General features: G+C 41.9%; 1 protein-coding gene across 3 annotated transcripts; it reads left to right on the forward strand.

The window, feature by feature from the left end:
- The first annotated feature begins 4,669 nt into the window (after positions 1 to 4,669).
- EGF (epidermal growth factor) lies at positions 4,670 to 92,886 on the forward strand. 3 transcript variants are annotated; one of them, XM_073340890.1, is made up of 25 exons: positions 4,670 to 5,320; positions 18,073 to 18,204; positions 22,457 to 22,656; positions 23,718 to 23,899; positions 27,788 to 28,018; positions 30,563 to 30,765; positions 36,281 to 36,406; positions 37,665 to 37,787; positions 49,543 to 49,665; positions 51,765 to 51,890; positions 54,037 to 54,173; positions 56,702 to 56,850; positions 58,447 to 58,551; positions 61,074 to 61,297; positions 65,231 to 65,398; positions 66,346 to 66,495; positions 68,011 to 68,169; positions 69,075 to 69,191; positions 72,476 to 72,601; positions 73,438 to 73,560; positions 74,985 to 75,135; positions 77,631 to 77,795; positions 81,605 to 81,707; positions 86,138 to 86,240; positions 90,131 to 92,886. In XM_073340890.1, exons 1-25 carry the CDS (start codon positions 5,194 to 5,196, stop codon positions 90,355 to 90,357), a joined length of 3,780 nt encoding a protein of 1,259 aa, XP_073196991.1. In that variant the 5' UTR covers positions 4,670 to 5,193; the 3' UTR covers positions 90,358 to 92,886. The 3 variants fall into 3 exon arrangements, with proteins under 3 accessions (XP_073196991.1, XP_073196993.1, XP_073196994.1); XM_073340892.1 differs by lacking the exon at positions 66,346 to 66,495; XM_073340893.1 differs by lacking the exons at positions 4,670 to 5,320; positions 18,073 to 18,204; positions 22,457 to 22,656 and adding an exon at positions 23,173 to 23,266.
- The last annotated feature ends 22,715 nt before the right edge of the window (positions 92,887 to 115,601 follow it).

The raw sequence follows: 115,601 nt of genomic DNA on the forward strand, positions 1-115,601 counted from the left end.
CAAATAAATTTGTCAGTCTCTAAGGTGTCACAAGTACTCCTTTTCTTTTTGCAGATACAGACGAACACGACTGCTACTCTGAAACCTGTAGTTATGTTAATTATCCATCTCCCCAGCCAGAACTCATGGGGAAAAATGGTGCACACACAGAGTAGCAATGCATCTGATAATTTGCCTACGGAGTACAAAGGTGTCCTGATAGTCCAAAATTCTAATCACTGCAGCTCCCATTGACTTCAGTGGAAGTGTTGAGTGCTCAGCTGCTCTGAAAATCAGTGCCAGATTTCACCCCAAAGGATCTCGCAGCATGTCTGTGTTCCGATACACAGATTAGGAATCATTTTACTACTGGGGGGAGGGAGGGGGGGCAGAATACATTTTTGACCAAGGACAGTGAGACGAGGAAGAGTACTGTCAGCCACACAAGCAGTCTTATACTCAGGTTTTAGGTCTCCTCCTAAATATCATCACATGGTAAATGGTACTGGTATCTATAGCAACTCAAAATAATGAAGGTCTGCTTCAATTTGAGCCATTTGGTTCCAGGGAGTGTCGGTATTCCGAAACCTGATGCTTAGCAGACATAGTGTAGTCATCTAACAGAGAGGTCTAAGGCATCACCCGATAAGGTAACACAGTGGGCTCTACCTGACAAAATAGGCAGATCACTAAATTGTTTCCCTAGAATATTAATAAGGTGTTCTATTAAACTGTCTATCTATTATATTACATTTAAAAAAATTATAACTTTCAGAAAATTACACCTCTTTGAATTACTTGTGAAGTCCTTTGAATATCTTCTATCTGGAGAAGTAACTATGCATGATGATTGTTGTCAGGCATCATGTGAAAGCCTACAAGTCAAAATTTAAAAAGTGAAAGTGCCGAAAGTTGATGATGCAAGTTACAGCTAATGCTGTAATTGCTGTTAGTGTAAGAACTTTTTCATGGCTTTTTTGCCTTAAAAAAATCTTAACAGAAGATCCTATTAGAAAAAGGAAAAAATTGTATTTATAACAGAAAAAATATAGAATTTAAGTTGTGAAAACCAGATCAAGTGAGGTATTTGGCACATGAATTATTACGAAATAAATAGTGAGGACAGGAAGCAAAATACTACTTAGTATTCCTAACACTTTTCATTATTAAAGTCCTTTATAAATATCAATTAAATAATCCTCATGACATCTCAGTATTATGACCGTAAGAATTATCCCCCATTTACAGATGAGGAAACTTAGGCAGAGAATTCTGCCTAAGGCCACAGAAAGATCCGTGTCATAGGCAGGCTTAGAATTCAGAAAGCCCTGGCTTTCAGTTGTATGCCCAGAGAACACTAGAATATGCCTCTCGCTTTGTGCCCTTCCTGCTTTGCCTGTGGCATATGGAATAGCATGAAGATTTATATTCCTTGCATCTGTCCCATATTAAAGCTGTCTGACACACACTTTCAGCTTGTTGATCATATGACCAATAAGTGTGAGAAGGAAGTGAGCACTACTCAGTGGTGTCTTCAGCACTGTCATGGTCATTGGAAGTATTTTCCCCAGGGATGGTAATTCCAGAGATCCACATAAGCTCTCGGTGGAAATGGCACGTTAACAAATACATCATCCTTTTTTCCTGGAGGTTAGCAGAAAACCTCAGAGTTAGGTGCACTTGAATCACTCAGCTACTGTTGTGGAGTTGATTCCCTGGCAAAACCCTGACTGCGAGAAGTCAACTTCAATAGGTATTCTGTACCTGGAGCTTCTACAACTCAGGGCCACTGGGGAGGAACCAGAAGCTGGCTTTTGGGCTTTTCTGTCCAGGACTGTTCCTCACTTCCCCAGTGACAGTCACACTATAAACAGCCACTACATGTTTAGCATCCTTGCCCATTTGGAAGTAATGGTCCTGATTACAACATCTCTGCTCCCTTGTTGCAGCATTTCTCTCCTAAGCACTAAATAATAATATTACCACCTCTCTCTTATATAGTGCTTTTCATCTGTATATCACAAAGGAGGTCAGTATCCCTATCTCTATTTTACAGATAGGGAAACTGAGGCCTGGTGAGGCTAAGGCCCAGATTTCTAAAGGTATTTAGACAGTGCTGCACTCAACCTTGCAATGCCTAACTGATTTAGGAGCCTAAATCTCATTTTCAAAAGGGATGTAGGTGCCAAAATCCCATGGCTAGCTGATGGGATTTAGGCTCCTATGTGTCTAAATCCCTTTTGAAAGTAAGATTTAGGCTCCTAAATCAGTTAGGCATTGCAAGGTCGAGTGTCTAAATACCTTTAGAAATTTGGGCCAGGCTGACTTGCTGAAAGTCACCCCGCCAGTCAGTGGAAGAGACAAGAATAGAATCCAGGGTCTCCTGTGACCCAGTCCAGTGCACTCCCTGTATTATGACAGACATTTTAAAATTAGGGTGCTGTAGCAAACAGCCCATGGTGCATTTGGACAGGTCACTTGACTGTTGTGGGGCAAGCCAGCGTGTTCAGTGTCCTCTCTTTCTTGGAGATTCCTACTTTGGATTAAGCAAACGAGGCATGATCTCTTTTATCCAGATTTCAATAACTTACATTAGATATTTGCTTTTGGTTTTGTCAAGTCTGAGGCAGCTCTAGCTTTTGGCGATGCCACCACTGATAGAGCGTCTCTCCGGTTTCTGGGGACCCTCTGTGTTTATAGGACAGTTCTGAAATTAATGGGTGATGGGGGTCTGCTGTTGTCTGACTGCACCCAAAGGGGCTCTGCCTAAGGTAAAGGTCATTGTGGTGTTGGCTGTTCAAACTTTCTCCTTGCTCCCACCTGTGATCTGGGATCTGAGATGGAAGGGAAAACAAAAATCAGTGGGCCACCCTTCTGAGCATGTGTTTGGGTAGAGGGAAGACTGAGTAAAGAATCAGGATAAAAGATGAAGGAGAGGTTGAATAGAGCCATGGGTGGAAAAGGGAAGACTGAGAGAACGAGTCTCCTAGGAATAAAATTGGCCCTGGTCCTAAGGAAAAGGGAGAGATTATTTATTTTTTTCCTCCTTTTTTGTGGGCTTGTTTGAGCCTGACCTGGAAGAGGTCAAAGCCCTTCAGGGGAGGCCCACCTCACAGTTTGGCAAACACTGCCTGGTGATTACTCACAGAGAAGTGATGCATTCCTTTGGTACTGCTCAGGCACTTTCACCCCCACCCCCAACTTGAACTTAGAAGAAAATATGGGGGAAGAGGGGAAGTAAAGCCATGACCCAAAGTCATTTGGTTAGTGAAAATGTACCATTGGGTGAACATCACAATTTACAGCAGATTGTGCAAACCCCAACCTTCAGTGAATACCTCTCATTCACACCAGTAGTCCCATTGAATTCCATAGGGCTTTTTGCATGGGTGAGTGCTATTCAGCAGGAGTCAGGGCTGCAGTTTCTGGCCCTCTATAATTGACATTACTGTTGTTTTATAGCGCACACAGTTGTGAATCCACTCCTGAATGTCTTACAGGAAAACAAAGTTTGCATTTATCAGTACAGATTTAATTAGTGGCTTTCCCCTGTTCTTGCAAGGAAGGCAGTGGATTAAGCAAGCATGGATGTCATGCATGGATATCAACATCAAGAAACAGTTTCACATAGTTGTTCTTGGCAGAGAGTTACACAGCTTAGAATCAATGTTTCATGGTTATTATTTTCAATCAGTACAAGTCCACACGTTTCGTCAATTCAAGCAAATATAGAAAAAAATTCCCAGGGATGGAGTAGCATACAGCTGTGCGGGGTTCTGGTGCTGCCAGTGTTCCCAGCTGCTGTATTATCAGAGTATTTATTCCAAAATAATGCCATAAGAATAATATAAAAACCAAACACCGCACAATAGTTAGTGTAACAGGCTCCAGTCCAGCAAAGCACTTAAGCAGCTATTTAAATTTTAGCGCATTTAAATCCATCCATATTCAGCAAATCACTTAGGGACGTGGTTAAATACTTTGCTGAATTGGGTCCATAACGCTCATATGTCGGGGATTTTTGAAGCGGCAGGAAGAAAGTGAGCCTGTTTCATCACTACCTAGCATCTTGTATTCATTTACTCCTGTGAAAAGTGGGTGTAAAAGGCCACTCTGTGAGAATGGTAGCCTTGTATAGCCTCTGTGCATAGATATCAATGACTACAGCAGGTGCAAAACAGAACAGAATCAGACCACATATTGTCTCAGTTCCTAACCATAGCTATCTGCCTGTGATTGTGAAAGAATGATAGGCCAAACTCAGACCGATGTAAGTGGTTGCCAGTTCTGACCCTAATATAATCTACCTTTCCAGGCAAAAATATACATAAGGGAAACTGGAAGAATATATTTTTTCTGTTTATGCACAAATATGTATTTAGGATAAAGTTTGTTTGTGGTAATGAAACACATGATGTTTAAGATGAGTGATTAGTTATTCATAATCATGACTGTACATAGCATAGTGTAAGTCTGGATACAGCCTCTGAGAAGCTAAAGTACAGCCAGCGTTAAGCAGGTACCTGCTAGGCACCAGGGACTGCTTTTTTTAGATACTGAGTATTTATTATGCATGGTGGGATATCTGCACTTTGGCTGGCTTCCCTATAGTATAGAACTGACAACATTACTATTTGCAAACACAGGCTTCACTCAAGTGGCACCAGAAAGAGAAGAGGTGGGGCAAGCAGAGCTTTAAAAAGGAATGGGGAGTCATTCCAAGTTTGTATATAAAGAGAAACTATGTTTTAGGAGGGATAATACCTATAGATATCTACCCACAAACTCATTTAAGGTCTGTGGTGGGCAGTTTTACAGCTTTTCTGTTTTTAAGATTTATTCCACAGCTTTGCTTGTTGCAAAGAAATTTGTAGTGATCCTCCTGAGATTAGCTTTTAAGCTGTGTTAAATTTGTGGCAAGGGTGTCAGGCATTTCATACTTGACTTAAAAAAAAAAAAAGAGAGAGCGAGAGAGAGAAAACATTGTGTGTGTGGAAGAAATCTTGCTGGAATTTCCTCAAAGGTTGTAGTATGGACTGAAGTGACAAGAAAAGCAAGACAGGGATAAAACTGTGGGGGATTGTGAAAAGATGTCCCATTGCATAAAGCTGGCTGCTGTAGAAACACTCTGGGAATACACATGTTCATCTTGTCGTGGATATGACTGAGTACAAGCAAGTTGCTCTCTATTGACAGTTCAGAAAACATAAGATTATGTTTCTCGTACTTCCTGCTTTTTTGCCAGTATTTTTCAAAATTGGTTTTGTTAGCCTCTCAGCTTTACAGCACTGGAACTGTCCCAGGGGATACCGATTGGGGAATGAAAACTCCACTTGTATAGGTAAGTAAGTGACTTTTACTTTAGACATTCAAATGTTAAGGGAAGCTGCATTTTTTTATCCTCTTACCTGAGTTTCATGTGCTTTTGGTTTTTATGTAATGTGTATGTGTTACTATGATTGGCTCGATAAATCAGCTTTTATATATTTTTGTTTCCCACAACTAACAGGACTGCTATTCCTTTATTTTTATACCAGAACTAGCTAATGCCAATTTAGCTATCTGAAAGTAATCTGTAAGAGAAAGATTAATATTATTAGTAAAGAGATTTGAACTGTCCCTGGTTACCCCGTTCTGTTTTTATGTGTGCTTTTGTAGTGTGTGTGTGTGTGTGTGTGTGTATACATACACTCATATATAAAAGTATATATATTTGTCTATATATGTGTTATTCTGTGTGTGTGTATATATATATGTACACACACAGAATAACACATAATAGACAAATATATATATATTTATATATATGAGTGTATGTACACACACACACACTACAGAGACACATATAAAAACAGAACAGGGTAACCAGGGACAGTTCAAATCTCTTTACTAATAATATTAATCTTTCTCTTACAGATTACTTTCAGATAGCTAAATTGGCATTAGCTAGTTCTGATATAAAAATAAAGGAATAGCAGTCTTGTTAGTTGTGGGAAACAAAAATATATATAAGCTGATTTATTAAGCAATCATAGTGTGTATATATATGTGTATATATATATATATACACACACATGCATATATAGAGAACTTTTTTTAAAGATATCTAGCTTACATCTCATGGTACATGAGTCAAGGACCTATTTGGTATCATGTATGCTAAAAGACACTGGTAAAAATGGACGTCGTAGGAATATTAGTTTCAATCTTAGTGAAATTAAGATTTATGAACTGGGAGCCCTTTCTCCTGACAGCCTGAAGTTGAGGACAGAACTTTAAGATTGCGGAAAGGCAGAGCCAGTGCTGCATTGGGCTATACGGCAAGGGAGGGAGGAAAAATTCTGGAAGTTTTCAAGGAGGGAACCCAAATATTAGAAACTAACCCCTTTCCTTGGTTTTCTAGTGCATCAGAAGCTCTGACTCAGTTCTTGACAGGATTCCAGTGATTTAATAACAGATGTGTCTTGGTATGTTCTGGCAAGAAATGGCAACTTGTAAACAGAAGACAAAAGCATGCATCCTAAATGTCTTACTGTTAAGAGAAAAGGAGCAAGGCATACAAGTACAAGATATACAAATGATACACTTACCTGAAGGCCTTTCAGAGACTGAGGCGCGTTTCATCACTCCTTTGGGAGTTCAGTATGATACCTAAACACATTGTATGGGCCCTGTTGTGTCCTCACTTACACGACAACAACCCCATTGGACGGAAGGATGTTTCCTAGGTATAATTTAGAGCAGACTTTGGCCACTGAAGTTTAAAAGTCTATAAAGATGCATTCTTTCTTCATTTTCTTGCAGTTGACTCAGTTGCACCTTTACTTTATATTTATTAATCTCCAGAAAGTGAGAAATGTTTTGCTGTCTCCTCTTCTTTTCTATAGAGAATGAGAGACACTCCATTCTATTTTTCATACTGTACTTGGAGAGATTTCTTTTTTAAACACCTCAACCACCAGAGCAACTGGCGAGTAGCTCAGCAAGACACTGAAGAAATAGTCATACAATCTGTAGCTATAAAGTCTCTCTGGGTAACCTGTTAGAAGTATGTATTTTGTGTAGTAGCTAAGCCAATGAGTAGATAATGTGATCACAGGTGTTGCTGATGTCAAGTAACATGTTACTGTTCAGAGTATACTGAAATTGAAATGAAATGGGCTGGAATCTGCCCTCAGTTATAGCCTTTTGGGGTTGCGTCAGTGTTATTGAGGCAGAATTTGGCACAGTGCATAGCAGTGAAGAACAACACTTACGTGGAATAACTTTAGATATTTTAAATCCCTCTCTTTATTCTTCTGACACAAGATTCTGGTTGTGTGACCGTAGAACTGTTAATGTTTGAGTCCCTGCAATAATTACATGAATCCGATTAGCAAATAAAAGATGCTGTGCAAACACATGCGAGGAAGCTGAGGGCAGATGCTGAAGGCAACTGAGGGGACAAAAGTGGAGAGTGGGTCTCATGACTCAGACTGGCAAATTGTGAACAATGACAATGCTGGATAGGGCTCGACAAACATCTTTGTCATCTGTAGGTCATAACAAATATACCAGTTATTAATCAGTGCTTCTGACATTGTCTGTTTTCCTGTTAATGTATCAGCATCACGTCAGCCATAAAGGCCTTCACCAAAATGAGAAGGCAACAACAACTTTATGATTAGTGCTTTTTGCAACAGCTCTCTCTTTATTGGAAAGAACACAGGCTTTTCTAGATTTGTTGTTAAATATTACTACTACTGATTTGGGGCTAGCTTGTGATATCCTTATTCACACTGTAGTACTTTACTCCTTGAATTGTTTGTTGATTTCAAGGGATGTTCAAAGATCAAGGTGCTACTTAAGGTAAAGTTATCATAATCTGGCCCTAAGTGTTTTAAAATAGCTTTGTAAGGCAGTTTATTTGAATCCTGGGTTGGTGGACAAACCTACCAAATCAATGAATGGCCCTGTCCCCTCAAGTGAGGGAGGGGCCACAGAGCCCAGAACTCTATAGATAATTGGGAACAAGCAATAAAAAGAACAGGGAGACCAAATCTTCTAAACTGTACGCGAGGAAGAGGATATTATATACTTTATACTGTACATTATAAAGTTATATCATCATTTACAAAAAATTAATGGTTTTAGGCTCTGAACCCTTGTGGGTAGGGAAGCACCTAGTCAGATTGCAGGACTGGGGCCTTAGTTACCAGTTGGTAACTCATCTCTCTCTCTCATAGATCTTAGTGAATACATGTAAACTTTCACCTATACAGGAAAAGCAGTTTCAGCCATACAGGCATTGTGATACTTTGTACCACAGTCAGAATGTATACCCAGTGTCAGGTTCTTAGAGGAGCTTTAATTCCCAGCACAGCAGACAATCATTTACCTGCATCACTCATATTTTTGAAAGAGTTGCAATACCTACGCTACTACAGTTGTTTGCTTATGTTTAGTAACTTTCTGCCAGCCGTGCTAATTAAACATTTCACCTTCATAATGCATGACAGGACATTTGATGGGAATCTTGAAAATATTCAACAGAAGATATTTTCCACCGGGGTCTTTATCCAAAGCTCATTGAAGTCAGCTGAAAGACTCCCACTGACTTCAGTGGGCATTGCATCAGGCGTTATATGAATAAATACCATCTTTATGGATTAAAATTTGGAGCATCTTTGAAAATGAGGTATGAACAAGAAGTAACCAGGAAATATTGGAAAGTAATATCACATCTCTCATGGGGCCTTCTCCTAGAAGGTGCCAAGTGCTCGCAACTCACCTTGACTTCAAGGATAACATTTCTTGTCCAAAGGAGCTTTGGGTGGTGTTTTACTAGAGACAGGTCAGTCAGGCTGATAGAATGAAGCGATCTTAGCTTTCCTCATCAATATTTTGTTTGGTGAGGAGTAGCAGGCATTAATGTTGTGTCCAGTCTTGATGTCAAGATTTTCAGAAGTGGCCAGTGATTTTGGGTGCCTCAGATTTTGGGTGTCTAGCTTGAGACACTTTTAAAAAGGCCTGATTTTCAGAAAGTGCTGAGCTCTTTCAAAAAAAGGGGCAAAAATAGATTTACCTTGGAAAGGTACCTAAGGCAAGCTAATAATAATAATAATAATAATAAAATGAACAATGCATTCAGTAACAGAGAAATGTGGGAAGTAATGATTAGAGCTGGGTGAAATTTTTCAGACAAAACTTTTTTTTGCAGAAAAATGCAGATTCTGGTTGATTGAAACATTTAGTGAATTCTTGCTGAATTTGCCAAATTGTTTTGGTCGAAAAAACAAAAAAAACCTTTTTTAAAAAAATTGATACAATTAGTTTCAGTGTTTTTGAAATGAAGCATTTTGATTCAGAATAACTTTTTGTTTTAGAATGGTAGTTTAATTTTATTTTAAAAGATAAACCCTCAAAAATAAATCTGCATTTCGGGTTGAATGAAATGTTTTTTGTTTGACCCAAAACAAATTTTTTTTTTAAACTTTTTTGGCTGGTCAAAAAATTTGAAAAAATTTCATTTCATATTGTCCTGAAATGATTGTTTTAAATTTTTCAGTTCAGCCAGTGAACCAAAAAATTGATTAGTTGCACAGCTCTAGTAGAGAACCATCAAAATTAGATGTTTGACTCAGAACAGCTGTAAGGGCTTTGTATCGGACACCCTGGATACTAACTTGCCCTTACAGTTTATTTTCCTGATCCTTCCCCAAATTGAAAATAGCCTGTTTGCCAGTTCTGGCCCAGACATGGCCACGCTCTTGAGATTTGGGTCTGAGATTGAAAAAGCCTAATGAGTACAGTTTCTCTCTGTGAGATTTCTGCCATTTTCAGTTGATAGCCCTTGAAAGCAGCTTGAGAGATTTTGCACCATTGATACTCAGCCCAAAACCTGATTCAGTTTCATACCCAAACCAAAGCCTAAATTCTCTCTGCTTTCAGATCCAAACACCATCTCCTTGGCCCAACTCCACTGAAAAAGTCCAAGGATCGATAATCTCTGTATCATTCTTACATGGCTCCTGTTTTCATAGTATATCAGAACCTCCCAATCTTTAATATATTTATCCTCACAACACTCCTGTGAGGTAGGGCAGTGCAGTTCTTTCCCAATTTTACAGATGGGGACCTGAGGCACACAGAGACTGAGTGACTTGCCTACGGTCACACAAATAGTCTATGGCAGAGCAATATAATATATGCATGTAGTATAAATGCAATTAAACCTGGGTCTCCCCGGTTCCAGGCTAGCACCCTAAACACTGGACCATCCTTCCTTCTGGGAGCAATGGACAGGTGATATACATGTTTGCAATTATTATTATAGCAAAATCAGGATTTCTGTAAGTATGCTAGGTGCTTTACTGAGCAAATGAAAAAGATATAAGCTCCTTGGGGCAAGAATCACCAGGGTATTGCTCATGTCTCTTAGATTGGCCACAAGTACTTTATTGCTGTGGGTTTTGTAGTAGACGCAGTCTCGATGTATGGTTAGCAGAACTATCAAGCTTATTACAGCTCACTGTGTTACTGCATATATTTGGAATAGCCTTGGACATATGGTATACGTGTCAAGAGAAGCTGGTCAAGGGTCCATATGTCAGAGGAAGGTTAAGAAGCTGATTCTTGGGGTCTTTTTACCAAACCCCCAGTACAAATATTAGCCTTGATCCTCCACTGCATCTGAGCTCATGTGTAGGGGGGTGAACATTAGGGAGCTCATTATGGCTCCCTGATTCTGGGTTGGGAGACTCCTGCATGAGAGAGAATCTAGGGCTGCCGTGACTGATACCAATAAGGTTGCTAATGGAGCTGGGGAGGATAGGCAAATTGCCTGTTTCTTTCCCCTAACCAAATGACCTCCTCTGCTGGGCCAATGCCTTCTCCCCCCATGCTGAGTGGAGGGCAACTTGTGCCGCTTTTGCCAGTGGGGAGTCCCCCTTCCACTGGAGATTTCTCCCCATGTCTGAATGGCACACAGTAACCCAAGTAGAACTGAGAATCTGGCCCATAGTCTTTTACAGATGGACAAGCAGCACACTTGTTTGTTTTGCTTAATTAACTCATCAGAATTGATTTTGACACCTGCTCCTTAGATTCCACCAGCCTAAGACTCAAGAGGTCTGTGTTACAGTCTCAGATTGGTATGCCAGTTTCTGCTGCTTCTTCATAGTAGTGCAATTTCTTTTTTCAGTTCTTGCTATCCTTAGGTCTTTAAACGGTACAATTTTAGCATAAGAGGTCACCACCTCATCCTTCAAATGAATTGTATGTTTGTGCTTGTTGATAAAATTGTGATGGTGACTAGATATAATGGGCTGAATTAATCTCCGGTGGATCTCCACAGGAGCCAAACTTCAGTGAGGTTGCATTTGTAAGTAAATGAAGGCAGACTCTGACTCACAGCCTTCACACACACACTGCTTCTCTGCATCCCTGCCAAGCATGCAAATGCTTCACCTTCTCGGAGCAGAGCATTTCTCAGGACTCTCAATAAACTGAAATATTTGTGTGTAAGGGCATTGAGGACTGCCAGCATCATGAAGACATGATTCATTGTTTTCACCGATTCTCAAGGCATTCTCTGCATAAAGAAGTCTTTGAATACAGAGCAGCACCTCATTCTTCTATTTAGAGCTGCCTGTCAGGGCACTGCAGACAGCCTTTGTGTTCACTAAGCCGATTTCTTTCACAGGGAAAAGTTCTCATTAGTTGTTGCTGGGATACATAAAGCAACTCCGGCAGGATGGCAGCTGCACTTCCCTTTGGCACTAATAGTGCAGGTGAAGGAGAATACTTATGTTGCACCTGGTGGGCAGTTTTAGGATCAGTTTCTCCAAGAGTTTAAGAAATAACCTTTTTACTTCTTAAACTTTGCACAGAGAGGAGCGACCATATTCAGTATTGGGCTATCATCTATTGTTACTGCAATACACTGGGAACATACACAGAGATCCAATACGTTCACTAGTACCCCATGTAATACTGGCACCTCATCTTTGCCATTGTAATAAACTTTCTCTGATAGCAGAAGGGAGTTATTAATGTGCCTCTGATTTTATATTCGACAGTTATTCTTTCACTATAGCATGCTTTCAGTTAAGGTGCTTGTTCACTCATTAGGGTGTGTGTGGGATTTTCTTTTTCATGTGAACTTTGGTGGCGATGAAAGGTGCCAGATAGACAAGGAATTTCAGAATTTACGGCTGTCAGTCCACAAAACAAATACAACAGAGGCAGTGTAAGTTCCCTCACCCTGACCAGCCAGTGTTCCCTTGCCTGGAGGAACTATTTCTTAGATTCATCAAGTTTAAGGCCAGGAGGTACCAGTAGATCATCTAGTCTGGCCTCCTGTATCACACAGGCCATAACATTCCACCCAGTTACCCCTGTTTTGTGCCCAACAACTTGTGTTTGACTAAAGTACATCTTCCAGAAAGGCATTCAGTCTGGATATGAAGACATCAGCAGACGAAGAATCTACCACTATCTACCATGATAGTTTTTTCCAGTTTTTAATCACACTCTCTGTTAAGAAATTGTGCCTAATTTCTAATTTTAATTTATTTTGCTTCACCTTCCAGCAGTTGGTTCTTATGATCCTTTCTTTGCAAGAGTGAAATGGTCCTGTAGCCCATTAGCAGTGCCTCAAATGATCCACTTTTGAGATCCACCACTACAAGATTGGAAATAACTGGCTATGTGGTAGCACGGCTGAAAGGGATCCGGTGATTGTGGTGGAGATCAAAGTGAATATGAGTCAACAATGTGATTCAGTTGTGCAAAAGCAAATATCATTCTGGGATGTGTCATATGTAAGACAAGGGAGGTAATTGTCCCACTTTTCTCAGCACTGATGAGGCTTCAGCTGGAATACTGTGGCTGATTCGGGGTGCACACTTTAGGAAAGATGTGGATAAATTGGGAAAAGTCCAGAGGAGAGCAACAGAAATGATAGGTCAGATTTCCTAAATCTATTATGAGGAAAGGTTAAAAAACCTGGGTCTGTTTAGTCCTGAGAAAAGACTAAGGACCTGTTAACAGTCCTCAGATATGTAAAAAGGACCATAATTGTTCCCCATGTCCCCTGAAGATAGGACAAGTAGTAATGGATTTAATCTGCAGCAAAGAAAATGTAGGTCAGATATTAGGAAAAACTTTCTAACCATAAGGGTAGTTAAACTCTGGAATAGATTTCAGGGGAGGTTGTGGAATCCCCATCTCTGGAGGTTTTTAAGAACAGGTTGGACAAACACCTGTCAGGGATGGTCTATTTAGTCCTGACTCAGCGGGGCTGTACTTGATGATCTATCGAGATCCCTTCAAGCCCTACCTTCCTATGATTCTACAACGTGATCCTCCGAAATGGCAATACTGCTAGCACTCAAATTAAAGGCCCAAATCCTGCAGCCTTTATTCATTTGAAACTCTCACTGACATTGACGGGTGTTTTGACTGACAAAGGGTTGCAGGGTTTAGTCCCAAGCATCCGAGATGCAGCTTCTTAATAGCTATAACTATCCTAAGAATCTGCTTAGCAACATGTTGTAAGAAAACTTTTGTTGAGGTTGCTCTTTTGTCTAACTCATTTCAATGCATGTACGCCTTGAAGGGACAATGAATCTGCTTGACCTGGCCTAACACTGTGAAGTTTAGGGGACATTCAGTGTAGCATTTTGCAGAGTTCAGTGTGGTAGGCTAATAACCTTCATGTAGAGGTTTAGGAAGAAGGAAAGGAAGGCTTTCTTTGCAAAGGATGCATATTGAAATAAATGATATACAAAAGGACAGCGTGGTAGGAATCTGTCTCAAAAGACTACTATCAAAATCAATCATATAACAGGATGTTTCAAAAGATAACTTTTAGAAAAAATTGAGGAGAGGGGCTTAATATACAATAATTATTACTAAGCTTTCTGAGGAAGTAGCTGTCTAGCTAGAGACTTATGAAGTCCCCACTACTGTAGCATGGGAGCACCTTGCAAAGAGTAATGAACTTATCCTCACAACAAAGCCAGGTTCTAGGAAAGTTATTACTCCCATTTTGCAGTTGGGAACTTAAGGAACCAAACAGAAGTACTTCCATTGTATAAAGATGGCATAGAGCCAAAGGAGCAGTTCTCTGCCCCTTCCACCCAGCCCCTAGCGGAGGGGTCCTGTCTGAGGGATGAGTGGCATGGCCAGGGTGAATCTTTGCTCCAGCTATCTCCAGTTGCCAGAACAACATAGTTGGGCACCTGGGTTTAAATTAGAGCAGTCTTTAAGCTACTGTAACGATGCTGGGGAGTTAACAGGCCTCAGAATCCAGGGGGATCACAAAAGTGGAGTAAAAAACCACCTGTACCCCATGCCTTCTAGAGCTGTGCTAAGCACGTTTCAGACACTGCTCAGAAGCTGGATCAAAATTTGCTGTTTATTTTCCTTCAGTGTGCAGCATATTGAGAATGAAATAAGATGGGGCACTTTGGCTCCTAGTTCCTAGATCTGAATGCCATGGCTTACTTAGTAGAGCGTCCCTGGCTCTGGAATTCAGTTCTCCCACTGGTGTGACAAAAAATGAGAGTCAATTCACCTACAGGGCAGAGTACGTTGCTCATCTGTTTTCTCAGGCTTTTCCCTAAGTGCTTATGGTGATGGTTGGATTATCTTTATGGCTAATGTCATCCAGCATAATATTATGCATAAAATATATGTAAATTTGTCCAGTGACTGATGGGTAGTTTTTATGAATTCAAAATAAAAAAAAATGATGTCACTGATTCTGTCACTAGATTTTGCGTTGGTAAAGAGCAGGAGGAAGTATGGTTTTAAGGGTCTCTTTTGTTTTATGTTACATAGTTCCTCTGTGTAGCCAGCTAAACATGTTGGCAATCCGCATGTCAGCTCTGAACAATCTGAACATAACAACATACCGGTGTGTGATTCACTGCATATATGAGTAAAAGGCTTCTACGTGGATAGAAGGCATTTCTTGTTTTTCTCTATAATGGGCAACTATAGAACTTTTGGGGTGGGCTTTATGTTCAGTTATTATTATTTGTCACATACATACTGCTGTAAGGATCATGCTGTCTAACTCAGTGAAACACAATACACCGAATAACAGTTTAATAAACAATAGGTGCAGATATTGAGTTTTATGCCAGGAGTTTGTTTTAAGGAGAAAGGGAAGTTGCTTGTCACCAGAGAAGTGAGAGGAAGTTCAAAGCATGGGGGTAGGATGGCATGATAGAAGGTGTGAAGCAGAGATTGAGGGAAGAGAGTTTGGAGCAAGGGGAAATGAGTTTAGATCTGGGCTATGTTTTCAAAAGTCTCAATTCAGCCTTCACTTCTGCACACAATCACTTGTAATCACCCTTTTTGGTGCATTATCCCTTATTCGCACAAGTTATAGAACTTATAAATTCAAAATCCAGTTTCATGAAGTCTGCGCTTAGTTTGCACACACAGAGGGGGTTTGTATTTGTAAAGTCTGTTGTTTGTGCGCAAAAGTGATAGTGTGAGAAACCTGTGCACAAAAATGATTAATGCACACACAGTCATGCATGTCCCAAGGGAAGCCATGTTTCAAAATGTAAACCTGATTTATTTTACCCACCGAGGAGCAGCTTTTCCTTCACAGCCCAGGAGCTAAGAAAAGCATTGAAGCACCTCCGAGCATAGTTACCTTATACTGATGGTTCTGATTCGTACATATCTGAAACACTGAAAGTTGCTGCCTCTCTGGTATCTGCTGTTGGTGACTTTGTGCTTTAAGACATTGGGGCAGAGGTTACACTCTCTAGTGGCTGAAGTGGAATTACTGAGGAAGGGGAATGTAGAAGCCAATTAATGTGGAAGTGAGATTGCCTGTATTGGATCACTTCCATGTAAGCGAGGCAGTTTATTTGCAATTAAAAAAAGGATAGAAAAAGGAAATGTAACACCTAATATTGATCATTTAAGGCTGGGTTTGCTCCACCTAATTAATTGGAGAAATTGTTGAAGAACAGCTGAGTTTTGTGAAAAAGTTGAACCTTTGTTATGTTGCAAGGATCAAGGTCAGTTTCTTGACATATCTGGAGAACAAGTGCAATAGGTGTGTCCCTGATTATTGAAAGCACCTTAAATCAAGTCTCTCTACAGTTAAGTGAGATGCATTACTAGGAGCTTTCTTGATCATATTTGAACTATAGGAGTATTCACAAAGCATTCAGTGAATTCCCAAAGCCCTCTTTCAAGTTGCACTGGGCTAATGTTAAAATTTGGGGTGGGTTCTCCAGGCTTTCTCTTGTTTGGTTGTTGAAAAGTCTTGGTCAGGAATATAGAAGGAAAATCCTCAGCAACCTATGCAGTGACTATCATTCTCTGACCTGTATTCCTGACTTTTTAGGAAAAGATGTGTTCAGGAATCAATGCCCTTTTTGTACTTGCAATTGATTGCAACCCTTTTTCAAATGCTGTCTTGCTGCATTTTCTGTTTGTTTGTGTACATTCATGTACTTACTGTGCTGATAAATCCCCCAAAAGAAGCCTTTGATATGCTTTTTTCTCCCTTCATAATGGACAGAAAAATGGATTTTATGCAGGGTAAAAGTCATTAATTAAGAGCCCCTTATATGTCTGTGCCAGTTAGCTTCCTCTGATGTACACTAATAAATACATAAGACCCTGATGGTATTAAGCGCTGAACACCTACTGAGATGTTGCCATCAGCTGCATTTGATTTCAGTTGGAACTGAGGGCTCTCTGTATTTCTGTGGATATGCTCCTTGCAGGAGTTGTCCCTAAGTGTTTAATTCCTTTTCCCATATAAACCCCAAATAAAACCTGCTCTTCAGGAATGACCTTATTTTCCAAAAGTCCTTCACTTGTGTAGCTGTTTCATCGATAATACAGCATAAATACATCAAGCATTTTGTTGATTCCCGAAGGCTCTAGACTAATCTGTCAGTTAGAAGTCAACATTTCTAACTGATTCACTGGTTTTACTGAACTGGTGTTTGGTTTGGGCTAGTTGCTCTCAGAATTCAAAGGGTCTGATTTTTCTATGCAAGACTCAGCTGAATCTCAAATGTACTAGATCCAGTTTGAAATGGGAATGCCTTGGCATTCAGGCACGTTTTACAAACCCTACCGCAGAAGGGGAGGTTGTGGGGGGAGGACTGGCAGGGAGAAGTCAGGCAGCTGCAGACCGAGGTAGTGTGTCAAAATTCATTTAGCAAACTATAATGTCAACCTCAGAAACAAACAAGAGCAGGGCACAAATACATTCCTTTTGTCCGCGAAGCTACTGAATGTTAGTTTAGAATGGAGAGTTGTTAGTTACAATGGATAGTCATTAGGTAGAAGGGGGATTTCCCTGGCTTGTCCCCTGCAACTGAACAAACCCCTTTTAGCAACAAAGAAGCTATATAATATGATTAACGGAATGTCACTCTGTGTGGTCACTCTGAAGCCTAAAATGTCAGTTGAGTCAGTGTGCAGCAATGAAAATAGCTGCAAGTATGGTTTAGAGTTCTTTTTGCTCAAAATATCACCACGTTTCAAGGCCTGTTACTGTCCAATTTTGAAGTTCTCAGCTATTTTGACTTCACGAATTACACCTGTGCAGGTAGAGAGAGGCATGTGTCGATGCCAAGCCAAGAGTCCTCTAGACCATTGTGATATCAAAGGTAACACAACCAATCACCACCCTTACTCTATGGCTAGTTTACATTTCAACAACTTCAGCGCAACACAACCCACACACGACAACACAACCGGCACACACAATAACCCCGAATACACACATGCCCTCTCTGCAGCACACACCCTTCATTCACAACCTGCAAAAATTTCATGCGCTTCCAGCACAACACAATCTACAAACAAATCAACACAACTCTCTCGGCACAACACCCACATTCTCCCCCCCTCACTTATACTTGCCATAAACTTGACTGGCAAAGCCACAGACCCATTGCTAATGATACCATATAGTCTTCCTACTCTTTTAATAATGGGAGATTAAAAATCTGTAGTTAACACATTATAGTATTGACTAGCTGAGTCATACACATGCTTTCTTTTTGTATTTTGTTCTGTTTTGCTTGCTGAATTCTCCTTTATGTACTTGTATTTCAGATATTGATGAATGCCTTGAAAATGGTCTAGGTACCTGTGGCCAAACCTGTGTCAATGTTCCAGGGTCCTATTTCTGCTCCTGTTTGCCTGGCTACACTCTGGATAATGACAAGTGGGCCTGTTATGTTGATGGTAAGATCATACTTTTAAATGGCTGAAAGGAGCTTTTTAACTTTCTCTAGCAGTTTAGCATCAGTTCACACTGTGAAAATAGTCCAGACTAGTCTGCTCCTAGCATTGACAGGACATAACTAGGCTACTGGACCATGCGTGGGAAAATGTCACGTGCTGATTGAACAATTGCCACAGCTAACATAAAATTAAAGTGGAAAGTGAGCTTACTGGAATGGGCCTGTGCTCTGGTGTTAGCATGACCGTTCACAGACAAAATATAAAGTGTGGTTGTGGTAAGAAAAATGAGCATGTAAAATGAGTCCTCCTTACTTAACAGATCAGCTCCCTGTCTCTATGCAGAGTCATAGCATCCATCCATTCACCCACTCATCTCCTAACTAACTCTCCTGTTATCCCTCTCCCCCCAAAATCATGGCACTAACATGACATTTGCTGCCATCTCATTGCTCATTCTGTCTGTATGTTCTACCTCTTTCCCTCACACTCTGTCTTGTCTATTTAGAATGTAAGCTCTTCAGCCAGGAACTGTCTACACCTTTGTTTGTATAATCCTAATACAATGGAGTTCCCAGTCTTGGTTGGGCCCTAGGCACTGCCTTAATAAACATGATTAATAATAACTTCTCTCATGTCCAATACTGTAGTATCTGAGCACTTATGACCAAATCAAGTTTGAATACATTTTACTCCTAGTAGCTCCCCAGTTCCAGTATAGCTAAGGAAGACTGAACAGGATTGGGTCTGGCTCACAAATCAACAACAGAATTGTTAGCTCTTTTCTAGCTTTAGAATCTTCATCACACTGCTGATGACGTGTGAGCCAGAAAGAAACAAGCTTGGCTTTTGGATGCCAGGCTGAGTTCACAAGGCTACAAGCGGTTCAGACAGTTTAAAAGAAGTATTTTTATCTTATATTTACTTGTAAACTATGTACATTTGATCCGGACACCAGGGAGAGGAAAATAATGTAGCTTCACAATACCATTTGTGCACAGATGCTTTTCAGAGAACAGTCCCACATTAAATTGAAAACAATACCAGAGAACGACATCTATATAAGGGATAGTTTCAATGTTTAAAACACTGTCCCAAGAGGTCTTCTGGAACTGTTGTTTGAGTAATTTCCTGTGCTTCTTTGTAAGAATAATACAAGTGTCAAGCCCTAGTCCTGTATATTTTATGTCAGATATAAACAATCTGTATCAGATATGATGTGTGGACAGTCAAAGGAGAGGTGGCTTTTCACTTAAGGGGTTGTCAACATGGGGCAAAACCTTGCAGCTCATATCTCCATCTCTGGATATAAATTCTTCAGTCAGAAGCCCACCAAACAAAATTCCTCCACGTTTTGTAGACTGTAAGGACTTTGGGGCAGAGACTGTCTCTTTCTGTCTGTTTGTACAGCACCTGATACAGTGACGCTCTAAACTTGATTGGTGTCTCTGGATGATAATGCAGTATAAATATTAAATAATAATAGTAATAATAACAGGAAGCGCAAACAAAACAAAATTCATCAATGAGTTCAATTCCCCTTCAGTTAGAGCCCTTAATTAAACTACTGTTGTGAGAAATTCACTGACTGGAGAGGACAAAAACAAAATATATGTAAACTCTTGGTCAGTGGAGTAATTGGCAAAAGTGCAAGCAGTACAGCTGTCAGGTTCCTGAGACAAATCAACCTTGCTGCAGTTCAACATTCATTTACCGTTTACATAAACCAAGTCTACATAGTTGAAATAGTCTCACATGGATTTGCTCAGTGCAAACAGCAGAAAAAAGAGAGTCACTAACATCCTAGAAGCAGCTGTTATAATTGGATAATACCTTGAAAACTCCAAGTACAAAAGAGCCTATGATACAAATCACTGTGCTGGTGAACTTTCTCTTGTACAACAGTAAACCAAATCTTGGGTTCTGGTCAAAAACTGCTGCCTAGCCTGCTATTTGAAAGCAGAATCAAACTCAGAAACTTGAGGGGTAAGGAGTCCCATTATCTCGATGGGAGGTGGATCAGGCACAGAGTTTTATTTGTCCACCTTCACCTTGCAAATGTTATGCATCTTGAGGACATCCAGTTCAAGTTTATAGGAATTATGACAATTGAGTTTAGAACCAAAGCTTATGCCTACTGTTAATAAGAATTGTTTAAAAGTTTATGAAACTTATTATTAAAACTGATGTACTTATTCATCCTTGTGAATATTAAATGTATGTGTGAAAACTGGTGGGAGGGTGTGGGTTTGAGGGATTTAAAATTTCCCCTGCAGTATTGGAAACTAAACTCAAGAGGTGACTGGATGGCTATTATAGCTGTAATATATATGGGAGTGATACCCATATTACACATTTCAGGATAACTTTATTAATAGATTTATCATGCATCTTTCCCCTCTTCATGTGCTCTGACCCATTTCAGACACCTTTTAAACATACGCACACAAACTGCCATTGAAATTTTTATTGCTTTCCCCTCCAAAAGTGATTTTGGTGGCAAATTAATGATTAGGCAGCCGCCTGATATGCAAGACATTTTTTAAAAAATGAAAGGCTGAATTATGATTGGTATAGTGAAGCCCCTTCTCTCACCAGCATACCAGTCAATAAGCAATTGCTTGTACTACCTGAGTGAAAAGAAACGTGTACTGCTTGCAACACTGCACGTGCCAAACTGGACCTGTCTGGGCATGGTCAGGGGGTTGTCATACCTCTCTCATCCCTTCTGACTCTGGCTAGTGCCTCTAGGGCTGTGCTGTTGGGAATGCATTGTGATACTTTTCTATCAGGGTAGAAAGCATCTCTGCTAAAAGCCCTCATCCCTGAAAAAGAAATCCACAAACACGTGGAGGTATGAAAATGCACAGTAAGGGCACCCAAACAACCTTAACTCTACCCTATAGGGGGAACCATGAGGGTAAAATAAATCTAACAAGACCATAAATTGGTTTAATGTAATCTGGGGCCACAGATACTCTAATGTAAGAATCAAAGTCATATGGCTATTGCATGATGTCACTACAGGGCAGAGTTAAGGTTGTTTGGGTGCCCTAACTGTGCATTTCCATTCCTTACCTTTAACCTCAGTTCTGGATTTCCTGAGTTTAGGATACTTGCAGCACTAAATTAGTGATGTGCTCTCAACCCAAACTCCATCCTGCATGAGTCTGTACGTGCAGCTTTTTCCTGGTTCCCATGAGCTACCTATGCTCAGACCTGGCCAGTCTCTGCTACTTCCCGCCAGGACCTTCATCCCCCAGTGTGGAGATCTGAAAAGACTCTCTGGTTGTCTCTCTGTGATTAGGGCTGGGGCTGCTCTAACCAAAGAGAGAGAGAGATCTGGGAGGATACTAACCATACAGATGCAGCCACTCAGGGCTAGTCAGTGCTGTTGCTATCTCTCTCTAGGCTCAGGAGAGTGGGAGCCCGCAGCACCAGAACACCAAGCAATGGGCCAGGAGCCCAGCTAGAGCATGCCGCATCTGCTGGCAGGAGGCAGCTAGATCCCATGCCCAGCCCAAGGCAACTGGTGGCAGAGCCTCAAGGGGAAACTAGAAATCCCAGGGGAGAGCCTGCAGCCAGCAGGAACAGAGGAATTCCTGTGTTCCTAAAGTGTGTTCTATGCTGCAGTCCGATCAGGTTTATCAAGAGAGTTGCTGTTGTCTGTGTTATTAAAGAGCTCCACATTTATTAAATATCCAGATTAAAGCGTTGAATCATTTGTATGAAGTCTTCAGATTTCTGGGCCCTCATCTCTGACAGGCACGCTATAGTAGACACGTAGGCATTTCAATTCTTGAGCATCTTGACTTTACTCAGTAATTGCTTTATTTTGACTTTCCATTTAGTAGCATCATACCTCTCACCTGCTAAGGCTCAAAGGTGGCCTCACACAGTTTCACTAAGACCCAAAACGAGGGTCACCAAAATTAGCATTCATCCAGGAAACTTAAAATGCTGTGGGATTCCGTCTTTTAGTGTAAACAACTCTTTCTGTGTTCTCTGTTTCATGAGTCTGTAATTTTTGATTCAATTGACTTTCTACAATAAAAAGCGAAGGGGCATTGAATTTGTGTGAAACACAGATAACTTCTGGGACTAAAATGGGCAGTGACCCTTAGAATGCAGAACGTTGTGAGGTATGAGTATTATAAGTTCTTCCCAACTCTGTGACTGGCATAGTGCTGAAAAGAATTTAGTGTCATGAAAGAAAAATACCTATATATGACCACATTTCTTTCCCCCACCCCAGATCCTGCACCATTCTTAATTTTTAGCCATGGAAATGCCATCTTTAGAGTTGACAGAGAGGGGACCAATCATGAACGGCTAGTTGCCAATGCTGGCGTATCAGTGCTCATAGATTTTCATTACAAAGAAGAGAAAATGTATTGGGTGGACTCTGAAAAAGGGCTTCTGCAACGAGTGTACCTGAATGGCACAAAACAAGAGGTAAGGTGGTAATTGCCATGGGATTCTCCAAGAAACCATGCATAATGAGAAATCTGATGTGAGGGGGCTACTCTTCAGATTCAGTGGTGCAGTTTCTGCTTACAGATTTGCAATTGTAAGTGTGCATCTCTGGCACGCTAGCCTTGGCAGCAACGGGGGGACGTGGGGTCTGGGTTCAGTGGGCTACCCCACTGGCATTCACAATACACACAATCTCTTTAATAAGGCGAGGGGATGGTGATAGAATAAAGGCTAAGGGGAGGAAATTCAGACTAATCTAGGTGTGTTGTTCTCGCAGACCGTACTAATTTCTACCAGCTTTAAATATATCACTGGAATTGTGGGATTTTCTCAAATAGACTTTTTCAGAAATCCAAGCTTGCACAGCTAGTATGAAGAGAATGTACGTAACTCCCCTGACATTTTTCTTGAAACTACTAATTGAGACCTAAGATTACATGAACACTCCTTTCAGCATTACCTCTCTTGCTCAGAAACAGCTGTGCTCTATATCTGGCTAAGGTTGTGTGGCAAAGACAAAGGAACTTCAGCACTTCCAGAATCCGAGATGCTGCCAGTTCTGCAGTGGACTACAATGAACTCCTCACAGGTGAACTCCTGTGTCTACATGCAGCCTCACTGACTTATCCTGCATGTATGAACTTGAAGGATTAGGGCTTTTTCCAGTGTGTGAATGGATATTTTATAGCTTAGGAAATACAAGATAAATTTAGGTAAAAGGAAAATCTGGGCAACATTGGGATACCTCTGCCTGATGTGATCTATTTTCATTTGAGAACAGCTCATCCTTGCTTAGCATGACTTAACTCAATGGTTTGCGCTTAAAGATGTAGGTGACAGGAGGGGAGAAATGCAGCACAAATCAAGGTGATTAAAGAGCAAGCAAGGAAATCCAATCTCTGTGGTGCTATTAAAAAGAGGCCAGCCAATGGATTTAAATGGAAGCCTCAGTGTGTTTGCAGGTCACTATTTTGTTTGGTGACAACTTTAGGAAGGTAATTTGCTTGTTGTTTTTTTATGTTTTTAATTTCTGTTTACAGAGACTACGCTATGTTGAAAATGGTGTTTCGGGGTTTGCCATCAACTGGATAAATCAAGATATTCTTTGGGCCAACCACCGGAAAGCAACTATTGAAGCAACTGACATGAATGGAAACAATTCCCGAGTCCTTTTAAAGGACATAGGTCATCCCACAAGTATTGCTGTTGACCCTGGGAAAAGGTAACTCTGCTTGGGTTTATAAGTTCTTCGAATCAGTCTCAAAATAAACCAAATGCTCTGATGGCTTCTTGTAGGCTAACAGAACAGCTTGCGTACAGTATGTTGATCAAATGTCAAGTGATTGTTACAACTTCCCCAAGAACACAATAAAGATAAATAGGGTGGCAGGTGGCAGCAGCATACCAGAGACCAACACAGAGACTGACCCCCCTAGTTCATCAAGGTGGACTTAGCCAGGTGGAAGAGGAATGAGGAGGTTTTTGACTGTCGGGGAAGGAGCCAATGAGGCCTCAGTTGATGGAGGTGGAGGACTTAAGGGGAATGAGCTTGATCTTCATTTGGTAGAGCAGGAATGGTGGCTGAAAACGCTGAGAAGCCCCAATCTATAACATAATTTGAATTAGGCATATAGTACTTATTTAAAAGTAGGTGACTTTTAGAGAAGAGCTAATGCCATAGTGGTTTTCTTTGTTCCCTTCTTTCTATTATGTTTGTCTCCGATTTTGGTCATCTTGAATATCGGTTATAAAGCTAATGACTGTTGTTACCGTACTATATATAGTAGTGTTTTAGGCTTGATAAGGGAGCTTCTTTAGGCTCAAAACAATTTACATAGAGACCCATTCATAGATGCATCCACGCAGGGAAATTTGGCTGTTCTGAAGAGATATTTGTATTTGTATCATCACCCTGAATACTTTGTGCTGACTTCTCTTGACTGTGCAAAGCTGTTTCATTGGTAATGTTTAAAATAGCAGTGGAGGAGACATTGAGGTACTCCATATTGATATGGCAATAAAATATTTTTGTTGGCACTTTTAATTTATAATGAAGCCACTCATTGCTGCTGTTGAGACATTTTAATGTTAAGGCTCATGTGTCCTCCTCTTTTGCACTTACACATTAACCTTCTTTTCATGCTAACCAACAATATCTATATTCCTCACAGGGTTGCCATTTGAGTATGATTTGAAAAGCTGAATACCAGACTATTTGTTTTCTGTACTGAATGTCACATTTACCGATTTGGAAGTTCTCACAAGTCCTTGTACCCTTTCAGCCTAAAGCCACATAGAAACATTTTATGAATGGAATAATGGAAATATATTTGCTAAACTGTTATGAACTCTGTGGACAGACTAAGGTGTATATACACCTATGTGTGATCAGCTAGGGATTTATTTTAAAGCATTACTCACATGTTGCCATGTGAGGCTAGTTAGCTATTAATAAACTGTTTAGGTCCTCCTAGAAGTCTACTTTCTTATGTATCATTTTTATATTTTAGCACATTCTGCTTGTCTGAAAGTCCTGATGGTGCTATTTTAATATTAATATAGTGAAGTCAAGCAGTCGGTAAATTAATTTCCAGAGGGACAAACATATGCAGTGTCAGAAACTAAGAAGAAATATAGCTTCCTGAAAATGTGTACAACTCTCAAGTAATGAAGTTCAGCATGATAGCTAAATTAATAATCACATTTTTCTCAAAATAAGCTTGGCTGGTTTTGCTACAGAATAATAATAAAGCAACTTTTTCCCGTATTCCGCTATTTCCTGTGTGGAGTTTAGACATGGTCAAGAATCTGTAAGAGGAGGCGCTGTTGTCTAGGGGTACCGCAATGGATTGTGAGTTAGGCAATCTGGTTTCAGTTCCTCCCACTAATTTGCTATGTGACATTGTACTTGTCATTTGGGCCTGATCCAACTCATGCTGAAGTTAATGGAAGTTCATGTGAATTGGACTGGGCCTTTAATTGCTCTATGTTTCTCCATTTCCCCACCTGTAAAATGGAGATTATAGAATTTAACCAACCTTTTAAAACATGTTGGTATCCTGAGGTAACCAGTACTATAAAAGAGCAAACGATGATTATTGCCGTGTTTGAAAATTGTAATAGTAGCAACCTCGTATTGTCCTTACTAAAACATTTTTTCATCTGTAGTTAATAATCTCCGATTGACTTAGCACATACCACAACAGTTAGATTGTAAACTTCCAGGGGCAAGGTACTGAGTCTTCCTATGGCATTTGTATAGCACCTACCACAGTCAGGTCCTTTCTTGACTGGGGCTTTTGGGTACTCCCATGATATAAATAAGAATAATGATGATACACAGGCTTTGTGGTATATTATTTTGTACATTTAAGAAGCATTGTAGTTCTTTCAAATTCAGTATGATCTGACACTTTTGGTCTGAATGGGATATTTATGTCTAACAATTTCAGTGCTATCAAGCCAATGCAATACACTAATACTTCTTGGAATTTCTGTATGCAACTGTAAAACAAAGAAAGAAGCAAACAGAATTTAAAAAACAAACAAACCCTGTAAAATAAAACAACTATCCATTTATTGTTGGAGGAAGTGTGGCCAAGCCAGGTGTTGGCAAATATTGGCCCTGATCCTTCAAACCTCAAGGGGAACAAGTAATTTTGCACAAGTGAATAATCTCATTGGGCATGCATAGGTGTTTGCAGGATAAAGGCCACATTTTGACTATGCCCTAACATTTAGATTAAAACAAATCAATAAAATAGTAGAAATGGTATTTTTCAGCTAAGTGCCTGTAAAACAGATTCTGGATTAAAATTGCTTGGAATGGAAGAGCTGTATTTATCCGCAGAAGAGGTACAACATAGGCATCAGCAGTGCAGGCTTTCCCCAGTTATATGCCTTTTCCTGACTTGAAGGCATCCCTGCAGGGGTGAGAGGTTCCCAGACAATACCGTCCTCTCTGCTGGGGAGAGTCAACAAGGATGTTGCTAGATCATGACTCACTTTTGGAAACAATGTTTGGTTTACTAAACTGGATCTTCCTTGGGGAGTTTCTAGTGTCTTGTTACCTAATTCTCTCAGCCATCCAGTCCCCTTGAAAACATTTTTAAATGTGAAAAAAAATTGATAAATTGAATCTTAGCTCTACAATGCTTGCCACTGGACAGTCACCAGTTGGTAAAAGATACAACGTAGTAACCAAACTTATTTCCTATTTTAAAGGTGTCCCAAAAAGGAGTAAAATAAGGTGTTAGCCCTATTTACTTTTTATGTATAAAGAAAAACAATAAAGGAGAAAATATTTTCCTGCTAACCTATACATTAAACGCTCAGATCTTGTCTGTTCTGGAAGTCTCTGTAGTGACTGAAGAACTTGTGAAATCATGATATTATGGGGAGCAAGAGGCAGAAAGCTAAGAACTGAGTGCAGGGGCCGTTTTTAGTCAGACTTTATAAAACTTCTTTTTTATTTGTAATTGTTAACATCTATTTAACTCCAATAGCTAATGAACATTTTGGAGAAATTATGGTCACTCATTCAATTAAAGTGAGAGAGCTCCCAATATGTAAACTCTCAGACCCACAACTGCTCCTCCAGCAAAATCAGGGGGGACTAGACTTGACACTTCTGATACATCTGCAGTCTTTTTAAAAAATACAAGCAGGAAAGGTATTTTTAAAAATGTTTCTGATAAGCAACAAATGTATTAAAATTATTTGCCTAAATGACAGAGAGCCTTGAAGTTTGCAAGTCTCAAAGGTCTTTAAGAGATGTAAAGGATAATAGCATCAGTATATCAAGAGCAAGACTCAAATCTGCTTAGATATGTATCTTTTATGGACTTTCAAGTGATACTGCATAAGTATTGAAGAAGGGTATTTTGTAAACATTCTGTTTCTGGTAGCCAGTTTCTGCATATCTGACTTTTCCTTTATGCAACAGATATCTTGGTATTACTCAACTTCTGAATTAGAAGTTTCGGTTCTGGGAATACTGTGATAAAAATGAATACTGAAAAAAAGGGAGGTTAATAACAGATAATACTCATCAGCTGCTGCACAATCTTGCAAATAGTTCTTTCAAAATATGACTCATTTTTGTCTTTAGGTTTTTATTTTGGTCTTCAGATGGTGCTTTTTCTAGCGTTCACAGAGCAATCCTTGATGGAACTGACATGAGAAGTGTTTTGAGGACCACAGAAAAAATAAAGACCATCTCATTGGATTTTATTGACATGAGACTCTTTTGGATCCAGTATGATAGTGAGAAAGATGTTTCACGCATTGGATCATGTGACTATAATGGTGGCTCTATACATTTGCCCAAACATTCTGCCCGGTAAGTTTTTTCTGTGTTGGATAGAAGGAAACTAAACTCTTCCCCTTCTTCTTTGAGTCTGGAAACAATAAAGATTGTAAAGTACAGACAAAATGGCACAACATTTTCAGAAGATGATAGGAAAATAGAATAAACAACCCATTTTCATTGCTGTCTGAATACTCCTCCTCCTTGGCACTTTTCATCTTCAAAGCTTTTAGCAAAGGACAACTCATTAATCCTCAGGACTCTCCTGTTAAGTAGGTATGTATTATTATTAGCTCCTTCCTATATATGGAGAAACTGAGGCAAAGAAGTTAATTGATTTGCCACAGGTCACAGCAGGTGGGCTCAGAGGAGAACTCAGGAGTGTGGGCTTCCAGCCTGTGCTCAGACCACCAATCATGTCTTGTCTTCCTCTTCTGTCTGATAGTCATATACAATCTTGCTGTCCTCTTCAGCTGCTGGATCTGGAGGCTTTCCTGACCCTGGCAGCACTCTATCTACACATTGTCCAATTCTCTGCTGATTTTATTGCTCTGGTCATTTCCAGAGAAACAGAACTAGTGACAATGAGTGTCTCCGTCACCAACGGTCATCATAAGCCTTGTCTATACTAGAGAATTTTGGCATTACAAGCACTTGTGACATTGAACACACAAGAGTGCTTGCAATTGTACACATTGCTTTTGCTTGGAGCAAGGCTTGTTTTTGTTGCATTCTGTGTCAGGTCACTTTGCAGTAATGAACTGACCACAACGTGGATAAAAAGTTGCACTCCTGTAATTGCCAGTTGCTCTCCTGTAATTGCCAGCACTGTACCAGAATGTTCCTTTTACCCTTCCAATGGCTTCTTCCTGAGGTCTGTATAAGTAAAGATCTGTCTCTACACAGTGTAGGAGGTGCTCAGGAATGGTTCCCTTCACCTATAGACCTCAAGATGCTAGGGGAAAATCCCCTCTTTCAGTACCAACTGTCCCCCATGGGTCCTGGTATATCAGTCCTCCCCATCCTGTGTTCCAGTCAAATACTACAATACCTGCCCCCTCTGCCATCCTGTTCACTTCCTGAGAAGGGTTAATGCCCTCGAATGATGGACACTTTAGGAGCTGTACAAGACTGAGCTCCTTTTGCATACATTTTAAGAGTCGCGGAAGAAAGACCAGGACAGTGGACTTTAGAAAGTCTATATCTCCTGTATTAAGGCACCAGTCCTGGGGATCTTCTAGGAACTGTGGGATTGTTATCTAGGGGCTAGATTATTAAATGTATTTGAGTGCCTAAAGATGCAGATATGCACCCAGTGGGAATTTTCAAAAGAACCTAGGCACCTAACTCCCATTGAGTTTCAATCAATTTTGAAATCAATGGGACTTGAGAATTAGGCACTCAGGCACTTTTGAAAATCCTACTAGGTGCCTATCTGCACTTTAAATATCTGGCCCCTAGTGCTTCTGCAATGGTACAGGATTACTGTGTGGACAGATTGCAATAAGCACTTGAAAAAAGGATGCCTACTAAGGATGCCCTGCATCATTGCAACTTACATCAATAGAGCCACACCAATGGAAGTTGCAATGGTACAATTCTCTGTTGTAGACAAGGTTTTATCACATCCTGGTATATATGATATACTCCTCAGACAAACTGCCTTAGAAAAATTGTGTTTTGTATCAACTGCCCTATGTCTGGTCCATAAAACATATCTGTTAAGACTGTAGGTCTGGAAATTGGGAGGTTTTATGCAAATAAAGTGCCACCTAATTGTATGTTTCAGTATGCGTCATCTCATTTGCATACAATTTCCATAAAATCTAAGTTTCCCTGCACACTGTCAAATCTCTATCAGTTGCTCCCATTGAATTTACTCACATCCCATCAACCCAATCTCTCTAGCTCCCTACTTCCTCCTTTGAGTTTCCCTGTGTTCTCAGGGGAAAAATTATTTTCCCTTGAGCTCTGGAAGGGGCAGAGTCTCCTCCTTCCTCCCCATGTGTATGTTCTGGGAAATGGAAACCAGCATACTGCTCTTACTAGCCATCTATACAGCGTTTCTAGCCTCTCTCTTGCTCCTGAGAGGGTCAGGAACCCAGCTGAGGGTGCTAGAAATCAGTAGTCTCCTAAAGAAATGGGGATGCTTAACAGGCATGGTTCCTTCCACAAAGGCACATGGCATAATGTGTTGTCTGTTTTAAACCATGGGCTCAATAGAGTTAGCCAGAATACCAGGACTTTCTCTGTGAAACAGGGCAGTCCTGGTCAACTAGTCACTCAAGCTGCAGGAGCTGTTAGTAATGGTTTGGCTGGCCCCACTGTATCTGCAGTATGTTGTGTGCTATGTTGTGAACAACAGTATATTGTGTCCATAGTGACATTTCAACGGTCATACCATACCTCACAAACCATTCAATCACGTGTTCACAGATTTTAATTTCTGATTAAAAAGTACGTCAGGGTATCTGAAGCAAACATGGTTGATCTAGATGTTCCATGTTTTCAGGAGACATTAAGCAAATGATTAAATAGGGATGAAATCAAATGTTGTTTATTTCTTCTCCACTCCAGACACCGTTTATTTGGCATATCTCTGTTTACTGAGTACTTCTACTATTCAGAGCCGAAAAGTGGCACAATCCAGAGAGCCAATAAATTTACAGGAAAAGTTATAGTGGCAATCAGCCTGAAACCAACATTTTTGCCATCTGCTGAAGTAAAAGTGGTGCATCCATTTAAACAGCCTGGTGCAAGAACAGATGCTCGAGATTTTGGTAAGTCACCACATAATGACATTCTTATGTGTGTAAGAATATTGTCACACGCTCCATTTAATTTTTCAGGATGGAATTTTCTTCAGGAAGAGTTCTGGCCCTTTTGAAGTCGATGACAAAATTCCCATGGGCTGCACTGGGGCCAGGGTTTCACTCAATATGCATGGCTTTAACAGGAGCTTCAGTTAGGAAGTACACAGAGAACAATCCTAATTCTATTAATTTACGAATGAGGAACATCCACGTGAATTAATTTCTTTGTGTGTGTGTGTGCATATCCCTAAGAATATCAAACATACACCTTGGCAACGCCCCTTCTAGGCTAACTTCCTCAATTCCTGTCCCCTCGTGGACCTTTCATTCTAAGGCATAATTGAAAACCTTGCTATCAGTCCTAAGTTGTTCTGAGAAATGTATGAAATTTCCAACCAATAGGATGTATGTATATCTCAGTCCCACTCTGAAGTAACTGGATTAAGGGTCACACTGTTTACCCTAGGACTGATATGGAATTTCAATAGAAACTTTTAAATAAGAAGCGTGAGTCTGTGTGATTTACAGTAAGTCACCTCAAAGTGTGAGCACACCATGGGTATTTTACTGTAGGATCTGAGATGAATATAGGTGAAGGGATCCCCACTATTGCAACATGGCACCTAAATACCACAGTGGTGGGTGCACTATAAATGCCCGGAGAGGAGGAAAAAAAAACGGGGCCTGACTCTCCACTGTCTTGCCCCTTGTGTAGTCATTTATTCGTATCCAACTGGGTGTGAATGGTTATTATTGAGATGCAGAGATGCAGATTTTGCACTTCTTTTGTACAAAGTGCAGGACAGTGGAGAATCAGGCACCTGAGAGCGTACTATCGTAATTCCACAGCTCCCATGGAAGGTGAAGAACCATGTGATTCTGAGCGACTCAGGTGGTGAGGAACACAGAGTATTTCTTAACAAAAATTATAATGTAAAAAAAACCCTCTTGAAACATAGCTTGGAAACTACCCCATATCTTTTGTCCTTCTATTGACCCTTGTCTCCCTTCACTCCATCCGATGCCATATTTGGGCCCACTCTCCCCTTGGAGAGTACCATGGAGTGGTAGAAACCAAGATCTTCAAGAGGTATCGCCTGTGGAAATATTTTAATTTTCACTTCAAGCATTTATTCTGCTGCAGCAGGGATGCTAGCAATTAAAATAAAATGGCAGGTGCTTGCATGACAACAAAACACGCAGCCATGACCTTAAGGAGCCTGTCCCTTTATTCAGAGATTTTTCCACTGCTCTGTACAACATGTCACTTTGAACCTGGCGGACTGAATCATTCCCTTTGAAAAAACACACACACAGCCACCGGACCAGGGTAGGTGTGGGTCAGAGGGTGAAGCGTCTGCATATTGCTTAGCGTGATGCAACTAGTTGACCCAGGTTTGGAAGGTACTGCATAATTTCTCCTAAATCCTGAGCTGGTATTGACCAATAGGGGTGTCTGCATGTGGAAGGGGTGGGGGGAGAAGAAACTGGCTAGTTCATAATTGCTGACACAATGAATGCCAGGGGATGTCAGCTAGGTTATAAGCATTCCCTTGAGGCAAAGTACATAATGTAAAGCTTATTGATTCTGGACACTTTGCTTTTACTCTTCTCATCGGAGCTTTAATGTATTCTCCCCCACCTTTCCCCCAGAGAGTATATACTGCTTTTCAGTGTCCACTTTTCAACTGAAAAAGGGTTTTTCCCCCGCTTCTCTTAGTGGATAAATTGTCAAGGTTTTTAAATGCACCATGCTGTCTGTAGCTTTACTGCAAGGATAATTTGGTAGAAGCATGAAAGTAAGTAGTGCTTGTAATGCGTTTTTTCCCTCTCCCAAATGGCTTCTTATAATACATGGGGAGAAAAAGAAGCTTACCTTGCCCAATCCAGATGAACCTTTTGGACTTTACATGTGCATCGCTTAGCTTATCCAGCCCAAGAACCAGGATTGAGAAGGTTAATTAGCCCAGAGCACAAATGAGATTTATAGGGGATCTTACAACAGGGCAACCTGGAGATGAGAGCATGTAGGCTCTAACTGGATGCCCTGTTGAGGCTAAGTCAATGTTTATTGCAACACAGCATTAAATGTGAATGATCAAACCTTATTTAAAACAATAACACAGATGGCAAGTAAGTTCTCCTCAGGTAGAAAAGAACCTGACAGGAAATATTTAACTGCTACAATTCCTGCCAAAGATCAAATTTGGGTTATATGCTGCAGGCTTTTTTCACTAGATTAATGCCTTGCTTGGGAGAGGTCCTCCAGTATCCCCTTTTTCTTTCACAGGACAGTCTTGAGCTTGTCATGACTGTTTGTTTCACAACTAACAGGACATTAATTTGGCTTTGGGTTCGAGGCAATGTACTCACACAATGTCATGATGTAAATACCACAACCTTCTGATGCAACAACTTTGTTCTGTGGGGCAAAGTGTGAAAGGTGGAAGTGTTCTTCCCAGATGATAAAGAATCTGAGGTAAATAGCTTCAGATTCAGCTGCTGATAAATGTATAACCCCTCTGGAATACTTGCCACTTCTACTTACAGTTTATAGACTGTCAGCGTTGTCCTAACATCTCAAAGACTGATTTCTCCTGTAATTATCTTTTTTCCCCTGTCAATACTGTTCTGTTTAAAGGGATACTAGTGTCAGGCAAAACTTAGCTCCAATTTTAGCTTTTATAGTCAAGCATTTCAAATATGGGTATCTAAATTTAGGTTCTTAAATCCATATATAGACACCTAAATAAAAATCTTTTGATTTTCAGTGGTTCTGAGTATCTGTAACTCCCATTGATCCTTAAAGCAGACATGGTGAAGAAAATGGCCTATATGATTCATTCATTCATGAGACCAATAGAAATATTTCCATGATATTTTTTTACAAAAGTCCACTGGAAGCAGTGTATAGTGTTGCTAATCTCTTTGAGACAAGCAGCTCAAATTCTGACACTTCCAACCAAACCTGAACCAAGAACCTTTTTCATATTTGATTAAATAGTAATTCTTGATGTGCCTTTCTACCAGTTGGCCAGCACTTTCCATATTGTGGCTGGGCAGAATAAAACATATGAAATACAATTGTTAGGCTATTTTCCATGTGGTTGAATTTAGAGGGTGAATTGGAAATAGGGCACGTGTACGAGCTCTCTTGTACGTTCTCACCTGTGTGGTGACATGAGGGTTGTTTGCTGCATGTGTGTGGGTGGGGATGGTTGCATACTAATCTTCAGCAGCAGCAACAACAGTACAGCTATGCTTTGCCTGATCTGACGAAGTAGGTTTTCACCCACGAAAGCTCGTGCTCCAATACGTCTGTTAGCCTATAAGGTGCCACAGGACTCTTTGCTGAGTCTCATCATAAGTAGCGCACAGTAGATAAGGTAAACGAATCCCCATCCTCCAAAGTGACAATGACCTTGACAAGGAAGACAATTCACCGCAAATGTTCCATGAAGTCCAGGCAGCAGAAAAAAGTAGATGATTAATTACTAGCCATCTATAAACAACAGAGAGCAATAAAATGATAATTAGCATATGAAACAGAATGCAATATCATACATGCTGTTCTCAAGGTGATAAGCCCTTTGTAAAGGGACCACTTTTCTGTATGTGTGCAGATAGGTGGAGACAGCAAAGTGGATCACAGAAGCAGACAATCCTTTTCTGGTTGAGGGATCATTTTGCATTTGGCTCAGATGAGTCTCACCCCTCTGACTTTGCAAACCAACAAAAATCATCTTGTGAGCCTCTGACTGTCGACCATGGGTCTTCCGCCAAACCAGTTCTGCCCCTTCTCCTGATGCCTCCGGGAAGTACCTGTGTTGGCAGGTGGCCAGAAATGATCCTACACAGTCATGGCTTTTAGCCTTCCCCCACTCTCCTTTTGGAGCACAAGGAGCTTCATTTTTAGACAGTAGCTTGCTGACTTGATTTTACAAGTCAAAAATGACGATGAGGTTATTTTCCTAGTTTGTGGAGATGGCCGAAGAGAAGCACAAGTTAGAGCCCAGAGCATCTCTGCTCTTAACTGGCAGGATTAAAATAGCCTTCCACTAGAAGAAGCAAAACTTTAAAGAGAAGGAATTTCCTTAGAATTGGCCGATGAATACAGTACACACTAACTAGACTTGGAGCCTACATACTGGAGATCCCGCTTCCCTCCTCCCAGGCCTTTCTGCCACAACTGTGATGGATGGAGGCACTCTAGCTGGACCCTTGGAGTAAAAGTCCAAAATAACCTCTGTTTGTTGACTGTCAGTGCGTGCTTTAGTGGGGACTTTGGGGGTTGTTTGGAGGAGAGGAGTTTAGCATGAGGATAAATATAGTTGGGAGTTGTTTTGTGCTGGTTGGTTAGTTGATGGGTTTATTTCAATTAAGTGTATTTTTAACTTTTGACAGAGGCACCCTACACTATTAGATATTAACATCAATCTCAGTACACAAACAATCAACTTCTTCAGCTACTTTAAATATCACAAAGCAATATCCAGATAAACTGCACATGGCTTCCGTTACTGGTGTGGCTCCCTGGACTGTCTGGAAGAATTTCAGGGGTCTTTAAAGGGCATCTAGAGTATTATTACTGTTTCTAAGGTGATCCCACTTAGTAGGCTTTATTCTCTGTTCATTAAAGAAGCTTCACATTAGTTATTATAATGATTATTGAACACTAAACATACACATAGCACCGTAATCTTGGATGTCTTCACAGTCCCTTCCCCAAAGAATTTTTATAGTCTAAATTGTACAAACATAGAACATGAAAGTAACAAAGGAAGACTGTCGGGAAAGGAGCAATAAAAGTTAAAACAAATACTAATGTCAGTAATACAACAAGAGTTCTGCTGTTTTAAAAGGTTTCAGAGTAGCAGCCGTGTTAGTCTGTATTTGCAAAAGAAAAGGAGTACTAGTGGCATCTTAGAGACTAACCAATTTATTTGAGCATGAGCTTTCGTGAGCTACAGCTCACTTGTAGCTCATGAAAGCTTATGCTCAAATAAATTGGTTAGTCTCTAAGGTGCCACTATTACTCCTTTGCTGTTTTAAAAGACAGACTGAGGCAAGGCAAGCTTTAGATTTGGGGCCTGGATCATCTTTTTGTTCTGTGTTTGTACAGTGCCTAGCACATTGTGGTCTTGATCCAGAACGGGGCTTCTAGGTACTACCACAATGCAAATAATAATAATAATAATTAATAATATAATTAATTAATGAGTAGACAACCCCAAGGTGGAAATCATTGGTGGAAAGCATGGTGAATGGGTTTTGAGGCAGGATTTGGAGGAGGAGATCAAAGATGCTTGTGTCCTTCTTTCTCACTGAATATCATGGGTCTGATTGTGCAGTAGCTCCATGTATGAAACTGTCTTTCAAATCAATGGGACTTCCGCATGAAATGAAATCAGGGTCTGTATGTAAAGCTGAATTTTATATTTTATAAATCAATTTCCATCGTAGAAAACATTTACTCTTCCAGAACACAGATCCTGCCATTTGAACAAAGAAAACTGCAAGAGAAGCATCTGCAGGGATGACTCCAAGACTCATCGGTGCAAGTGTTCAGATGGATTTGTTTTAAGTAGAAGTAGGCAATACTGTGAAGGTAATATATAGATTCAAAACATGGGATGGATGGGGCAGCTGGATAAGTTTTCTCCCACACTTTTACCTTTTCTTAAATCTTGAATTATGTTTCTTTTGAAGGTTCTGTAAATTCCAGTTTACTATCTTTTTTTTCCCTTATCATATTTCATTTTCTTGTGTCCGGGTTCTGATTGAGTCTAGAAGCAGAAGTACCAAAATACCACAAGAAAGTCTATTCTTGTGAAATGTTGCAGTCTCAGTTTGGATTAGTCAAATGATGTTCAGATAAGCGTGCATAATTTTGTATGCTTATAAGAATTCAAATGAATCAAACTCCAAGGGTAAAATGGTCAAAACATGCCTAAGTGATGTAGGCACCTCAGTCACATTTTCAAAAGTTACTCAAGATCCTAAACCTGTTACTTTTCAAAATTTTACCTCACTTGTTTTAGTCCAAATTAAACAGTCCAGTATTTTTCTTTGAACTTTTTTCTTTAATTTGTAAAACTTGTTTTAGAATAAAATGTATAAAAGCACACTAATCACTCAGGAGTCAAATTTATAAAGGTATTTAGGCCCTTAAAGAGGCAAATAGGTGCCTAGTAGGATTTTCAAAAGTGTCTAAGCAGGTTAGGTGCCTAAATCCTATTGAAATAAAATTGAATCACTTTAGAAAGTGGAACTTAGGATCCTAAATCATTAAGGTGCTTTGAAAATTTTGCCCTGAGTCACTGAGGCACCTAAAGACCTTTAAAAGAATTGGCCCTTAGGCACTTAAAATTTGTACCCTTCATAATTATAAATCAGTACAGTAACTAGCTTGTTTGACTGAACTCTACAAGCTTGTTTTTCATAGTTTAAGACCAGCATATTTGACAAAATGAAATATCCTATCTTCAGTAGAACAACTAAATAAGAATTTCTTCTTGAACTTTGCAAAAAGAAAAGGAGGACTTGTGGCACCTTGGAGACTAACAAATTTATCTGAGCATAAGCTTTCGTGAGCTACAGCTCACTTCATTGGGTGCATTCAGTGGAAAATACTGAATGCATCCGATGAAATGAGCTGTAGCGCACGAAAGCTTATGCTCAGATAAATTGGTTAGTCTCTAAGGTGCCACAAGTACTCCTTTTCTTTTTGCGAATACAGACTAACACGGCTGCTACTCTGAAACGTGTTCTTGAACTTTGTGTTACTTTGCTTTATTAATCCATGACATTGCATGTATTGAATATATAGTGACCCTACTCTATCATACAATTGTTTCTCTTGTCAGATGTCAATGAATGTGCTTTTTGGAACCACGGCTGCACTCTGGGATGTGTAAATATCCCTGGCTCGTATTACTGTACATGCCCACGAGGTTTTATTCTGCTGCCTGATAGAAAAACATGTCATGGTAAGTAGCTGCAATACACAAACATTTAAGGACTGATCCTGGAATCCTCACTTACACAAACCTAGTGTTTCCAGTGTTGCTACATTTCTCTCTTCCAGCCCTTTAATGTGTAAGTCACGTCAGCTTAGACCCAGTGAACCAAATTTAGAGGTCATGTTTGAGGAAGTAGAAATAGTGCTTAATTTGTGCCAGGGCTGAGCCCCACGGCACCTCTATGCTTGGCAGTTCATAGCTCTGGCACCTCTGAGCTTGCTGTTCCACTTATGAATGTAAAAAGAATTGCTTGAGCCCTGGCACCTCTTTCATTACAAATTAAGCACCAACTATAAGTTACATATGGATAATCAAGTGTGAGCCTCATGGAGCCTACAGGAGTTAACTAAGCATCCAAACCCTAGGATGTTTACCTGAACCAGTTCCAAGCTATGAACCTCAACTTTTGGGGTTCTCCCATCCGTCACTGTGTATATAGTTTTGCAATGTTGACAATGGGTTTTTGCAACATTGTGGTGATAAATATCACAATGCAATATATAAGGTAAAGAATGTAGGAGGTAGTGATTTTTTTTTATCTTGCTTGATCTTAAAGAGATCTTTAAGAATAACCTGAGAGAGTATCCATTTTGAGATAATGATAATTGAGGTAATCATATAAAATAATATAAAACTCACCAACATGCACACAGAGATTTCACTTGTGTGGGTAGGTAGGAGTCTTGTGGACTTTGGACTTCTGACTTATTTGGAGAACTTTTCCTGAAGAGTTTTTCAAATGATAGCAACCTTGAGATGATTTTTGGGAAAATGACAAACATTTCTAGCAGTTAGGTTAAATTACAACATCCTCTCACTTCTCATGGCCATGTACAGAAGTGATTATATCCAAGAAATCTCTTTTTGAGTGATTTTTGTTTTATTTAGTGAGGTATTATTTTCCATTTACTGGGGTATTCTATAGGTGGTATAACCCTAATACAAGACAACAAGTAACATGTATTTAGAACATAGCATATGTGGGTAGGAAAGATGCCAAATACTCTTAGCCATATAAACATATGTTGTGTGCTTATCCGGCTTAAAACAGCTTGCAGATAGTACAATGAACCATAATGTTTAACATAATATAGATTCCTGTGGTTGATTAATAATGGAAATAATATATCCCCAAAGCATGAAAATTGAAATCATACCTCAATTTCATTCCCCAGCGATAGAAAGATTGTCATTTTCTGACATATATCATTGTGAAGCTGAGCCAATCATTTCTATAGATTCACATCTTACAGTTCCTAGTATTTATGTTATATGAAATACATATAATGCGTACTCTTGGAGTAAGTATCCAATATGCTCTGATATATCAAAATGGAAAGTAGGATAATTTCTTTTTCTTGAAAAAAAAAAAGGAGTACTTGTGGCACCTTAGAGACTAACAAATTTATTAGAGCATAAGGTTTCGTGAGCTACAGCTCACTGTAGCTCACGAAAGTTTATGCTCTAATAAATTTGCTAGTCTCTAAGGTGCCACAAGTACTCCTTTTCTTTTTACAGATACAGACTAACACGGCTGCTACTCTGAAACCTTCTTTTTCTTGGAATATCTTCTATAAATTGATGTTCTGATCATAACCTTTGTAGTTCGAAAGGTTAGGAATTCTGCTTTTTTTGTTTTTCTGTGTAATATTATCCTTGTGTTAGACCCTTCATATCTTCTGGCTGTGATGTGAAATGATCTCCTTATGACACACTTTTCTAGATTTGTTTCTCTGCAGGGTTATGAATTTGACAAGCTCATATATTCCCAATCAGTTGGTCTAATGGGATATCGTTTTAAAATTTCCCTTTTTGCTACTCCAGGTCTTTAGAAGCATTTTGGTAACTGATCTGGATCAATCAAGTAATTTCAACAGTGTTTTATTTATGTTTGATTGGTCTAATTTTTTAGTCATAGTTTCATTCATTTAGAGTTGCCCAGCCAAGATGGCATTTGGCCACACACATATTTCTTTTAGTTTTTATTCCTCGCCATGATTCTATTCTGTTCTGCTCTACGTAGGTTCTTTTACCACACTCATAATCACCATAGTATCTGAGGCCCATTGGGTTCCTAATTTCCATTGGAATCATTGAGGATCCGAGCGTAAGTGCCTCTACACCCATTTCTGTGAGGCAGATCTAGCTGCTGAGTGTAAGACTTGGGAATATGAACACCTAAATCCCTACTGTATGTGGGAACTCGAAAGTAATTTTGTGTACCTAGCTAATTTGGTCAGGAAACAAAGGTGAACCCTCCCCACCCCACACAGTGCACAGAGGTGGGATAAAGCATCAGGCATCATGGAGGTATGATTAACATAATTGTGGGGTAAACAGTGTTTTAATCCCTACTAGGTGAAGAGAGGGGTCACGATGAGAGGACACAGTTTTACACAATAACTAGCAAGAGGGAGTTCTCCAGTACACCCACATTTTCTCTGTCTTTGCTGGCTGCTCTTGGCCCAGCAGGAGAAATGCCTACAGAGAGAGGGGTGAGTGTTCCTCTCCCAGGACTGAGCCAGTCAGGACACAGGGCAGCATTCCTCCGGCTGGTCCCATTAAACTCCCAACCCAGCTGATGTGGGGTGAGGTATGCAGGGTGTGACATGTGCACCATGCTTTGCATCTCTTGTAAAGTGATTTTGCATAAGTTTGCTGACAACAGATTTTAACAGCCTGCCCCTTTAAAGGTCTGGAGGCCTTGAGCCAGCCCTGTTCAATCACCCCTACCTGTACCATAACTAACTGCCTTCCAGCCTGAGGAGGAGGGAAAAATAGGGTCAGCAGGTAGCCTGATGAACACCTGGGTCTTCTAGGGCTGACCGGGAGGAACTCCAGGGAACAGGTTAGGCTTTCATGGAAGGGGGTTTGCTAGAAGCAGGGAATTCCAGACAGCTGTGAGGGTGATTCTAGGAAAAGCAGCCTGGGAATCTGCTCTCTGATGGAGCAAGGAAGATTTAAAGGTAGCCCAGAAGGGGTGGTGGAATCTTTTGTTTGTCTGGACTTTTGTTATCTCAGAAGGGGTTACATTTGTTTTGTGACTTGGCTGGAGGGCCCAGCCACCTCACCAGTTCTGCCCTGTGAGGGGAAGGCTGGGGGAACCTACATCAGAGGAGTAGACTGAGGCAAAGAGTGCCTGTATCACTATGTTTGACCAGGAGGGGACATGGGGCAGTCATGCCTGTGGTGCAGTCTACTATGTACCTTTGTTGAAGCCCTAAAATTCTGTAACCCTCCATTCAAGATTTACACAGATACAATGATCCTTAGGTGTGTCTTGGAAAGTTGGTTGGAAACATGGGCTTGGAAAGTCTGTGTGGTTACCAGTACAACTGGGCTCTTTAACTGGCTTTCCCTTCGTGCTTGCTTAGGATAAGCATGCATGTGTATTACGTCCCCTCTACCGGTGCTGTGTTTGTTTTCAGACTGTGGTTGGAAAATGCCTTTTCTTTTACATGCTACACTTACCCATGGGAGAAAGAAGAAAATTTGTTTAAAATAATGGGTCTGTGGGGAGGAGTTGTCCTGTGAAAATTCAGTGCTACCTCTGTTTCCCAGGTGTATTTTAAAGGGGTTTCATTTCACCACTGTACATGCCACTGTTATTTTTCGCAAGTTAGCAATTTGGGTGTGTTCTGTATCTCATGAAATCTCACTCTCACAGCATGTTACTATTGGCTGCTAGTCTGGCACTCATCCCCAGATTGTCCTGGGCTTAGTTGTGGCATTTAGGAATAGGGGATAAGGCACTGCTCTCTCGCAGGAGTAGTATGCTCCAAAAGGTATAAGCCCATTTTGGTGCCCGGTGGGATGGGGGAGGCTGCACTATGGTACTGTAGGATGGTACAGTCTGCTTCTCTTGGTGCATCTGGCCTGCTTGGGAGCTTTTGCTCTGTTTCTCTGCACCTCCATTTGGAGGAAGTGTGAACCCAGAGGCACACAGAGGGAGGAGAAGTTGCTGTGCTCTACTGAGCTCAGGGACTGTGGTTGTGACAGGCCCTTGCATGGAATGCAAAGGCTTAGAGAGGAGGCCCTATTGCAATCTATCCCTCTCTTGGGGTAATTTATTTGTGGTACTATTTTACATGCAACTACTTGGGACTGGAAACGTTTTCAACGCTGCTCATCACTCTGTCAATCCAAGGCGCCTATCAGCTTAGTATTTAAGTGCTGAACAGTGATATAAGGTAAGACGAAGATAATCTGCTTCTGAGACAGGCAACGGACCAAGCATGGATTAATTTAACCCCTAGATTATTGCTGTAACTTCTATAATACAAAATGACTCCCACCCCATATAGTGCGCACATAATCACAACACCAGCACATTCTCTCAACTAAGCAGCGAGATGGAATAGTGGAAGCCCACACAGTAGCCTGAAACTTTAATGATTCCCTGCTTATTATATAAGTCTCTTCATTCTAAAGCCATAAATTCCTATTAGGGTATTAATGTAAGGTCAGTTTCTAGACCTCTTTCAAGGTACTTAAGAGGTCAGAAAAATGCATTGCAGAGCACAGTTGCCTTGGATAAGGAATATTTACAGCAGCTATGTACCATTCAAACCAGCAGACACAGAAGCATCTGTGGGAAACCTGCATTTGTTCCAGTTTCAGTCCCTCCCAACAGATGTTGCCATGCGGTACTAAGACAGTGCAAAGAAACAAATGTTGGCTGGAAGGAGGACATCTAGAGCTGTTCTTGTCTAATTACTTGAAAGGAAAAGAGAATTAATGAGGGAAACCTAAAGATGTACAGTAGCTGGCACTGTCAACAGTTGTGATAGAAAGTCCTGTCAGTTCTGTGTTTTCACAGGAAGTAATTTACCTTAATGATATTCAAGAAAAAAGGAATAATTCTTTGTATTTATTTATAAATATATGCATATTATGAACCTCTTCCTGAATTTACCAAAAGAATTGAAAGACGCATAACAAGTCTTCTGCCCACAATAGGCAGTATAATGGTTACTGAGACTGATGACAATTTACAATCCCTTGCCAAGAGGAATAGTTACATGGTATCTCACCTTTCCTGTGTGCCTGGAAGATCAATAGTTAAGACTCTGGTGGACTGAGAGAATGTGTTCCAGAGTCAGAACACTGCATTTCCAATCCCTAATGGTTAAATACAGGCTATGTCTGGAGGAATTATCACAGTAGTTGTAGCAGTATTTAAAGAGACAGACAGCACCTTAAGTAACCAGGACCACACCATATTAATTGGATATTAGTGGGATTAGCTGCTAATCTGGTGATTTTTATTCATATGCGCATGGTTGAATTAACCAACAATATACTGCAAGGAAGAAATTTTCCTTCATGGCATATTGGCAAGGAACTTAATTTTTTTTTATTTCCCCCCCACTCTTCTTTGGATCAGTGATCAAATGTTGGGAACAGGTGATTGTATCCCATGTGATCAGTTTCTTATGATGGCTGAACGGGGGAAGGGCATGCATGGGTAGCTCTAGGTTTTTCCCACCACGTACTTCTCCCTTTAGTTACCATTATTATTTATTGTTTGCATTACTGTAGCACTTAGGATATACCTACACTGCAGCTGAGAGAGCGCCTCCCAGCAGGGGTAGACAGACTTGTGCTAGCTTCGTTCGAGCTGCTGAGCTAAAAATAGCAGCGATGACATTGTGACAATGACAGAGACTCAGGACAGCGGGTGACTAGCCTTGCATCAGTGTCTACGATCCATGGCCCAGCTGCCTTTATTCTTTTATCTCAAGAATCTCCAGTTGACTCCAGGGAAATGGAAGCGCAGCCCCCCTTGGTGTAGTGCAGCAGCTCGGTGAGTCAGCGTTTAACCCTTCTGTTGTCATCTGAACACTCGGGCAAGTACACCATCCGACAGCCTTCTCTATTTGCAATAGAGACTGAGCAGAAGAGGTCTGTTGCATGACTACTTCATGATCACAGGAACATAGTCGGATGTTGGTAAATCTTTGGTGTGAGGCCAGCAAAACTGTGGACTTGAGTAAAAGTACCAGGAATAACCACACATGCCAGCAAATAGCAAAGAAGCTGGCAGTGTTGCAAATTTAATGGAGTGGTGACCAGCGAAGGGAGCAGATGAAGTGGTTTAGGATGGAGCTGACAGGAAAACCAGGAACAAGAACCACACCTTAGGTGACTCGTTGACATCATGTCCATTTTATGAAGCGTTTGATCAGGTGCTGGACAGTGTGCCAAGCAGAGACCCAACTGTGGTACGTGATGGTCAGCCAGGACAATGCTCTGCTGGCCCCAGAATCCAGCATGGGGACCGTTGGGATGGGAGTCAGCAGCAGGTGCTGAGTGCGGACAGTGAAGTGACTCTGTTGCTGAAACCGGTCCCAGAGGAGCAGCACATCTAGGGGCCATACTCTGAGGAGCTGTTTGATGCCACCCCTGGGGAGCAGTCTGCTGTGGAGCCTGCAGCAGACACAGAAGGAACAGAAACTGCCCTGAGTGTGGTAAGTTTCCGGCTCCGTTTTAATGTTTGTTGATACTATAATGGGAGGGATTTCCATTCGATGAACCAATGCAAAAGTTATTAGAAGCCCCAGCACATGTATCTGCTAATGGCCGATTGTCTGCCACCAGCGGCTTGGCTCCCTCTTCCTCCACCGCGTGGCGTTCAAAATGGTGACCAGAAAATGCAAAACAGTAAAAACACCTTGAAAGTGAATATTTATTTGAGACGGCACAGATTTTTGCTAGGGCATTCCTGTTCCTTAAAAATAATAATCGTACATCGCCATGTCTGTAAGTATGCCGTTCTGTAACCACTGAACGACGTAACAAGCCACCTGGAAACAGTGATTCTAGTCCACTTTCAGCAAAAGGCAGTCCATGCAACATAGGTGACAAAATCCAGAGGTGCCAAATTTGACTGGGCATTGAAATTTTGTACAGAAACGTGGCAGGAGGCAGAGGGGTAAGGAAGATGGCTGTGCAGTTCTGGGTGTTTCCATGCAGCCATAACAGGCTAAGCCTTGTGGAAGCTAATGCAGCATCCTGTTGATTTCCCTCATGAATTTTGACCCAATCCCAGGCGTTGATAGTTGCAAACTTTTCCTGAAGCAGGAACTCCAGATACATAGTAGCATTTTGGAGAAGAGAATATTTTCCAGGGCCACCTCAGTAGCTGACCAGCCCACTTCACTCATAGATATGTTGTTCAGTCACTATATGTGCGAATATTTCAGTTGCACACACTGCAGGTTTCCCACCAGCAGTTCGGGATAACATCTCCCTTTACCAATCAGCCACAAGAACTGTTATGTCCTCCAAAATGTTGGAAGGCCTGAAATGATAGAAGAAGCTTTTGCAGCGTGGCCACTGAGCGGCACCCACCCGCACCCAACCCAAATAGTTCTGCAAGGTTTAAGAAAGCGAAAAACAATTTTGCATTTTTAACTTACCATGGTCTATGCACTTACTTCACTGTGATTAACCAGGCTGTGTCCAGAGGCCTTCTGTGATCTGAAGTATCCCTCTCACAAAATATTGAAGTTTAGTTTGGAAAGTAACATTTTATGTCTTTGAAATTCCAGAAGGATTTTTTCTGTGCTCCTGCATTGAGCTATTTGAGACAATAACCTCGTGTCTTGTCCTGTTCCAGCTCCCTCAACATCTACTGGCTGCAGTACCTCTGCAGCTCACCCACACCGCAACAGAAGTCTGAGCCAGTGTATCTTCATGAGCCATTCCAAGAGGAAGTGTTTCCATGCTGAACTTCTGATTGGAATTCTGGACAGGGCCAACAAGCAGGTCCAGTATCAGACAGAGGAACTTGTGGCTAGAGGAAAGGCATGGTGAGAGGAAAGGCTCAGGCTAGCTGCACAGCTTGAGGACAGGGTTTCGGTGCAGTTCCTGGAACAGGAATGGTGGCTAAGGGAGAAAGAACGGTTTGAGCGGTTAATACCGCTAAAAGTAACAAGAGTACTGGTTTCTGCTTGCATGACCCACACCACAGCGTGAGTCCCCTGTGTGGTACCAAGAGATGCAGTCCAGAAAAAGCTTGAAAAACTCCATGGCTGGGTGACCTAGGCAATTGGGCTCCATGAGTGGCTGAGCAGGGCAGGGGGTGCCTCCACCTCTCCCCCGGTGCCAGGTGCATGGCAAATAGGGAAAGAAGGGAAAGGAGAATGGGGGCCCAAGGGACATGTAGTGGTAAGGGGTTTCTGTCTTGTATATGGTTTCACTGCTTGCCCTTGTCCATACACTTCTTGGTTTTGCTAAGTAGTGGTGAGATAATGGCAGCTGGCCTGCCTGGCAATGGGTGAATGTTGTACTTTTCGAATGCATATTTATAAATAAATCTCTTTATTTTGTCAAGAAAGTTTATTGCTGTCACTGCATCACTTCATACACTTTGTATTTAAAATAATAAAGGTTCACCTCTGGCTTCACAAAGATTGTGAAGAGCACAGCAAGCCACAGTAATGCTCACAGCATTGATGACACTGGAATCCAAGAGTATGCAGTGATCTCCAACAGGATTTCACACTACCAAATGCATTCTGCAACTGCTCAGAGTGTAATCAATGCATCTTTTGCCAGGGCCTCTGGAGTCAGGTTCAGTTTCATAAGCCAAGACAAAAGAGGGCATGCAGGGTCCCCTAGAATAACAGTGGGGACATTAATTCTGTTTATGACAATGTCATTTGGTGGGAATAGTGTACCAGCCTGTCCATGAATGCAGACTCCCAATGGGCAGAAAACCATGGCATTATGAACTTTCCCAGTGCAGCCCCCTGTTGACATTCATAAATTCACCTCTGTGTCCACAAGGGCCTGCATAACAATGTGGTAGTACCCTTTGTGGTTTGTGTACTCCTTGAGGAGGGCAAACTATGGGCATATGAGTTGCATTAATGGCCCCAGTGCAGTTTGAAAACCCCATTCTCTCAAAACCAGCAATTACTTCAGGAATATCTTTTATGCCTGCCATCTTGGGATAAACCAGATGTCTGATTGCCTCAGAAACCTTTGCCACAACTTTACCCACCATTGATTTTCCAACACCAAACTGGTTGGCAATGGATGTTGTCATAAATATAAAGGGAAGGGTAAACTGCTTTGAAATCCCTCCTGGCCAGGGGAAAGCTCCTCTCACCTGTAAAGGGTTAAGAAGCTAAAGGTAACCTCGCTGGCACCTGACCAAAATGACCAATGAGGAGACAAGATACTTTCAAAAGCTGGGAGGAGGGAGAGAAACAAAGGGTCTGTGTGTCTGTCTATATGCTGGTTTCTGCCGGGGATAGACCAGGAATGGAGTCTTAGAACTTTTAGTAAGTAAGCTAGCTAGGTATGTGTTAGATTATGATTTCTTTAAATGGCTGAGAAAAGAATTGTGCTGAATAGAATAACTATTTCCGTCTGTGTATCTTTTTTGTAACTTAAGGTTTTGCCTAGAGGGGTTCTCTATGTTATGAATCTAATTACCCTGTAAGATATCTACCATCCTGATTTTACAGGGGGGGGATTTCTTTATTTCTATTTACTTCTATTTTTATTAAAAGTCTTCTTGTAAGAAACTGAATGTTTTTCATTGTTCTCAGATCCAAGGGTTTGGGTCTGTGGTCACCTATGCAAATTGGTGAGGCTTTTTATCCAACATTTCCCAGGAAAGGGGGGGTGCAAGTGTTGGGAGGATTGTTCATTGTTCTTAAGATCCAAGGGTCTGGGTCTGTAGTCACCTAGGCAAATTGGTGAGGCTTTTTACCAAACCTTGTCCAGGAAGTGGGGTGCAAGGTTTTGGGAAGTATTTTGGGGGGAAAGACGCGTCCAAACAGCTCTTCCCCAGTAACCAGTATTTGTTTGGTGGTGGTAGCGGCCAGTCCAAGGACGACGGGTGGAATATTTTGTACCTTGGGGAAGTTTTGACCTAAGCTGGTAAAGATAAGCTTAGGAGGTTTTTCATGCAGGTCCCCACATCTGTACCCTAGAGTTCAGAGTGGGGGAGGAACCTTGACAGATGTATAGCATTCTGGGGTAGCCAGCTTCCAGTTATAGCAACCTGCTTTTGGACGGGCACTGGCTACCCTTGTGTGTCTTTACACTGGAGGATCAGGGCAAGCTGCTCGCAGAGCACTAGAAATGTAGCTTTCTTCATCCAAAAGTTCTGGATGCACTGCTGGTCATCCCAGGTCTGCATGATGATGTGGTCCTGCCTAATGAAACCCAGCCTACGTAGGGGGCTTCAGCAGCTATGCCAAGTGTCATGAGTAGCATCAGCCAGTTCGAGTCTGCCATGTCTGTGTCTTCTTCCTCCTGCTACATCATTAGCTCTGTCAGGTGCCTTTGGTGGGTCAGAAAGTGCTGCCAAAATGTCCACCTGAAACTCACAGAAGCTCTGCCTAAAGTGCAAGTAAGAGACGTTCTTCAAATGGCACCTCCTCCGTGTTGCTGGCTCTACAAGCTGGAGCGTACAGACTAAAATGGTGGCTCGGCAGGATGTGTGGGTTGGCTGTTCAAACTTCCTGTAATGTACAGGGTGGACAGTCTTTTTTTCTTACAGTACACCATGGTCAAAGGGCGAGAGCAGCCACATTTCAAGAGGGCACTAGGGAGTCTGGGATATGGTTGGTTTGACTCAGTTCTGTATGCTGCAGTGTGGATGGCAGAGCCCCAGGTTTGCACCCAAGTTAGAAAATTCTTAATGTAGGGTTGACAATCAGTGTAGATGCTCAAGCCCTGGTTTCTGTAACCCAGGGTCCACTATTTGAGTCCTGCTAAGCCTGAGCTTATATTGCAGTGTAGACCTACCCTTAGGGAACTTCTACACTGGAATAAAAGACCTGTGGCACTGCCGTGGCTAGCCTGGGTCAGCTGACTTGGGTTTGCAGGACTCAGGCTGTGTAGATGTCTGGGCTCGGGCTGGAGCCCGGGTTCTGGGACCCTCCCTCCTTGCCCAAATGTCTACATAGCAATTTTACAGCCCCGCAGCCTAAGCCAGCTAACCCAAGCCAGCCATGGGTGTTTAACTGCTGTGTAGACATACCCTTAGGGGCCCTAGCTGAGATCAGGGCTCTGTTGAGATAGGCACTGTGTGTACAGAAGTAAGAGATGGTCCCTGTCGGGAAAACCTTATGATCTAAGGTCCTGATTCATAAAGGTACTTAAGCACATGCCTAACTCGAAGAACATAAGTAGTTCCCATTGACTTCAGTGCTTAAGTGCCTTTCTGAATTATGGTCTAATGACAAAACAAAGAGTGTTGTCCCTGTATAAAGCACTTTACAGATGGAAAACTGAGGCACTGAGTAGATTAACTACTCATGGTCACACAGGGAATACAGGGCAGCGCTGGGAATTGCACCCACATCTCCTAATTTCCAGTTCAGTGCCTTACCCACAAGACCATCCTTCTCTTCAGATGAGCCTTCCTCACAGTTTCAAAGCCCCTGCCCCTGTTCAGTAACTGGGTCAGTTTCACATGCAACAGGTGAGTGTATCTTTAATTGCTGCTACTTTGCTGACACCACACTAAAATTTTGGAAAGTTTAAAATTACAGGGTACATATTAACAGCTTCAGAGCACAGCAACTATTTCAACTTTCTCCTCCATTATACTTGATAGAGATTTTGAAAAGCAAATAGAAATCTTATCCTGGCTGTGTCCACACATGAATCTTTGTTGTGCCTGTTTAAAAATGCTGATTAACCTTTGTCAAGTTAGTATGTGTTCTGAACCCTTTTCCTTTTCAAATTACTACAGAGCTCATTTCCTGTGAAAATAATCACACTGAATGCAGCCATGGTTGTCTTGAAACATCTAGAGGGCCTGTTTGCTTCTGTCCTGAGGGATCAGTGCTCAGAGTAGATGGCAAAACATGCTCAGGTAGGATTATTAACATTTTTCTTGCTTTAATGAGTGCTAAAGTCTGTGTTTATTGCTGGTGCTGAGCACCAAAGCTGGGTGATGGTGTTTCACACTAGCTTTGTGCAGCTGAGGATGACTGTGCAAGGCAGCTGAGAATCATGCTCTTTGATTGGATGAACAGAACTCATCTGTACCAATAAGCATTTCTTGCCGGCGGCATTTGAACCTCCTCAGGCCGTATTCTGCTTGCCCTTTTTGTAAATGCTAATCTGGACGCTCCACAGATGTTTGTTCCGGAATACACACATTAACAATTTCCCCTTGGCAGAGTCTCTCAGCAGGCACAGCACAGAGAATACAGCTCAAAAGTTGAACAAGGTGGTGGTGGGGATTAGCAGAGGTGACTTTGCAGTTTCCCAGATTCTGGGCTGTCTAACTTATGTCAGCCTTAGCTCAGCTGCCTATGGGCTGCTGTGAGGCCTGAATAGCTGTAGTATAAAGCGTTTTTGTTACTTGCCCTCCACTGCTGACACCTGCTCCCAATGGGGGGACTGTGTAGGGCTACTTTGCCGGCCCTGTGAAGTTTTGGTGTCACAGGAATTCCCCCTGGGCCATTGGGGGCCCCTTTACAGCTCCTCCATATTTTGGAGTGTTATAGGAGCCATGATCTAAGAAGGGTCAAGGGGGTGGGGATAGTTTTAGGCAGTGTGGCTCAGTTGAGTCAGTTTATGTAGCCAATGGGTATGTCTGCACTGCAGCTGGGTGTGTGCCTTTGGACCAGAGGTGGGCAAACTACAGCCTGCGGGCCACATCTGGCCCGTGGGTCCCTCCTGCCCGGCCCTTGAGCTCTCAGCCAGGGAGGCTCGCCCCCTGCCCCCCACTGCAGTCCCCCTCCCCCGCAGTTATGCTGCCGCGTGGGCAGGGCTCTGGGTGGTGGGGCTGTGTGCCCCTGCAGGGCAGCGCAGCAGGCTCCGGCCGGGTGGTGCAGCTGCCAGACATACTGCTCTGAGTGGCATGGTAAGAGGGCCGGGGCTGGGGGGTCTCAGGGGGCAGTCAGGGGACAGGGAGCAGGGGGCGGTTGGATAGGTGTGGGAATCCCGGGGGGCCTGTCAGGGGGCGGGGCTGTGGATAGGGGTCGGGGCAGTCAGGGGCAGAGGGGGTTGGATAGGGGCGGGGGGTCCAGGGAGGGGGCCATCATGGGATAAGGAGCAGGGGTTAGATGGGTCAGGGGTTCTGAGGGGGGCAGTCAGGGGGCGGGAAGTGGGAGGGGGTGGATAGGGGGTGGGGCCAGGCTGTTTGGTGAGGCACAGTCTTTCCTACCCGACCCTCCACACAGTTTTGCAACCCCAATGTAGCCCTCGGGCCAAAAAGTTTGCCCACCCCTGCTTTAGACATTTGTGGCACAGGTAGTGGCTTGGTCTAGCTGTTCAAGTACAAGACCAACCAACCCTCCTCGGTCTGTCCTCAGGTGGCTGGCATGTGCTGCAACATCCACCCAGGTATTTTTATCACGCTAGCTCGTGTGGAGGAATGGTCTCTTTTGGTATGGGTAGGGCTGTGCAGTGATTTATTTTTTTTAAATCTAGTAAATCATTTGCACTCTCCATTCTCCCAACAAGGTGGCTTAAGCTTAGAAAATGAAACAACAAAACATGATGTTCTGGCCTGTCAAGTTAGAAGATCAATGAGTTTCATTGCTTAATTACCCTAACCCATTTCATCTTCTGGTGAGAGAATGGCTTTAATTTGCTGTACCATGGGACAAAGCACAAATATTCAGTGTCTGATGGAAGTAGTTACTTTCTGTAGATTTGACTAGAGTTCTGTTGAGTAAAATAAGCTGACTTAAATAATCAACACCTGCAAACTCTGTTCATATGTCCTACTGCCCCTGTTGTAAATCTTCAACAGGAGATGTAACAGAAGGAGCTGATCATGTTCACCCATGTTGGTAACCTTTGGCCTTTAACAATAATGCGGAAAATCTTTGGCAACAATAAAATCTATCTCATAGTTGAAATCATAATTGTATGGGTTGTTCTGTTGCTGATACTTGTGATTTTATAGTGTTTTATATTATAACTACAATTTAATTCTTAAAAAATGCTCTGTTTAAGGTTGTACATCTCTGGATAATGGTGGATGTAGCCAGATTTGTACCTCTTTAAGTCCATCTTCCTGGGAGTGTGGTTGTTTTCCTGGATATAAGCTGCAGGGGGATAAAAGACACTGCACTGCTATAGGTCAGTATTGAAGTGTTCCTGGATATTCCTGGCCATATAACAAGAAAGTTATAACAACTTTTAAAGGGGATTGGGTATTTTGGATCACTCTTTAACATTTTTTAATTAATTGGAATGAATTTGAGGAATATTGGTAGTTTGGGAAAATAAAACATGGTGAAATATATCACGACGTACATAACTACATAGTTCAGTCTCCCTTGCAACAGATAGTTTCTTTTAGTCAACTTCAGTCGTTTGAGGGGCCCCATCCTGCATTGTGTAGCATGGGGGAGGGGATTGTTGTGTCCCAGAAGTAAATGGGGAGCCGTGTGTGCAGCAGTCTGCTGATGTGCTACACAATGCAGGATTGGGGTCTAGGTTTTTATATGTGAGGGCTGGGCAAGGCATGGCCAGCTGAGGGCCCTCTATTGCATAAGTTATTTTCACCACTGATCCAAAAAAGCCCAAGTTTGTTGACATGTATGTCCCAGTGCAAGGCCCATCTATTTGGGGTGAGGATAGCGGTGGTGGGCAGATAGTAGATTGGTTTTTGGAGTGAATCTTTACTTCTAGATTTTTGTCAGTGTTAGATGTTATGTTATGTATTATACATATGCCCAGAGAGGTTGCATTTTATAAATTTAAAAATGAATCAGTTGCATTGTCAAACATCAGGCATATGAGAGTGTGCACATCTGCACTGTGCAGTTTTACTCCGTGCATGTCAATACCAATCTGCAGTCTTTGCTATTACAGTGCAAAGCTCCTTATGGTCCCTCACTGTCAAGTGAACTGGATTGTATGGTGGTGTTGTGATGTACACTTTATACGAGGAAGGATTTTCTTACGGCTAAGTTGCTGGACTGGCACTGAAGAGATGTGGGTTCAATTTCTGCCTCTGCCACAGACTCTGTGTGCCCTTGGACAGATGACAGGGCTCTGATCCTGCAAACACTTAACATATGTTTACTTATAGTCTCCTGTGAAGTGGAAAGCATGTACATGCTTGCAGGATTAGGACCTAAGGCTCTGTGCTTCAGTTTCCCCACCCTTCCTTTCATCCTTTGTCATTCACTATTTCTATTTAGATTGTAAATTCTTTGGAGCAGAAAGTCTCTCTTACAACTTGGTTGTACAGTGCCTCACACAGTGGTGCCCTAATCTCTCTTGTAGCCTCTGGGCAACACTGGAATGCAAATGACGACAGCAGCAATAATTAATTTATGTTGGGGGGATTAATTGAGACTGTCAGACTAACTTCATTGGTGAAGTAAGTGAGATTTAAGTCAAGGACCCAAGGGTGAAAGGCTAGTTCAATAAACTAAAGCACTACCAAGCTCCCTTCCTTTGCATTGTAAAATGCTAATTTAGGGTCTGTCGATGCTGCAATCGGAGGTCCGATTGCAGCTCAGGTAGGCGTACCCGTGCTAGCTTTAATTTAGTTAGCGTGGCTAAAAAGAGCAATGAAGATGCAATGGCACAGACACCAGTGTGTGCTAGCAAAGCAAATATGTACCCAGGGTTCTGGGCAGACTTGTACAATCTGCTCTGAAATCCATGTGCTGCTAGCTTGGTTAAAGCTAGCACAAGTATGCCTAATTTTGGTTGCTGCGTTGACGTGCTGTTAGCGGTTCCCACAGTATGGGCTGTGGGGGAAGGAGGGAGTGTGGCTTTCAGTCTATGTTCTTTATTTTAACACTTCCCTTTCTGTTTCTTTGTTAAATAAAAGACATCCTGATTCAGCTTGTGTATACCTGGGCCCAGACTTTCAGCCTTTCCTGAGACAAAACTTCTAATGACTTTTATAGGACTTTGCCTGAGGAAAGAACTGAGTAATAACTAAGTAAGGACTTCATGATTTGCTCTGTGCATGTCCAGCATATCTATGCAGTCACCTGTGCAGAAGAGTTAAGTGCCAGTTTAAAATTTAGCAATAAAAGGAAAAGAGGCAATTGCTTTCAGTGATAGACAATTAACTTTTTCCTTCTTCATTGATGAGATCTTGTTGATGTTGAACTTTGATTAAGATGATGGAAACAAAAGAGCGAGGAGAGACAGAGAGGAGAAATGTGCACTCTAATTGCTTTTTCACACATAAAGCATCTTATGTACAGATTACTTTGGGCGTAGAAGAATTAACATGCATGCAAAATTTCATTAACAGGCCCCAGGCCATTTTTGTTATTTGCAAATGGCCAGGACATCCGCCGCATCAGTTTTGATGGAACAGATTACACAAGTTTACTCGACTGGCAGATGGGCATAGTCTTAGCACTGGACTATGACCCAGTTGAAAGTAAGGTAAGGCATTAAAAATGAGAGGATTTTGAAGTGGTGTGAGGACAAATGGATTGTGCTTCCTTGTACCTTAACCTTTGTGCTGCCAATGATCCAGATGACATGCTGTGCTGATATTATTCCGTTGAATGTCCAGCAACACGGTTGGTGTGGTGTTCTGTCTCAAGTAGGGTGCTAAACACAAGCCCACTGGTTAAATTTGACCCTTCAGTTCTGTCTCTTAGTTTAATGTAGTCCATATGCCAAAATGGCTGGATTTCCCACATAGTTTTAAGCATGACTACAAAGAGATACCGTGGGTCTCTTATATTGGACCAACTTCTGTTTGTGAAAAGGACGCTGTCTCGAACAAAAACATTTGTGTAATCAATTGATTTCTCACTTTAAACTTCAGAATCATTTCCTGGAAATGTATCGGGTGCTTTTATTGAGGGATCATAGAAAATCAAGGCATCTTTACCACTGTTACATATCAAAACCCATACAATATGTAGAGGCTCTTTTAACAAGCATTGCACCCAATTCTCCTAGTAGCGTTAAACCAACCTTCTGCAAATGTGGCAAGCTTGTTAGCCTTACAGAATGTGGTCCTGATTCTGCCTGGTGTTCCTTCTGGACCCAGGAGTCAGCCCACATGGAGCAGCTTGCCAGATTAGGACCAGTGAGTACTGCCTCATCCCAGTGCTCTAAGCTTGGTGAATTTGGAAGAGGGGTAGTCGAATGCTGCTTTGTTAAGCCTTGTATAACAGACAGTTTTCTCCTTATAATGAGACTTATCTCCACTGTTCTCTAAGATAATGCAGTATGCTCAAGTTTATCTGAATACCCTGGGGGACGCAGATTTTATTTGGATAATTGGGAGTTCAGATAAATGAGAGGGCAGCTTCTCACCCCAGTTCCCCAGGGGTCTTCCTTGCTGTCAGAAACAGCTAGACAGGGTATAGACATTGCTGTTGTCACAGCACATGGGCAGTAACAACAAGGCAGCAGACTCCGTAGCACCTGGCTCCTGTGGCTGCTTGGCTGGCGCACACATGCCCCAGCATTACCTCCTGGGGGCAGCTGAGGGAGCAGCATGGAGGCTGCGCAGAAGATGGAGCTGGGCACCTCTGCCCCGCCCCGCTCACTCCATTCCCCCCTCCCTCTGTCACTTGCTCTCCCCCACCCTCACTTACTTTCACTGGGCTGATGCATGGGTTGCGGTGCAAGAGAGGGTGCAGGCTCTGGGCTGGGGCTGAGAGGTTCGGTGGGAGGTGGCTCCAGGCTGAGCTTGGACCAGCTGGTTGGGGTACAGGAGGGGGTGTGGGCTCTGGGAGGGAGTTTGGCTGCTGGAGGGGGCTCGGGGCTGGGGCAGGGGGTTGGGGTGCAGGACGGGGTGACGGGTGCCTCGGTCGGCTCCTGGTTGGCAGCACAGTGGGGCTGAGGCAGGCTCCGTGCCTGCCCTGGCCCCACACCACTCCCAGAAGTGGCCTGCATGTCCCTGCAGCCACTGGTGGGGGAGTCAGGGGGTCTCTGCATGCTGCCCATGCCTGCAGGTACCACCCCCACAGCTCCCATTGGTGGCAGTTCCCGGCCAATGGGAGTTGCAGACTTGGTGCTGTGGGCAGGGGCAGCACACGGAGTGCCCTGTCCCCCCAGGGGTCGCAGGGATGTGGTGGCCACTTCCGGGAGTGGCCAGGTGCCGCCAGACTTTTAGTAGCCTAAAATCTCCCAGTTTGGCTGCAAGCAAAATACCCATTGAAGTTAGTGAGAGTTTGCCCGAGTTGAGTTTTTAAAGGCTCAAGAAAAATCTACAGTCAGTGCAAAGGCATTAATGTTGTTGTTAGCATTTGCAGTGAAGTTTTAGTGTTATTTTGTATGCTGTTTTGCAGTTCAGGATACAATTCTCTGCTGATACCAAATATAAAATGACTTTCCCCCCCCCTCCTACAAATGGTGGTAACCATAACTCTAAACAGTGGAGAATTTCAGATTTCGTCTAAGACCTTGCAAGGTTCTCTGTGTAGGCCAGGCCGTTGTGCCTGTCTGCAGCCCCATTAGAGTTGAGTCCTGGAACACCTTGCAGGACAGGGCCTGTTATTTAAGAAAATAACAAAGACAAATGTGAAAAGAGGTGGAACAGGAGGAAATTATATCCATCCCCCTCCACACACATGCTTTCATTTACTTAAATGATCTGGCAACTAAATATTAACACATTTCTTTCTGCCTCCTCCTTCTGTTGTTTCATGGGCTGTGTTCCACTTTAGGAGGTTGCTGTGTAAAAGAGAACCTTAGGTTATTGAGGAGGTGGTATGTAGGACAGCTAGGATTTATTACTAAGCATGCTCAGCCTGCGGAAGTCATTCTGATTGAAGATAAGTGCCTGTTTGTTCGATCAATAATCACAGGATACCAGTTTATAAATAAGTGAATAGGGATTTTTCCAAAAAGAAAATTCATAGTCAGAGATGAAACAGTAAGATCAGGGAAACTGGACAGAAATGATTTGTGAAATAATTGAAAATAATTCTTATGTTTCCTCTTAACAGATTTATTTTGCACACACAGCCTTGAAGTGGATAGAACGAGCTGATCTGGATGGCTCAAATCGTGAAAAAATTATTTGTGAAGCTATAGATATACCTGAAGGTCTTGCTGTGGACTGGATTAACCGTAAATTGTATTGGACAGACAGAGGGTATGCGCTTCTCTCTGCACTGATGCCAGAGCACATGTAACATTGTCACAAGATATATGGAATAACTGAACTGTAATGTGGGAATAATTGAGATGTTACTTTAAATACAGTAGTGTTTTATCAAGTAATTGTAAGTCATTACTGACTGAAAGCTTAGCATCTGAAAATCAATGTCAAGGTGTGTAAAAAATGTGAAAGTGTGTAAAAAAAGAACAATTCTCTGTGATTCTGATATTATACTTCTCGTACAGACAAAATTCCCACTGATTTCAGCAGGAGATTTGTCTTTGTGAGGACCAGGTGATCAGGCTCAATTGCAATGAATGTAGAATATGTGCTGCATATAAGCTCATGAACATTGCTATACTATACACATGACACATCTTGGACATAGCACAGAACCATTGTCTCCTTAATCACAGACCTCCTTGAGTTAAAGGAGACTCTTTGTTAACTCACTGTCATAGAAAGGATTATGCCCTCTTTGTGCCTTAGTCACTAGTGGATAATATGATCACACATGTGAGCCAGCACATCACACTATTCACGGAGGGGAAAAAAAGCCCATCTTTGGCAAAAAGGCAGTGTTGGATTAGAGCAACACCCTAGTGGTTATATGAAAGATGAAGGATGGCTACATAGCATGACCAACATTTTACTAGACAATAAAAATTGATTCTGAATATGCAGATCATCTTCCTACTGTATGTGCTGTACTCTGAATTGCACCTTCCTCACTCTGTGATGTATATACCCAGGCGATTTTTGTTTGTGAACTGTCTGGAAAATATGTGGATCAACGTCCTGTATAAAAATTAGTAAAGTTCCTATGCCTTCCTTCAGAAGGTATCCAGAAGTTCATGGATGGATTTGTACCTTTCACACATTCTGAGCCACTGCTTTTTTTTCTCCCAGGCCTACATTCCTCCTTCCATCCTGACACTGCTGGCCCTTTCCTTTTTGAGTCAGCTAGGAATGGAAGGATGTAGGTTTCCCTTCAGTCAGATGTTAATACTATTCTGACATTTGTTCCTCTGGATAACATTTATGAGAGTAAAGTTTCTGCAATCTTTTCTGGATAAAATACAGGACTGGGAGTCAGGCCATCTGTGTTTGCTTGGGCACCACTCTGACTCAATTTCACTGTCTGTAGAGTGAGGATAATGATATGTACCTGTCTTTGTAAAGTGCTTTGAGACCTATGGATGAAATGTGCTTTAAGAAAAGTATTTATTACTTTTGTTCTTTAACACTTTTCCTCATTCAGGAGCTTATTCTCTCCTTGATTCCAATTAATGTTCTTAATAAACAGACATCCAATTCTCTACCTACCCGAAAAAAGTAGTTTGATTTCCTGCAGAGAAATCAATTTCCTGCTATCATTCTATTGGACCAGATAATGGAGCTATGACATGAATGATTAAAGCAATGGGCCAGTCAGTGCTGGCAAGACTAGCTTCTGTATTTGAAATGCCATTCATTACACTTTATGGTCAGCTAAAGAAAATGACAGTTTAAAAACTCAGTGAGTATATTTTGCTAAAAAAGGGAATGAAGATAACAGTAATGGCTCAAATTGTGTCCTGTATATTGCAGGAAGTCTTACATTGGGAGGAGTGAGTTGAACGGAATGCACAGAGAAATGATCATCAAGGAGGACATCTTCCAGCCCCGAGGGATTGCTGTTCACCCGCTAGCTAAGTAAGAAGTAATAGAAACTATTGATCTAAGAGTAGGTGGTGAGGAAGGTAAATATTACAGCTTCCCCCCCCCTTCTCTAATTAGGAAACCAGTGTTCAGGTCCTGCCTTTTTCCCACATAAACTGCTCTCATCCTAGGATACTTGTCCACTTCTCACTGTTGGAAGTGGACTGCCCAGTGAAGCAGTAATTGGGTGTGTTGAGAGTGAAGATTGATGGAGTTGTGTGGGAGAAGTTTGCAGAGCTCCTGCCATCACTTGGCTCTATCCAGTTCTGTCAATTCTTCATCAATCAGCACCCAATTCACCTTGGAACGGGAAGAAAGCAGTAGATGACTTTTTTCTTCTTCAAGGAACTTTGACTTTTATTGTAAAGACACACATTTGCCTTTGGGACACACTGTGACCACACATGCCATCTGTCTGGTTTTGTGTGGGTGGGCAGCTGTAGCAATGGGAATCTAGAAGCAGATTTTAAAAATACTTATGGTTTCTTTTTCACTGCTGGGCTATTGTTAGTTGAGGATTAATTACAGGAATTATGTTATTACTATACGTTTTATACAATTATCACCTGGCACCGGGGATAAATTGTATATAAATAAAACTAAGCAAATATATATATATATATATATATATATATATATATATATATATATATATATATAGTTAAAGTCACCCTCACTGGTAAATGTTATTAGTTAAAAAGGATTGTATCTTTTGCAGGACACTATATGCTCAGCTTTGAAAGTAATTTTTCCTTTTCACCAGGGAAGGGATTTTATTGCAGTTATCATATTCACGTTTAAGTAACATTGCAGTCTTTGAAGTCATATCCACAATAATCTACTGGATGTGAAGGTGCACGAATATAAACATATATTTGCACTTTTATCTTAATTACATATCTGGTGGTGCATACATAATATGTTGATGGGGACATTAGAACCACCAAGTGATAGATTCGGGTTATTGGTGAAATCCTGGCCTTATTGAAGTTAATGGACTCCTATGGACTTTATTTGGATTTCACCCTGTCTGTAACAGGATGGTTTCTAAAACCTGAAATAGTGTTGCAGGGTTTTTCAGAGTCATTTTGATGTCAGGTATGTTTATCCTGCAGGAAAGTGCACTATAATTACTGCTGAGTGAAAAGAGTAGGTGGACCTTGTTAACCCCATCCAGGAAATAAAAGATTTTGGAAAGTGGTGATGGAACAAGGGTATGGAACACAGAGGGTCTCTAGGGAAAACACTTAGGAATACCTGAGTTTGGGAAGCTAGTTATAAGTTATCAATGGCAATAAAGTAAAATCTCAAGTTGAAAGTAAGATTGACCTATATATAGTGTGTCACAGAATGTCGGAGTTTTATGGTCTAGTTCCTGAAAAAGTAGGCAGAAGTCCAGGCGAGTTTTGATTACTGTTGACAAGATGATTATTTTTGAAACAGTAACTGATGAATCATTGTTTAAAGTTGAAGCAAAAGCTGTATTGGAGAGGGACAGATATGGTGGGGTGTGGAATTAGAGCCCAGTGAAAATGTCCCTGTTGAGAAGTTAAAGGCTAAAGAAACAACAAAGGACTATGGTAGTTTCCATGATGGTAAACGTCAGTATTAAAGATGAAATTCAAAGTCAAACAAGAGTATTAAGAACATTGTGGGACAGATGATACTCTCCATTAGCAGTCCTTTGATGACAGAGGAACTGCTTGTGTCAGGCTAGTAGGATTTGGGGCCTATATGAGTATATTTAACAAAGGCAGATAACTTGGCCAAATTCATCCTTTGATGTAACTCCACTGAAGTCACTGGGATTACACCAGGGAAATTCTGAGGCCCCAAAATGATTAGTGATTCTGCATGCCTTAATTTTTAAATGCCCAACTTGAGTCACTTTAAAGGGGCCTGATTTTCAGAAAATGTTGAGCCCTCAACCTCTGAAAATCAGGCTTCTTTATGCTATCTCGGTTGGGCACCCATAAACTGAGCATCAAGAATCTTTACTTAGTTTGAAAAATTTGGGACAGGGCTCATTTTTGGTTTCTTTTAATATATAAAACAAAATAGAAGAAAATAATTTCCTGGCTGACTTGCTTACAGAGATGTGCATTCAGGATTCCATGTGTGGCCTGTAACAGCTGTTGCTATCACAGTGCCTAAAGCAGCAATCACTCCATTATTATAGAGTGTTATAGTATTATCATCTGTTGCAATGGAAACGGAGAACCCTAAACTCGGTAAGAAGCTGATGAGGGAAATGTTTCTTCAGAGATTTTATTTTAAACTGCAAAAACGGAATTATGTTCACAACCACACATATATTTAATATAATGATCTGGGATCATAAAACAATTTTTAAAAGATCAGTATTCTAAGTATTTGTTTTGAGGATAGGTGCCTTATGTCTTCCATGTGCCTGACTTGCTACAATCAGTCTGCCATGAAAGAATTCTCCAAAACAAGATCAATTTGAAGGGAAAACATATTTGCTTACTGACTCCTTTGTGTTTTATTCACTAAAGGAGATTATTCTGGACTGACTTGGGGGTCAACCCACGGATCGAAAGTGCTTCCCTACAAGGCATTGATCGTCTGATTATAGCTAGCACTGACCTGGTTTGGCCCAGTGGAATAACTGTCGACTGCTTAGCTGACAAGTTGTACTGGTGTGATGCTAAACAGTCTGTTATTGAAACTGCAAGTCTGGATGGTTCTAAACGCCGAATACTTACACAGTATGATGTAGGTGAGGTTTTGGGGTTGATGATTACTTGTTATGTATATCTGTCTCTGTGTGTATGTGAATCTGAATTATGGGCCAGATTCTTCACTAATTTACGTCCTGTGTAGCTCCGTTGAGATTAATGGGATTGTAGTAGGTAAGTCCATGCAGAATTTAGTATATTCAGCAACACCTGTACTAGAGACAAGCCGTATTAATCACCCTCTAGTTGTAAGAGACCACCCCAAATCTATTGCACAGAGTTCTATGCTGCCTTCCTTAGAAGATCTATCCCATTAAGAAAATGATACGTTGGTTCCTTGAGTTACTGCTTCACTGCATACATACATCAGTGGAGTTACACCTGTGTAAGTGAGAGGAGAAAACAGGCCTTTAGATTTTAAACTCTCTGTATCAAGGACTATGTCTATACAGTCTTCAACATGCAGACATCTCTAAATACATAATACACACATTGCGAGCAATGGAAAGATGATCTTTGCAAGATGCTGGTGGCTATTACTGCTCAGCCTTGCTGTGATTTGAGATGAGAAGATCACCTTGAGAGCTAGAACAGAAGCCTCAGCCCAGGATAACTGATAGTCTAACACATTTAGAACAAACCACATTTTAGTGTTTGTTTGTGTGTGTATACAGAGCAGTGATTGCCCTTCGACGCTGTCACATTGTTGACAGCATATATTTTGTAACTGTGTAGTCAGTCTATAGCAGTGTTGCTCAAAAGGCGGGTCATGGATCAATTGAGGACTGCCATCTGGGTTCAAATAGACCTCCATGTATAATGACCACACTATCACCATATTGTGGTCGTGTTGTTCTGCCAGAGACCACATTAGGCAGCCATCTCATAGTACTAGGCTGCTCTTTTTCCCTGGTGTGGCTTGTGTTTCTTCTTCCATGCCAGATTCCCCGTCACTGATGTGCAGGGCTGCCTGTAAAGATGGGAGGACTCTCCAGTCCCTTGGGTACCAATAGGGCTGAATGGAGTGCCCTTCTAGCATTCCTTTCCCCTCCCCCTCCCCACAGTGCTACTCTGGCCTGTCATTCTTCTTTGTCCCCTCTGTGATAGGTTTGACAGTGAAAAGTACAAACTGTGGTAAACTCCACTTTGCAGCTGAGTCAGGCAGGCTGAGCTGCAAAGAAAAACCTGACAACCTGTTGTAAGTTTCACTTTGTTCTCCAGTGACTGTCAAAGGGGTAGCATCTCTCGGGAAGCAAAAGAGAGGACGAGAGAAAGGAACGTCAGAGGAGAGTGGAGGAAAAGAGATGGATCTGAGTCTATGGTGTGTGTATTGGGAGACAGAGAGGTGACATCAGACATGAGACTGTGTTTAGGTTGGTGAGCATCAGACTTGTGCATCGGAAGGGGGAAAGAGATACAGAGTGACATCCTGGTCCTGTTGAAGTCGATGGGAATTTTGCCCTTGACATCAGTAGGGCAAGCATTTCACTCTTGGTGTTTTATGGCTTAAAAATGGGACCAAGGGAGGGTTGTCTAAAAATTAATTTTCTTTCTCTCTGGTTTATTTGGAGTTTTTTTTGTTAATTGTCTCTGTCTTAAAATGTGTGGTCTGAGAAAGTCTGTGTGAAGTATTGTATGTATATAATTGTATATTATTTTTAAATGACATACTTTGACAAACACTCAGCTGGACCCATGAACATTTTAAGATTAATACATTGTACCCTGGACAAATATAACTTCAAACCTTCCCAACGGTATCTAAATACCTTATACATACTTTGGGTAAGTATGCATTCTTATTGCACGGGTGCCATCTAGTGTCGCTGTAGTTACAGGTCATATGTGAATAATGAGTAGAATGTACAGACATCCAGTGACAGCTGCATGCAAGGCAGATTAGGTTTTCTTAGATCTGTTCCATCATTATGACTGTTTTGTAGTTTGAGTAAAAACAAAGATGTGAGCACCTGTTCTAGGGGACCAACAGTAAAGGTCTCTGTTTATACAGTCCCTATTGTGTTTGGAGATGCATAGTAATGGTACATAGTCCTGCTTCTACATGATTCTTGTAGGATGGATCCTTATTTCTTATTTTTAATTTTATTGGATCATTTCCCACTTTTATTTTTGATTTTTAAGTTGTGGTTAAGTATAAGTGAAAACTGTGAGGGCTAAATTACTGATGTCCCCATTGGGATGGGAGGATTTTGGTCTTCCAAGGGTGCAGGTTATGTGTAATAAAATAATTCACTATTTGGATGAAGACATTATCCAGGATATTGGCTAGTTTCTCAAACTTCATGGAATGAAATAAGAAGAGAATCAGGCCAAGGGAGTAAGCCTGATGTGGAAGACTTCAGGATATATGCTCATGGGATAGAAAAGGATTCCTAAATCCCAAAACAACATTTAAGAAAAAGTAAACAGTCTTGTCCACATAGGAACATTTCTTTGATATAAATTGAAGTGTGAATTGAAACCAATATGGTTATACTGGTTAAAAACCACTGTGTGGACACACTAATTCTGGTATAAAAGTGGCTTTTTTTTTAGTTTAGCTAATGTCACTTGGGAAAGGGGTTAAGCTAAACTGAAAGAAAGACACATTTATCCTGGAATAAGTATCCAAATGTGGGTGGTATAACTGGTAATATGTTTCTCATATAGACAGTGTTTTTCCAGTTGGGCAAAGGCTTACGTGTAAATTGCGTTACTACAGGAAATACCTGTCACTCAACAGGAATACCTGATGCTACAGGCTGATAAAATGGGGCAAATATCCAAACTCTGGCAAGAGTTTAGAGTTCCCTCCAAAAGCAGCTAAAAATATATGCAGGTCCAGTATATATGATCTGTCCGTGTGTGCACTGAGGAGAGGAATACTTGTCTAAATGTATAGGCCCATAGCAACCTAACAATAATCTCTAACTCTGACACCGATACTCAAATAGCCAGAATTAGACAGCATAGATTTCTTTTAAAAATCTATACAACAGTACTTGGCATCCTTAACTCGGAATTGCCATGCTTGTGTTTGGAAATCATCCCCTTATTCCAATTTCAAAATTTAAGCATATGTTCCGTTACCAGTAGAGACCTGCATGGATACAAAATGTATCTCCGTGGATATAAATTGGTACTTGTGAAGCTGCAGGGCTCTGCTGGGAACCACAACAGTGAAAGCAGTAGCCTGTCATGCTGCCGCTCCCAGGAACCAGGGCCTTGTGCTGGCAGCTCCTCTGACGTGGCTGTACTGCTCCCAGCTCCGCCACAACCCTGCCCACTGGGGCAGGCACCAGGCTCACCCGCAGCTGTCTCTGGCCGTGCTATTGCATTGGGCAGGGCTGGGGGCGATACAGATATGCCGGAGGAGCTCTGGGTACAGGGCACTGGCTCCTGAGCGTGGCGGCCTGACAGGCTACTGCTTTTGCTGCTCTGGGTCCCGGTAGCGCCCTGCAGCTCTGCGGATAATGATTTATATCTGCCGATATCTGCATCTGCAAATATAAATTTTGTATCCATGCAAGGCTCGAGTTACCAAGGGAAAAACTGCTACTCTGTGCACTATTTTGAAAATGTAAGGGTTAATTCTAAGCCGTGTAGGTGAATGGTGTAGTATACTGGCTTGTGCGTGTACACACACGCGCACAGCACTGTCCCTCATAGGATGGAATCAAAATGGAATCAGCTGTATCACAACTTTGCATTGGTAGCAGCTAAAAGAGACTCTTGAGAGGCAAGGGCCTGTGCTTTTGGAGTCGGAAGAGCAGGGTGCGACTGCTCATCAACAACCATTCATGGGCACTGATATTTTCCATCATCTACTGATAGATACATAAAAGTGCAAGTCTGGGTATCTCTACGGTATTGCTGTGTTTCTAGAAAGACGTGTGTGGATACTTATTTTGGTTACGTGCTGACTTGTGTAACTTGAACCTGAACTGGCATTGAAGAGTATAATTGCTTTCTAGGCCATCCATTTGATGTAGCAGTATTTGAGGATCACATTTGGTTCTCTGACTGGGCTAAGCCTTCATTAACGAGGGTGGACAAGAAGACCGGCCAAAACAGGGTACGTCTCCGAGGCAGCATGCTGAGACCCTCGTCAGTGGTTGTAGTTCATCCTTTGGCGAAACCAGGTATTCTGCAAAAGTTAAGCAGTCATTCCCTTACGGGCTTCTTTTTATGTTCGCTGCTATTGGTACAATAGACATTTAGAGGAGGGAATGTTCATCTCTGAAATAGAATTTTCAAAAGACTCCACATACACAGTCAGACTGGCTTTTATTAGAGTCATGAGAAAACTGTTGTTTTCTGGAGCTCTGGAACTCATGGGGGCATTAGCGGGTTTGTTTCCAGCTTGGTGTGTAGACTTTGGACATGCAGCTCCCCCATCAATGCTAATAGCTCTTGCATCTCTAAAGCCATGTGCTTCAAGCTAAGAATATAATACTTTCTGTAGCACTAATCTGACCAATTACCATGAGACCACACTCTTGATATCCATCTATCGCCTTTGTGTAGCTTCTTTCTCCTTATACAAATAATAGTGATGTGTAACACCAAAAAGGCACCTGTGGAACCTCTAAGCTTCTTTGGTTTGAGGGCCAAACCATTTGATTTTTCTGCCAGGGACAAACTCCAACCCATTGGAAGAGCTTGCAGGAAACTTCATATTGCATCTACCTTACTGAAGTGAGTTGTCCTATTGATTTAGATAAGACTACTTGTGTAAATAAGACAGTCACAGTTTGACACAGTGCTTACTATCCTCAGCACAGAAGTAAGCCTTATAGAGGATAATAGGGCTCCAGTGTCCAATAATAAAAAGCATTCATAATAGCTGTAAGTATATCTGTGTATGATGGAAAGCATGCAGTTCTGCTTTACTGTCATTAAGGAACACATATACTTTATTGTACACGTCCCATCTTAACCAAAAAAAAGTGCATTCTCTTCTCTGTCAGTTTTAAATTTTTTAACTGCTTCATATCTGCACTGCCAACAAGATAAGATAATTAATAGTTGAGGATTCTCCGAACGTATGGCTGCATCCTGCTAAGGTTCACATATGTCTCTCCCCTAGGGGCAGATCCCTGCCTTCATGAGAACGGAGGTTGTGATCAGATCTGTGAAGACAGATTTGGAGTTGCTCATTGCTCATGTCACAAAGGCTTTATGAAAACCCAAAATGGAAAAACCTGTCAGGCCCTGAATATTCCTGAGACAGCAGCAGGTATCATATTCTTTTAGTCATGAAAAAAAACTTGTCTTCAAAGGATACTATCAAATAATAATGTAATGTATTTTTCTTACTCTTCACAATTTGTGATAGGCTTGTAGACATTTGAAAACAGCATTTATTTCCCTTTTATAGGCATTTTCTTACTGTGTCACTCCCCTGCCTTTCTTCTCTCTCTCTCCTTCCCCTCTGGGTTTTGAATGGAAGTCAGCATGTAACCAGTTTGACTCTGCATATAGTTCATGTCTTCATGCAAAACGATTTACACACAATTCCTAACCACATAGATATGTCGTGTTTTGACTTCATGTGTGAGCAGGACTATTACATGACTGTCAGGTTCTAACTGGGTTCTGCAGGGCAGAATTTCCCAAAGTATCTTGACAACTTACCAAAGTGCATTGCACCAGGTGGAAAAACACCAACTCTCTGCTCTGCTCCTGGCATCAACAGCTGAGGCATTTGGGAAAACTGCTTATATTTTTCCAGGAGTGCATTCATACACACTGGTCATGCATTGTGCTACGTGTGGACAAGCCAATATGGTTGGCACACAGTTGAGCTGGAAAAAATGCTGCTTTGTGGTTGCACTGAATCATGTTAGCTGTGCCTGTGTCAGAGCCTGGATATGTGCAATGTTTCTATTAAGGGTAGGAAGGTCCTGTATTTAACAACATATTTCAGCGTAAGGGTTAGAATTCACAACAATTGTCTCCGAAAATTAAGGCTTTTCCTCAGTGAACTTAAAGAAGCAGCTTGACTAACTCAGCCACTAAAATCTTATGCAAATCTGACATGTTCTATCCTGTAGGGGGGCAATGATTCACATTCATCCAAGTGATTATATTACAGGAGAGAGCAATGTAGGTAAGCATCTCACAAAGCGCTAGTCAATATACTGTAGGCTACAATTCTTTACTATCCCCCTCAGGATGGATCAAAGGTTCTTTGCACCTCTGATTTTTATGATTCTGTGTTCTGATATGGTACCCCCAGACTGAAAAAAGCATCAACTCTCTACTTTTTTCTCCCATACCCCATAAAATACTGGCTTATACAGTCAGGCTCACCTGAACATCCCAGTATCTTGTGAAGGTGAATTGCTGTGCCTTTGAAGTGAATTGCTGTATCATCTCTAGCATTTTTAAAAAGTTTAAAAAATCACGCTCTTTTACGCCTCAGTGGATGACCACTGGGGCAGTAACATATGAATCTGACCTCTGTAGTATTGGACCTTGACACACAGACATCAAAGTATGGACCTTCAATGTTGACAAGTGCAATTGGGGAATTAATTTAATTCCTTCCCATTGTATTTGAGAGAACCAACCACTGAGTGGATTTTAGGCCTGGGGGAACAGGCCAGAATGAGAACAATCTGACTTTTGTTTTAAATAGAAAGCCACAGATTCTGTGACTTGTGAATTACTGATTTATGTATGACTAAAAATCAGAACTTTGATTCAGTAGACTTCAACCATCTGTTCTACTTGTCTTCAACATTTTCAGGGGGTATCTCTGTACAAAAGAAGGCAGCACCACAGAATAAAACAGCAACACTGGAAACCAGATACCAAAGTCCACTGAATAGTAGGACATATGGGGATACTAACAATGGGGAGGAGCTACAGACCCAACACTTGTTGGTGGCTGAAATCATGGTGTTTGGTAAGGTCTACAATTTTATGGTTCACAAAGGTCATGGCTGTTGTACTGAAAGTGAAATTCTGAGCTGGATACAAATTGGTTTATTCAACTGGATCAGAGGTGAGTGGTGGAGCTTAGAGGAAGGAGGGATCAATCTGTAATGGTCATGCTGCCTATAAACACCACCAGGGAGAAGAAACAAACATCAAGATTTAGGCATGGATGATATGAAATTAGAAAGTCTAGTCAGAACCAACCAAAGGTGGGATCCAGAGGGGCACTGGATTAAATATGGAGAGAAGGCTTTTGCTTAACAGGAAAACTGTAAATCACAAAGAACTGGATCAGAAAAACCAAAAAGGGATTAACAGCTTTTCTTGCCTAGACACTTTTATCTCAAGTTAATTGCTATGAACGTTTGTACTTTAAAAATCTGTTAGTTTATGAATTGCCACTATGAGGGTCACATCCTTTCTTCTCATCAGGCATGGGGGAATTGAACTTGTGACTCCCATGTCCCAGGAGAGTGCTCTAACCACTGGGCTAATGGTTATAACAGCGGCCTGGTCTCCTGGCTGGAAAAATTCATTTTGGGTCCAAAAAAATCATGTTAGCTCAACCCCAAATGGATTTTTTTGATTCATCAAAATTTTACACAATTTTGGGATTCAGCCAAATCAGTTATTCACCCAACTCTGATGCATTGTAAGGTTTTGCTTACACTGGGAAAATGAGTGGTTAAACACTGTTTATACCTAGTGTAGACAAAGACAGTTGTGTTTAAAATTGTTAGCTGGTCATTGTTAACCCTAGGGGGCCATGTTTTAAAACTTTCGCTGTACATGCTTTTGTGTAAAAAATCCATTTGCTCCTTTGATTAACTGAACTAGTCAGTGTGGTGGACTTTGATTTTGTTTGTGCTACAGATCGAGATGACTGTGCTGTGTTAGAATGTAATGTCAACGCCCAGTGTGTTCCCCTGGAAGATGGTGCTATGTGTCAGTGTTTGAAAGGATTTATCAGGGAGGGTAAATCATGCTATGGTAAGAGGAAGTATTAAAATGTTCTAGAAAATGATAGAATTGAAAAAGCCGTCTGTCTTTGACATATCCACAGCATGAGCCATCACAGGAAGGTCGACAAGACTGCTGTGTTCAGACACATCATTTCCATTGAAAAGGATAATGAACAGAGACCATGAAATGGAATGGTTAATTATTACATCCATTATTTTCCCTTGAATCATGAGTGTAAATACTATTCATATCAATGAGTAAGACAAATTTGCCGCAGGTGTAACTCTTCTGACTTTAGTGCTCTCAATTCATAAACATTATACCAGGGATGAATTTAGTCTGTTGTGGGAATAGAGAGAGAAACTATGTGCTACAATGCCCTTAGCAATGGAGGATGCAGCAAAAGGCTGAAGAAGCTCTTCTCATGAATATGTGGGAGAGAGAGCTCAAGTGTGTAAGCGGCAGAGTTATCAGACGAGAAGAGAGTTCCCCTTGAACTCAGTGTGGAATGTGAAAGCAAATAGGATCCACTGAACATTCATGCTCATTGTAGTAGCATTAGCGTTCATAGTTTCTGCAGGCTGCAACCACTAAATATGCACACTTTAACCGATGTAAAAGATTAGCAGGAGTGACAGATTCAGACTATGTAATTAGAGATGAGGCCAATAACAGTAGATATGGTAGAGGGTTATAAATAATTAATGCTACAGAGACCTACTTGCCTTTTCACAGAATGCTAGAACAAGGACACATCCAATGAAACTGAAAGACAGCAAAATTGATATGAGGAAATTGTTACACAACACCAACTATCCTAGGGAACTCATTGCCACAGTCTTTTGTTGAGGACAAGGGCTTGGGGGTAATCAAAAACATTTTATGTATTTAAATGGAGAACATCCACAGCAACATCAGCAGGGTAAAAAAAGAAATCATCAGACCTAAATCCTCGTGCTTCCCAGCATAAGCCAATCACTGGCTGCCTGGGGTTGGGGAGACACTTCTCCTCAAGGCATTTCAATTGTTCAGTATGATTTTGTTTTTACCTCCCTCTGAAGCACCTGGAACTGGCCATTCTTACTGACAAAACAACTGTAGATTGTTCTCACCCAGTATTGCAATTCTGTGTTCCTATGACACGTCAGACATTCTATTCAGTAGAGAGCAGAGATAACAAATACAAATTATGGGGGCAATAGAAATACAAGTATAATATATTTATTTATAAAATGCATCTAATTACAAAAAGCTCAAGGCACATAGATATTATAGTTGATGTATAATTTAGCATTGTGGATTCTCTTAAGGTTTAATGGGTCAAATGCAATGTTTATATTGTATAGTTATGGGAGCTCCTCTGCCTGTCTCTTTCTGGTATTAGAATGTGCTCTTGGGTACTCTTGTGATGAGACCAGCTACAGCACAGTGCAGTTAGCCCATTTGTGCACTCGCAGAAACAATAAATAAAAGCACTTTATCTTACCACAAAGATAAAGACAAGGCAGACCTTGGAAATAAAGCACAGGCAATCATTTGACTGTAAAACACCAACGACACTTGCAGCATTATTTTAATAATAATAATTGGGAGGGAGAATAGATATGAAATGTTTGTTTCATTGAACTATTGCACCTTTTTCTCTTAACCCTTGTTTCTCTTTTCAAAGTCTACATTCCACTTCATATCGTGCTTCTGGAGAGCAAGAAAGGAGGCAGTTTTGAGATTAGGTTATACACTCATGATTCAGGGAATTTATTTGTCACTTAAATTAAATGGAAAGCCAGGCACTGCAGATCAGAGGGGAGGCCACGGGTAAAGAGAGAGAGAGAGAGAGAGAGAGTGTATATGATGCACCCTCATGGGACAGTAGACTTTGAAGCTGAAAATTGCAATTTCAGAGATAAACACATTATCATGCCTGGTTCTACCTACAGCCCTTTTTTGGCACAAATAGAAATTTACTCAAGTATGTTTTTAAGGCAATTTTGCACCACAACTGAGATCAGCAGGGGTGCTCAAGCTTGATACCCCCATGGTATAAAAGAGGGGCTGCTGGCAGAGCATTCTCCACCTTTACTTTAGAATGCTCACCCACTGCCAGTCCAAAATAGTCTTGCACATACTCTGCAAAGCCCACCTGTTTGAGCGGGCTTTGGGGGACGGCTAATGTGTTTGAGGGTGCCTTGGGGGAATGTGTGGTGGTGGGATTTAAATCATACTGATCATATGACATGGGCATCCAGAGCTTTATTTCGGAGTGCCCTTTGGGCTAAAGTTCTTTTTCTTTGAAATAAAAATCAATCAATAAATAAGCCAGGTATTTTCAAGGAAGCCTAAGGGAATTAGGCATCCAGTTGAATGGGGTTTAGGTGGCTAACTTATTCAGGCTTTTTTGAAAACCCCAGCCTCAATTCATGGCCACAAATAAGGACACCTCACACCCCCTGCTCACTCTTCCCAGTACTTTAGAAGCAAAATGATTGCTCTGTACTACAGAGTAAGGCTGATATAAGGCAGCTTACGTCGACCTAATTATGTCAGTTTACACACTCCAGCCTTGCTCCAGCTGATGTAGGTGTCCTATTAAACCGACATCATAATTCCACCTCCACTGGAGGCATAGGCTCATGTCGGGATAGATCAGGGGGATGTAAAGTCCGTGTAGACACTGTGTTACTTACATCGGCTGTTGGCTGTCATTCTTGTCTACTTTCATCCATGGTGAAGCCCTGAAATTGACAAGAAAGCCATGGGGCAGGTGGTGGGCTCCAGCTAGAGCCCAGCTGCCCCGGGCTCCCCATTCCCAGCCAGGCTGCATGCTCCCCGCTCAGAGCCTGTCTTCTCTCAGGCTTCCTGCTCTCAGCCCAGCTGCTGCCTGGGCTCCCCACTTCCAGCCAGGCTGTGCCCTCCTGGGCTCCCCACTCCCAGCCAGGCTGTGCCCAGCCTACTCCCTGCAGGGAGCCCTGGTGCAGCATGGAGGCTCCTGGCTCCACGCTGCTTGGAGTCTGGCTGCCCTCGGGCTCTTGGCTCCCTGCCTCAGCTGGGCCCCTGGTGGGGAGCTGGGAGCCTCGGTGTAGCCGCCAGGCTCCTGTGGGGAATGGGAAGCTAAGAGTCTTGGTGCAATTAGTATGGTGGTTGTAAGTCGACCCAACATAGGTCGATTTATCTTTCTAGTGTAGACGTGCCCCAAGTAAAGGTAACGGGATTGTTTGCGGGTGGGTCTCATACAGTCATTTCTTTTCCATCATTTCAGCATGTTACTCCATGAATAATGCGTCCCTTGGCTCCTAACATTGTTTTTCTCATAGATATTGATGAGTGTGCTCTTAACATGGACCACTGTAATCGATACCTATCGGACTGTATCAATACCGAAGGTGGCTATGTCTGCAAGTGTCTGGAGGGATACAGTGGAGATGGGCTTCATTGTTATGGTGAGGGGGAGTGTGAGGGTGACAGGGGGAGTGAGAGGCAGTGACAGAATGAATGAGGAAGTAAGAGACGTGTCTAATGATTTGGATCGGCTATGTGTCAAGATGTGAGAGTTGTGTTAAGTGTCTATAATGATCTATCCCACTACTTGGTCGAAAAATGGCATTGGAGTCTGCATACTAATATTAGACTAGTAAGCTCCCCAAGATGGATGACATTTATCATCTCTACTTTTTTGGCTCTTTTCCTACTGTTTGATGTGTGGCAACATCAGCAGCTGATCAATATGCAAAGCCTCTAGTTGCCAATGGATACTTCCCCTTGGTGTTTACACTTTGGTGGCTATGCTGGGGAAAAAATGGGTGAACCAACAGAGATTTATTGGAAATCATTACCATGCATATAAACTAAAGCAGGTATTCAGTGTGTCATAATACTCCTCAAATAATTCTAGGTTAGTTTAATAGGCATGAGCTTCAAGGTGTTGACATTTACACCCTGAGTACATTTAAAGACGTGTTAATAATCAGATCCACTGATCCCACTGTCCTTTAATTTTATCGGTGAAGCTTCTGCCTTCTCTTTCCAGTGGAGGATCTACTGTCCTTCTCCCAACACTGCAATCCTCTGAGGTGCAGGGATGGATAAGCCTACCTGTCCGCCTCTCACAGAGAGCACACTTTCTTGCTCTTTCATCCCACTTGCTGCCAAGAATACTCTGTGGATCGAAGCTCTGCAGCATTCGTCCCAATGCCAGTAGTGCTGAGCCCATTGCTTCCTGTATAGAATGACACTCAGAGGCATTCGTTCTTCTAACTGCAGACTGTTTGGGTGACAGATATCGATGAATGCAAGCTGGGGACACACACGTGTGCAGAAAACACTGTCTGCACCAATACTGAAGGAAACTACACTTGCACTTGCATTAATGGTCTATCTGGAACTGAGGTCAGCTGTGCTGGTGAGTAAAGTTAGTGAATAAGCCAAATAACCTGGTCCCTAAGTAAGGAAGGTCGAGTGCTCCAATAGATGAATCATCCTGGGAAATTCAGAAATTGCTGAATAATGATGTCAGGCAGCCTGTGAATCCAATTAAATTGGTTCTGGATGCTGCTGTTTGCAAATTGCACTTCCCCAAGAAGAGGTGGGCTGAGGAGACCAGATTTTGGTTTTACAAAGCTGGGCATCATGAGTATTTGATTCCATTTGTTGGAAGTATCAACATTCAGGGCCAGCTCTAATTTCTAAATATAATAGCTTACAGCTAATAACCACTATCTTCTTTAAGAGCAGATATAGTTCTTTGTTGGGGGTAATACCATGCCCCTCTTATGAGATGACCTAAGACTCATCATGTCAAGCCATTTTTCAGGTTCTCCAGGGATTCAGCCTCTCTGCACAGAGACAGCACAAGGTGTTGTGGCTCAGGGGATACAGCACTAGGCTGGGTCTTGAGAGGATTGAGTTCTAGTCCAGTCTCTGCCACTGACCAGCTGTGTGACCTTAGGCAAGTCACTTCATCTCCCTGTGCCTTTGTTTCCTCATCGTAAAATGCGGATAATAATACTGACCTTCTTTGTAAAGTGCTTTGAGATCTATTGGGGGAAAGTGTTGTATAAGAGCTAGATATTATTATTGTTTAAGTCCTACTTAAGCCCTCAACTAGAGTATAAAGAACAGATTTTCAAGAGTGCTCAGCTCAGTCACCAGAATAAGTGGCCAGATTTTCAGCAGAGATGGGTGTGTTGATTGCTAAGCTCTTTTGAAAATCTGGCCATAAGTGTCACAACAGGAGCTGAGCTTCATTGACGTGCCTCAATGGGAGCTGATCTCCTTTGAAAATGTGGCTTTAAGTGAAGCATAGTCGTCGTGCTGGTCCCCTACCTAGAGGTGAATTTTCCTCTTTCTGGTACACTGTCCAGTGACAGAAAGCATTCTACAAAATTCTCCGAGACCTGTCTGTGCAGAAAAATGAAGGAAATTATGACAATGGAAGGTGACCAGCAGATTCTCATGCCCTCTTTGCAAGAATCCGATTTTTCAGCAGTTTAAGCTGTAACCGGGAAATGGTGACATTAAATTATATATGACTTTATGCCTGATTCAGCTATGGAAATAGATAATGTTTTAAAAATCCAAAGCTTAAGTTTGTTCTGGTTGTTTGTGTGGTGGTAATAGAAAAACATCATAAACTGTAGAAACAAAGAAAGTATATATTGTAGTTCCACCTTAACCATGTGCAGATGAGCGAATCACAATCTGTTTATTGGGGTTAAAGAATCTTACTTATTATCTTGCCTGGAAATGCTGAAGCTCTGTACCAAGCAATTTTGCCAGTTTAGCCAACGACTAAGATGTGCATGCATGTGAAATACTGTATTTCAGAATCTGCTATGCCTTCTACCACGAGCACCAGTGATGACAACATTTCCTCTGAACAAGATGGTTTTATGGGCTGCCCTTCTTCATACGAGTCCTATTGTCTTCATGGTGGAGTTTGTATTTATGTTTCAATTCTACAAGACTATGCATGCACGTAAGTATAGACCTTTGTATCATCTGTGCCAATGTATGCCATCCTAGAGATACTGTGATGGGCATTTCCCTCAAGACAAACAATGAAGTATTTTGCCATATATGTTCTCTGTATTTCCTACAACTGTAAGCAGAGCCTGCCCTTTATATTCAGTTGATATAAGTGATGCTCACTGTGTTCCCGAACATTGCAGTTAACAGTAGCATTTGATTTCTTCCTTGAGTGCTTGATTCTTTTGCACATATTTGCTTCAGAGTCTATAGGTACATCTACACTGCACACTCCTGTTGGTGGCATGTGGAGTACATACACTACCTGTCCCCTATAGCATAGAGATACATGGCAGTGAAGACAATGAGCTGAGCAGAATCAGGACACATCTGACCCCTACTCATCCAGGCGGTGCCTCCCCCAGCTACACTGCTGTTTTTAGCAGTGTAGCGTCCTATTGCCTCTCCAGTGCTGGAATCTTTCCCAGCCGCAAGGAGAGACAACAGCAACAGAGAGAGGCTCCATCAGCTCCCCACTGCCAAGCCTTTGCCTGCTGTCCTCCCCCCGCCACAGCCTTTCACTGGCACATGTAGCTACACGCCACAGTGTGAATGCAGCCTGCTTTTTTCTGCAGTGCGTAGCTACACGTACCCTACACGTGGTCGCTAGAGGTGCAGTGTAGACACAGCCTTTGTAGGGTAACTGGCCAGACCAAGGTGCCCACAGCTTTAAGGAATACCGGATGCATAACAGTTGCTTTTCATTTCTACTCCTACATATGTATTTATATATTCTTGTATGTGTTTTTCAATAATAATACTTAGTTATCCACATCTCTGCCAACTCACGTGTCCTCCTTGGCCTTTCGGCTTCTCCCCAGGTTGGTTTGCTGCAGCCATCTGTGGTGCTCTGTGATGGGAGAGGACACCTCCATCCATGCCCTTTCAGACTAGTACCAGCCTTCAGCACCTCCACTTAGAGACTGAGGGATTTTTGTCTCTTTTGGGGCAGTCTGTGTGAAATTATCAAATACAACGGTCCTCTTAAAAACAAGGGGTTCATTAGAAAAAAGAGAAAATGGTAATAAAACAACAGAAATGGTTTGCATATCAGACCTCATCTGAATCCTTTCCAAAGCCCAAGAAGGCAGGGCTCTCTTTAGAGGGTGTCTATGCAAACACTTAGTTTGTGGAAAGCTGGGCTATACATCTACCTTGGACGAGCCTGATGTGCGCTAAGTCTTCGTGTGGGCCCTGCTGCCGCAGACAGATTATTTGTGTTTAGAACTATATATCATATGGCAGAGGGCTCCCTTTTGAATGATTATTTTTATATTTGCACACTAGATGGCAGTATTCCCTCATTTAGACTGTAGAATTCACATTAAATACAAGAATGTAGTTAGGGGTGAGAGGGGAACTATGTGTTTAGTGATAAATTGCACATACCAAACATAATTTATTTTAATTTGATTCAAATGCTCATATTAGAGAGTGATCCATTTGGCTTGTATGGAATTTATTGCGGTTTTACATCATAAACATATTAGCATTGTTCTAGCTCTAGTGTGTATTTGTCATATCTTGTGACTGAAACAAGGTGCATGGTCTTAATTTAGTAATTAATGTTTGCATAGCATTTGAGATCATCAGTAAAGGGTACTATAGGCCACATCCTACTTGCTTTACTCGTGGGTGGTTCTGTTGACTTCAGTAAGACCAGTTTGGTGAGTGGGATTTGGGTCTACATTATTAACCCTGAAAGAATTTTAAGAATCTAGTTTACTTTTTGCTGTTTATGTTGCATTGTTCCCGTTTTGTATTTCACTCAGCTTGGACAATGAAACTAGATTGGCGAGATTCCCTTTTATTTTTCAGTTTCTAGTCAATTTCATGAACTTTTTTGTGTGTGTCTGGGGTCACAACACTGAAAGGTGATTTTTTTTTAAAAAAAGCAGCAACTGTTCATTTAAAATTTTAAAAGATCCTGCAGATATTTTCTATCCATAAGAGCTTTTGTAATGCCCCTTCTTCTTCTTTCCCCATTGCGTTTAACAACAACAACAACAACAGTTTGAAAATAAAACCAAATGATTCAGCAAGATCTCATTTTCAAACAGTCTTTTATAGGGAAAAACTTGAAACTTACCTGTTGGAAGATGCTACTTTGAAAATCTCAGAGGAACGTTCCCTTATTGAAAATGCCTGTAGAATTTAATAGAAAATAATTTCTTATAATTTTTTAACCACCTCCTAGAATTGAATAAGGTATTAGATCCCTATTATAAAATTCTATAAGATGTTTCTATAAATAACATCTCGCTATTAAATGGTGGTTAGAGAAATTTCTGTAAAACCCTCTTGGTTTATTTAATCCCTGTTAAACTTTCCAAGACTCTTCCATAAGGGTTGCACTTGATGAAGCAACACCAAAGGTGATTCAAACAGTGACATTTTTCTTTTCCACCATTGGTTACTGTGTGTGCTCATTTGCTTTTTTGATAGCTGTGTGACTGGTTACGTGGGGGAGCGCTGTCAGTTCAGCGACTTGGAATGGTGGGAACAGCAGCATATGGAGCAAATAAAGAAGCGGAACATCACAATTGCCGTTTGTATAGTTGTGCTGATCCTGCTGCTCCTCCTGGGATCTCTTGCTGCTTACTGTTACAGGTAAAACTTTCAATCACAAATTTACAACACAACTCTGAGGTACCAAGCAGTTTTTGCATAACTAATGGTGAGGTATAGGGGCTATGCCAGTTTACAGCAGCTGAGGATCTGGCCCCACATGTATTTTGCTCTTTTTTTCTTTTCGGTAATTTATCCTATGAATTATTCACAATCCTTAGGCATCTGAGCTCCACTCCCTTGTTTGCAGTACACACATTGACATTAATGAGAGTTACATGTGTTGAGGGAGAAGAAGAATAGACCCTATTAGGTTTGAAAAGGATCCATAATTTGTATTGACGAGGAAGTTCAGACGCATGCCCTATAATGCATATTTTTCCCCTAAGGTTTCTCTTCGGTACTGCAGAGCTGCAAAGCAATTGGTAGGGCTTTGCCTTTTCTGTGATAGCCATCCTGTGAGGCTGGGCAGGGGCTGTGCCTGAGAATTTTCTTGGCCTGGGAAGATCAGATATGTTCCCCTTTTATCACCAAGGCGCTGCAATGATACATGTAGCAGAGCATGTGGAAGCAGCAGCTTGCCAGGTACTGGAAGCATCAGCAACAGGGATGTGTCTTCTACGGTGTCTCTGTTGGGAGAGTTCTCCCATCAATCTCTAATGCCTCTTAGGGATTGCACAGGGATGGGCTGCCTTTTGGTGAGAAAATGCCCTATAATCAACATGTTATTTATAAACAAACTGTTCCTATAGATGACAGAGGGTCTCAGTCTTACAATATATTGCAGCCCCCAACTTGCCCAGGTGTCACCGGGAACTGAGAAAGCAGGATCAAACTCTAGGAAAGGAAATTCTCATGCAAATACCTGTATCTGTATTTAAGGACCTCATCACCCAACTGTTCTCGGAGGCTATAGTACAATCTTATAGTTTGTACTTGGAGCAAAATACCCAGCAGCCAAATCAAGACACCCTCCTCCTGCATAGATCAAAAAGAAGGAAATAAACCTGCCTACTAGTATGTGTGGGTGTATGTATGCGTGTGTATGTTTTTTAAGATCAGAGTCCATTAAACACAAATAGCCATTGAAGTTAACGTAATTTTTTTCTTATTTAATTATTCATAGTATATTAGACCAAAGAACTGGAAGTGCTGCCATATTTCTTATGTTCTATTGACTGATTTTAGAGTCCTGGATTTAAACCTAATTGCAGGTTGGCCTGTTTTCATGATTTGGGATTCAAAGACAAGTCAGCTGAATTATGTATATAGAATAAATGAACAGAGTGAGGGTTTCTTAACTCTGTGTCTTTAATTGAAGCTGCCATTTTAACAAAGTGAAAAATACAGATGGCTTGAAGGTGCAGGGATATTCACTGATACAGTATATTTTTTCCCTTTTTTTCCTTTTCTTTCGTAGCTGCACTCTGTTAAAAACAAAATCTTTGTCATTTTGCCCTGATTTACTTTTCTTCTTTATCAGATGGTTTTGATCAATATAACTGTTTACCTCAAGAGCAAGTTTTCAGTTATATGCTTGACTGGCTTTGTACTATAGCTATTACTAGCCCAACTAGATCAAAATGAAACTACTGATCTAAAATCCCTATTTAAGTGGAGCCTAGAAACCAATATTTCGATTGAAATTGCTGTTTTGTTTTTTCTTGTAGCTGAGTATATTTTGAAACATATTGATTACATTCCATGAACCGATTGGTAATACTCGTACTCTCCCCCCATAAAACACAAACTCGTATCTCTTTATAATTGCAAGAATCTAAGGAAAACTATGTTTATTCACCTCCAAAATTTATAATGTAGAAGGCAAAAGAATTGATGCACTGTGTCAATTTGTTTAGTGGATATGGTCAAATAAAACAGAATTATTGTTGTTAATATTTAGCACCTTACATTTTTATAGTGCTGCAGCTGGATAAGCCTCATGTCACTTCTTTGAAGCTGGGAGGTATTAATATCCCTATATGACAGGTGAGAAAAAGTGACTTGCCCAAGGTCACAGGGCAAGTCAGTGGCACAGCTGGGATTAGAATTGAGAAGTTCCTGGTTCCAAGATCATGCTCAGTCAACTGGTGTCACTGCCTCTTCAAATTGTTCTCAAAGTTACACATGGAGATCCTCAAACCTGCCTAGTTGTTCTAGCATGTGGTGTTCTGTATGCTTAAAAAATGAACAATAGAATTCAAACAATCCTTTTAACTGGGATAGGCTGTTGTGAGCACATAGTTCCTGTGTGTGAGTTTTGCTGTGGGTCTGAGTCACTTCTGGAACTGTCGGGCACTAGCTCCCTTTGACAGTTGTCCGTAGAGTGCCAAGTGGTTCACATGTGGCTTCATGAAATACTATCTATCTTCCATCCTGTCCCCTGTCAGGGGGATTTTTCTACATTTGATCCTCTTGGAGTCTATCACTCTTGGGGGAGAGTCCTTGGCTTTGGAATTAACTTTCTCCAGCGATACATCAGAGCCTAGGGTGCAGGATGCAGTGCAGGACACCTCCTCTTAGTCTCATGTTTAGTTTCTAGGGTCAGTAGCTACAGGGAGGTACTTACTATCTGTGGTGGTGATGGGTCTGACTTATCTCCACCAGAAGACAATTTTTGGTTTGTATTTAATTTCTATAAATGTGACAAAATATGATAGTTACGGGCATGATACAAATAGCTAATTAACATGTAAAAGAAAGGTGAAATAAAGAGGAAGATTTTCATTTAATCTAATAAAGATCAATTGGTAACTGGCATTAAAAGTAGAGCTTATCAGATGCAGTAACTCGGTTTCCACTAGAATTAATCTGGAGACATCTCCCAAGTTAAGTTTAGGAGAGAGCATGGATGATAGCTAAAGTATTAACTACTCTAGTTAACGTTTATCAGGAGAAAAGCTGTTTGTGTTTTCTAGTAAATGTATTCTGTCTGTGATCCCAATTCAGGAAACCACTTAAGAACCCGCTTAAAATGAAGTAGGTGTTCAAACTCTGTTCCCCAATAGGGATGCTTTTCCGAAATGGGAGTCATAGTCATTTTCAGTCTTATACTACAGTGATCATTGTTCAACTGCTGAAATAGTGCCTTTGAATTGTGAAATTGACCACTTAGATCTGATTACTTGTATCTTTTTTTCTCCTCTTAATATTATTGGCTTTTTTCAGAACTAAACAGTTTTCCTCTTATATAACTATCTCTGGTAGGCTTACTCCAGAAAATGTTTTAGTTCTTAGAATTTTGAGTACTCTAGATTATTAGTAATATTTACTATATGATTTTCTGAACTTTTGTTGATGTCATTCATGGAAAAACAATGAATAAAAAGGAGGGTTGGATTTTCAGAATTGTATACGCTCAAATAACCATGCAAGAATGCATGCATATTTACTTCCCTGACTTGCACACACGACTGGACACACGGTCATAGCATTTGTGCATGCGTAGCCCTGAGTATCTGGCCTTTTAATAAAGGGGGAAAAAGCCAAATTTGTAAATAAACAAATATTACAATAATAAACAATCTTATGTTTGTTTACTATTCCCTCCCAAATCCTTGTTATTTTTATAAACTACATGATACTGAAGGCACACTGTCACAAACATTTTATTACTGTACCTACTACTGTTTGAACCATTCCACTTTTGTCAAGTCAGGACTTTTTAACCACACATCTGTAATTAGTAGTAATGTACTAATTGCTCTGTATGAAAGAAAACAAAATACATTCACTCATTTGTCAGTATTAGCAAAATATTACCCTTCGCCAATAAAATAAAACGTAAAAGTAAAATGGCATCTGTTCCTCCCAGTGACAGTTAATTTGTCGGGGCTTTTGTTCTGTTGCAGAAGTCAGAACTTCTATAAGAAGAACCCATACGCAGAAGCGATAAGAAATGCCAGCAGCAGTGCCGACAGTGAGAACGTGACACCTACTAGCAATAAGCCTCGGGTAACTATATTAATATGGAAGTAGGAAGGATCAAAGGGTATTAGGGATCCACTTGAGATTATCCATCAAATAATTCTCATCTTAACTATATTAAATAACTGCTAGAGTCATCAAATACTTTGCTGTGAACCGTAGTTCATCTTACCTCATTGTTATCCCGCAAAGTTCACAGCTGCCTGAATGTATTGCAACCATTAGCCAGTGTTATTGTTAGCTTTGAACACAACAGTTGGAACTGTGTTCTAAATTAAGGAAATGGCAAAGTGATGACATGGCATATCACTGAGTTATTTTCACAGGAAAGTATGCCCTCCCTGTAAAAGTTTTCTTGGAAGCCAAGTATTCTGCATGCTGGGCGAGATGTCGAACTTTATATTTGGGTTTGATGCCGTTAAATACCTTTGTATCAGAAGCAGGCTTGAAAAGACAAACATCCAATCTATTATGGCAGCTTAGGCGTGAGCGAATATAAAATATTCTTTTAGCCATTTTTTCTTGATGCAGAGGGTCAAATTCTCCTTGTGGTCAGACTTGTCCAAGTCTGTTGAAGTCACTGGGGTTGCACCAGTGTAATAGAGATAATTTGGCCCCATAAAATCTACATTATGGGCTTACGGCACCTTAGAGACTAACAAATTTATTTGAGCATAAGCTTTCGTGAGCTTTCATTGGAAGTGAGCTGTAGCTCACGAAAGCTTATGTTCAAATAAATTGGTTAGTCTCTAAGGTGCCACAAGTACTCCTTTTCTTTTTGCGGATACAGACTAACACGGCTGCTACTCTGAAACCTGTCACTATGAGCTTGATTTTCATTTACACTAAGGCTATTTTATACTGCTCTGACACAGTAACCGAACCTTAAAGTGGTCCTAAATTACACACTTTGCAAATATGGATACACTGACATTTGCTTTAAGACAGCTTTTCACTGCCAGGGTAGTGTAAAGTGGCCTAAAGCCTTATCTACACACACAAGTTATACAGCTTTCCAGTATAATTAAAGCAGTACATTGCCCCCCTGTCTCCCACCTCTCTGCAATGTGGATTCAGCACTCATATAGTGGAATAATTTATTCTTGTATGGGAAAGGCAATAAGCTAGACCAATGTAAGGTAGCTGTATTGCAGTATAACTGTGTCCACATTACAAGTTGTATCAGTATAACTATTTCAGTTAAAAAAAAACCTCACATCCCTTACCTACATAGTTATACCATTACAAAAACTGTGTATAGACCAGGCCTTAGTGTAAAAGAGGCTCAGGCCCTAAATGTTTTTTGTTTTGTTTTTTAAATAATTGAGATATTAGGTTTAATTCTAGATTTGATCTTGAATAAAAAGTTCCTATCTTGAAACTATTGCACCAAGTCTCCAAGTCCAGAGCGATTCCATTTACAGGCCTTGCCAGGTTTGTTTGTAAATTAATACCTGTGAGGGGCTGGAAGATTTTAAATAGCATGTAACATGTATCTGCTCTGAAGATTGTTTTAAGCAACAGTAAAATGACATTTTGCAAATGGACTGGACTGAAGGCTGTGTTTGCAAGTGGGTGGCCACTGAAACGTGCGGTTAAACATATGCAAGGCATGTTGAATTGACTTGACCATGGTTGCAGCGTGAAATAATTCTTTAGCTGGTGAGGCCTCGTGCTGCTGTGGACCTTTTATTACCAGCGTTTCAGTTGCTGAGCCAGTCGGCACTTTGTTCCTGCAGGTATCAGATAGCAAATGCGATGAATTTGAGCCATGCTGGCACTTGTTCATGGGCAGAGAAGAAAAACACAGTTTGCAAAGTAGCTGATGTTTGGGAAATCAGAAACATTTGTTGGAATTGAGAAAAGCCTGTTGGCTTGGACTGAGAAAAGCCTGTGTATTAGGTGGCCTCCGGCTGATCAGCACAGCCCTCACCAGCATCTGTCCCTGCAGCTAATATCAACTGATGATGACGTTTGCATTGAGTATGGGGGTAATTAAACAGCTAAACAATGAACTGAGTCAACAGAAACAAATCCGACCTGCCTAATATACATTCTAGTGATGAATTTCACCACCTACGTTCTTCTACTGGGGGTTGTAAAAATATATTTAATAAAGTAATTAATTTCAAATGACTTGTTACTGGCTCAGCAAGTAATCACACTGCCCCACTACTATTACTTTCTCTTAGAAGTAGTAGATTACTTTTGCATCATGCATTTAATTTGCTCAATGATGATGTAGCCATGAGGATTAAGTACCATGGCATCTTCACACATACTTGGCATGGGAACAGCATTATTGCCAAGAAAAGCATTGGACAGTAATCCACTCCTACTATTCACTCGGAATTATAAGCTTTGTGGGTTTTATTTAAAAAGAAAATTCAGTTACTTTCTGGGGCAGAGACTGTCTCTTCAGCTGTGCCTTTATTGCTCCCAGCACAATAGGGCACCAATCCTGGTTAGGGTCTTTGGGTGCTACCAAAGTGTAAATGGTTAATAATATTATTTAATAATGACTTACTTAAATAGTGGGTGGATCATATGCTATGAGAATACATGTAATAAATAATGCTACTGATGCTACCTGGAGCTGTAAACTGTTAATGAAATTCACCCCTTTCTTGGTAAATGGTCCCAGTAAGCAGTGTTTGTATAGCTAAAAGAGGATTTGGGGGAATGGAATCTGCTCTCTGATCTCTGGGCCAGGTGCAAGACAGCTTCCATGCCTTGTCCCTATTTGGGCCCACCCGCACGCCCCCAGCTGTGAAATATGTTGAGTTGATGTGGAGCCCACATGCATGTAAGGGGTCTAACGTTTCCCACCAGCTGCAATCAATTGCCATGGCGTCAGTTACTGGAACTGCTTGGGTAAAATGGTTCAGTTACTCCTGCACCCTATGCCAATGTCCTCTCTCTGCCGCCATCCTTCCAGCTGAGGGAGAATGGTTGCAACTAGCGTTGTGCAAAACATGGCAGTTTGCTGCATGTGGGGTTTATGCCAACAATTCCTTCACTTTCACACTAAGGGAGTTCACAACCTTGAGTTTCATATAGACTTTCAGTTTCAAATAAACACAAACTCAATTGAAACTGTCAGTTTTCACCATGTTTTTGTCAAACCCACATTAAGCTGTGTATTTTGCAGAGGTTTTTTTGTAGGCAATCTCATAAACCAAGCCAGGTTCACTCAGGAGGTGTGGGATCCTTGGCAAACTGTTGGACGAGCCTATTCTGGGTTTAGTTTATTCTGAGACCTGTAATCCAGCAAGTTTAGCTCTACTTTGAAGCAGCTTTTCAAATATCTGCAACATAATGCAGAGTCCACCGGATGCCTGTTACAGCTGTAGGTCTGGAGATTTTTTGCATGTGAATCAATGCCCCCCAGGCCAACATCAAATATTGCTCCAATTTCTCTCTCCTTACCTTCCCTCTGGCTCTCATCTGTGAACATCCCTCTTCCATTTCCCTCCCCTCTTTTTAGCTATCCCTCATGGCCAGTTTCTCCATTCCCCTTTATCTCTGTCTCCCACGCCTTTTCACTCTGTTCTTTCTGGTTCTTCCCTCACACTGCTCTGTTGAATTTCCCCATCTCCCTTGGGGCAGAATTACTCGTCTCCTAACCTCCAGAAGGGGCAAGGTCTCCTTCTTCCTTATGCCCATGGAGTATGTGCTAGGAACTAGGAGTCACAATCATGCTTTCTTCCTCACCCGCTCTGGAGGATTTCCTCTCTCTCCTGTTCCGAGCTGCTGCCTAGTGGCCATTGCCTGCAGACCTGGCTCTCTGTGCTGCTGAGCAGCTGGTGACTCACTCCCCAAAGAGAAAGGAAGAGTAGGGGGCAGATTTTTACAGGTATGTAGATGCGTAAAGTTGCAGATAGACATCTGGAGATTTACAAAAGTGCTGAGGTGCCTTGCTTGGAAATCAAGGGGAATTAGGCCCCAAGTCCCTGGGACAGGGCAGAGCCTGTGGGCTGATTTCAGATGCCTTCTCCTAGGTTCCCAAAAGGCTCATTGAAAATGTGCTCAGGAACCTAGGAGCAGACACTTCCAGGGAAACTGGGAGACTTAACAGCTGTGCTTTCAGTTCAGCAACCTAATTAGCTGGAGAGAAGGGACTGGTGCTGGAGGACATTAGGCACTTTGCTCCACACTGTGGGCTGAGCATGCTGCCCATGCAGCACAATGGCTACTGTTTAGAATCACAGACTCTCAGGGTTGGAAGGGGCCTCACGAGGTCATCTAGTCCAACCCCCATGCTCAAAGCAGGACCAATCCCCAGTTTTTGCCCCAGATCCCCTAAAGGGCCCCCTCAAAGATTGAACTCACAACCCTGGGTTTAGCAGGCCAAGGCTCAAACCACTGAGTGATCCCTCCCCTTATGAGTGTGGCTCACTGTATGTTACTCTGCAAAGAACAATAGACTGTCTACTAGATTTGTATATGTTTTCCAGTTCATTGTTGTGATGGCACGAAACGGTCACAGGGAACGCAGAGCTGTCGATCTAAGGGACTGTGAGACATCAGATCGCGGTCACTCGTGCTCTTCAGAGTCCGGTGAGTAGGGTTTTCTTTAATCTTTGGCAGCAGCTTTACTTGGAAAAAATCTAACAGCTTTCGCAGCAGAGTGTGTCCTTGTATACAGCAGTCCCTCAGAGTTACAGTACAACAGTATACACAAAAGAGGTCATTCCTGGCCCCTTAGCGAGGAGGCAGCATTACAATCCGACAGCTTCACAGACAGCTTGGGGTACTGATGTACAAGTGCAGTCTTCATCTTGCAGAGATCTCGTTTGTTGATGTTTAAGAAGGATCTTCTTGCTTGAGATAGAGGTAAATTGCTAGTTACAGTGTAAACAGTTCCAGCCTATAGCGGCAATTCAAAGACAAGGCATAAGTGAGCCACATCCTGAAATGCAGTAGTCAGTTCTGCCAGGAGAATAATGAGGAAGTAAGGAGCCTAGATGTGCTCCTTGAGCCAAAAATACTGCTCCTCTAGTGGGCAGTGAGCCTGAGCAGATGTGATAATTTTACTCATAAACACACTGAGAACTTTGTTCTTTTTTTCACAAAAGCTGTATTTCTTTGTTTATGTCACTGAGTCTCTCCCAATGACTTTGTGTTATTCAGCTGGAATTAATGACATTTACATTTAGATTAAGGAGTCGAAAGCTGCACTGAATATTGAATTCTTAATGTCCATTTGCATTCCCTGGCCCTGATTCTCCACCATATTGGAGGGCAGCAGGTGCCAGGGAGCTGGTAGAGGTGTCTTGATTTCAGGGCATAGCCCTGGCACAGTCCTTAACACCAATAGAGTATCAGCCATAGGTGGAGCTCAGCTCTGCCATGCCCCTATGACCTTAGCCCATCCTTGACATGCTCCCTCCTGCCCCTTACATCAGGAGCAGGGGGTAGCTGGTCTAGGAGACAACTTACACTGGGGTCCCCCATGGGAATCCGGGGCCAGTTTAAGGCCACTTGGCACTAGTAAGCATCACTTACCTCACTGCATAATGCCCATTCAGTCCTTGACCCCTGCTGACACACATCACGTGGTCTGTTTAGTGCCAGTGCTGATGATTTTGTGATGTGTGCACACATTATCCATTAGGAGCTGGGCAGAGACCAGTACTTTGCGCAGACATCCAAATAACCAGCCATCAGATTCTGAGAATAATAGCACTGTGTTTGTATTTATTTAGCACTTCCATGTTCAAAGCACTGTACAAACATTAACTTTTGAAGCCTCCTCGCAACACCCCTGTAATGCAAGCAACCAGGCGTTATCTGCGTTGTACAGATGGGGGAAGTCTGACCTTGGAAAAGATACACTAAATCAGCGGCAGTCCTGGCATGGAACCCAGGAGTTCCTGACGCTTGTGCTTTTTCATTTAGAGCATGCTGCCTTTCAGCTGTCAGCTGGATTCATTGACAGCTGACCAGGGCTGGATTTGAACTGGCAACTGATGGAGGAAAGGCTTCATGTACTGAACCAGTCCTCTCAGTGCTCATATTTAACTCATGTCTACAGCAGTTATCAGGGAACCAAATTCTCTCTGCAACAATTTATAAACACACAGGGCCAGATTTGCAAAGGTATTTAGACACCTAAAAATGCAGATAGACACCGAGAGAGATTTTCCAAAGAGCCTGACCGGACTAGCATTTTTAAATCCTCCGATTTTCCAAAGCACGAATGTTGTGAGAGGTGGGGATTCTAGTGGTAGAACAGGAGACTGGGAACTATGGCACCAGGGTTCTGTTCCCAACATGGCCTCCTATTTGATGAGAGCCCTTGATCAATTTATTTAGGGTAAAGTTCACCCCTATGCTAACAGGGATAGCAGACACCCCCAGTCCAGTTAAACTGCCATGCTTCTGTGTGTGAAAGCGTAGTCGTTGAGCAGTCATATTGAGAGTGAAGGGGAGATGGGCTTTTGTGGAAGTGGGTCAACTGGGGGTGGGATGGAGGAGGAGCAGTGTCATGGTGAAGGGGGCCCAAGGCTATATGCATATTGTGGCCACAAACACGTAAGGAAGATGCTTGCAGAGCTGACAGCCCCACGTTCAGATCCTTTGTTGGAGTATTGGCTGAAGAAGGACTGCAGAGCTGCCCGACTTAATGCACCGATGGGTGGTGAATTCCACCCTTAATCCTTCTTCAATTAATTGTACAAAGCTTATTTATTCAGGCTGCGCATGGACAAGGTGAATTTACCCTTTGATTTCTCTAACTCAGTTTCTCTATCTATAAATGAGAATAATACTTAAATGCTTATCCAACTTTTTAAGTTGCTTTGATAAGCTTAGATGAAGGACTCTCTGTGGCAGGGTGACCAGATAGCAGATGTGAAAAATCAGGACAAGGAGTGTGTGGGGGGTCATAGGTGTCTATGTAAGACAAAGCCCCAAATACTGGGACTGTCTCTCTAAAATCGGGACATCTGGTCAGCCTACAAGATGGGAACAGAGTAGTACCATCCATTATTATAGGCACAGCTAGCAGTATCGCCTATAGACAAGGATGCCTGACACTTTCCATTATAAGACCCTGTTCTCGGCTGCTTATAACTTTGTCCAACTTTAACTATTTGGGCTGAAATTCTCCATGGCAGCTGTCTGCCTTAAGGTTGTGTGTTGTTTTGCTCATGTGAAAATGAATTCTTACACCATTTCCTTGAAGTGCTCATATTTCAATGCTTTATAGCAGGAATCTGGCCAAGTTATAAGTCTTTGAAAAATTGTTTCTTAAAATCTCAAGCTTTTTCCTCACTTCTGAATGCTTTCCTCTGGAACCTTTAATGTTCTTTTACCACAGGGTTTTATTCGTAATGATACATTTCCAGTTTTGTTTGTTTCACATCCACTCCCTCTCAAGGTTCCCATGAGTTATTCAGGATAGTTAAGTCCCCAGCAGACTGTGAAGAGTTACAAAGTGATCTGACAAAATTGAGTGACTGGACAACAAAATGGCAGATGAAACTCAGCATTGATAAGTGCAAAGTAATGCACATTGGGAAAATCTAATCCCAACTAATGATGGGTTCTAAATAAGCTGCTAGCACTCAAGAAAGAGCTTTTGGAATCATTGTGGATGGTTCTCTGAAAACTTCAGCTCAGTGTGCAGCAGCAGTCAAAAACGCTAACAGAATGTTAGGAACTATTGGAATAGGGATAGATAATAAAATAGAAAGTGTCAGAATGCCACTATATAATTCGATGGTGTGCCCACACCTTGAATACTGTGTCCAGTTCTGGTTGCCCTATCTCAAAAAGGATATAATGGAACTGGAAAAGGTTCAACAAAGATGATCAAGGGTAAGGAACGGCTTCCATAAAAGGAGAGACTAAAATGATTAGGGCTGTTCAGCTTAGAAAAGAAACCATTAAAGGGGATATGATAGACGTCTATAAAATCATGAATGGTGTGGAAAAAAGTGAATAGAAAATAGTTGTTTATCCTTTCCCATGATACAAAAAACAAACAAACCAGGAGATACCCAATGAAATTAATAAGCAGCAGGTTTAATACAGACAAGAGGAAATACTATTTCACAAAATGCACAATTAACCTGTGGAACCCATTGCCATGGGATGTGGAGTCCAAAAGTATAACTGGGTTCAAAAAAGAGCTAGATAAGTTTATGGAGGATAGATACATCAATGGCTATTAGCCAGGATGGTCAGGGATGTAAGTAACCCCATGTTTAGGGCAACCCTAAACCTCTGACTGGCAGAAGCTGGGAGAGGAAGACAGGGCTGGATCTCTCAAAAATTGCCCTGTTCTGTACACTCCCTCTGAAGCTCTGATACTGTTGGAGAAAGGATACTGGACTAGTGGTCTGAGTCAGTATGGCTGCTGTTCTCTTCTGTTCTGAATTTTCTTGCTAGTTGCTATCCCTGTTCTCAGATGGCTCTGAGTAATATTTATCCATTTCGTCCAGCATATGCACAGCCTCAGCCTGCAACAAACAACAAAGCAGCACAGATGGTAGCGGAAGAGGAGAGACAGCAAGGCTGCCGGCAACATTTTCTCAATGGTAGGAAGCCTCAGCTTGGTGAAGCAGAGAGGAGCCCTCACCAGCTTCAGCGGAGCATCAGCCCCATTGCCATGTTGGAAAGTGGCCTTCACTCCCCAGCACCATCCAGTCTGTTAATGCAGCCTGATTAAAGGGTCCGAGAACTGAGCTGAAGCTGGGGTAGTATGGAACTGAAACTTACAAAGTGAAGCAATATTTTTTCTTTAAACTGTACATTAAAAAAAATACCTTGCCAGTCTTTCCTTATCATCTCTGCTTGGAAGCATTGCCGTGATGACAAGACTAGTGCTAAATATTCTATTACATTTTTAATATCCTGTAAAGGTCCTACTGATTACAGTACTTTGCATGTAAAAGGACACTGGATGAGAACTCACCCCAGGTGGTGACCATTAGAAACAAACATCTTCTGAATGATTTTATTGTTATTTTCGGTGTTTGCTTTCGTCATATACATTCAGAAGTCATGAAAACAAAGTAGATAATGGTAAGCAGGATGACCATATGGAGAAATTTACTGCAATTCTGTAAACTAAGATGATGAAGTAGAATCAGATAAAATGGTTTCTTCATTAAAATACTACTCAGGGACACTGTAGGCTGGATGATCCTCTCCCCTATGCTAGTTTTGTACCAGGATACCTCCTTTGACGTTGGTGGAGTTATTCCTCATAGATACTTATGTAAGTGAGAGCAAATTGAGATTCTATACTTTTAAGATTTAGCTGGACCATAAGAATTTTTGTGTAAATGAGCATCAATTATATCCAGCAAGGGAGATGTAGCCTCTGGGGAAAGTTATGTCATTTATAAATCTTTCTATCTTCAAAGTCCCTTCAGATCATGAACTGTTTTGTTCCTGGGATGAGACAATGGGCCAGATTCTTCTCAGTATAAATGCACTGGAGTTACTCTCACTTTATATTGATGTGACTGAGAGTGAAATCTGGCTCATTATGGATGGGTCTGGCATATGGAAAGAGTTCCAACCATCTATCACATCAAATACAAACATTTTATAAAAAAAATAGGAAAAAATCCAGTTTGGATTGATGTACACAAAACCGGCTTGTTTGTGCTGCCACATTAAATCCATGGGATTGATTGTAAACATATAAGAGGATTTATTTTTATTGTAGACATCCAAGCAGCTACAATTTACTTCTAATTATTTAATACCTAAGTAAAACTAAGGTTGTAAAACTTAACAGTTGTAAAGCTCTGTTTTTTTAGAGAGTTGTCACTTAGTCGCTTATGATTTCAAATTATTTGAATCCAGCTTATTTGAATTGCTGAGATTGTTTTTAAAGTATTTGCAAATCAGCTATATTACTTATAATATGAATATTCCCATGTGCATCTCCACCCCTCTCATGCAGGCATCTGTTTGCTCACCAGAATCAAACCTCCGATGTTTCTGAGGTTTGTCCTGCACTATTTATGGATCCTCATCTCTAATATCCACTGAGTTGCCCATCACTATTAATAGTGTTATAATTTCTTAATGTAGATAGCTGAAAATGTTATGAAATACATTCACATATATTTGCAATCCTTTTTTTAGAATTCTGCTAAAAAGGCAGGATATATTTCCCATCCATTTATTAAGTTTTGGGTAGTGATTGGAGAAGCAAGTACTCTAAGCAGTTTCAGGGCCAGAATCTCCTTTCACTTACACCAGCTTTATACCTGGGTAACTCCACTGGTGTAAGCAATAGGAGAATTGATCTAGTGCTTTCAATGCAAAGTTATGAAACACCTCTTTTATAAAAGGTTCATAAGCGTTAGAGTTGTTTCATTTCTGCTTGGAAATATTCAAATGTGTTTGTAACTGCCATTAACATTAATTGCAATTACAGCTACTCACATGAACAGATGGACTCCTCTGTTTAGACTGAAGTGATTTGAAGAGTGTTAGAACACTAAATAATATACAAGAGGGGACAACCCTTGTACTGAACCATAAGTTCTCAATATGTAGATTGGACTGTAAAGTAAATAGCTAAACTTTGAACAGAGTAGAGATGGATCATAGTCTCCAAGTGTGGATTTGTATCTGAACCCAAACTTCCCAAGACTTTGCAGGGATATTTGTTTAGGGCAGCGATTTCTCTTGTCTCAGTATAAGAATAGAGGCCAGACAGACAAAAAGGTCCTGATTCAGCAAAGCACTTAGTCACATACTTAGGTTCCATTGACCTCAATGAGACTTAAGCATGTGCTTGAAGTCAAGCATGTTCTTAGGTGCTTCCTTGAATCAGGATTGAGGGTTGGATCTAAACTTCCTCTGTCTTAAACTGTTCAGATTTTGAGTTTGGACCATCTCTAAAACAAAAGTGTTTCAAATGCCTTAAAAATTGTACAGTTTCAAATCCATGCTTCACAGTCTTTCTGCCTTAGTTTTGTATGAAGTATCTCATTTCTAATTTGGTAGCTTTCACTGGAGAGTTTTGAAAGTCAAAAGTATACATTTTTACGTGGGGGTACTGGTGGCGATAACATTAACTGATTTGTTTCCTCAACTCACATAGATCTAAGCAGAAAATGCTTTTTAGTGCTAAAACCACAAGGAAAAGACAGATATATAAATATAATATATTTGGTTTATTTGTATGTTTATAAACTTTGTGATTTATAAAATAAATAATTCCTAGCATTTCCATTGTTTTGATAGAACATAGTGCACAATGATGGCTTAGATTTAATACATGTCACATTTACTAATAATCCAAACTGGTACCCCATAGCTGCAAAAACTAATGTGTACGTACAGCATGCACGGATATGGTTCTTCTCTGACTGTTTAAAGGATAATCCTTATTAGTGTAAATCCTCCATACCTCAAGATTAGATCCCAGCCTTACTAGAGTATCAAATAAGTGTTCAATGTGGGATTTTAGCTATACAACTCTCGTAAGCAGTGAGAAGCTGCATGATTAATTCCTCATGTACTCTGCTGAATATTTACTCCTTTCTGTGCACACAAGAATGTTTCGAAAATGATCTTTTCTACTTACATGTGTAGAAACACGACTGATGGTCTTAGGCTACATTTTCAAAGTGGTCCAAGGTGTTAGCCTAGGATTTACATTGAAGTTAATGGGAGCTGGTGAACTGAGCGTATAAAATCCCACATTGGCAGTAACATGGTTAAGGAGAGCTGGAAAGCCCAATTAGCCCATTTTGTGGCACCTGGAGGGGAGACAGGTAATTAAGGATTAGATCCACCTGGGGCGAATGGGACTGGATAGTTCCTGTAAAGGAAGACTGGAAGACCAATAGGGGAGAACTGAGAGTGGAGAGCTGCAGTAGGTAACTTATACCCTGGGTCTGGCCCTGAAGGAGAGGGCAGCAGGAGCGAAGGAGTTCCAGGTGACTGCCAGAGAGGCTTGGAAGCTACTTAAACATGGACGCTTCCTCTGCAGACTGGTGAGAAGCTACCCAGGAAGCTCAATCTCCAAGAGGAGAGGACCAGAGGGTGTGATCTCAAGGAACAATCTGCAAGAGGGGCATGGTAGGAAGTAGTCCAGTGGAAAAGCAAGGGGTTGGGAAAGATTGATGCCAATGTCTTTATATGTGGTTCCTGGCTTGGAACCTAAAGGAATGGGTGGGTCTGTGTGCCCCTGCTTAAACCCAGCAAGGAAGTTTATTAAGGCCTAAAACAGGGGTAGGCAACCTATGGCACACGTGCCAAAGGCTGCATGCGAGCTGATTTTCAGTGGCATTCCCACTGCCCAGGTCCTGGCCACTGGTCTGGGGGGCTCTGCATTTTAATTTAATTTTAAATGAAATTTCTTAAACATTTTAAAAACCTTATTTACTTTACATACAACAATAGTTTAGTTATATATTAAAGACTTATAGAAAAAGACCTTCTAAAAACGTAAAAATGTTTTACTGGCATGCGAAACCTTAAATTAGAGTGAATAAATGAAGACTCAGCACACCACTTCTGAAAGGTTGCCAACCCCTGGCCTAGAACAAGCGAAGATGTTACTTGAAGATGCCAAGGATTGTATTACCTTCACCTAGGGTGATTGACATCTTGATCTATTGGGCTCCTTAGCACCCTGAGAGAGGAAAAGGCTACCGGTGACTTGGCTGGAGGGCTAAGGTTGCAGCAAATGGGCTAAATGGCAATTGGTCCACCAACGAAGGAGGGGAAACTGAGGCAGAGTTGTTGTCATCTGGTTTTCCCACAAGGGTGCGCTGAAGATTGAAGGCTCCCTCCAACATCGTCACATAGCTATATCCCTGCTCACCTCTTTTCTTATCTGATCAGCCACTGCATGTGTCAAAATCCCATTGAAGATAATGAGAGTTCTATAAATGGAGCAGATGTAGAACTGATCCCTAAAAATATACTGGTAAACTTAGCGTTTTATGAGATTAAATTAATATGCATCATGCTAAGCTTTAGAAAGAGGAATTTTAAAACAAAAAGTGAAAAGCGAGACTAAGATTAGTTACAGAGAGATTTCTGCAGGAGGAGAGAACCATTTAGGGGTATAATCCTGTCTTTATTGAAGTCATTGGCAAAACTCCCATTGATACAAGAGAGCTAATATTCATTATAGGCAATACAGGTAGTATCACTTATAGGCAAGGTTGCCTGACACTTTCTATTATAAGATCCTGTTTCTAGTTACTTAAACCTTCACCAAACTTTACCAGTCCAGGCGTAAACTTTCCATACTGGGTGACTGCCTCAGTCTGATTTTTTTTCTTTCTAAAAACTTCAGCAAAAGTGATTTAGTGGCTTTTCAGAATTAGACGGGGGGAGGGTGGGGGAACATATTGTTTTGCCCCCTGTTACAAATATTCTACAACCCTTTCTTCGAGAAGCTGCATTGCTTTCATCCTTTGGGGCAGGGACTTGAAATTTGGTGGTGTGGGGTCAGCTTGGTTTTAGGGATGTCCCTTTTGCTGCACTGTGAAAAATTGCCCATGTGTTGAGCCAAACTTGCATATTCTCAGTAGTGAAACTCCGTGGAGTTTGGCGGCTAAATTATCTGAAGGTTCTAGCTGCGCTGAACATGCTTCAGGGGCTGAGCTGGGCTTTCTCTGCCATTGCTGCTCCTGGTAGTCAGGAGTCTGTCAAGTGAGAGGCAGTGAGAGAAAAGAGACTCTGTATCTCCTGTGCTCTCAGGCAGTGGGGAGCAGGAGTAATAATCAGCCTGACTCAAATACTCAGGCACTGGGCTTGGGGAGATGGCAAGGAGGGAGTGGGGTGGGGAAAAGAGTGGAGGGACGATTATGTGGAGCTGGAGTATAAGGAGACTGGGCCTGTGGTTTGCAGCTGTGGTGGGAGGGACTGAGATGTGGAGCCAAGAAGGGTAGGTGGTTCCCTCTAAATTTCCCTCTCATTTTCCCTCCGGTGTTCCCTCTAATTTTCTCCACACGTGCAGAATGAATGGTGTTCCGTGCAGCAATATGGAGGGGATGTGTGACACATCACCTTCATATTGATGCACATAACAAAATTCATGGGGCGGCAGTGGGGCCGAGGGGTTTGGAGTGTGGGAGGGAGCTCAGGGCTGGGGCAAGGGTGTGAGGGCTCTGGATGGGGGTGCGGGCACTGAGGTGGGGCTGGGGATGAGGGATTTGAGGTGCAGGCTGCCCCAGGGCTACAGCAGGGAGAGAGGACTCCCCCCGCAGCAACACCTGGGCTGGGGATGGGGTGGGAGAGGCACCTCTCCCTGCCGCAGCAGCTGTGGGACTGGAGCAGTGGGATGCCCTCCCCTGGCTGTGGCAGGTCCGGGGCGGGTTTGGGCTGGGGGAGGAGTGCCTTGGCCACAGCAGGTCTGGGCCGGGACTGGGTTTAGGCCACCTGCCTCCCAGAATTTCCAATAAGGCCCAGCTGCAGCAGGTCTGGAGGTGAGTTGGGGCCAAGGGAGGGGCTCCCTTCCCCCAGCAATGGCAGGTCCTGACCGGGCAGGTTTCCTAAGCGGCTGCATAGGGAACTTAGGTGGGGACTGGGATGTTGAGTTGAGAATAATAATGCCATCATACCTGTCCATTATACCTCACAGCGATGTTGTGAAAGTAAATTCATTAATGTTCGTATATAAATTCATACATTCCAAAGCCAGAAGGGACCATTATGATCCCCTAGTCTGACCTCCTGTATAACACAGACCATAGAACTTCCCCCAAACAATTCCTAGAGCAAATCTTTAAAAAAAGCATCCAATCTTGATTTTAAAATGGTCAGTGATGGAGAATCCCTTGTGACCATTGGTAAATTGTTCCTGTGGTTAGTTACTCTTACTCTTACTGTTAAAAATTTACACCCTATTTCCAGTCTGGCTAGAAGTTGAAACATTCAGCATTCATTGGATCATGTTATACCTTTATCTGCGAGCTCGGAGAGCTCATTATTAAATATTTGTTCCACATGTAGGTACTTTGTCAGGCACTTAGATGCTGTAGTGATGAGCACTATAGAAAAGCCCATGAGGAAATTAATAATTCTGTCTCTAGAGCAGGTTATGAATAATGTGCAGTAAATAAGGCCTAAGGCACTGAACAATGAGGAGAAAACAAAATATTGAATAGTTGCTCATTAATTGAGCACTGTCCAGTCTGTGTACTGAATCAAGTAGTGAACAAACAGTATATGAGCATGTAATTAAAGACTCTGTGATAAAGCATACACACAAGGAGGCTGCACTAGGGTTTCCCCAGCAACCTTAATTCTGGCATTTCCTAGCTTTTGAATGTTAGATTTTGCACACTGAACATTCCTTTAATGGAGGGTTTTTTTGTATGTAATATGATATAAAGCAGGTAACTTGCAATGAAAGAACAATGGGAGTCAATGAAATTGAAATGTCACACATTTTGAAATGAGAAACTATTTTACAGAATGAATAACTTGTAGAACTCATTGCAACAAGACATTGTTGAGGCCAAGAGGTCAGTAGGATTTAGATCCTTTTATATGGATAATAAGAAAATCCTCAATACTTTTTAAAAAAGGAAAAAAGTATATGTATAGGAGCCCTTATGCTTCAGGGCATAAGACAACCAGTAGCTGACGGAGATCAGTAAGAAACTTTCCCTATGTGCAAGGTATTCATTGATTGTACACTACAGGATTTCCTGCAGCTTCCCGTGAAGCGTCAGGTACTGGTCACTGTCAGAGATGGAATACTGAATAAAAGGACCCTGGTCTGATCTGTGTGGCAATTGCTATATGCCTTCAAAGCTTCAGCTGGCCAAAGTATTGTGTTTTCCTTTAAAGGGGGTGTCATTTTATCTCTCATGTGACTTCAAGCTGGTGCTTAAACTGCTCAGTTAACCTACAGCACATCCTTGGTATTGTTGCCTCTGTGACTGACAATTTGCCATCTTTATCCACATGAAAGGGTAAAATAGTAACATCAGCGAAAGCTTCTGCACACAGCCCCAACCTGGAAGCATGGCAGAACGGTTGTGCTCACTCTCTCCTTGGCTTTTCTACTGAGACTGTCACTTAATACCAGTTGTGATGTGGACACCTGTCCTCTAGGAACTGGACAGAGACCACCTAATTTCAGACAGGCCATTCATTATTCAGAGGATGGGAAGGACTTTCAGCCACCACTCACTGCCAAGCAGGGCTGGATTCAGTCCCCAGAGTAAAGCCTGAGTACTTTACTACCAAGGTTTGGAGAAAGTTCTGCAAATTCTACGTATAGAATTTGTCTTTTGAGGCAGCTGCTGCAGAAATCCTTTATTATTGGTGCCTTAGCCACTATCTTGTCTTCCTCCTTAGCGTCCAGGTGCAACAGGCTCAATGGAAACAATTGTCTTCTGCCAGCCTACTCCTCCTTATGAGTTCTCACTCTTCATTCTGCCGGCTCCAGCTATGTACTAAACCAAAGCCCAGAAGGCACTTCCCTGGCAGGCCCCTTTGAGCAGGACATTGCAACCCAGCAGCCCCCTGCTCTCAAGGTAAGAAACTAAAATATGACCCCACCAGGCTTATTGAGTATGCCTGAGTACAGAGTCCCCCGCTCTTCAGGCTCATACTTAGGGGTAAGAGCATCAATGAGTGCCAAACTTCTTCCTTCCCACTTGCACTCCTGCTGAGAGCCTAGTTTCACGTTCTCTCATCCATTGCTGCCTCCCATTCGGTTCCTCTGCTGGGACCCCCACTGGATTATTGTTGCCCTATGCATACTGTCCTTCAGCCAGTTTTCAGTCCAGGAGGCAGAGTTCACCTTATCCAAGAGGCTCTGGTCAAAGCCCATTAGAAATAATGTTTAAGACTGTAGGACAAAGTGAAAGAAACCATATAAGGTAGTTCTCCCACTTCTGATAAGGTTCACAAGCCGCTGCCAGAATATGTATCAGTAAAACAGCAACGGGGGTCATGGCCCATGACAGGGGCTTTCCCAATTCAAATAATTAGTTGATCAAAGAATTAGCTGCTCTTGCCTATTGTCATAAATATAAAGGGAAGGGTAAACCCCTTTGAAATCCCTCCTGGCCAGGGGAAAGCTCCTCTCACCTGTAAAGGGTTAAGAAGCTAAAGGTAACCTCGCTGGCACCTGACCAAAATGACCAATGAGGAGACAAGATACTTTCAAAAGCTGGGAGGAGGGAGAGAAACAAAGGGTCTGTGTGTCTGTCTATATGCTGGTTTCTGCCGGGGATAGACCAGGAATGGAGTCTTAGAACTTTTAGTAAGTAATCTAGCTAGGTATGTGTTAGATTATGATTTCTTTAAATGGCTAAGAAAAGAATTGTGCTGAATAGAATAACTATTTCTGTCTGTGTATCTTTTTTGTAACTTAAGGTTTTGCCTAGAGGGGTTCTCTATGTTTTTGAATCTAATTACCCTGTAAGATATCTACCATCCTGAATTTACAGGGGGGGATTTCTTTATTTCTATTTACTTCTATTTTTATTAAAAGTCATCTTGTAAGAAAACTGAATGCTTTTTCATTGTTCTCAGATCCAAGGGTTTGGGTCTGTGGTCACCTATGCAAATTGGTGAGGCTTTTTATCCAACGTTTCCCAGGAAAGGGGGGGTGCAAGTGTTGGGAGGATTGTTCATTGTTCTTAAGATCCAAGGGTCTGGGTCTGTAGTCACCTAGGCAAATTGGTGAGGCTTTTTACTAAACCTTGTCCAGGAAGTGGGGTGCAAGGTTTTGGGAAGTATTTTGGGGGGAAAGACGCGTCCAAACAGCTCTTCCCCAGTAACCAGTATTAGTTTGGTGGTGGTAGCGGCCAATCCAAGGACAACGGGTGGAATATTTTGTACCTTGGGGAAGTTTTGACCTAAGCTGGTAAAGATAAGCTTAGGAGGTTTTTCATGCAGGTCCCCACATCTGTACCCTAGAGTTCAGAGTGGGGGAGGAACCTTGACACCTATGTAGGAAGCTAATTTATTTTTAAAATTAATTTAGAACCATAGAAATGTAAGGCTGGAATTGATTACAGTCTTCCTTATAGCAGCCTTTAACATATTTGAAGATTGCTATCAAGTCCAAACTCAAGAAAACTTATTTTCTCAAGACTAAACATGCCCAGTTTTTAGCCTTAACTCACAGGTCAGGTTTTCTAAATCTTTTATAATTTATGTTGCTCTCCTTTGGACTCCATCCAATTTGTCCACATCATTCCAAAAGAGCTGGACACACTACTCAAGCTGAGGACTCACCAGCGCTGAGTAGAGTGGGACAGTTACCACCCTCATCTTGCTTACAACACTCTTGTTAATAACCCCAGAATATATTTTTTTAGCAGCGACATCACTTTGTTGACGTGTATATTCAATTGGAGATTCACTATAAACACCCCCACCCCCAATTCCTTTCAGCAGTACTACCAGCTAGCCAGTTATTCCCCATTTGGCAGTTGTGTATTTGAATTTTCCTTCCTATGTGAAGTACTTTGCATGTATCTTTATTGAATTTCGTCTTGGTGAGTTCTGACCAATTCTCCAATTTGTCAAGATCGTTTTGAATTCTAAACCTGCTCTCCAAAGTGCATGCAACCCCTCCTGAAATTAATTTTGTGGTTTACTCATAACCTCTAGCACACTTTTGGCAGCTCTAGGCCTTTATTTATTGGTTTAAAAATAAATTTTTAATGCACTATTTTCAGCAGTACAGAAGAGATGTGCATTTTAATAGGCAGTATCTTTCTTAAATATTGATTGCACAAAACAATGCAGTTGGCTATGCTATGCTAAATGGAGAGATTGCATAACTGGCATTTTATTAGCCTATTAACCATTGTTAGTCATTATGTATTGTGGTAAAAAGAATGCTGTATTAATATATTGATTCCTCTTCCTCCCACCCCCCTGGTCAATTATAAAGTGAATTATTTCTTCCAGAGCCTGTAGAGAGCTTTGAGGGAGATGGAGAAAGTTAGGGGTGTTACATTAAGGAAAGCAACCCAAGACACTGTCATGCTGCAGTATGATTCAAATAAAATACTTCAAGATTTCAATAGCCGTCTAACCATTTTCCAGTTCTCTCTTTGTGATTAAAGCAAGGGTGTCAAGTTGTTAAAGGGAGGGGGAGGGCAAAAGTAGCATGTGGCCTGAGACTTCCGTCTCTTATGTAAGTAATCTTTACCTTGGACTTTAGTCTGTAATTAATGGGAAATGAGGAAGACACATGTATTTTAAACGACTCTTGAAATATAACCTTTCTAAAGGAATCAATAAACGAAATACAGCCAGATGCGGAACATCTCACCGGAGACATAAAACACTAATCGTTCTGGGATGTCTGAGGTTCCCCTACAGTATTTGTATGAAATAATAGAGTTCAAACTTGTTTCCATTGACCCCGGTGCTGCTTATTAATGATTTTTGCAGGGATGTGGAAACAGTCAAATTCAGGTTAGGTGTTTGGAATCCCAATACAGATAAGAGGAAAAAGGTTAATCCAGTCAATGAAATAGGCCAAAACCAGGACTGCCTAAGTTTGTAGCACCTTTTCCTCATTTGTCACTTGGTCAGTAGCAGTTTGTTTTAATTAATAGCTTTCTCTTAAGTAACAAACCTCCCAGCTGAGGGCCTAACTATAGTATTAACTACCCAATCTATGCCATTGGGATTATCTTTAGGGTCACAATACTGTGATTTTGGCTTTTGACCTGTGAGAATATTTTTTCTTTGCCTAAGAAAAGAGAAATGTCTTCATCTATATCTTGGGGGACACACATGGGAAATGTAATCCTTCAGGATGTTCGCACTGAGACAGAATTTATAGCTATATGTACGTTATGATTATGTACATTATGTACATTTATTTCTCCATTGCTAAATGACGGTAGGAAACAAACCTATCACTGCCAGAGAACCAAGACCCTAGATCTGAACAGCGCTAGGTTCTGAGACATTTTGGAACTGAATCCCTTCTGACCTTAATGTCTATGAGTTTATGAATCTGAAGTGAAATTTAGTGGTAGGCTACTAAAATAAACCAACCAAAAAGCCTAGAGCTAACGCACCCAGCCCCCCAAGAAGCTTAAAAGTTCAGATCTGGATCTGAGCTTTATGACTCAGCCACCTCAAGGAAAAGGGTGATGTGACAGGGTGCGTGTGCCTCCAGTCCTTGGCCACCCCAGGAATTGCTCAGACTCCTTTTTGGGTCCAAGCTGTATAATTTAGTCAAGTCCCACCGCCAATACTTACACAGTACAGCACAGCAGTCCTAATTTCTATAACCTTCAGTTCCTGTTCATCAGGGTACTAGGAGGAAAGGAGAAATCTCTTCCTTGGGATCGCCTTCAACCTGGGTGCAGCTAGCCCTGTCCTCCCTACATCAACACTTAATTTTTGCCTTTATTAAACTAGTTAGCTAATGGGCCAATTAATTCCTTACCTCTCCCAACCTAATCCCTGTCTGATTAACTAATTCCTCCCTATCGCCTCAATCAGATGTTGCTGGGGAAACTAATTGAGGCTACAATGATCAGAGTTCTGACTCATCTGTCAGGCCTCAGCACTCTTTCACAAATGGTCTTAGACTAAAGCACAGGACTTGAGGCCAGGAAATCTGGGTTTTGTTCCTAGCTGTGCTACTTGTATGTGGCCTTGGGCAAGTCACTTAACCTTTCTGTGCTTCAATTTCCCCATCTGTAAAATACAAGTACAGATGCTTACCTATATCACGGTTGTTGTGAGGAGTAATTCGTGGCTGCTTTTTTGATCATCTGATGGAAGTTGTTCTAGAAAGACAAAATGCTATCATTCTCATAAACTATGTTGCTCTGAATTCAGTGGAGCAAGAAGAATGAGCAATAATAAAGAGAACTGGATTTGTAATGAAATTGAAATTACTCTAGATTTTCATGACTTTCTGCTTCAGTGCCAGATTCAGACCTGTTGGGGGAAAAAATGGGTTGAATCCTCTTATACTAGACCTGAATTTGGCCCTCAGTGTCTGAGTGTTACATGCATAATAGGTGACTATTGTGTAAAGTATATAGTCACCCTAATTCATTCAAAAGTATATTTCATTTCCAACTGCTGTAGTCTAGTCTCTTTGCGTTAAATTTGCCCCTGTGCAGAGGGCCCATTCACCATGCAAGTTCTATTTAAACGGTAAGATATAGGTAAGTCATGCTAGTCTACTTATAACTTCTGTACAGAAGACATAGATGTAAGCTTTCAAAATGCTTTGCAAATCACACCCATTGTGGGCTCTCCAGCAGGAGAATTCAATGAGCCAGATAAAGGTGGCTAGGTTCTTTGAATGGTTAGGCCTTAAAAATGATACATTCTTAAGTCTTAGGAAAGAATGTGAGTTTAACAGTGCATTAACTTTGGCAACCAACAGAATAGAAAAGGTAACAGCCAAAAGTTGGCAGATCAGTTCTTGGAATGTAAAGAAAAAAAAGCTCAGAATAGACAGGTTAGGCTTTATTGTTTCCACATGTATTTGTAGAAAGGGGATAGACTTCAGGTCTCAGTTTCTTCCATTTTAATGGGGGGTTTTCTCTTCGTGTGTTTTGCTACCTATTCCTGCATCGGTTCTATTGTAGACCACTCGGCTTTATATTAAGATGGCTTTATAAACTGATGCATTTACAAAATCTGCTGACCAGAAAGGAATATGCATTCATATATTTGTATTTGCATGCCTTCTACTGCAAATTATGATGAGATAATGACTGGCAATAGTAAACTCATCCAAAAACCAAAAGGCAAACAAACTTTCAGGAAGTAAGGGAACAGCTGACTCTGAGATGCGGGCAGATTTTCAAATCTCCTCATTGTAAAAACAGGAATGAAACAAAATTTATTTGTATTGTAAAGGGATTAGAAGTGGAAAGGGACAGAAGAAATAAGTATTTTTGTGTTCCATTTGAAAGGGACAAGCAATAGTTCATAAGAAAGGGTCTCTCTGAAAATAAACAAATCATTTCTAATACCGCCATCATAGAATATCAGGGTTGGAAGGACCTCAGGAGGTCATCTAGTCCAACCCCCTGTGCAAAGCAGGACCAATCCCCAACTAAATCATCCCAGCCAGGGCTTTGTCAAGCCTGACCTTAAAAACTTGTAAGGAAGGAGATTCCACCACCTCCCTAGGTAACACATTCCACTGTTTCACCACCCTCCTCGTGAAAAAGTTTTTCCTAATATCCAACCTAACCCTCCCCCCTACTGCAACTTGAGGCCATTACTCCTTGTTCTGTCATCAGCTACCACTAAGAACAGTCTAGAGCCATCCTCTTTGGAACCCCCTTTCAGGTAGTTGAAAGCAGCTATTAAATCCTTCCTCATTCTTCTCTTCCACAGACTAAACAATCCCAGTTCCCTCAGCTTCTCCACATAAGTCATGTGTTCTAGTCCCCTAATCATTTTTGTTGCCCTCCGCTGGACATTTTCCAGTTTTTCCACATCCTTCTTGTAGTGTGGGGCCCAAAACTGGACACAGTACTCCAGATGAAGCCTCACCAATGTCCAATAGAGGGGAATGATCACGTCCCTCGATCTGCTGGCAATGCCCCCTACTTATACATCCCAAAATGCCATTGGCCTTCTTGGCAACAAGGGAACACTGTTGACTCATATCCAGCTTCTCGTCCACTGTAACCCCTAGGTCCTTCTCTGCAGAACTGCAGCCTAGTCATTCGGTCCCTAGTCTGTAGCAGTGCATGGGATTCTTCCGTCCTAAATACAGGACTCTGCACTTGTCCTTGTTGAACCTCATCAGATTTCTTTTGGTCCAATCCTCTAATTTCTCTAGGTCCCTCTGTATCCTATCCCAACCCTCCAGCGTATCTACCTCTCCTCCCAGTTTAGTGTCATCTGCAAATTTGCTGAGGGTGCAATCCACACCATCCTCCAGATCATTTATGAAGATATTGAACAAAACTGGCCCCAGGACTGACCCTTGGGGCACTCCACTTGATACCGGCTGCCAACTAGACATGGAGCCATTGATCACTACCCATTGAGCCTGACAATCTATCCAACTTTCTATCCACCTTATAGTCCATTCATCCAGCCCATACTTCTTTAACTTGCTGGCAAGAATACTGTGGGAGACCATGTCAAAAGCTTTTCTAAAGTCAAGGAACAACACATCCGCTGCTTTCCCCTCATCCGCAGAGCCAGTTATCTCATCATAGAAGGCAATTAGATTAGTCAGGCATGATGTGCCCTTGGTGAATCCATGCTGACTGTTCCTGATCACTTTCCTCTCCTCTAAGTGCTTCAGAATTGATTCCTTGAGGACCTGCTCCATGATTTTTCCAGGGACTGAGGTGAGGCTGACTGGCCTGTAGCTCCCAGGATCCTCCTTCTTCCCTTTTTTAAAGATGGGCACTACATTAGCCTTTTTCCAGTTGTCCGGGACCTCCCCCGATCACCATGAGTTTTCAAAGATAATGGCCAATGGTTCTGCAATCACATCCACCAACTCCCTTAGCATTCTCGGATGCAGCGCATCGGCCCCATGGACTTGTGCTTGTCCAGCTTTTCTAAATAGTCTCGAACCACTTCTTTCTCCACAGAGGGCTGGTCACCTTCTCCCTGTGCTGTGCTGCCCAATGCAGTAGTCTGGGAGCTGACCTTGTTCGTGAAGACAGAGGCAAAAAAAGCATTGATTACATTCGCTTTTTCCACATCCTCTGTCACTAGGTTGCCTCCCTCATTCAGTAAGGGGCCCACACTTTCCTTGACTTTGTTGCTAACATACCTGAAGAAACCCTTCTTGTTACTCTTAACATCTCTTGCTAGTTGCAACTCCAGGTGTGATTTGGCCTTCCTCATTTCACTCCTGCATGCCCGAGCAATATTTTTATCCTCTTCCCTGGTCATTTGTCCAATCTTCCACTTCTTGTAAGCTTCTTTTTTGTGTTTAAGATCGGGAAGGATTTCACTGTTAAGCCAAGCTGGTCGCCTGCCATATTTACTATTCTTTCTACACATCGGGATGATTTGTCCCTGTAACCTCAAAAAGGATTCTTTAAAATGCAGCCAGCTCTCCTGGACTCCTTTTTCCCCCCCTATGTTATTCTCCCAGGCGATCCTGCCCATCAGTTCCCTGAGGTTGTCAAAGCCTGCTTTTCTGAAGTCCAGGGTCCATATTCTGCTGCTCTTCTTTCTTCCTTGTGTCAGGATCCTGAACGTGACCATCTCATGGTCACTGCCTCCCAGGTTCCCATCCACTTTTGCTTCCCCTACTAATTCTTCCCGGTTTGTGAGCAGCAGGTCAAGAAGAGCTCTGCCCCTAGTTGGTTCCTCCAGCACTTGCACCAGGAAATTGTCCCCTACACTTTCCAAAAACTTCCTGGATTGTCTGTGCACTGCTGTATTGCTCTCCCAGCAGAAATCAGGGTGATTGAAGTCTCCCATGAGAACCAGGGCTTGCGATCTAGTAACTTCCGTGAGTTGCCAGAAGAAAGCCTCGTCCACCTCATCCCCCTGGTCCGGTGGTCTATAGCAGACTCCCACCACGACATCACCCTTGTTGCTCACACTTCTAAACTTAATCCAGAGACTCTCAGGTTTTTCTGCAGGTTCCTACTGGAGCTCTGAGCAGTCATACTGCTCTCTTACATACAATGAAACTCCCCCACCTTTTCTGTCCTGCCTGTCCTTCTTGAACAGTTTATATCCATCTATGACAGTACTCTAGTCATTTGAGTTATCCCACCAAGTCTCTGTTATTCCAATCACATCATAATTCCTTGACTGTGCCAGGACTTCCAGTTCTCCCTGCTTGTTTCCCAGGCTTCTAGAATTTGTGTATAGGCACTTGAGAGAACTTGCTGTTTGTCCTGCTTTCTTAGTATGAGGCAGGAGCCCTCCCCTCTCGCGCTCTCCTGCTCGTGCTTCCTCCCGGTATCCCACTTACCTCAGGAATTTGGTCTCCTTCCCCCGGTGAATGTAGTTTAAAGCCCACCTCACTAGGTTAGCCAGCCTGCTTGCGAAGATGCTTTTCCCTCTCTTCGTTAGGTGGAGCCCGTCTCTGCCTAGCACTCCTCCTTCTTGGAACACCATCCCATGGTCAAAGACTCCAAAGCCTTCTCTCTGACACCACCTGTGTAGCCATTCGTTGACTTCCACGATTCGACGGTCTCTACCCAGGCCTTTTCCTCCCACGGGGAGGATGGACGAGAACACCACTTGTATTATATATGCATCAATGCATTATAATGCCGTATTGACGTATAGAAGCACCATGACTCTTTCACTTACTTCCCCATTGTTTCAGTGGGATCAGTTATAATAATTTCTGCTTTGCCGCTAATATGTGAACACTTGTTGGCTCCAAAACTCACTCACTCTCCTTTTTAACATTAGTGTAGTTTGCAGATTGATATAACCGAGTAGGGCCCCTGTGAGGGCCCAGTGGATATAGGAGAGAAACAACACAAATCTCAACACAGAGTTGGACATGGTGCTCTTCTGCACTCTCTTTTATGATGAACAGAGGGGCTTTTAGGGCCCCAGCTGATCTAGGAATGCAGACAATGCTACCTCTGGGTGGCATCATTCCACCTCCATACACCAATAGTTCATGGGTTTTCTGAGGGATTCAGGTGCTGGAGATTGGGGAGGAGTAGGCCAGAAGCTGAGCAGAGGGGAAGGCCACTTTCCACAGCACTGTTCCAAGCATCCCAGTGGAAATTTAGGGCCAGATTGTAATACCCTTACTCATATTGAATACCACTGTGTGCTACACATGTTCCCATTGATTTCAGGCTCATTAATGAACGTGAGTCAGATTCTGATACCCTTACTCATGCTGAATATTACCTTAATCCATCACTGCTCCCATTGATTTCAATAGATATAGACATGGTCATGCAATCACTTAAAATTAGCAATGGGTTAAGCCGCACAGTTGATCCAAATCTTTGCCCAAAACGCACATCAGACCAAAATGGAAACTTTAGAGTTTCATAGAGGTTTAACTGTTTTTAAAACTGTTTCATTTTCCGTCCTCTCCAGGTTTTGTCCGCAGATGGGCACAACGTGAGGCGAGCCTTGACTGAGCATGGGGTGAAGGCTGTGCACTGAGTTTTGTTAAACAAATAAGGAATCTGTCTGATGCTTCCAACTGAGATTTTAAGAAACCTAATTTTTCTTTTAAAAATATAATTGTAAATATATAATTTTACTTCCTGGTATCATCTGGCACTACAAAGAGAAGCAAGGATAAGCTATTTACAACTGTAGCTGTTGCAGCATTACCAATTCCCTGGATGCAGGGAAGATCAGAAGAATTAGGAGAGCCTGATAGCTCTGAGTGAGATTTCTAGTCCAGGTTCTGATCCTCTGAGGTCCAGAATACTTACAACTCAGTTATTTTTGGTGGTGCTCAGCAGAATAGAGCTCCAGTTTTGCAGATCCAAGAAATTTGGCTAAGATTCAAATAGGCATCAGAACATGTGATTTCTTATCTGAACTAAGCATTTGAAGGTTCATTCTAAAAGCGTTGGTGAGACCACTGGAGTTTGGTTTTTCAAAACTCTCAATCTACTCTCTAGGTCTCTAAGTGTTTGAGTTCACAAATGGGGGCATGGATCAGTGTTTAAGTCAGGCTCCCTATCAGTGCCTGGCCCAGACTGGGGAAGCTAATGATCAAATCAGAGGAACAAATTTGGTGATGAATCCTGGTCACATGCCATCTGGGTCACATTGCGTATACACTAAGAAGTTCACAAACCTTCCTTCCTGTACTTTAAACTAGGGTTGTCAAGCAATAAAAATATTAATCACACTGTTAAACAATAATAGAATACCATTTATTTAAATATTTTGGATGTTTTCTACATTTTCAAATATATTGATTTCAATTACAACACAATACAAAGTGTACAGTGCTCAATTTATTTTTTATTACAAATATTTGTACTGTAAAAACAAAATAAATAGTATTTTTTCAATTCACCTAATACAAGTACTGTAGTGCAATCTCTTTATCATGAAAGTTGAACTTACAAATGTAGAATTATGTACAAAAAAAAGCCTGCATTCAAAAATAAAACTATTTAAAACTTTAGAGCATACAAGTCCAATTAGTCCAACTTCTTGTTCAGCTAATTGCTCAAACAAACAAGTTTGTTTACATTTGCAGAAGATAATGCTGCCTGCTGCTTGTTTACAATGTCCCCTGAAGAACAGGTGTTTTCATGGCACTGTTGTAGCTAGGGTCTCAAGATATTTACATGCCAGATTCACTAAAGATTAATTTGTCCCTTCATGCTTCAACCACCATTCCAGAGGCCATGCATCCATACTGATGACTGGTTCTGTTTGATAACCACCCAAAGCAGTATAGACAGACACATGTTCATTTTCATCATCAAGAGTCAGATGCCACCAGCAGAAGGTTGATTTTCTTTTTTGGTGATTTGGGTTTTGTAGTTTCAGCATTGGAGTGTTGCTCTTTTAAGACTTCTGAAAGCATGCTCCACACCTCATCCCTCTTAGATTTTGGAAGGCACTTCAGATTCTTAAACCTTGGGTCAAGTGCTGTAGCTATCTTTAGAAATTTCACACTGGTATCTTCTTTGCATTTTGTTAAATTTGCAGTGAAAGTGTTCTTAAAACTAACAACATGTGCTGGGTCATCATCCGAGACTGCTATAACATGAAATATATGGCAGAATACAGGTAAAACAGAGCAGGAGACATACAATTCTCCAACAAGGAGTTCAGTCACAAATTTAATTAACACAGTATTTTTTAACAAGCATCATCAGCATGGAAGCATGTCCTCTGGAACGATGGCCGAAGCATGAAGAAGCATATGAATCTTTAGTGCATCTGGCACATAAATATCTTGCGACACCAGCTACAACAGTGCCATGTGAACACCTGTTCTCACTTTCAGGGGACATTGTAATTAAGAAGTGGGCAGCATTGTCTCCCGTAAATGTAAACAAACTTATTTCTCTTAGTGATTGGCTGAACAAGAAGTAGGACTGAGTGGACTTGGTAGGCTCTGAAGTTTTACATTGTTTTGTTTTTGAGTGCAATTATGTAACATAAAACTACATTTGTAAGTTACACTTTCACAATGACGAGATTGCACTACAGTACTTGTATGAGGTGAATTGAAAAATACTATTTCTTTTGTTTTTCTTTTTTACAGTGCAACTATTTGTAATAAAAAATAATATAAAGTGAGGACTGTACACTTTGTATTCTGTGTTGTAATTGAAATAGATATATTTGAAAATGTAGAAAAACCTCCAAAATATTTAATACATTTCACTTCATCTTCTATTGTTTAACAGTGTGATTAATCTCAATTTTTTAATCATCATTAATCGTGTGAGTTAACTGCGATTGATCGACAGCCCTACTTTAAATCCATATTTTTTGTCTAGGGAGAGTAATAAAGAAGCATCTTTGTGGGTAAAGAATGTTTTAAAATGTATCCTGTAACCTCAAGGCCTGTGAAACTCATATGTGAGACAGGTGGAGCTGTATCTTGTCATGTGACCTTGTCATGTGACCTTAGCTTGATTACCTTACTCCACTGCTACCTCTAGCTATCTAAATCATGTATGCAGATGAACATTACACTAGCTATAATCTCAAACACTTGGGAACTATGAAACACCTTCAATTTGGGGTAGAGAGAGAGAGGAAATAATTTCTTTAGCTCTCAGTTCTTATAGCCAGATATCGTAGTCTGTTTTGATTCCACGTGCTAAGGTAAAACCTGACACTATCCTGAAACTGAACTGTGGTGGGTGCACTGGAGGTGTTAGCTACAAACCCATCACCAGCCTTCCACCCTGCAACCCTGCCAGCCAACCGTCTACACTACCGAGCCCCAGCCACCTCTCATCTAGCCCACAGTACCCCAAAACTTATCATTGTTTCTTCTTGTGACCCAAATCTCACAAGCTTTTCTATCAGCAATGATTGCAGAATATAGTGAGTCACAGGATGATTTTCTATGTATTTTGCTGGTCACACAGCAGAAATGATGCAGAACCACTGATCTAGTTGGTAAAGCAAAGGCATAGGGAGGCTGAAGAGGTTTTACAAACCGACATGTTTGTTAATTCTAACATTGTTCTTACTTGTCTTCCTCCAATGTTTATATTAATAAAAAGATTTTTGCCTCAGGCTCCATCTTGGGAATATCAGAAAATGCTCACAAGAACTCCTGGGTTGTTTCATGGTGAAATTGTATTTGTGATCTGTCAATAAATCTGTGCTACTATCGGGGATAGATACAGAGGGATCATTATGCAAGTCATAAAAGTGCCAAAAAAAAAATCAAGGTCCCATTTCCATTAGAGATGCAGAAACAAACTACTTTAGGTGTCTATCAGATGCATTGGCTATTGATGCACAATACCAGGCACCATGAATCATGTCTCTATCTGGAAGAAGAGAGCATGGCAGTGAGATGGGACAGTGTTCTTCTCATGTGTCTGACCATGATTGCCTCCAGATTCACTCATGAATCTTGCATGACCACACAGCCTTCAGAGTTGCCCTCCTTGATCACTCTGTGACCCTGAGTGCCTTTCAATTGTTCCAGCTTGACCCATGCATAATCTCATGATGTCCTCACTTGCTATGCATGATGTCATGTGACCCTAGTGTCCTGATATACTGGCTCATTGACCCTTCTCTGACCCAGATTACCTCTAAATTTTCCTGGACCCTCAGCTTCCCACCTTGTTCTTTATGACCATATGCGAACCCACTGCTAGCAGAGTTGCACTCATTGACCTGTCTCTGACCCTGATTGCCTCCAAATTCATTCTCATTAACCTCTCATGAACCCACAGCCTTCAGACTACCCATACTTGACCACCATATGACCCTGAGTGCCTTTAAATTGTTCCAGCTTGACCCATACATGACCCCCACTACATACCCATTTGCAAAGCATGACCTCATGTGAACCCAGTGTGTTGACTTACCCTCTCATTGACCCTTCTGTGAGTTGGAATGACTCCAGATTTTACTCATTGACCCCTGCATGACCCCACAGTCTCCCCAGCTTGTTATACATGACCCCCCCCCATGAACCCATTGCCTGCAGAGTTGCTCTCATTGCCCCCATGCTGAGCCTGATTGCCTCAAAATTAATTCTCATTAACCTTACATGACCCCCACAACCTTCAGACTTGCACTCCTTGACCACGCTGTGACCTTAATTGCCTTTAAATTGTTCCAGATTGACCCATGCATACCCCCACTACATATGCACTTGCAATGCATGACCTCATCTGACCCCCAGGGTGTTGATTCACCCTCTCATTGACTGTTCTGTGACCCTCTTGCCTTTAAATTGTTCCAGATTGACCCATGCATAACCCCACTACATACTCACTTGCAATGCATGACCTCATATGAACCCCCCCAGTGTCTTGATATACGCTCTCAGAGACCCTTCTATGACCCTTATTGCCTGCAAGGTTTCCTCATTGACCCCTGCATGACCCCCTCAACCTCCCACCTTGTTCTTTATGAATATGTGAAGCCACTGCCTGCAGAGTTGCACTCATTGACCTGTCTCTGCCCCTGATTGCCTCCAAATTCATTCTCATTAACCTCGCATGACCCCCACAGCCTTCAGACTTGCCCTCCTTAGTCACTCTGTGACCCTGATTGCCCCCAAATTTATCCTCATTGACCTTGAATAACCCCACAGCCTTCAGCCTTGCACTCCTTGACCACTCTGTGACCCTGATTGCCTTTAAATTGTTCCAGATTGACCCATGCATAACCCCACTACATATGCACTTGTAATGCATGACCTCATCTGACCCCCAGGGTGTTGATTCACCCTCTCATTGACGGTTCTGTGACCCTCTGGCCTTTAAATTGTTCCAGATTGACCCATGCATAACCCCACTACATACACACTTGTAATGCATGTCCTATGTGTCCCCCAGTGTCTTGATATACACTCTCAGTGACCCTTCTATCACCCTGATTGCCTGCAAAGTTTCCTCATTGACTCCTGCATGACCCCCTCAGCCTCCCAGTTTCTTATTCCTGGCCCCATGTGAACCCACTGCCTGGAGACTTGCACTCATTGACCTGTCGCTGACCCTGATTGTCTCCAAATTCATTCACATTAACCTCACATGACCCCCACAGCCTTCAGACTTGCCCTACTTAATCACTCTGTGACCCTGATTGCCCCCAAATTTATCCTCATTGACCTTGAATAACCCCACAGCCTTCAGACTGGCACTCCGTGACCACTCTGTGACCTTAATTGCCTTTAAATTGTTCCAGATTGACCCATGCATATCCCCACTACATATGCACTTGCAATGCATGACCTCATCTGACCCCCAGCGTGTTGATTCACCCTCTCATTGACCGTTCTGTGACCCGCTTGCCTTTAAATTGTTCGAGGTTGACCCATGCATAACCCCACTACATACTCACTTGCAATGCATGACCTTATGTGACCCCCAGAGTCTTGATATATGCTCTCAGTGACCCTTCTATGACCCTTATTGCCTGCAAGGTTTCCTCATTGAACCCTGCATGACCCCTCAACCTTCCACTTTGTTCTTTATGACCATACGTGAACCCACTGCCTGCAGAGTTGCACTCATTGACCTGTCTCTGCCCCTGATTGCCTCCAAATTCATTCTCATTAACCTCGCTTGACCCCCACAGCCTTCAGACTTGCCCGCCTTACCATACTCTGTGACCCTGATTGCCCCCAAATTTATCCTCATTGACCTTGAATAACCCCACAGCTTTCAGACTTGCACTCCTTGACCACTCTGTGACTCTGATTGCCTTTAAATTGTTCCAGATTGACCCAGGTATAATCCCACTACATATGCACTTGCAATGCATGACCTCATCTGACCCCCAGGGTGTTGATTCACCCTCTCATTGACCGTTCTGTGACCCTCTTGCCTTTAAATTGTTCCAGATTGACCCATGCATAACCCCACTACATACTCACTTGCAATGCATGACCTCATATGAACCCCCCCAGTGTCTTGATATACGCTCTCAGAGACCCTTCTATGACCCTTATTGCCTGCAAGGTTTCCTCATTGACCCCTGCATGACCCCCTCAACCTCCCACCTTGTTCTTTATGAATATGTGAAGCCACTGCCTGCAGAGTTGCACTCATTGACCTGTCTCTGCCCCTGATTGCCTCCAAATTCATTCTCATTAACCTCGCATGACCCCCACAGCCTTCAGACTTGCCCTCCTTAGTCACTCTGTGACCCTGATTGCCCCCAAATTTATCCTCATTGACCTTGAATAACCCCACAGCCTTCAGCCTTGCACTCCTTGACCATGCTGTGACCTTAATTGCCTTTAAATTGTTCCAGATTGACCCATGCATACCCCCACTACATATGCACTTGCAATGCATGACCTCATCTGACCCCCAGGGTGTTGATTCACCCTCTCATTGACCGTTCTGTGACCCTCTTGCCTTTAAATTGTTCCAGATTGACCCATGCATAACCCCACTACATACTCACTTGCAATGCATGACCTCATATGAACCCCCCCAGTGTCTTGATATACGCTCTCAGAGACCCTTCTATGACCCTTATTGCCTGCAAGGTTTCCTCATTGACCCCTGCATGACCCCCTCAACCTCCCACCTTGTTCTTTATGAATATGTGAAGCCACTGCCTGCAGAGTTGCACTCATTGACCTGTCTCTGACCCTAATTGCCTCCAAATTCATTCTCATTAACCTTGCATGACCCCCACAGCCTTCAGACTTGCCCTCCTTAACCACTCTGTGACCCTGATTTCCCCCAATTTTATCCTCATTGAATAACCCCACTGCTTTCAGGCTTGCCCTCCTTCACCACTCTGTGACACTGATTAACTCCAAGTTTTGCCTGATTGACCCCTCCTCATCAACTCTCTGTCTCCTCAGCTGCAACCCATGACCTAGTGTGACCCCACAGCCTTGATATTCCCCCCCATCACCCCTCTGTGTCCCTGATTGCCTCCAAATATGTTGTCATTGATGAAAGAATGACCTCCTAGCTCCAGTCTTGCTCTCCATAATCCCTTGTGAACCCACTGCCTGCAGGATTGCTCTCATTGACCCCTTTTGACCCTGAGGGCATCATATCAAGGGGGTGTGGTTTACACTAAGTTATTGTGCTCAAGGGTGTGGGGTCATGCATTTGAGCATGGATTTGGACCAGTCTGGGTCACAGAGGAGTCAACGCGTGGCATAGCAAGGCTGGTGGTCCAAATGAACTCATGGATTGCAAGGGAGGATATAGTCAGGTTAGGCAAGGGTCAGGCATGAAAAACTTGGATGCAGCCTGGGTCACTTAGAGCAAATTTTCAGGCAGTGGGTTCACATGGGGTCATGAAGATCAAGGCTGGAGGTAGTGGAGGTGATTGAGGGGGTCAATAAGGAATAATTTGGAGGCAATCAGCCTCGCAAAGGGATCAATGAGAGCAACACCTCAGGTATTGGGTCACAGGGGGTCATAGAGAACAAGGCTGGAGGTAGTGGGGTCATGCAGGAGTCAACATTGTTACTTTTTTTTCTACTTAGGGGAAGTCTGTGCTGCATCATGTTAGGGAAAGATGACTCCTCCAAAAGCTAGAGTGGCACAAATGAGTACCAAATATGTGGTATAACATAACCCCCCCCCCGCCCCCAAGTTACGAGTTTTTACTTGCATAATTCAAGCACTCGGGACTTAGGAAATGTCAGAAATAAGTTAGCTCATCCAACCTTAATTTAGCCCTTTTGTGCATATGCATTATGATAGGATCTTCAGTTATATGCTTACAAACAATTTTTCCTTCCACCGGTCCCCGTGCTCCATTCAGTATACAGGACTGATTTCACTGAGTTGCATCAACAGTGAATTTGGTGCATAGGACCCAGGTTTTTAAACATATTTAGTTGTTGCTGCACTCAGCATTGCAAACTTAACTGATGTAGAAGCTTAA

This window comes from Lepidochelys kempii, chromosome 4, assembly GCF_965140265.1.
Source record: "Lepidochelys kempii isolate rLepKem1 chromosome 4, rLepKem1.hap2, whole genome shotgun sequence".
Classification (NCBI taxonomy): Eukaryota; Metazoa; Chordata; order Testudines; family Cheloniidae; genus Lepidochelys; species Lepidochelys kempii.

Coding starts and splice junctions, on each gene's coding strand:
- EGF (XM_073340890.1), top strand. CDS start 5,194: ATGTTTCTCGTACTTCCTGCTTTTTTGCCAGTATTTTTCAAAATTGGT. Junction 61,298..65,230: donor ACTTACACAGTATGATGTAG/GTGAGGTTTTGG, acceptor ATTGCTTTCTAG/GCCATCCATTTGATGTAGCA. Junction 73,561..74,984: donor AACTGAGGTCAGCTGTGCTG/GTGAGTAAAGTT, acceptor ACTGTATTTCAG/AATCTGCTATGCCTTCTACC.